The 144,179-nt window shown below is 35.5% G+C and overlaps 1 protein-coding gene, 1 non-coding gene and 4 pseudogenes across 2 annotated transcripts; 4 read left to right on the top strand and 2 right to left on the bottom strand.

Moving 5' to 3' along the window:
- The first annotated feature begins 1,835 nt into the window (after positions 1 to 1,835).
- LOC132280497 (small nucleolar RNA R71) lies at positions 1,836 to 1,934 on the top strand (annotated as a pseudogene).
- Positions 1,935 to 10,313: 8,379 nt separating this feature from the next.
- On the top strand, positions 10,314 to 15,271 carry LOC132277685 (2-oxoglutarate-dependent dioxygenase 19-like; annotated as a pseudogene).
- Positions 15,272 to 40,719: 25,448 nt separating this feature from the next.
- Positions 40,720 to 40,817, top strand: LOC132280386 (small nucleolar RNA R71; annotated as a pseudogene).
- A 15,144-nt stretch (positions 40,818 to 55,961) lies between these two features.
- Positions 55,962 to 56,068, bottom strand: LOC132280484 (small nucleolar RNA R71). Its single transcript, XR_009471580.1, has one exon. It is a non-coding gene; the product is annotated as a small nucleolar RNA R71 (small nucleolar RNA).
- A 22,214-nt stretch (positions 56,069 to 78,282) lies between these two features.
- On the top strand, positions 78,283 to 81,846 carry LOC132279622 (2-oxoglutarate-dependent dioxygenase 19-like). Its single transcript, XM_059781647.1, has 4 exons — positions 78,283 to 78,544; positions 80,330 to 80,454; positions 80,734 to 81,061; positions 81,351 to 81,846. Exons 1-4 carry the CDS (start codon positions 78,326 to 78,328, stop codon positions 81,603 to 81,605), a joined length of 927 nt encoding a protein of 308 aa, XP_059637630.1. The 5' UTR covers positions 78,283 to 78,325; the 3' UTR covers positions 81,606 to 81,846.
- Positions 81,847 to 82,031: 185 nt separating this feature from the next.
- Positions 82,032 to 130,129, bottom strand: LOC132277684 (protein DETOXIFICATION 27-like; annotated as a pseudogene).
- Between the last annotated feature and the right edge of the window lie 14,050 nt (positions 130,130 to 144,179).

Below are 144,179 nucleotides of genomic sequence, written 5' to 3'. Positions count from 1 at the left end.
AACATTAACTTCTCCTTCATATTTGTCAAATGAATTGGGTGTGGGATTGAAGATATTCAACTTCACCTTCATGTGGCCAAACGAGATCTTCATTATCCCCGTCCTACAATTGATGTTGGCATTAGCGGTTGCCAAAAAAGGACGCCCAATGATAACGGAAATTTGGCTTTTAGGATTGGGGACCGGTTCCGTGTCAATGACAACGAAATCAACGGGGAAGAAGAATTTGTCAATGTTAATCAATACATCCTCAATTATACCCCTAGGCTTCTTAATGGATCGGTCTGGAAGTTGTAAAACTACCGACGTCGGTTTCAATTCACCTAGGCCCAATTTGACATAAACCGAGTATGGAAGAAGGTTAACACTTGCTCCTAAGTCAAGAAGCACCCGATTAATGATATGATCACCAATGATGCATGAAGTAGTAGGTGAATCGGGATCCTTAAACTTTGGTAAAGTGTTATGTTGCAAAATTGAGCTTACTTGCTCGGTCAAAACCATTTTTCTTGGTGCTTGGCTTTTATTCTTCCGCTTTTAGGTGCACAAGTCTTTCAAGAATTTGGCATAAGCCGGAATTTGCTTGATTGCATCCAAAAGTGGAAGATTGACTTTCATTTGCCTAAACATTTCCATGATTTCATTGGTTTTTGTCTTTTGCTTGTTTTTTGAAATGGATCCTTTTAAGGCATCCGAAATGGAACTTTTGGCTCAAAACTCTTTTCAAAATTTTTCTTTGAAGTCTCTTCAACATAAGAAGTTTTCAAATCACTTTGTTTCAAATCATTTTTCAACAAAATCTGTTCATACTCATTTTTCGGCAAATCTTTCTTCAAATCATTTTCAAAATCATTCTTCAAATCACATTTTGAAGTTTTCTCATTCACAAGATCTTGTATATGCAATGAAGGAGGAATGGGATGTGAAACGGGACGGGTGACAACTTGAGGTTGCACCGGTTCACTCTCTTCATTGGACATTTCAACTTGATTGTCCACAATCCTACCACTCCATAAGGTAGTCACCGCATTAACATGCTCAATGGTGTGGCCTTCATAGGCATCTTTCCCTTTTCTCTTGCATTAAAAGTGCTTGCTATTTGCCATACTTGGGTTTCTAACTTCGCAATAGATTGAGAGTGGGAATGAAGCAATTGTGTGTTAGCCTCAAGAGTGCCCAAAGCATTTAAAACTTTTTCTTCAAAGGCAGGACTTTTAGCATTTCCTTGGGAATAAGATTGGTTGGGAAAATGAGAGTTAGCAAATTGATTCCCTTGTGATTGGTAAGGTCTATAACCTTGGGATCCTTGGTTTTGAAGTGGAGGTGGAATGTACTTCCCTTGAAAATTGCCTTGGGAAGGGTTTGAGCCCTCTCCTCGGTTTTTCCAAGAGAAATTCGGATGATCTCTCCAACTTGGATTATAATGAGTACCATAAAGACTGTTCCCTTGGGAAGTAGAATGAAGAACACTAGAATAAGTCATACATGTTTCATTTAATGCACGATGAGAATGGTTAGGGAAGGAAGATACTTGATTCTCCGAGTTTTGGTTAATAAAAAATTGATCAAACCTTTGAGATAAAGACTTCATTTCGGCGGCTATTTCATTTGAATGGTCGACTTGATGTAAGCCAACACTTTTCCTACCTTGTGAATTTCTACCATTCTTGGATGATACTGTTCTATGCAAAGAATTTTCACTCATGCTCTTATAAAGATGCCAGACGTCATCCTCATGCCTATCAATGTATGAGCCACCCATAGAAGCATCAACCATGCCTTTGTAATTGTCCGATAATCTCTCAAAGAAATATTGAACTAATTGCCATTTGGGCATGTCATGATGTGGACACTTCCTAAACAATTCATTGAAGTGTTCCCATGCCTCATGAAATGTTTCTCCATCCCAATGTGAAAATTCTCGAATTGAGGTTCTCATGGCATTGGTCTTAGAAACTGGATAGTACTTCTTCACGAACTCTTGTTGCATTTCTGCCCAATAAGTGATTGAAAAAGGCCTAAGATTGCTAAACCAATACTTTGCCTTGTCTTTTAAGGTGAATGGAAAAAGTTTGAGTCTTAAGACTTCTTCCGGCATGTCCGTATATTTTACGGTGGAACATACTTCTAGAAACTCATCCAAATGCTTGTAAGGTTCTTCACTTGGAAGTCCATGATAGTTAGGAAGCATTTGAATGGTTTGTGGCTTAATTTCATAGTGATGTGCTCTAAATAATGGCAATTCAATGCATGTGGGTGCATTATATTCATTAGGCACATAGTGATCTCTTAAAGCAAGTGGAGGATTAGCAATTTGAGGTGCAACGTGGGGACCTTGATTTTGATTTCCTTGAATGATGGGAGGTTGTGGAGCATATATTGGCTTTGGCATTCCAAATGCAACTTGGCCTTGTTGTTGTGGTTGGTGAATGAATGGCCTAGGCATGTTTAATGGTGCTTGCATGTTCTCATGATGCACATTTGGATGAAGGATACCTTGTTGGTCTATGTGACCAAGGTCCTCTACATGCTCTTCATTATGGCCTTCTATTGATGTAATGGATTGGGTAGAACTAGAACTTCCTCTTCCCCTAGGATTTCTAACTACGGATTCAAGATGCAAATCAAGAGGGACAAGAGTTGGTTTTAGTGATCTACGACCATGCATGCATAATGTAAAAACACATAAACACAATGAATGAACAAACACTTCGACTTCACAACAATTCAATGAATCTTCCTCCACAAACACTTAACCTATACTCCTATGCTTTAACAATAATGATGCAAAGAACAATTAAGATTGCCTTCACGCGGGCTCACGATTTATCTAAGAAATTAAAAACAAGTCTCCACGCGGGCCGATGATTTAACTAAGGGATTGATTAAGAAAAAGCTCACAAAGGTCCTATAGCACTTCAACTCCAAATTTATAGCTTAGCTTAGCAATTTTTTTAAATTTTTAGCATTTTTCCTTGCTTGTTTAGCTCCTTTGTTTGAATGCTCCTTTGCTTACCTCTTAGCTTAATGCTCCTTGTCAAAGATGAACAAACACAATAAGTAACAAAAAGAAAAATAAAATCAAAGTAAAAACACGATAAAAAGAGTACTAATTCCTAATTGATTGCACAAATACGACGTTGCCTAATCCCAGGCAACGGCGCCAAAAACTGGTGGTGTCCTTGTCATCGCTACACCACAAGATTAGAGAGTGTGCATTAAGGCGATGGCTAAGTTTTACATTTATAGAAGCCATTACTACCTTCACCAAAAATATAGTTAGGGTGAGTAGGGATCGTCCCAAGGGATTGGAGTCAAATTTGGTTGTGGAATCACTATTAGGGTTAATAGGTCGAGTGATCAAACAAATAGTTGGTTGGTTGATTAAACTAGAGAGCAAATTAAACTAAATAATTGAATGCAATAAAGAGTAAGTAAGAGATAGAGATCTCGGGGTTTAGAGGTCACCACCCAACAATGCTCTTCTACACCCTTAACTAGTAACTAATGAGGGAAATGTGTGCTACAATATTGATGTGTGTGTGTGTTTGGTTGATTCAATTAGCAAGGGTGACCAATTAAGCATACATTGTCTAATTAACATGTGAAAAGCACAATATATCTAGCAATTAAGTATATATTATCTAAATAGCACGTGAAAAGCACAATATATCTAGTAAGCCATTAATCCTTTCATTAAGCTCACAAGCCAAATACACCACAAGGTTAGAGACATATGTTACTTGCATTCAAAAGTATGGAACATCAAACAACAAGCATGGATTGTCCTCCCATCTAACAACTATGCTACCACTATACTACAATTAAGCTAATGACATGAAATTAAACTAATTAAGCTAAGGGAGAGGCACAATCCTTCAAGAAATAAGCATGAACCATCTAGAAAATTATAAGAGCATTCCTTTAAGCAGTATGTTTTGATGATCTCTAGATCTCTGGCATTAATACACATGGACATGCATCAATAACACAAGAAGTAGAGACAAACACATAAACATCTATTCTAGCATACATAAACTTATGGATAGAATGAAATGATCAATTGGAAGCATTAAACCACATAAATCATTGAATAAATAAGATCTATATATATATAAGTGCTAAAACATGTAATCCCTTAATAATACACAAAATCAAGATGTAGAAAGCATGCTTGGGGCTAACTCTAGCCCCAAGAGGATGTCTAGCCACTCATGGTAGTGCTTCTCCAACCCTCAAGGGCTAACTCCATGGTAGAGATTTGCTCCTTAGTTGATGAAGAGTCTCCAATGGTGTCTCTAGCTTCCTCCTCCTCTAAGCTTGCTCTCCAAGAGTTCTTACAAGGTATGAGATGATATGATGTGATATGAGGTGATATATAAAGTAATCCTTATCCTTATATAGGTAGGTCAAATGACACACAAAATGAGCTGGGGTCGTGCACAAAATATTCCCCAATGATTGGATAAAGGACAACTTTTTGTGAGCTGGAGATTTAACTTTTTCGCACTGGAGGAAGTTCGATCAATCGAACCTTGGACTTGGATCGATCGAACATGGTTGAGATCTATCGAATTTAGGCTGGATCGATCTTCAATGGCGGTACTTTTTGGATAAAGACAAACCTGAGATATTTTGAAGATATTTTTGGGAAAAGGACAAAAGTGGTTGGTAGGGTGGTACAACTAGATAAGATCAATCATTTGGATAAGGACAAAGTAGTTCGATCGATCGAAGAATGATGTTGGATCGATCAAACTTTTAAGATTTCTGAAAATATCATCATGGCTCTGATCCATCTTGAAGTACTGAGATCGATCATGTTGGATCGATCGAACTTTGATCTGAGATCGATCGAAGATGTTGATTTCCACCTTTTTCTTCCTTTTGCTTCCATTTGGCTCCTTTCTTTGATTCATCCCAGAATTGCTTCATTTTTGCTCTTTTTTGGCTGAGTTAGCTTATTTTTGGGGTAAGTACCTGAAAATGAAAATAATACGAAATCAATCTAAAACGGTAAAATAAGATAGATAAAGGTATTAGAATGCCTAAGCTTAAGGGGTTTAAATACGCACTTTTCAACGCTCATCAATATATTTGTGTGGATGAATCAGTTGGAAATGATATTTTTTGGGACATGGTTGGTATTGTTTAAATGAGGAAAGGGCATTGTGGGTATTATATATATATATATATATATATGGTGGGTATGTGGAATGAGATATTTTAGGGACAAGTTAAGTATAGCATTGAAAGTGGACGGGCAAAAAAGTAAACTAGGTTAAATTTCTAGTCACCCACATGGTGACACTTGGTACCATGTGGACCAAGGGTTCAAATGATGGATCAATTCATCATCTCCTTTTCCTCACTCTTGGCAGAACACACTTTCTCTTTACAAAAATTCTTTTTCTCTCTACATTTTTGTACACAAGCTTGCAATCCAATTTTGGGGGGTTTAGGGTGAGATTCGTGACGAAGGCAAGAAGAAGAAATTGTTCTACTTGACGAGGGCTATCTTTTGAGACGATCTTGCTAGGGTTTGGTGGAGCTCGAATTTAGGGATTTCCTAAGGCCTTGTTTGGCTAGCTTCCTTGAGGTAGGGGGTTTAACCCATTATGTTTTGCCTTCTTTTTGAGTTCTATGTCTTGATTTCATGAAAAACATGATCTATGTGCTTATGTGATGTTGATTATGTATTTAAATGAAAATTGTTTAGAAACATGCTATGTGTATAAGTATTTTTTTGAGATTTTGTTTGTGAAAATGTTAAGTATGTGTTTATGTGATAAAAACATGTTCAAGGATGATGTTGGTTGTATTATATACATACTTGGTTGCAAAGCTGTTTAAAGAGCATACTTTGTTTTAAATTATTTTTTGTGAGATTACATATATATACATGATGGTGAGGAGTATGTATGGCGAAATTGATAGAGTTGCAAACATGTATGTGTTGATTTCGTTCATGCATGATTTTATTCATGGCATGGGCATGGTAAGGGAAGTGAGATGAAATTATTTTATAAATTGTGTAGAAATGGTTTTTGTGAAAAAAATCGAGTTTCGCGAGCCCGGGGCTAATTCAACTTAGAGGGAGCACGTGCCGGATATTAGACGTGAAAAAAGTTAATACTAGGCCCAAATGGTTGCCTGATGTGGAACCAGGGATAGTTATCAATCCCGTCTCGGTAAAGTCGATTAGCAATTTTCGGTGTGTGTTGTGTTGGGCCGGGACTATTGTCGAAAAGGCATTGCATTTTATGGAGTATTAGCATATATGATAATGTTTGATTATGTGATGATGATGATATTTTAAAATGAATGGTGTGGATTATGATTTTGAGAATTCCCCAAGTATGATCCCGACTTCTTTTTCCCATTCTTTGGTTGTTGGCTCAAGGGAGTCCAAAGCCGGTGTTTTAGGCATTTCCTACTGAGCTGTTGAGCTCACCCCTTATTTATTATTTTCAGGACATGGCAAGGACGTTGTAGAAGATGCACCCCCGTAAGCTTAGAAGTAGAGTGATGGACTTTTGACATCTTTTGTATTAGATTGGTATAAACAATGATTGTATGTGAATGACTGTATTCTTTTGTGAGCTTTAAGTGAATCATTTGTAATCATGGCATTGGAGGCCTTATTATTTTGTAAAATTATTCATTTGGTTTAAATCGTTTTATTTTTGTGATATGTACGAATTAAATGATGAAGGTTTAAAAATCCTTAAATGACGATTCATGTTCATGTTGGAGATTTAATGCGTTGTTGGTGAATTAGATGATGTCGTGGGATTTAATTTCACGTTCACACACGTTAGTGACGTTGGAACAGGGCAAAAGGGCGTGTTTTCATTGATCATGTAGTTTTTAGGCACTATCTAACCGATTAGATGACCTTGCAGTAGTGTTGTAACCGTTTAGTCATTTATCATTGCACACGAATCCCTGAAGTGTGTGCACAGATGAGCAAGTGTGAGTACAAATGGGGCAAGTGTGCGTACAGTTTGGGTTTTAGGTTTTTGCACAGTCACTAGAATGTCATATTATCGATAGGATGACCAAAGTGTGCGCACATATGGTCATTTGTGCGTATAGATCCACCATATGTGCACACAAATGGTCCAATTATCACTATTTGAACCCAACTTTCTGTATAATTATATATTTGACCCTAGATTTCAGTCAAAGTACAGAATGACCCAAGAAAATGACAAAATTACCCCTGAAGGGTATGAATTTTATATTTTTACCAATAAATGACTATTTTGCCCCTGAGGGCTTTTATATCACTATTTGACCACGGTAAAGGTTTATTTTACCCTTTTGGGTTCTATATAATTAATTGACCACATATGATGACTATTATACCCTTATGAACCTTATAAGCATTAGAATGACGTGGAATGACCTTGAGACCCCCGGATCTCATTTTAATCATTGGATGACTTTAGTAAATGGCGATTTTACTCTTAGTAGACCTTAAAGTATTAAAATAATGTGAAATGACCATAGTACCATTGTGTGACCTCGGATTTGGGTAAGGACCTGGTTAGAGACCCAGATCTTCGGGTTTGGGTCGTTATAAGTTTATTTTCCTAATTAACATGGATCACATATTTCATTCTTAGGTATTTTCAATTTAGGCAAACCTCAAACAAGATCATTATTAGATAAATTCACCAAATCATTAAAATTCACATGACCAAGTCTTTCTATGCAATGAAATTATTTCATCAATAACTGTAGAAAAATACATAAGTGAAGGATCTTAATAAACAACATAGCAATTATCAGAAATTCTAATTCCTTTCAAGACACATTCACCTTTTTCATTAGTTACAAAACATCATTATTGAGTAAAATTGACTTGAAAATCGTTATTATAGATTTAACTAATACTCAACAAATTAGCAGCTAAATCTTTAACATATAGAACGTTTTTTAACTCCACAATTCCTGAAAATTTGATTTTACCTTTACCATTTACACTAGAAGCATTACCATCACCAAAAGTAACGGTTCCAACTAAGCATTCCTTAAAAGTGGTAAATAATGTTCTATCCCCCGTCATATGCCTAGAGCAACCACTATCAAAGTACTAATCACATGGACCTAGTGCTCTAAGTGCAATGTGTATAGCAAGGTATTTAAAATTATCTTTCTTTACCCAAACAATTTTAGATTCATTATGCAATGATTTCCCTGTTGTATTAGGCAAAGTGTCATAAGGCTCAGAAAGCCTAATCGTTCTCTTTTTCTTATTTGAACTCTCTAAATTTTTCAAATTCTTCTCAAGTTTAATTTTTCTCTTCTGATACTTATACTTGATATGATATTTTTCTCCACAAAAATGGCATGCTGAAATAAGTTTGGGAGAACTAGTAATAACAGAAGGTTTGGTTTCAACTTTCACAAAAACTTCGTTAAATTTTTAAAAATACAAATCCTTTGAAGTTGAAGCCAATTCTTTGTTACTACTAGTGTTCTTAACTACTCCTTTCAACTTATCAATTTTTTAAGTATCTGTGTCAAATTTCTAAAAAGACTGTTTTGATTTAACAAACTCACTACTTAAATTATCAATTTTAAGTTCAAGTGATTTATTAAACCTATTTACCTATTCAAGTTCTTTTTCTAGAAAATCAACCTTATGAAGAAGATTCAATTTTTTTTGGCCAAGTTCTTCGAAATTTTTATTAGAGACAAAAACTTCTAACTTATAAATATCTCTATCAAGTTCCGTAAGTTTCAACTTCTCCAACAAATTTCAAAATCCTTTTTAAACTTAGACCATACCATTCAATATGCATGCTTGTGACAAAATAAAAAACAAGAAGTATAGGCAACACATCAACAGGAGATGAATTATCAAACATGATGCAAAAATCACAACAAATCAACAAGTATGATCTACTCAATATGTCGAGTAATTAAATCCTTAAACGACCTAGATGAGATTATTAGGTCAACTTGCCCAATTTTTGTGATTGATTACTTTACCTAATCAATATAATCATTTAAACATCTACAATCACAAAGATAAATACTGAAAATTAAAGCAAATAAAGGTAAAGAGATGACATAAGGATTTTAGCGAGGAAACCAATTGGAAAACCTCGAGGATTTTTGCGCTGTTCTGAGCGTAAAAAGATCCACTATGTATTAAGCAAAGTACACTGCGTGAACTTATATACAATACTCTTTATATTTAGGAAAGTAATGTCGAGGGGGATGGGCTAAGCCCATAAGGGAGTCACCTATGGAAGTAACCTGTCCTTTGTGATTGGAGATCCCATGAAAAAGGTTCAACGGGTAGTAAAATTCCGTACCGCATGAACTAATATACAATACTCTTTATATTTAGGAGGTTTCTTACGAAGATTCTCGCCTACCCATCCCTATGGCACAGTGTTCTTTAATGTGACGTTAGGAAGGGTTTTACCCTGAATGAATTCGAGGCAGGCATACTCTCGCAGGGTATAGGTCACATGTACCTTTGGAGGATTCACCTAAGTGAGAGCGTCGTGGGACCGCGACTTTGGGAATTGGGTTGTTCCCGAGAGCTCTCATGAGAAGTAAGATATTAGCGCATGGTCATCAGTAGCGCTAACCCGCGTACAAAGTCGATAGTCAATAATATGTGTGTGACATGTTGAAGTTTGGTTCAAAGGGGTTGAGTTCAAAACATTATCGATCATATTTCTCAAATGGAGACTGTCAACACTAAGTGCAAGTTCAAGTCCGGAAGACTCCTGCACCCATTGCATAGTATTAAGAGTTGCCCTATTATATTATTTTTTTTCTCTTTTTGTCTTAGAGCACGTGTATTGGCCCCATAACACACGCACCATTCAAGTCAGGAGTACGGTTTGAAAGCGAGACCTCAAGGACTTATCTCCCGGATCCCCTATTATATTATATTTATATATATTTTCTATGATTTGATTTTTATCAAATAGGTGGGGACTGTTACTCCTATTTAATAAAAATTATATTATTCAATTATTTGTGTTCTTTAAATTCTAAATTCAGTGTTATATCTATTTTGTTCAAATTGATATATTATTCATTCTAATGAAAGCAATGCGATTTATATTGATGTAATACTTATTGGTGTATTATTCATGTTCATTCTAATCGTTGTACTACACATGTTATTGAAAGAATTGTTAGTACCTATTGATGTGTTATTTAAGTATGATCTTGTATATTGTTGTCCCTTGTAATATTATTGTAGTATCAATTAAATTGATGTATAATTTCGAGTGTTCTTATTAATACGTGCAATTTCCCCAACAGTCTAAAATCGTATGGCCTTCCTACGTGCAGGTGATAGCGGTCCAATACAGCTCCAAGATACAACCCATATCTGTCGGTGGTCTTCTCCTGACATGTCCGAAGAGAGTCAAGTTTGTACCAGCCTTGCTTTCAAAATTGTCCCCAAAACACAATATAAAATACTCTCTTAAGTATAGTGATCTCTCAACAAAACTTAAGAATGAGGGAGATAGAGTGATTTTTCTTAAAAATACTTCTCACACCCAAATTATCACACTCAAGTATATTCCCTCATAGAATGGTAGAAAAACTCCTTTTTATAGAGTTAAAACTTTTAACATTTTATATCATCAATATAGTATTTAAAATAATAATAACAATGGGAGTAAATAATATAATAATAATAATTAAATAATAATAATAAAATATAATAATGATACTTTGATAATATTTATAATTTTTGTTAAATAGTACTAACAAAAAATTGGATAAATTCAGGCGTACTTGAAGGAGAAGCCTCGAAAGGGTGAGAAGTTCGTTTTTGTCAAAATTTTAAATAAGAAATTGCAAATAAATAAACTTGGATTGAAAGATTTTTTGAATTTTTTTTAATGTTATAGATCATTTTTACCATGAAATTATACAACAAAACAAAGCAGATAGTAATATGGTTCCACAAATTTGGTATTGCAACCCTTTTTATACTAGCATACAATAGTCCAATTAAATTTGTATCTCTTTCTCTGCGGCTCACCAAGAAAGGATTCGGAAGCCATCATCTTTATTATACGAATGCTATACTAGAGAACATCAAATCGAATGGATGCTTTGAGGCAAATTTAGTGTATTCCATTACAAAAGAAGTGTGTTTTTGTTATCAATGTTGATTTAGGCATTCAAAATGATGAAGCAAGAAAAAAAAAATGTAAAGCTGTGAGCTAACAATGGGGAGTTTGTCCCACATCAAATTCAGATAGAAAATTAAATGGGTATATAAGTGTTCGGTCCGAAAGGTGGGACAAACATCCACCCCTTACACCTTGTCATATAGACAAAAGCGAGTCCTTCCTTTATTTAAGAAGACCAATAATAATAATAATAATAATAACTATATATTCCTCCTCTTATTTGCATTGTAATGGTTTTGTGGATAGCACTTCTTTATAATAGTTTTATGAACCAATTATGTTAACTGGACTAGTTCAAAATAAGCTTAATGATATTTGGGCTCAGTTTAAATTTTCTAGCCAACCCCTTTTTCGGCTGGGTTTCAATTTACTAGCCATAAACCCTGTTTTGGCTGGCTTTTGAACTGAATTTTCGATCAAACTTCAAAGTCTAATTCATATCAATTCGACTACAATCTAAAAGGCAAAAATAAAACAAGAACAAAACCTGAAGGCAGCAAAAATATTGCCAAATTCAATTTCAAATCTGGATATATCAAATGACAAAAATAATAATAATAAAAATAAAACTTAGTTACAGTTATAAAATTTTTTATATTTTTATTTTTTACATTGTTAGATAATGTAGAAATTTTCGTCATTTTGTGCAAATAAAGAAAGTTTATTTATATATTATAACAAGTTTACTTGTCTGTTATTTACATAATATATAGTCAATTAATATGATAATACATTATGAATAAATTATCTATATTCAATAAATAAACACTTGGAATTTGGAAGACACTCTCGCTTTAAATTATTTATTTAATTTTTAATTTCATTAATATGTAGTAATTTTGTGATATACTTGTTATATATTGTATAATCTTTATAAATTAATACTCTACAAATAATAATATCTTTTAAATAATAAATTACATTGGTCCCGGCTTGAACCAATTTACTAAATTAATAATTTTGTTAAATTTATAAGATAATACATTTCAGATTTTCCCTTAATAGATTTCTATAGGCCCCATTTATTATATAAAATAATAATTTGGTAAGAAATACATATAGGACTGACTATAATACATTGCATGTACTTGATTAAACGAGTACAATCCATTGAATTTTACTTTATTAAATAATAAGTTCAATACATTTAATCTTTGACTGATTAAATGTATTTTTAATTGATCTGATGAGCACAATGCATTGAGTGCCTGTTTGGGGCTTCGTGGGACTTTCAAATGGGCTTCCAAACCTATCTTATACTCTAGTAAATATTATTCATTCGCCACTGCAAACCACATATTCGTAATCACGTGTCCCACATGTCTGTTGAACATAGTCAAAATCATGTGTCCAACGTATGTACTATCGAACTCTTATCAGACACCACAATGATAGAGTATCGCTGGCCTAATTTAGGCCAATCCTTTGTACTGGACCACCAGCCACACACCATGATTGTGAGTTTTTATTTTAAGGGCGTACAGTACCACATAGATGAGAAACAGCTAATGTTTTGGGGGCACATGGATTATTGGCCACAACAAAAATAATTAGCAACATCTAATGCAGCCAAAATATTAGATTGAGATCGACAGCCCGACTTCTGAAAAAGTAAAAATGATGTAATGAGTTGATAGAGATATGAGGTAATGAATTGATCGACCGACCACCTTTTGAAATAACTAGATATGATGTAATGAGTTAATGTCCCACAGTTTGAGTGTATTTTGCCACGTTTTAAGTATTGCTTGTTATATACCAACATGTTAAACAAAATTCGACAATCAACCTGATGCACAATAATTAAAATGTGAAAATTTACACCCAAACTGTATAACGTTAATCTTATTTTATTTCCCATCAATTAAACGTCATGTGCAATATTCACAGAGATGCTTTCGATTCTAGTTGATATGCTTTCCAATCCACCATTATTTTGGAATGGATGGCCCTTACTTGAATGCATTCCATGGCTGAAATGCATTGAGCCCACCATTACCATCGGAATTAATGGTAGGTGCAAAATTCAAATGAGAATCATCATAATGAAATCTTTGGAAGCAGACCTAATTTTAAACATCATTATTCTAGTTGATATGCTTTCCAATCCACCATTATTTTGGAATGGATGGCCCTTACTTGAATGCATTCCATGGCTGAAATGCATTGAGCCCACTATTACCATTGGAATGGTACGTGCAAAATTCAAATGAGAATCATCATAATGAAATCTTTGGAAGACCTAATTTAATTTAAATGAACAAAGTAAACTACTGACATTGACAAAAGTTACTAAAAGAGAGAATCAATAATCAATTTATTAGAAAGAAATTAAAATGATAGGCATTAGTGACGGAAGAACAATAGTTGCCTTGTTATGTGTCCAGATAAATTGAATACTTTACATTAAAATAAAGATATCACTAAAATGGAATATGATAAGAAAAAATAAGGACTAATAAAAAAAGGGTAAATTATCTCCCTTGATATTTGGGCAAATTAAATACAAATAAAGCGTTTGACTTTTATTACTTTGACCTTCCTAAAAAGTGTGAAATATCTTTTTATACCCTTATATATCTAATTTAATAAAAAAAATTGTCAAACCAAAAAATTCTATTGCCCTTTTATTTACCTCCCATCTTGAAAAAAATAAAATAAAAATAAACATAATCAAAGCCTAAAAATAAACTTAATCAAATGTCATTTACAAAAAATATATATATTTTTGTAAAATTTAATAATATAAAATTGATAAGAAAATTGGTACTTTGCATATTAATTGCATTTCATTATATTTTTGTCATTTCGTGTCAAAATATAAGGTTATTGATGTTTCTTAACACAAAGAAATGGCAATTTAGTCATTTTTAAATTTTAATTAACGGTAAGGGGTGTCGTTGAGCACATGCGCTAAATCTTAAAAGAGGTCAAAGTAATAAGGCTCAAACGCTTTATTTATGTGTAATTAGCCCAAACCTCATAAGAGGTTGCTGTAATTTAGCCAATAAAAAAAATATAGGGCTATTTGATTCAATTTTTTAAATAAAGTTATCAAAAACTCAAAAAACAAAAAATTATTTTAAAGAAACTATAAAAGAAGAAGTTATTTGCAAACAAATACTATTTTTAACTAAGTTTTCATAAAACAATTACAGAAACTATCAACCAACCGATCAATGCTTCGAAGAGCCCCTCTCATATGTTTCATGATTGCAGAGAAATTTCACAAGAATATTGCAAAAGAACCCGTGACATCGCCGACGAATTGCTCAAAGGGTTATCTTTAAGATTGGGATTGGAATAAAACTACATAAATAAAGAAATGGAGCTTGAATTTGGCTCACAGCTTCTGCTTGCTAATCTTTACCCACCCTGCCCACAGCCAGAGGTAGCTATGGGGTCGTCTCCTCACTCGGACCATGGCCTACTAACCCTACTAGTACAAAATTAGGAAAATGGCCTTCAAGTGTTACACAATCACAAATGGGTTCCAATTAAACCGCTAGCCATTTCTATTCTTGTCAACATTGGTGACCATATGGAGGTGCATGAACATCTCTTTAGCTTTGTTTAATAAAAAGGAAAATGATAAGTAGTATGTCCAACTCTCGAACTTATCTGATTCTTTTTATGTGAGTGGGGTGATATCCTTGTGATTGATGATATCATCTCCACTCACATAAATGCAACTGGATTAGTCCGTTAGTTGAAATCTATAACAAAACTCAAACAAGAATTATGTAAAGACCATTTTTTTTTTAGGAAAATGAAAAGGGAAATTAAGAATTTGCCACTAACAATGAACTGCTTTCATATTTCAGATACTGACTAATGGAAAATACAAGTGTGTGTTACATAGAACTGTGGTTAACAACAGAGCAACTAGAATATCCAAAGGAACAATACTTGGACCACCACTTGAGAGAATCGTAAGCCCTTTCAAGGCCTTGGTGGATACTGAAATCAGTCCAGCTGCATACTGTGGAATCAAATATAGGGAGTACATAGAGCTTCAGCAAAGCTATGAACTCAATGGTAAATCTTGCTTGGATCGAATCCGAGTTGATGTAAGTTTGTGATGCTCTCTTTGTATGTGTGTGTATTTTTTTTGGTTAGGTAAATACTTACGCACTTAAAAATGCCCATCGTAGAAGAAATTGTGATATGAAAGATGAATATCCAGAACTATTAGTCCGGGTCAATCACTAGTTGACATGAACGTAAATATGTTAGTTATATTCTTTTTTTTACTTGCGTATTAACTAGTGATTGTAGGGACTAATGGTCTCGTAGCCATGTACTTAGTAATAATTTCCTCCTATTATAGGACTTGAATTTGTCACATTTCCATTCAAATGAGAGATATACCAACTGAGCTAATGTTGGTGGTGTGTCTCTGTGTTTAATGAACAATTCAAAATGTCAATATGGTTGTGTTATATTTCTTATTTGTTGTAGTGTCAAAAAAATGTTTGTTTAATTAAAGTACCATTATGTCATTTAATTCCAAATTGTTCATGATTTGAAATTCAAGGCTTTGATTTTATACTTTCTAGCACAACATTACTCAATTAGCAAAATATTAATTTGATGCTCAAGAAAATTCAATCAAAGTGTACCCATATGAAATACCCAAATTTGAATACGACCACAAATTGTTGTGTATGTTATCATCAAAAAGACAAATGAGAATTGATGTCAATGACACTTACTCAACTTAGCTTGTACCTTCACAAGTAAAGTACTGCAAGGTGACAAACCAACCTAGTTGCTCAACTATACTATTTTTGAACATGAAATTAATGGAATAACTCCAAATATCTTAGAAATCAATGTTAACCAAAAATTGTCAAAAAGGCCATGTGAGGTAATAAATATAATGAAAAAAAGTGAAATTTGGTCTTGCCGCCTCAGGAAGTATTAGGTTTAAGGTTCAAATTCTCTTGGATGCAAACAATTCCTTGAGAGGGGCTTGAGAGGGGTGTGAGTATCAATTAGAAAAACCAAAAAAAAAAGTGCCGCTCCAAAATGCGATAAACCCGAGTACGAACTCAGTTCATGATTGATTATCTGGATCAAGAGTTGACCACTTTTGAACCTGCTTGGTAGCTTTCTCAGCCTGCAAATCCACCATTTTAGAATAAATGTAGAGTTCACTAATAGAAATTTAGCATATATAACTTAGAACATAGGTCATAAAGTGAAATTTCGTTAATTTGTACCTCATTTTTCCAATCACACCATATTATTTTATGATGGCCAATATTATTGTTTGCACAACACTTCTACCAAATATCATCCCACCCTAATTACCTTGATTGCAAAAATTTATCAATGCCCGCTTAAAAAATAAAAATAAAAAACGTTTATGTTATGTTAGGGATCATTGAGTCAACATTTTGAAATTGGAATCAAAGTTTGAAGTAAATTTCCTTTCATTCCAATTTCAATGAGCCAATTTAGTACTTCAAACATGATTAGTGCAATGCTCTTCCTAGCAAGAACCAAAACTTACCTGAACACCAAAGCCGAAAACCCATCCCACAACACAACCAAGAGGAACCCTAATAAGGTAGTAGTAGGCCAAAGTTATGTACGCAACCCATGTCTGCCATCCTGATCCCACGGCCACCCCAACAAATTGGCAAACTAGTTTAATAATTTGTATGAAAATGTTAAATATTTAATTTACATTTTTCAATCACCGAATTAGGGATTGTCAAATTTATCGCCGAAAGAATTGGTTGAACAATGTTGAGAACAATAGTGAAGGCCAAGAGGTAAGAGAGCTCATCGACTGATTCAAGAATATTGGTGATTGATGTGAAGATATACCTGATTTTGTCGTGTAATATCATAATTAGAAAAGAAAGAAAGAAAAAATTGTGTAACTACTAGCCTCTCATTGAGTGCAGGAACTTATATTTATATTTATCAACTAGGGTTACAATAAAGTAATAAAATTAAATTAAGTAAATTAAAATCCCTAATTAATTGTGATCCAATAATCACGGGACTCTGAATTACGGGAACAAAATAAAATGTGAATTCCAACACTCCCTCTTAAGCTAGAGCTAAGATGTCAAGCAAACCCGGAGGAAAATCACCTCCAGTGAAATAGTGCAACCATTTGCTCCATTTTTGTGAATCAACAATACTTACCATGATGAGTAAAAAATTATATTTGCTTTATACAGAATTTTTGTGTGTATATATATATATATATATATATATATATATATATATATATATATATGTATACACTGTTCAAATATATACTCTTCTTTCCTTCCTTATTTCTTCTTCACTTCCTCCTTCATTTTAGCAACACATTTGAAATAAAATTGAAATCCCGCCACCCAGCTACCCTTCTTCTCTCCCAAAATATCAATCAACCCAGTTTAGAATTTGATTTCTTTTGAAATAGATTTTGATTTTTTTCCAAATTGAAGCAGGAAGCAGGCTTTATTTCGAAATAGAATAAGCGATTCTATTTCCAAATTGAAGGTTAGATCAGACGTCGCCAAATTAAAGCAAGAGGTATGATTTCTTTGCTTCTGCCATTCTTATGGAAATAAGAGGATTTCCTTGAAAATTAAATCCGAAAATTATACGATTTCTTTGTTTATGCCATTCTTATGGAAATAAGAGGATTTCCTTGAAAATAAAATCTGAAAATTATAGTTGTATCCCAAATTATTTAAATCGAAACAAGAGGTATGATTTCTGTGTTTCTGCCATTCCTATGGAAATAAGAGGATTTCCTTGAAAATAAAATCTAAAAATTATAGTTGTATCCAAATTATCCTCATTTACTGCATCACAACAATTTCCTGACTACATCACAACAATTTCTCAACATTTTCGTAACATATATCCCAACGTATTTGTAAAGTGGTACATCACAACATTTTCTTAAGGTACATCCCAACATTTTTGTACAAACATCTCAACTTATTAGTAAAGTGCATTCCAACATTTTCCTAAGGTGAATCCCAACATTTCCTAAGGTGCATCCAAACATTTTAATTGCTGGTGTACCATTTAAAATGATACTATTTCCTTCTTCTTCTTTGCCTCAGACCGTTATTCTTCACTTCTTCTTCTTTGCCTCACCACCGTTCTAGTGCATCCCAACATTTTCCTACGGTGAATCATAATATTTTCCTAAGGTGCATCCCAACTTTTCCAACCTAGCCTCTGACCTTCTTCCCTTTTTCTTCGTTTTCCCTTCCCTTCTTCTTTATCTTCGTTTAATCGAAATTTAAACCCTAACCTTCAAACCTTCCTTCTTCCCTTCTTCTTCTTCGCCAGACCTTCGATCTTCACTTCTTCTTCTTCGCCTCAGACCGCCGTTCTTCATTTCTTTTTATTTGCCTCATATCACCGTTGGTACTATTTCCTTTGTAGCATTTAAAGAGAGAAAGGGAGATAGCCGTGCGTAACTTTTAGAGAGACAAAGGGAGACAACCGTGTATTTTAGAAATAATATTTAAAGGGGTGGTAAAAAAATTAGTTACCCAATTTTTTTAATTGATGTGGCACATTCTCAGCCACTTATTTCAAATGGTGGAAATGGTTGCACTATGCAACTTGAGGTGATCTTGGTCCAAGAAAACCCAGCATGCCAATTGAGGATTGAAGCAGAGATGGCCCCCACTGACTTTGTAAACATATCTTCTATTTGATTAGATGAATGAACAAACACTAGAATAATAACTATTGAACTTTCTCTCGAATGAAGTGAATATCAACTTTAATGTGCTCGGACCACTCGTGGAGAACTGAATTAGAACTAAGCATGATAATTGAATTATTATCACAAAACAATTTAGAAGAATCTTCCATAACGAAGCCTACCTTAGTAAGAAGAGATCAAAGCTATAGAAGTTCACACATGCCTAGTGCCTTAGCACGATATTCAGCTTCAACGGATGACCTAGATGCTACTGTTTGCTTCTTACTTTTTCATAATATAAGATGATTGCTAAACAAAGTACATAATCCAGAAGAAAAACACCTATCTATTTTGGATCCTGCTTAATCTACATTTGTAAAACATGACACTCCAGATTGACTACCCAATGTATAAAATAAGCTAAGGCTAAGACACGTCTTAAGATATGGTAAACTGCATGCAAATGCGACGAACGCGAAACATACGTAAATTGACTTATAACACTAACTACAAAAGTCAAATCCGGCCTAGTATTTGTCAGCTAAATGAGATGACCAACCAAACATTGATACATAGAGGGATCATAAACAAAGTCATCAGATTCAACAAAAATTTAAGATTCGGATTCATAGGAGTAGATGCAAGTCTATACCCTATCGTTCTTGTTTCTTGAAGAAGATTTAAAGCATACTTAATTAAGTTAAAATAAAGTTAAACCATGACTCGACCGAGCAACCTCTATGCAAAGAAAATACCGCAAGGTACCCAAATCTTTTATATCAAATAACTGACCTAAATCCTTCTTAACCTGAGAAATTCATGAGGCATCATTTCTAGTGATGATAATATCATTTACATAGACTGAGATAATAATACATTTACCATTTATGTGTTTCCGAACAAAGCATGTATGATTAATGTGACATTATATAAAGTTCATTCTGATAAGCGCCGACTATTGCATATTCAAGCACCCTTATTTGCATTAGTTAAGTCCATTAGTTTATCATACTATATATGTTAGCTTTATTTGCATGTTTTTGTTTGCTTTCAGGTTGGTTTCCTAAAGTTAGTTAAAAGTGCGGCTTTGTTGAGTTTTTGAAGAATCAAAGCATGCCGTTGACGGGGACCTTCATTTTGGCCAAGCCAGTAACCCATTGAACTCCTGATTATCCCTGCAAAAAGCGCTTGCCACGATGAGCACATCAACGAACCAAGCGAAAAGCAGTTCAAGATGAAATGAAGTGCCCAGAAGTATGGCCGCAGCCCGCCGATTGAGGCAGAAAGATTTAAAACTTGCGGGGCCCAGCTATGACCTATGGGCCCCCGCCATATGCTGCAGCCATACCCTCTTGACACCGTGCGGGTGCCCGCCATACTGCAGACAAGAGAGCATGGCCCTCTTTATTTCACCTAATGTTATCCCCTTAATTGAGGGGGATTGCTCTACACTTCTCTAGGAGTTTTGGGCTACGAAAATGGAGTGGTTGGAAGGCTATGGTGGATTATTAGAGTCTTGATACAATGTATTATTCATATCTCATATTGTAAGGGGTTTTAGAGAGAGAAATATTGAGTTCTTGAGGGTTTGTGTTGTTCTTGGCCTCTAGGTGCGAAAATAGAAGGTGTGGCCATCCCTTCTCCATCCTCCTTTGCATCCATGGGTAACTAACTCTCTTTCTAGAGAGGTGATGAAGCCCTTCCTTGTAAGCATGTCCTAGTTTTGGTTTGAATTTGGGAAATAAAGTGTGTATATGGTATTTTCATGATCTAGAGCTTTGCATTTGATGTAATGGACCTAAATGTCTATAAATAATCATTTTGAGTTGATTATCTTGTCTTAGATTATCTCCTTTCATGATTATATTACTTTCATTTTCATAGTGACAATGGAAATGAGATTGTGAAAATGTTTTTATTGGCATATATTTGAGAACCTTGTTAGTCCATGACTTAGGGTCCCCCTTTTGATGGACTTTTCTTAATTCTTGGCTCCATGTGCTATCACCATAGTTATTAAGGGGTTTGATAGTCCCTAGCTTAGTGAATATGTGAAGCTACACTCTAATTTAGGTAGTCAAGCATGTGAAACTTTAAGGGATTATGCTTAATTCTTGATTCTATGAAATTCTTGAAGGTAGTGTAGTAATCTTGAATTACTACATATCATTGCCATATATATCTAATTTGTTTCCCAAGTTAATCATAAGCTAGCATGTTTATAGGGTTGGTAATTGATTTACTTCCCTAGTCCTCTCTACCTAAGTTCCTTTCCTCTTACTTTCCTTTAATTTATTATTTTATGCAATCTTTAATTCCAAGTACCAAGTGACAAGCCAAACAAAACCTTACACCTCTTTCATTAAGCTAAAAGTGATTTTAAAGACTTTGGTTGCCATAAACTAGCAATCTTTGTGGTTCGACTTACCCCTATGATAGCCCTATTTTACAATGATTTGTGCTATTGCAAGTGTTGATTATAATTGGTAAGCATTCATCAACCGACCAATTTTTGGCGCTATTGCTGGGGACTACAAACGGTTTTGTAACCGAGGTTCAAGGATTAACTTTGGTTTGATTGTTAATATTGCGTTCTTATGGATATTTTCTTGTTGGTTTCAATTAATTTGTATTTTAAGTATTCCTGTGAGATTCTAGGGACTCAAGGCTTGTTGAGGGAAAACTAAAAAAATCATAAGTCTAGAGGACACCCTGTAAGTTTTTCAAAGTTCTAGTTTCAAGAATTATGAATATCTTGCATGAGTTTAACTTAGTGATATTTAACTTATGAAACCCTTGTCGAGGCTATTTCTGTTTTACTGTTTTACAAAGCTTCGGTCCTTGTCGTGGCCATTTATTTTCTGTCTTGTTGATAATTGAGGAGAAAGGGAATATTGTATGTGGATGTTATAGTGAAGAAGTGTTGTGCTTGTTGTGAATTGTGTAGTTGATGTTGGGACGTAGGCCATTATCTTTGCCAACTTTTGATGCTCCAATTAACATAAATTCACTTGAAAGGACTCTTAGAAGAAACCTTAGGGAATCTAAAAATATAAGAGAAATTGAATTTGAATTTAATACAATAGCCGAAAATGAAGGAAATGTTGGGAATGAGGGAATCAATAATGATGGGCCAAAATTCCAAATGTAGTACCTATGACTCTTAGGGACCATTTCATCGCTACAACTTATGCCTCTCCTTCTTGCATAGTGATGCCAAACATTGAGGTAGCCCAATATGAGATCAAATCTAGCACAATTAAAATGCTTCCATCCTTTCATGGCTTTGAAAATGAAGACACCTATAAGCATCTTGATGAGTTCCTTGAAATTTGTTCCACCATCAAGTTGAGGGGCTTCCCTAAAAATGCTCTCCATTTGCATCTCTTCCCATTCGCCTTGAAAGATAGGGCAAAATATTGTTTAAACTCCCTTGCTGCAAATTCCATCACTACATAGGGTCAATTGCAACAAGAATTCTTAAAAAAGTACTATCATGTGAGTAAGACTAACCAAATGAGGCGTTCCATTCTTCACTTTTCACAAATCGATGGGGAACAACTCTATGAGACTTGGGAAAGACTTCAAGACCTCCTTAGGAAATGTTCGCACCATCTAATTCCAAAATAGCAATTGGTGCAAGCTTTCTATGCTGGTTTAACCGACCCACATAGATTCATGGTTGACTTATCATGTGGAGGGATGTTCATGTCTAAAAATGCGAATGAGGCTTGGACCTTACTCAAGAATTTGAGTGAAAACTCATTGCAACATAATTCTCGTAGGGCTCCAACCTCAACTAATACTAAGAACACCAATCAATGTCAACCAAAGACAATGAGGGAAAAATCTTCTCAAGTGGATGACATAGCTCATAAATTCTATCAATTAATTGCACCACATCTCTCTCCTTCTTTGTCTCAAAATTCAGCAAGTGTGGTGTGTGCGATATGCACTAGCCCATTCCATCTCTCGGAAGATTGCCCCACAGCGGAGCAATTTCCTAGTAACAATCAAGAGCAAGCAAATGCTATGTTTTTCAGGCTTAGAAATAATCCTTATTACAATCCGGGATGGAGAGATCATCCGAATTTTTCATGGAGGCAACCCGCTCCACAAAATTCGACATTTTAAGATCAAGGGCATCAAAATCAGCTTCCTTCTCAATTTCTAAATAGGCAATTTCAGGCCTCCTCAAGTTACCATCCACTCTATAATCCAAATCTTTCTACTCCACCTCCTGTGTTTCCAACTAATGAAATTCTCGCTGTAAATAAGTAAATGATGGAATCTCTAAACAAGCAAATGTTAGAATCTAACAAGCAGCTGTTGACATCATTGCAGCCCACTCTCCAAATGGTTCATTCACATACTCAGTTAATAGCTAAACTTGAGAATCAAGTGGAACATATAGTTAATTCAATGAACCAACTTCTTCATAGAGATAAGGGAAAACTTCCCACTCAACCATTTGAGAATCCTAGAGGGATGCATGTGATTGACGAAGCCCCTCCTCTGAATGGGCCTACTCATGAACAAGTTTAAGCAATCACCACCCTTCGGAGTGGTTGAATTGTGGACAATAAGGTTGATGGAGGAAAAGATGAAACAATCCTTCTTTCCAAAAATCCAAATCCTAGCTCATCTAATCCAAATTTCACTCCTGAAAATCCAAAGTTTAGCATTAAAAATTCCAAGCTTGTCACCCCAAATGTGGAGACTTCTTATGAGCCTACGGCTCTGATTCCTCAACGTCTCCAAGAGTCGACACATTTTGGGAACAAAATTTGTAAAATTCAGGACATGTGGGAGGTCTTTAAACAAGTAAAGATTAACCTACGTCTCTTGGATGCTATCAAACAAATTCCTCCCTATGCCAAATTTCTCAAGAATTTGTGCACTCAAAAACGCACTTCCAAAAGTCATTTACCGAAGAAGGTAAGACTAACTGAATAGGTGAGTGCGATAATTCAGCACAACACCCCTCTAAAGAATAAGGATCCAGGTGCCCTGACAATCTCGTGTGTCATTGGTGACAACAAGATAGAAAGGGCCTTCTTTGACTTAGGAGCGAGCGTGAACTTGATTCCATATTCAGTTTACTTACAACTTGGGTTGGGAGATCTTAAGCCAACCTCCATGGTCTTGCAGCTTACTGATAGATCGGTCAAGCACCCACGGGGAATTCTTGAAGATGTCATCATCAAAGTGGACAAATTCTACTTTCCGGTAGACTTTGTGGTTCTTGACACGAAACCAGTCCATGATCCAAAGAAACATATTCCCGTGATCCTCGGTAGGCCTTTCTTAGCTACGGCTAATGCTTCAATAAATTGCCAAACTAGGGTGATAGATATCGCCTTTGGAAATATGCAAGTCAAACTCCACATTTTTCATGCAACTCAACGTCCTTTCGAAGAGGATGATTGTTTTCTCATTGATGTGGTAGGTGAAGTGGTCGAAGAATCTCTCCCCATCATTCTAAGTAAGGATCCTCTTGAAACTTGCATGTCTCACTTTGATTTCGCAAACTTTAATATCAATCAATCCGTCCAAGAAGTAAATTCTTTGCTCGACATTGGTACTATCATGGACTTTCCTCCTTGGAAGGTGCCAAGAGAACCACTTCCTCAACTTTCCACTACTCTTCCGGTCCCTTCCGTGAAATCTCCACCATAACTTGAGTTAAAGCCACTCCCTGTCCACCTCAAGTATGTATTTCTTGGTGCAAATAAAACTCTTCCAGTCATCATTACATCGGATCTTTTAAAGGACCAAGAAAACTGCCTCTTAGCGGTGCTACAAGAGTACAAAGAAGCTATTGGCTGGGCAGTGGCTGATTTGAAAGGAATCGACCCTTCTATTTGTATGCATCGCATTCATATAGAGGATGACGCAAAACCTTCTAGAGAGGTACAGCGCCGGTTAAATCTAAACATGAAGGAAGTGGTTATGAAAGAAGTAATCAAGCTACTAGATGCGGGAGTCATCTACCCTATATCTGATAGCAAGTGGGTGAGCCCCACTCAAGTTGTTCCCAAGAAATTCGACTTCACTGTTGTTAAAAATTCAGCGGGAGAGCTCGTGCCACAACGCACCACCACCGGGTGGCGTGTGAGCATTGACTACTGAAAACTCAATTCTACCACTAGGAAGGATCATTTTCCACTCCCATTCATTGATCAAATCCTAGAAAGGCTTGCTAGCCAAAGCTACTACTGTTTCCTTGATGGTTATTCCGGCTATAACCAAGTGGCAATTGATCCTCAAGATCAAGAGAAGACCACATTCACATGTCCCTTTGGAACATTTGCCTATAGACTCATGCCCTTTGGGCTATGCAACATACCGGTAACTTTCCAAAGGTGCATGATGTCCATATTTTCCAATATGATTGAAAAGTTTTTGGAAGTATTCATGGATGATTTCTCCGTCTTTGGATTTTCCTTTGACTCCTATCTCTACAATTTATCCCTTGTGCTTCAAAGATGCAAGGAGACAAATTTGATTCTAAGTTGGGAAACAAGTCATTTTATGGTCCAAGAAGGCATTGTTTTGGGACATGTTATTTCAAAAAAGGGAATTGAGGTTGACAAGGCAAAAGTTGAATTGATCTCCAATCTTTCTCCTCCAAACTCTGTTTGACAAATCCGTTCCTTCCTTGGTCATGCCGGCTTTTATTGCCGCTTCATCAAAGATTTTAGTAAAATATCTCGGCCCTTGTGTAATCTGCTTGCTAAGGATATTCCCTTCAATTTTGATGAAGCCTGTTTGGAAGCTTTTAAGAAGCTTCGTACTCTTCTCTCTTCAGCCCCAATTATGAAACCGCTTAACGGGTTTCTTCCATTTGAGATCGTGTGTGATATATCCAATTGTGCATTGGGTGTGGTTTTGGGCCAGCGTATGGACAAACTTTCGTATGCTATTGATTATGCTAGCAAGACACTCTTTGATGCTCAGTTGATTTACATTACCACTGAAAAAGAGTTGCTAGCTGTGGTGTATGCCTTGAATAAATTTTGTTATTACCTTCTTGGATCCAAGGTCATTGTCTTTTCAGACCATGCCGCTCTAAGGCATTTGCTCGCTAAAAAAAGAGAGCAAACCCCGTCTAATTCGATGGATACTCTTACTCTAAGAGTTTGACATTGAAATTCGGGATAAAAAAGGGACAGATAATGTCGTTGTTAACCATCTCTTTCATTTGCTCATTGAGAAATCTTCTGAATTTGCTGCAGTTCGTGATTCCTTTCTGGATGAGCAACTGTTTCAGATTTCTCATTCAAATCTCCCATGGTTTGCGGATATTGTTAACTACCTTGCGGTTGGAAAAATTCCGTCCAAATGGTCCAAACAAGAGAAAGACCGGTTTTTCTCCGAAGTCAAAAATTTCTTTTGGGAAGATCCGAAATTATTCAAGTATTGCTTGGACTAAATCATCCGGTGATGCATTCCTGAAACTGAATTCTCAAGTGTCCTAAATTTCTGCCACACTCTTGCATGTGGAAGACACTTCAGTGCCAAGAAAACTGCTGACAAAGTCATTCAAAGCAGATTTTATTGGCCCTCCTTGTTTCAGGATGCTTACAATTTCTGTAAGTTATGTGAGAGTTGCCAAAAGCTTGGATCCATGTCCAGAAGAGACATGATGCCCGTTACCCCCATCTTAATCATAAAATTTTTTGATGTGTGGGGAATTGACTTCATGGGACTATTTCCATCCTCTTATGGCTATGAGTATATTCTCATAGCGATGGATTACGTGTCTAAATGATGATCATAAAGTTGTGGTCAAGTTCGTTCAATCGAACATCTTCAGTCGATTTGGTATGCCTAGGGCCATCATCAGTGACAGAGGTTCTCATTTCTGTAATCGCTATCTCAAATCCGTCCTTCTTAAATATTCTGTCACTCATAAGGTTGCCACACCTTACCACCCTCAAACGAGTGGTCAAGTGGAAGTATCTAATCTTGAGATCAAGTATATTCTGGAAAAAACGGTGTGACCGAACCGCAAAGATTGGTCATTGAGACTAAACGATGCACTTTGGGCCTACCGGACAGCGTATAAAACACCCATTGGCATATCACCATATAGACTTGTCTTTGGCAAAGCTTGTCATCTCCTAGTCGAGTTAGAGCACCGTGCTTTTTGGGCCATAAAACGGTTCAACTTTGATCTTAAACAAGCCGGCTCTACCCGCAAATTGCAACTCAATGAACTTTAGGAAATTCGAAATGATGCGTATGAAAGGGCTAAAATCTATAAGGCAAAGACTAAAGTATTTCATGATAAGCACATTGTCAGCAAGTCTTTTGCCCCTGGACAGAAAGTTTGGCTTTTCAATTCTAGGTTACAACTTTTTCCCGCTAAACTCTGTTTGTGGTGGGATGGTCTATATGTTATCTCATCCGTCTTTGCTTATGGTGCTGTTGAACTTCATAATCCCATAAATGGTTCTCTCTTTAAGGTTAATGGCCAACGGCTCAAGCCTTATGTTGATGGCAAAGTCCCGATCCGCAAAGTAGAGAAAGTCCTATTGATGGACCCAATTTACAAGGACTGATATGAACATCCTGGTTCATCTAGCTATTAACATTAAATTTAGCACTCATAGGAACCAATTCTTTCAACTTCCATGCTTCCCTCTTTTAAGTTGTCTTAGCCAAGATTTTTCAGAAATTAGCTAAGTGTAACCAAAATGTGAACTTTTTCGGAACTGTCTCGAATTACGTTCTAAAAGTCACTTTAGGTTTCCTTAGTCATTTTAAGGTCTCGGTACCATTTTCGTAATTTTTCAAGGTCATTTCGGTAATTTTCTCAAAAATTTAAAAATTCACGGGAAATTCGGACCCCAAAATTAACAGTTTTTCAAATGAGCTCCGAATCCAGTTCCGAGGGTTATACAAGGTGTCTATGGTCCATAGGAGCTTAAGTTTCTAATTAGAGGATTTTTGGACCCCGACCCAGCCTCGGTTAGGCGAAAAATCACTTCAAGAATGAGGTTTCTGCCCAGAAGCATGGCGGGGCCCCGCCAAACCTTGCGGGCGCCCGCCATTTCAAGCAGTTAGTTTGGAATTTTGCGGGGCTGGCCAAACCTTGCAGGCGCCCGCCATATGTCTTCATCCGAGCTGAGGGGAGCACCCTTGACAACCTGCGAGCGCCCGTAGGCCTTCGGGTTTTATAAAAACCAATGAACCCTTAGCCCATTTTAAAATACTCTCATTCTCCCTCTCTCCTTCCCTCTCGGCCCAACTTCTCTAATTCCCCTACCCTTCTTCTCATTCTTCCTCATTCTCCCTCCTAACCCTATTTCTATCATCAACCCTTATTTCCAATCCTCTCATTCTCTTATCCATCTCCATTTCACTCCAAGAAGGGGGCTTTTAGTTTCTTCAATTTGGGTAAGTTTCATTTTTTCTCTCTCTCAATTTTTGATTAATGGAGGATGGGATTGCATGTATAGAAGATTTGTGATTTTTTGGGAGTTATGTATTGCATTTGTAGGGCCAAAATTTTTGGAATTTTATAACTTTAATCAACCTTTGGCCCTCTTTCTTTTTGTCTTACACACCAGGTGTTCGACGAATTATCTAAGCCAACTCCCTTTTCCAAATGGCGCCCAAAACCTCTTCCAAGCGTGCTCGCCCATCCGAGGGACCATTCGAGGATCCTCCCAAGCCAAATTGGGCTGAGTAGCCCATTGAAACCGAGGCCAAATTTGTCATTAAAGATGACTTCGAAGAAAATCCGAAAACGGCGTGGGCGGTCCAAGAGTTGAAGGACTGTGGCCTAAAAGCTCTATTCAAACCACGCGCTAGCTCTTTCTATCCGTGCATCGTTCGCCAGTTCTATTCCAACATGTTTTATACATGTGCAGAGCCAGAGGTCATTAAGACCACCATTGATGGCGCAGCTTTTGAATTCATCATTCATGACCTTGCCACAGCCTTGGAGTGTCCATTGGCATCTCCGGTGAATGAACTGGACCAGCCTTTGTATAATGACCCTCCAGCTGAGCTGAGATTATCTGAAATTGTCGAGGAAATTTGCCACAACATGTATACCAGTAATCGCAGATCAAGCATGAATAAGTCATTCCTCTCGTGCCGGCTATGGTTCTTGGACTCCATCCTTGCCAAAAATGTCCTGCCCGTTCTTAAGCATTTTGAGCGTAAAGGGGTCTTTCTGCATACCCTTTATGCCGCTGAGAAGGGACATTGGTTTTGCGTCCTGTAGCTCATCTGGGACCAGCTTCTTAAGGTCTACAATGATTTTTTTGTGACATAGTTGGATAATGCCCTCACTTGGGCACTTCCTTTTCTATACTTGGTCACCAAGCTCCTTAAGAAAAAAAGGTTCAAGGTCCCCCAAAGAGAAGAGAAGAACATTGAGGTATTCCTTTTTGACATTGGTGCATGGAAGTCGAGCACTGTCCAGCTTAAGACTTCCCGTCAAGCATGTATTGGTGGTGTGTTTGATTGGGGAGGTCCAGCTGCTCCTGTTGCTCCTGCGCCGGCTGCTCCAGCACCAATTGCGCCACCACCACCTACTATGTCCCATGCCGATTATGACTCTCTTAGCACCTATCTTGATACCATTCAGCTGTGAGTTGATACCATGGAGGGCAGCCTTACGGACCTTCGTAAGGAGACTTGGGAGGGCCAGTAGGTGTTACAAGCCATGCTGCAGTGCTTGATTGACCGACCGTCAGGCGGCGTTGGTGGCTCATCCTCCACTCCGATGATGGTGTGATTTTATGCTTTCCGTTTCTATTTTGCTTTTCAGTAGTACTCTTTTGCTTTATGTTGGGCCGCATTTGGCATTACTTTCAGTACTTATTTTGAACTTATGACTGCAATTCTTTTTGCTATTTTGCATAACTTCTCAATTTTTAGTTAAATAAAATTGCAGTTATTTATTTTTGTCTTTATCTGGATTTATTTGATACTTGTTGTGCATAGATGTGTTTTGATAGGTTTTAGAATCAAGTTTGGGGGCGTACTTTTGGAATTCACATGGTGGCATATTTTTACACCGTCATTGAATTTCCTTCTCCACTTGGTAATATTGTTCTTGTTACCCTCTCTATTTTTCATTAATCATTTTTTGTCTTCTCACATTGAGGACAATGTGACATTCAAGTTTGGGGGTATATTTTTAGTATGCATTATTGTTTACATGTGCTAATTGTTCATGTAAAGTAATAAAATCATTTTTTTGGAAAGTAATGATTCTGTAATTTGGAACTTGTTGGAGATTGAAACATGTGTTTAATACTTTGTGTATAAAGGTAAATGATAGTTTTGAAAATAAAGAAAAATCTAAAATGACCAATTTGTATAAATGCTTTAATTAGATTTTCGTCAGATTTCATACTCTTCTATGCTTCACACTTCACAGATGCACACCAGAAACTTAATTGTGAGGCATGTAACCTAATTTACCTTGACTATGACTCAGTTGATTTGAATTGATGACCCTAATGAATGGATATCTTTGGCATTGATCTAAAAAAAATAAAAAAATGAATAAGGATAATGACTAGTTTAAGTTTGTAGCTTTGCTAATTTAAGTTATTAAGCCCTTGGAGTGTCTTTACACTTAGCACCCTAAAGCCATCCGGTTTGGGAGCTGTTGGCCTAACACTTGTTACATGGGTTAGTTAGAAAACTTAAGGGACTTAGGTATTACACGGTCATTCATGAAATAAAAATAAATAAATATGGTTCGTTGGAGTTCATAGCCTTGTCAACTTGAGTTATTAAGCCCTTGGAGCGTCTTTACACTTAACATCCTAAAGTCATCCAGTTTGGGAGTTATTGGCCTAACACTTGTTACATGGGTCGGTTAGAAAGCTTAAGAGACTTTGGCATTGCACAACCATAATATGTATGTAAATATATATATATATGTATGTATTTTGAATAAATCATGCCTTAGAGACCTCACTTAAAAGGGAAATTCAATGATTTGAAGACTTGTGTTTTGAAATTGGAAAAAAAAGGTAAAAGCCACATATTGGGAATTCAGTTCACTTTCATTAGAGTTAGGGTTGATTTCTATTAAAGAGATGACAATTGAAGTATTTATACAGACTATGATATTGATGCATGAGAATTGAAATGTGTTTAGCCATTGTGCTATATCAAGGCTTCATATACACACGGTAGTCTGTAAAATGATTCCGTCTCCAATACTCTGTCTGTTCCAAGTTGCAAGTGGGTTGTGTGTGTATTTTCTTGCACCATAGTTGATGTATGTCGATACAATTACAAATGTTGTCATTTTGTTAAGATCTTCATTTTTGGTTTTGCTATGGGACTAACAAAATGTAAGTTTGGGCGTATGATAAGCGCTGAATATTGCATATTCAAGCGCCCTTATTTGCATTAGTTAAGTCTATTAGTTGATCATATTGTATATATTAGCTTCATTTGCATGTTTTTGTTTTCTTTCAAGTTGGTTCCCCAAAGATAGTTAAAAGTGCCGCTTTGTTGAGTTCTTGAAGAATTAAAGCATGTCGTTCACGAGGACCTTCATTTTAGCCAAGCCAGTAACCCATTGAACTCCTAGTTATCCCTGCTGATCGACCGCCGTCGTGTGCAACCAAATTTGTAATAAAATAGTGTGGCCAAGTTTTAAATTTATAAATGCCACAACTACCTCTAACTAAAAATATAGCTAGGGTGAGTAAGGATCATCCCAAGGGATTTTTAGGTGTACTTGTAATGGAAACAATGTATAGGGTTAGTAGGTCGAGTGATCAAGAGATGGTGTATTTAGTTAAGTAGACTACAAATTAAACTAAACAAGTTCAATGCAGAATAAGCAAATTAAATGAAATTTAGAGAAAATAAGAGAATGAGGTCTTGAGGTCTAGAAATCACCACTAAACATCACCATTCCAGACATTCAATGCACAATTAATGACGGGAAACATGTGTTGCAATTTGAGAGTGTGTGATTGGTTGATTCAACAAGTATGGATGATCAATTAAGCATATATTGTCTAAGAAACCTAGTGAATAACACATACATTAAACTAAGCCATTAATCATTCCTTTAAGCTCACAATCCAAACACATCACATGATTAGAGAATAATACTACTTGTATTAATAAGTATGGAACATCAAACAACAAGTATGAATTGTTCTCCCATCTAATAACTAAGGCAACTACACTATAGCTAAGCTAAAGACATTAAAATTAAGCTAAAGAAACTAAGGGAGAGGCACAATCCATCAAGACATGAGTATGAACCATCAAATAAACCACAATAGTATTTTATTAAGCACTATGCCTTGACAATCTCTAGATCAAAAGCATCAACACACATAGACATGCATCAATAACACAAAAAACTAGAGATAAACACATGAACATCTATTCTAACATACATTGACATATTGATAGAATTAAATGATCAATTAGAAGTATTAAACTACACAAATGATTGAATAAACAAGATTCATATATAAAATAAGTGTTAAGACAAGATTACAACACAAATCCCCTCAATATACAAAGCATTAGAGTCTAGAAGGCATGCTTAGGGCTAATTCTAGCCCCAAGAAGATGTTTAGCCACTCATTGAAGTAGTTATCCAACCCTCAAGGGCTATCTCCATGGTAGGAATGACCTCCTTCTTGATGGAAACCCTAGAAGAATGGAAGAACTCCCAAGAATGTGTCTCTAGCTTCTCCTCCTCTTTTTTTTTCCTCTCTAAGAATGTTTTTAAGTCTATAAGATAATATATGAGACATGTATAAGATATGTCTCCCTTCTAATGTAAAAGAGGCTTAAAATCCTTATATAGGTAGGTCAAGTGTCACACCCAATGGTTTGGATTTGTGCACTAGGGTCCTTGCAATGATTGCACCATGAGCTAACTTTTAATGAGCTGGCACTTATTTTTTTCGGACTTGAGGAGGTTCGATCGATCGGACTATGCTGAGATCGATCGAACTGTGCTTAGATCCATCAAATCCTGCGGAGATCGATCAATCTTGGCAGTGCCTTTTTGAATAAAGACAAATCTCTGAGATATTTTTGAGATATTTTGGGAAAGAGACAAAAGTGGTAGGTGGGGTGGTACGTGTGGATAAGATCGAATATGTTCGATTGATCGAAGAATGGTTGGATCGATCGAACATTGTGGAATCTTTTGGATAAGGACAAGGGCTTGGATCCATCTTGAAGTGTCTAGATCGATGTTGCTTCAATCGATTGAAGTGATGTTGAGATCGATTGAACTTGCTGATTTCCACACTTTATTTCATTCTGCTTCCTCTTTGCTTCTTTCTTCCATCCAACTTGAGTTAGCTTCTTTAATGCTCTTATTTGGCTGAATTAACTTATTTTTGTTATAAGTGCTTGAAAAGGGCAATAACATGAAATTAGTCTAAAACGGGAAAGTAAGATAAATAACGGTCCTAGAATACTTTAGCTTAAGGGGTTTAATTGCGCACTTTTCAGCGCTTATCACACCCCTAAACTTAAATATTGCTAGTCCCTAGCAATGAACTGCAAAGTAAAGGAATGAAATGAATGACTATACAAGTATGAACTAAAAAGCAATAAATAGATAATGCCACTTTCGTAGGGAACACGAATGCATTTAGCATTTACAACAAGCCTTTTAAACCCCTAGGTTACCCCTAGTGGACGAGTAAAATCTCGTGAAGGTTTTCAGAAATGTTACGCATAAACATCAAGCTCATTATCACTAAAGAGACACCACTATTGCAAACAAGCATTGGGAGAAAACTACCTCAAGTGTGCAATTTTTCAACCATTTCCAAGCAATCTCCCAAAATCTCAACATCAAGTAAGCAAGTATGGTCCTCCACACATCAAGAAAATGATCATGTAAATCAAAACAACTTTAGAATCCTTTTTGAGTGGACCGGCATCAAATATGTTGCTATCTAAGCCAATTAAAGAAATGATCATATCCTTACCCTCAAACTAGTATACAACTCCAGTACCGATCATCAAGACAAAGAGTGGACCTTTTATTAAAGCTTTATTGTTCTAGGTGCGCTTATTTTTTTTTTTATTATTTTTTTATTTTACTATCCTAAGGATCAAAGATGGAAGCATAGTGCAATGTGTTGATCTATTAAGCTTTCTAGCGATCCATGAGGTCGAGCGTTAGGTCAATGACTCCCAAACCAGACGGCTTTAGGGCACTAGGTATTCAAACACCCCCAAGGACTTACAAGCTCAAATCAACTTGGCTACAAATCAAAACAATCTCCATCTAATCATTTCCCACTTCTCACCTTTTGGAGAAGTCCTCACTCTTTTTTTTTTTTTTTTTCTGTCAAGTTATTAACCTAGAGTTTGGGTCCTTCACCTTTCGGCGCGAGAAATTCAGTGTTTGATGAGGCTAGAATCCCTGCTACTCAATGAAAAGGGTTTGTTATCCACTTTTATCAAGATGAAAGCTTTCAATGCACTACTAGTCCAATTGGGATATAACTAATTCAATAGTCAACAAAGCATGTACCCCACAAATGAATACTAGTGTACACCTGTGCTAGTGTAGAATCCTAGAGTGAATCTCAAAACAATCACAAAATCAGGATGATGTGGACCACATGTACAAGCAAGATTACAATTTTTCAAAAAATTTACTCCTAAATGACATCCACAAGGCATACAAGGAGTATTAGACTCTCACGTCAAGCAATTTTTAAATTTTAAGCAATATAGTCCTCAAAAGATCAAAATCACAGCTAGTTATGGACCAATTATAGAAAATCTCTCAAATACACAAGTCATACTTAAAATTTTGAATTGAAAGCAAACACTACAATTAACACCATTACCCCCAAACTTAAATGGCACAGTGTCCTCAATGTGCAAAGAGAACAAAGGAAAGAGTATACCAGTGCCACTAAGGCAAAGAATGGCTGGGACGCAAATATCTAAAGTGGGTAATATAACCCCCCCCCCCCCCCCCCAAACTTAGAATTAACTGCGGTCCTGAAAAGATAGCACTTGAATAAAACTCATCAGATAACAAAAGGGATAATAACAGTGCACAGTGGACATGCAAGTGTAAATGGGATAAGAAATGAACTACGGAGAGAGGAATAAAGGTAGTCTTGAAAAATTTGGGTAGCACACTCTCTTATTGACGTTACTGGGATGCACCTGATAATGGAGTCAATAACAGATAGATATATCAATATAAAATCCAGACATCCAAAAATATCATGCATAAAAAGAAATAATGTACAGCGTATCACAATGTCTGGGTAACAAACTGGCCGCAAAAATATCAAAACAGTAACAATGTAACAGTAATATCACAGATATATGAAATGAAAGTAGAGAAATAGAGAGATCAAACAGAGGAGGTAGGGCGAGCGGGGCGTAATCCCCAGATATCTCTGGATATATCGCGCAGTGCAGCCAGGACATCTGAGCGGAGAGATGCTATATCAGTACTGAGGGAAGCCACATTGGACCGAAGAGAGACAACAGCATCCTCCAAAGTTTGTATATGCTCTCCTAGGCCGGGTGTCTGTGCTGGAGCGTTAGGTATGACTGGGTCGTGAGAATGATGCTTATCCTGACTAGGCTCGGGGACATGTAATGGTGACCTGATGGAAAAGTGATATGGTAACTCCTCTGCTGGAGGTTGCTATTCCAGGTCGATCTCCATATGTACTGCAGCCACTGGTGCGTCTGCCAGATCTTCTGTTGCTGCTGCTGCTGCCATCTCCACTTCCTCAGCCTCTGCAGCCTCCTCTGTTGCTAGGATAGTGTCCTCCTCCAGGCTATTGATCAGAGCATTATAGCTTTTGTTCCAGTCCTTCTTGCCATAGTGGTAAGCCCTAGACTCGGAACACTCCTGTGGGGTGGAAAGGGTAGCACTAGTCTCATAGAATCTATGTGACGAAATGAGCAAATGGAAGATACTTAGCCCGCTTGGGCTTTGCCTTGCTAATGTAATTTGTGTATAACTTCATCATGACACTCTAGTGGAGTGCCGAATTGGAGAACCACTGGCCGGTGTAGAAAGCATATAGGGCTGCCAGGAAGTCAGAACGCCTCTGGATCTTATGCCCCACCTTAAATACATTTCGGTATAAGACCGAATTGAAGAACCATAGGTCGTCGGGCAGATAAGTCCTGGTGGCGAAAGTCTAGCAAGCTGCATAATGGCCAGTAAGGGCAACGGCCATGTCTGCATCAAAAAGCCTCCTCAAAATAGGATAATCAAGTCCAAGAGGGTAGACATGGGGGCACCTAGAAGATGTAGCCAAAGCGTTAACGGTGATGCAGATGGGATATCCATCGATAGTAGTCTGCAGCTCTGACGGATTACCCGGGGCCTGCTGAAGGTTCTAGAAAAACATTCGAACAAGCTACGGGAACACTGGATAAGTAACTAGCATTAGAATGGCTAGAATGTCGCGCCGCTCTATATCATCGAAAGCATCCCGAGTCAAAACTGACCGGGAGAAGAAAGATATATCAAATATTAACTCATGGGATACGGAAAGGTGTCTAAACTTCCAGACAGGTCAGTCTCAGACCTGGCCAAGCTGTGCCGGTGGTGGAGAAGGAGAAGATATGTACTCATCCTCATCGGGATGGGATGAAGATGCAGAAGCAGTAGAGGTAAAGCGGTCAGACTGAGCCAGAGCTGGCTCCACATACTCCTGTAACTGCTCAGACTGCTCAGGAGCTGGATCTGGAACTAGATCCTGAGCATGTAAAGGTCCTGTCTGATCCTTTACACGCTGTCGTACCTTCCTCGGATACTGTCGCCCGGCAATTGTCTTAACCCGTGCCATAGCCTGCAAAAAAATGATACACTTGCAAAGTTAGCAATCAGATAATAAAGAATTAAAGCACAACATATAGAAACATGTTTGTCAAGTAAGATAGACAACTCAGAGTAATGGACATGAATATATGCAAGAGATAACGCAGTCAGGCAAATAGTGACTAAGTGAAGCATGCTAAATCAGTGTAAGTATGGAATGCATCCAATGTGGAAAACATAGGCATTGGGCATTAAGAAGCTAGCATGAACACTATAGATGGTGTGTGAAGTGCATATATGCAAATCTGTGAAGTTCAATTGATCAGGAAAATGTGAGATCGATCTCTCTCAGATCGATCAGAAGTAAGTTTGATCGATCTTTCTCAGATCGATTTGAGAAAACTTCGATCGATCGAACTGCTTTGGGACATTTGAAAAGTCACATATCTGTGATGTGGATGACACGGGGGGTACCCAAGCAAGCTTGTGGGCTCCCCTACACCTCAACAACACAATATTAATCACTTGTACATCTGAGAAAACTTCGATTCATCGAACTACTTCGGGAAATTTGAAAAGTCACAGATCTGTGACGTGGATGACACGGGGGGTTCCCAAGCAAGCTTGTGGGCCCCCCTACACCTCAACAACATAATATTGATCACTTGTACAGGCACGTGACCCCCAAAATCGAATCAAACTCAAAATATATACAAAAATATATACATATATATATATATACATGCTTCAAAGCTCAAATATGGCAAGAAATTAATCATGGGAGTTCAGATCTAACATGGAAAACATCTAAATCATTAAGATTGAAACTTAAAATCCCAAAAATGGAACTCAACTTACCAAATCTCAAAGAGAGAAATGATCTGAGAGAGAGATGAGATCTGAGATGGAAGATGAAGTTTCAAAGCTAGTGGAAGGTCGCCAGAGGTTGGGAAGGTAGGTTGCAGCGGCGGGAGATGATGAGGGTCAAGATCGATGTGTAAATCGATCAAATGACCCTAGGGTTTCTATTTTTAAAAACTACTTCCGACATGTTCAATCGATCTGGAAATATCTTCGATCGATCGAACATAGATCGATCTGAAAAGAACTCAGATCGATCTAACCTTTCAAAACATATTTTTGGAAATTTTAATTTTTTTTTTTTAGAAAAAAAATAAAATAAAATAAAATAAAATCTTTTTGGAATTTTATTTATTTATTTATTTTCATTATATATATATATATATTTATATATATATATTTGAAATTAAAATATAATAAAATAAAATAAAAATATTTTTGAGATTTTTGAAAATAAAATAAAATAAAATAAACATCAAAAATAAAAAAAATGTAGTCAAAGTGAAAGTCAACAACGAAATATAGATCGATCACTCTAAGATCGATCTGGAAAATGCTTCGATCGATCGAACAGGTAAAAACCTGTAGACAAGTTTGAACGATCAGACAGAGAGCTATTTTATACAGGGTTCAAAAATTTTCTAAGTGTTGAACTGAAGATCGATCTGAGAGAATTTTTGATCGATCTTAGAGTACTTAGATCGATCTGAACTGAAGTTCGCTCGATACATAGAGAGGTGAAATATACAGGTTTGATGCAGGAATGAATGTTCGATCGATCGAACATCCTTTGAGATCGATCAAACAAGTGCAAAATGCCTATTTTCATAATGGAAGTGCATGCATTCTCAATCACAGTTCCTAGCAATGTGTATAAACCCAGAATATATCTAAATGACGCAAGAAATGAAAGGTAAAATAGAAATAAGGGAGGAATAGGGTTGTAAACCCTATGAAGCATTTGCTAGTCTTTAACGTCTCTAGCAAGACGTTGGGCTCTTTTAGCCCGAATCAAATATCTTGTTATGCATCCCCTCTTTGACGGGGTGACAAATACTTCGACCCCCATCCAACAAATGGTTCTTTAAGGAACTTATTAAATTTAGATCAAAAGACATTGATGGTCCTTGGTCAAAGCAACTCTTGGGCTTCCATGCCCTTTCAAACTTTTCTTTTGAAGCAATTTTCTTTGAATCCTTTTTGGTAAGCAAACCATGGGAATGTTCAATATTAAGTAGAGATTCAACTTTATCAAATTCATTGGCAATGCATTTTTCAACAACGCACACTTCTTCATGCTTGTCTATGGAATTCAGTGTCGGATTAAAGATGTTCAACTTCACCTTCATATGCCCAAATGAGATTTTCATTATCCCCATCCTATAATTTATGTTGGCATTCGCGGTTGCCAAGAAGGGATGGCCAAGGATAACGGGAATTTGGCTCTTGGGGTTCGGAACCTGTTCTGTGTCTATGACAACGAAATCCACTTTGAAGAAAAACTTATCAATCTTAATCAAAACGTCCTCAATGATACCCCGGGGCTTTTTGATGGATCGGTCAGCGAGTTACAAAACTACCGACGTTGGTTTCAAGTCTTTTAAGCCCAATTTGACATACACTGAATAGGGGAGAAGGTTGACACTTGCTCCTAAGTCTAGAAGAGCCTGATTAATGACATGGTCACCAATGATGTAAGAAGTAGTAGGTGAACCGGGGTCCTTAAACTTTGGGAGAGTGTTATGTTGTAAAATGGAGCTCACTTGCTCAGTCAAGATCACTTTTCTTGGTGCTTGGCTTTTGTTCTTCCTTTTTTGGGTGCAAAGATCTTTAAAAAATTTGGCATATACTGGAATTTGCTTAATTGCATCCAAAAGCAGAAGATTGATCTTCACTTACCTAAACATATCAATGATTTCATTAGTCTTGGTCTTTTATTTGTCAAGAGAAATGGATCATTTCAAGGCATCCGAAAATGGAGCTTTAGACTCAAAAGCTTTTTCAAAATCTTTCTTTGAAGAATTTTCAACACAAGAATTTTTTAAACTATCACAAGAATTTTTCAAATCATCTTTCAAAGCTTTGTTTAAATCATTTTCCATTACTTTTTCAACAAAGGGATCAGGCATATGCAATGAAGGAGGAATAGGATGTGAAACGGGACGGGTGTCAACTTTTGGTTGCACCGGTTCACTCTTTTCATTGGACATACTCACTTGGTTGTCCACAATTCTCCCACTTCTTAAGGTTGTCACCGCGTTGACATATTCGATTGTGTGACCTTCTAATGAGGAATGAGTCTCCACAACACATTGTTGCTTCAGTGGTGCATTCAAAAGCATCTTTCCTTTCTCTCTAGCATTCAAAGAACTAGCTATTTGCCCGACTTGGGTTTCTAACTTAGCAATGGATTGGGAATAGGAATGAAGCAAATGAGTGTTCACCTCCAGTGTGCCTAGAACGGTCAACACTTTTTCCTCAAAAGCAAGACTCCTAGAATTTCCTTGAGAATATGATGATTGGTTAGGAAAATGAGAATTAGAGAATTGATTACCATGCGATTGAAATGATGATGATCTAAAACCTTGGGAACCTTGGCCTTGCATTGGAGATGGAACATACTTTCCTTGAAAACCACCTTGGGGGGGGGGGGGGGGGTTTGAGCCTTCCCTTTGGCTTTTCTAAGAGAAGTTTGGATGGTTCCTCCAACTTGAATTGTAATGAGTGCCATAGGGGTTATTCCCTTGGTTGACAAATGTAGCATTGACTTGCTCATGGTTTTCATTTGGCACATGTCCATGGGGACAATCAGAAGTAGAATGTAAAACACTAGAACAAGTCATACATGATTCATTGGATGCACGATGATGAACATTATTAGGGGGGGAAGATACTTGATTCGCCAAAGTTTGGGTAGTAAAAAATTGATCAAACCTTTGAGATAAGGATTTCATCTTGGTGGCTATGTCATTGGAATTGTCAACTTGATATAAGCCAACATTCTTCCTTCCACCTAGATTTTTACCATTTTAGAGGATAAAGATCTATGCATTGAATTTTTACTCATGCTTTCATACAATTGCCATACATCGTCCTCATGCTTATCAAGGTAAGAACCACCCATAGATGCATCAACCATACCCTTGTGACTATCCAGCAAACTTTTAAAGAAATATTGAACTAGTTGCCACTTAGGTATGTCATGATGTGGGCACTTCCTAAGCAAGTCATTAAATCTTTCCCATGCCTCATGAAACATTTCCCCATCCTCTTGAGAAAATTCTCTAATGGAAGTCCTCATGGCATTCGTCTTAGAAACCGGATTGTACTTCTTCAAGAACTCTAGTTGCATTTCTGTCCAAGAAGTTATCGAAAAAGGCCTAAGATTATTGAACCAATATTTTGCCTTGTCTTTAAGGATGAAAGGAAAAAGTTTAAGTCTTAAAACCTCTTCCGGCATGTCCGTGTATTTCACACTTCAAGAAACTTATCCAAATGCTTGTAAGGTTCTTCACTTGGAAGTCCATGATAGTTGGGAAACATTTGAATGGTTTGTGGTCTAATCTCATAGTGATGTGCTTTAAATGGGGGCAATTGAATGTGATGAGCGCTGAAAAGTGCGCATTTAAACCCCTTAAGCTTAGGTATTCTAGGACCTTTATCTATCTTATTTTCCCACTTTAGATTGATTTTGTATTATTTCCATTTTCAGGTACTTATCCCCAAAATAAGCTAACTCGGCTAAATAAGAGCATAATTATAACAATCTTGAGATGAATCAAAGAAGGGAGCAAAGTGGGAGCAAAAGGAAGCAAGTGGTGGAAATTTAGCAAGTTCGATCGATCTCAGGAAATATTCGATCGATTGAAAGTTCATCGATCTAGGCAGTTCAAGATGGATCTAAGCTCTTTTGTCCTTATCCATAGATCCCACAAAGTTCGATCGATCCAACTTTCTTCCGATCGATCGAAAAAATTCCATCTTATCCAGTTGTACCACCACACCTACCACTTTCGTCTCATTCCCCAAAATATCTCAAATTTGTCTTTGTCCAAAAAGACGCCGCCATAGAGCATCGATCCAGCTTATGTTCGATAGATCTTAGCCATGTTCGATCGATCTCACCACAAGTTCGATAGAGGATCGATCCGGCTTATGTTCGATAGATCTTAGCCATGTTCGATCGATCTCACCACAAGTTCGATTGATCGAACTTCCCCAAGTGCGAGAAAATTCAATTTCCAGCTCATTAAAAGTTGTCTCATATCCAGTCATTGGGAAGGAATATTGGTGTACGAGCTTAAGTCATTGGGGGTGACATTTAACCTACCTATATAAGGAATATGAGCCATTCTTGACATACACATACATAGATACATATACTTGAAAAACTTTAGACATAATTTCTATACCTCTTAGTGAGGAAGAAAAGAAGAGAGGAGGCTAGGGACACAAGCTTGGAGTTCTTCCATCAACCAAGAGAGGAGCAATTTCTACCATGGAGTTAGCCCTTGAGGGTTGGAGGACACCATCCATGAGTGGCTAGACATCCTCTTGGGGCTAGAGTTAGCCCTAAGCATGCTTTCTACATCTTGATTTATGTATTTTTGAGGGGATTTATGTTGTAATACATGTGACACTTTTATATACATATATCTTGTTTATTCAATGATTTGTGTGGTTTAATACTTCCAATTGATCATTTCATTCTATCCATATGTCTATGTATGCTAGAATAGATGTTCATGTGTTTGTTTCTAGATTTTGTGTTATTGATGCATGTCTATGTGTATTAATGCTATAGATCTAGAGATTGTCAAGGCATAGTACTTAATAGAATACTCTTATGGTTTATTTGATGGTTCACACTCATTTCTTGATGGATTGTGCCTCTCCCTTAGTTTAATTAATTTAATTTCATGTCATTAGTTTAATTGTAGTGTAGTTGTAGTTTAGATGTTAAATAGGAGGATAATCCATGCTTGTTGTTTGATGTTCCATACTTATGAAAACAAGTAGCATATGTCTTTAACCTTGTGATGTGTTTGGATTGTGAGCTTAAAGAAAGGATTAATAGCTTAATTTGATATATTGTGCTATCCACTATGTTACTTAGATAATATATACTTAATTAGTCATCCATGCTTGTTAAAACAATCACACACACACTATTATTGCAATACATGTTGTCCCCCTCATTAATCATTCATTAAGGGTGTAGAAAAGTTATGCTTAGTGGTGATCTCTAAACCCCAAGATCTCTCTCTCTTATTTTTTCTCTATTGTATTTAATTGTTTACTTTAGTTTAAATTGCATTTTTGTATAATTCAATCACCAACCAATCTTTTGATCACTCGACCTACTAACCCTAATCTCGATTCCACAACCTAATATGACCCACCAATCCCTTAGGACGATCCCTACTCGCCCTAACTATATTTTTAGTGAAAGGTAGTAGTGACAAATTATAAATGTAAAACTTGGCCACACTCATCTTAGTCCAACATCATCTCTTTTGCACAAATTTGGGTGCATACACGACGATCACACCAGAATGCAAGTGGGTGCATTATATTCATTAGGCACATAATGGTCTCTTAAAGTAATGGGAGGATTCACAACCGGTGGTGCTACTCGGACACCTTGATTACCTTGCATAATGGGAGGTGTGGGGAAAAATTGGCCGAGGCATTCCAAATGGAACTTGGCCTTGTTGTTGTGGTGGGATGAATGGTCTAGGCATACCTAATGGTACTTGAATGTTTTCATGATGCACATTAGGGTGGAGGATGCCTTGTTGGTCTATGTGACCAAGGTTATCCACATGGTTATCATTCAATTCCTCCATTGGTAAAATGGAGTGATGAGAACTACCTTTTCCCCTAGGATTATGAACAACCGATTCAAGATGAAAATTAGGAGGGACAAAAGTATGATTTAATGACCTACGACCATGCATACACTAGCTAAACAAATAACAAGCAAATAACAATCACTTCGCCCCCACAATAAATCAATCAACAAACATTCTCCACATACATTGGTCCCATATTCCCATGCTTGAACAATATGCAAAGAAAAGTAAATTGCCTCCACGCGGGTGCACGATTTATCTAAGAATTTAAAAACTTGCCACCACGCGGGCCGACGATTTAACTAGAGATTGAGTTAGAAAGATCTCACAAAGGGTCCTTAAACAACTTCAATATATTTTCAAGTTTCAAGCCTTGCTCTGCTTTGCAAATTTTTAAGTTTTAGCTCATTTTTGTGCTTTTGTTTAGCTTCACTTGGCTTCCTTGCTTTCAATTCTCCTTTGCTCAACTTCCTTACTCAATTCACCTAATCAAATATGAACAAACACAATAAGTAACAAAAGTAAAAAAAAAAAAAAAAAGTAAAGACACGATCAAAAGAGTATTAATTCCTATTTGTTTCCAAAATATGGCATTGCCAATTTGAATCCCCAGCAACGGTGCTAAAAACTTGGTCGACTGCCGTCGTGAGCAACCAAATTTGTAATAAAATAGTGTGGCCAAGTTTTAAATTTATAAATGCCACTACTACCTCTAACTAAAAATATAGCTAGGGTGAGTAGGGATCGTCCCAATGGATTTTTAGGCGTACTTGTAATGGAAACAATGTATAGGGTTAGTAGGTCGAGTGATTAAGAGATGGTGTGTTTGGTTGAGTAGACTACAAATTAAACTAAACAAGTTCAATGTAGAATAAGCAAATTAAATGAAATTTAGAGAAAACAAGAGAGTGAGGTCTTGAGGTCTAGAGATCACCACTAAACATCATCATTCTAGACATTCAATGCATAATTAATGAGGGGAAACATGTGTTGTAATTTGAGAGTGTGTGATTGGTTGATTCAACAAGTATGGATGACCAATTAAACATATATTGTCTAGGCAACCTACTGATTAGCACAATACATCAAACTAAGACATTAATCCTTCCTTTAAGCTCACAATCCAAACACATCACATGATTAGAGAATAATACTACTTGCATTCACAAGTATGGAAGATCAAACTACAAGTATGGATTGTCCTCCCATCTAATAACTAAGGCAACTACACTACAACTAAGCTAAAGGCATTAAAATTAAGCTAAAGAAACTAAGGGAGAGGCACAATCCGTCAAAACATGAGTATGAATTATCAAATAAACCACAATAGTATTCTATTAAGCACTATGCCTAGACAATATCTAGATCCATAGCATCAACACACATAAACATGCATCAATAACACAAAAAACTAGAGATAAACACATGAACATCTATTCTAGGATACATAGACATATGGATAGAATAAAATGATCAATTAGAAGTATTAAACCACAAAAATCATTAAATAAACAAGATTCATATATAAAATAAGTGTCCAGACAAGATTACAACACAAATCCCCTCAAAATACAAAGCATTAGAGTCTAGAAGGCATGCTTAGGGCTAACTCTAGCCCCAAGAAGATGTTTAGCCACTCATTGAAGTAGTCATCCAACCCTCAAGGGCTATCTCCATGGTAGGAATGACCTCCTTCTTGATGGAAACCCTAGAAGAATGGAACAACTCCCAAGAATGTGTCTCTAGCTTCTCCTCATCTTTTTTTTTTTTTTTTTCCTTTTTAAGAATGTTTCTAAGTCTATGAGATGATATATGAGATATGTATGAGATATGTCTCCCCTCTAATGTAAAAGAGGCTCAAAATTCTTATATAGGTAGGTCAAGTGTCACACCCAATGGTTTAGATTCGTTTACTAGGGTCCTTACAATGATTGCACCATGAGCTAACTTTTAATGAGCTAGAACTTATTTTTTTTCGGACTTGAGGAGGTTCGATTGATCGAACTATGCTGAGATCGATCGAACTGTGCTTAGATCCATCAAATGCTGCAGAGATTGATCCATCCTTGGTGGCGCCTTTCTGAATAAAAACAAATCTCTGAGATATTTTGGTATATTTTGGGAAAGAGACAAAAGTGGTAGGTGTGGATAAGATTGAATATGTTCGATCGATCGAAGAATGGTTGGATTGATCAAACATTGTGGAATCTTTTGGATAAGGACAAGGGCTTGGATCCATCTTGAAGTGTCCAGATCGATGTTGCTTCGATCAATCGAAGTGATGTTGAGATCGATCGAACTTGCTGATTTCCACACTTTGCTTCATTCTGCTTCCACTTTGTTCCTTTCTTCTATCCAGCTTGAGTTAGCTTCTTTAATGCTCTTATTTGGTTGAATTAACTTATTTTTGGGATAAGTGCCTGAAAAGGGCAATAACATGAAATTAGTCTAAAATGGGAAAGTAAGATAGATAAAGGTCCTAGAATACCTAAGCTTAAAGGGTTTAAGCGCACTTTTCAGCACTCATCACCTGTAAAAAGTGCTAGCCATGATGAGCGCATCAACGAACCAAGCCAAAAGCAGTTCAAGATGAAATGAAGTGCCCAGAAGCATGGCGGGCACCCGCCATGCACCAGCGGGCGCCCGCCGATTGAGGCAGAAAGATTTAAAAATTACGGGGCCTCGCCATGACCTGCGGGCCCCTGCCATGTGCCATAGCCATACCCTCTTGACACTCTGCGGGCGCCTGCCATTTTGCAGACAAGAGAGCATGGCCCTCTTTATTTCACCTAATGTTATCCCCTTAATTGGGGGGATTGCTCTGCACTTTTCTAGGAGTTTCGGGCCATGAAAATGGAGTGGTTGGAAGGCTATGGTGGATTATTAGAGTCTTGATACAATGTATTATTCATATCTCATATTTTAAGGGGTTCTAGAGAGAAATATTGAGTTCTTGAGGGTTTGTGTTGTTCTTGGCCTCTAGGTGCGAAAATGGAAGGTGTGGCCATCTCTTCTCGTTCCTCCTTTGCATCCATGGGTAACTGTAATACCCCTAATTTTAAAAGGATATTCCTGGTATTTAATTAATTGTTTATTTGTTTTATTTATTTATTTTTCCTGTTAATTGTTTATTTGTTTTATTTATTTGTTTTGCCTGTTTATTTGAATTGTTTTATTAAATTTGATTATTTGTTTATTTGTTTATTTTGTTGGTTTATTTGAATTGTTTTAGGTAATTGTATTTTTATTTTGCTGGAATTGAGTTAATTGTATTATTAGTTTTATGTCATTAACGTAATTGTTTTAATTATATAAATGTGGTTAATGGGATTGTTTAGGGTTTTATGTTTCACGTTGAGCTGACTTATGGTTGGTTTGGAATTAGAATTAGGGTTGTAGTGAAGCCTATATATATATCATTATATGTCGGTATAGGGTTACGAACAAACCCTATTCACGTAGTGAAAGATAGAGAGATATACAGAGAGAAACAGAGAGAGATAAAGAGAGGAAGGCTAGGGTTTTGGCTTAGGCTAAGACTGAAACAAGGAGGGGAGTTTGGCATATGCTTGTGGGTTGAACTAAGAGCAGTAGAGGTCGGTAAAAACAACTGACGTTGCCGGAGTTACTAGAGACGATAGTTTAAGATTTCTAACTGGAAATCAGAGGCAAGTCTTTGTTCTATTCTTTCCAATGAACCTGTGTTCTGTGCATGCCTAGGTGGACTCTAGGGGTTTAATGAATGCTTAAACAATATTTTATGCATGCTTGATTTATATTTTATCTCGTTGAATGAAACTGATTTACAAATTCTTAGAGTTTCTATTAATTGGTTCCTTCCATATATGTGTTTAAGTTTTGTTTATTTGAGATCAATAATGCATATGGATGCCTTATAATTAATCTAAAATATTAAATGAACACTAGAACAAGGATTAAAAACATTACAGGGGCCTAGAAATCACCGGAGTCGAAGAAGATGAAGGGAAAACGGACGACTGCATCTAAGGGAGTGAGAGCAGGCTCCAAAAAGGGAGGGAGCTGGCTCCCAAACCCTTAGAGCTAGCTCCCAAGGAAGGGGAGCCGGCTCTGGTTGCTTTGGAGCCGGCTCTTAAAGCCTTAGAGCCGGCTCTTGGTGCATTAGAGCATGCTTTCAATTTTGAGAGAGCCTACTCTCTTCTTAAACTGCAACGGGGTTGGTTTTAGGGATTGTTTGGAATATACAGGGTATTTGTACTTCATCTAAACTATTTTAAATGATGTTTAGGACTGTAACAAACTTGTACTATGATGGAAAAACATTAATTCATAATTAGACTAAGGAATGGAGCAAGTTAAAGTTAAGGAAAAATGGTAGATTGTACACTTATTTTGGATATTTCAATTACTTGCTAAATCTTGAAGCTTCTGTTATACATAATCCATTACTGTTTAATTATATTTAAACAGAGTTACAAGTATAGTAAATTCGTGAAATCATCTATGCTTGGTTTAGAACAAAATTGATATGTATATTGTATTAATTGTATCAATTTATGGATTTTATGGAAGATTTAAATGCTATGACTCCTAGTAGTAATTTAGATAGTTGGAACGTGATTTTTAGGATCTGTAATGATTGCCTAATGTCATGATATATGTATTAAACTGTATGATGCATATCCTGGATAGTGGTTGATAAATAACAATTATTGTTTTAACAATTATGTTATGTGGAAGATTGTATGCACCGGTATAGGACGGTGGCATACTAGGAATGGCTTAATTCAGAACACTAAGACCTACTTATTCTAGGGACAGATTAGTTCTAATATTAAGTCCTACCTATTTTGAAATAAGATGGATTAACTACAAAAGTTAAGTCCTACTTAGAACTAGGTGTCAGGTCAATAAACCTTTTGAATGACACACCTGGAATGGACTTTATATATCTATGTTATGGTGCCATGGTATGAGCTTGAGTCTCAGGACCATGGTTAGGGTACGTATATCGCTTAGGATGGATAACTGGACAGAGGTGTTGTTCCCTGGTAGGTATAGGTACACATGACCACATTATGTGCGATTTGCATGGTATCTATACTCAGGCTGAGATAGACCTATTGGACTAGTGAGCATCATATAGTGTGTACTTATACATATATGGACTACTCTAGATATTGTTAAGTCTATCTAGGATGTATCTGCGTATCGAGTTTATGTATGAATCGTAATAGAATAGGACTTACATGTGGGCCTGACCCATTCTCTTATTTTTTTCAGGTGCTCGTCAGTTCCAGGGTTAGAGCTTGGTCGTGCAGAGCAGATACAGATTTCCATTCCTCTGACTACGTAGGACTACTTTCTTATTTAGCTTTGGATTTGGATTATAGTTTTTCCTTTTCACATTGGGATTTTATTATTAGGGGTCCATTTGAGGGATTCCCGAGTTGTTAACTTTATGAAGTTATTTTGAAGTTTTGGAATGTAATAATTATATTTTGAGGATTTTCAATTAGAATTCTTTTCAGCCATTTGTTATTTATTTCTTAAATACCATTTTGTATTCTGTGCTTTATTATATATTGATTGTTTGATGTTCCTCGGATCTGTGCTCGGACTTGATCACCCATGGCTTTAGAATCAAGGGGTATTAAAGTAACTAACTCCCTTTCTAGGGAGGTGATGAAGCCTTTCCTTGTAAGCATGTCCTAGTTTTGGTTTAAATTTGGGAAATAAAGTGTGTATATGGTATTTTCATGATCTAGAGCTTTGTATTTGATGTAATGGACCTAAATGTCTATAAATGATCATTTTGAGTTGATTATCTTGTCTTAGATTGTTTCCTCTCATGATTATATTGCTTTCATTTTCATAGTGATAATAGAAATGAGATTATGAAAATGTTTTTATTGGCATATATTTGAGAACCTTGTTAGTCCATGGCTTAGGTTCCCCATTTTGATGGACTTTTCTTGATTCTTGGCTCCATGTGCTATCACCATAGTTATTGAGGGGTTTGATAGTCCCTAGCTTAGTGAATATGTGAAGTTACACTCTAATTTAGGTAGCCAAGCATGTGAAACTTTGAGGGATTATACTTAATTCTTGATTCTATGAAATTCTTGAAAGTAGTGTAGTAATCTTGAATTGCTACATATCATTGCATATATATCTAATTTGTTTCCCAAGTTAATCATAAGCTAGCATGTTTATAGGGTTGGTAGTTGATTCACTTCCATAGTCCTCTCCATCTAAGTTCCATTCCTCTTACTTTCCTTCAATTTATTGTTTTATGCAATCTTTAATTCCAAATACCAAGTGACAGACCAAACAAAACTTTACACCTCTTTCATCAAGCTAAAAGTGATTTAAAGACCTTGGTTGCTATAAACTAGCAGTCCTTGTGGTTCGACTTACCCCTATGATAGCCCTATTTTATAATGATTTGTGCTATTGAAAGGGTTGATTATAATTGGTAAGCATTTATCAACTGACTGTATTCTAATAACAACATCATTAAACCGATGAAACCAAGCTCTAGAGATTGTTTTAGCCCATATAAGACTTTTGCAACAAACAAACCTTACCCAAAAACTTCTTCTCAACCCAAAAACCAAGTGGCGGATCCATATAGATGGTCTCCTATAAATTTCCTTTAAGAAAAACATTTTTGACATCCAGTTGATGGATATGCCAGGAATGAGAAGATGACAGTGATATTAGTGTTAGGGAGACGAATGTTTTTAAAACTTTATGAGGTTTTTTCAATTAAAGATCTTGATTCATGTGTAGAGACAAGTTTTATGCATAAAGAACATGATGATACATTTAATTAAAGATAGAAAACTTATATCAAGGTTTGAGTCAACCTTAGATTTCTCCTCTAAATTGAATGTTCTCATTTATTGTAGATCCTTTTGCTAGATGCCTCCTCTTTGGATCTCCATCTTCTTGGTAATGATCTTGCCTTTAGGAATCACCCATAAGCCTACATGAATGACCTTGGAAAGCTAAGCTTGTGGGAGCCTTCATCAAATGAGAACACTAACCCTAAAATTCTAGAGAGAGAAAATTTTTTCTTCTCTTTTAAAATTATTGCACATAGGCGTAACCTAAAATATACATAGACCCATGTATATATAGGAAAAATAAAAATAATAATTAAAGACAATATATTTTTCTCAATCTCTAAAAGTAACGTGATATCTCAAATCTAATGGGCCTCTAATATCAAGTTGGGCTATGAGTGAGAATCCTTTGGGCTTATTATTTTATTAGCTACAATAAATTAATAATTAGCCTAGTCCATGGACCTAATTCAATTAATTCATAAATTAATTTCTACTCTACTAAAAGAAATTAATTGAACTCTAATTAAATAATAAATAACCTCTAAGTCAATGTTGCACTTTGACCCCTCTATGCATAATTAGTTATCGGATAAATAAAGCTATCAATCCGATTACTTAATTAATATATTTATTTTGGTACCTTTCATTGTTTTCAACTTGATCACAATAAAACATTTGTTTGACAAAAATAATAATTTAAATAAATAAATATATAATAAATCATTTTGTCTAAAAACACACGAAGGCCTTCGAATTTACTTTGTGATCAACCATAATCAATACAAAATAAATACAAGTAGCAATGATGCAAATATTAAAAATATAACCCTCTAACTATTAATTACATAATTACCCAAAGTGCCGGTCTATAGATTTCAAAAATTCCGCCGAACAAATCAAAGTAATTAGTAATTAATAAAAGAGTTTATACTTCACTCATACTTAAGAGTCAAATGTCATGACAGTGATAGGGAGCAATTGCATACAACATCTCTCGCAATATATCTTAACCTAATGAGGATTCAGTTCAAGTCTTAGTTAATAATGAGTCTATCTATAATTACCGACTATGAACTATTTATGATTACTATTTATGTTCATGTATTGATCGTCATCACATACACATATAAATATCTCTTGTAATCAAGTGGACACTATCAATTTCATAATAAATCGAAACATAATACATTGAATTCACCAATTGTATAAAGCATAAATATTTCAGATATGTTAGGAACATATGTCACTTTAATCCAAATAGGAATTTGCTATACAAGGGTATATAAATCCCAACAATTAGTAGGTGAACAATTGTTAACTTAGCAACTGGAGCAAAAGTAGCATTAAAGTCTAGACCTGGAATCTGAGTAAATCCCTTAGTAACCAGGTTAATCTTGTACCGATCAATAGATCCATCAGCCAAGCAATTCACTGTAAAGACCCTCTTACACCCCACTATTTTAGCCCCAACGGGTAAAGAGACAAGTTACCAAGTTTGATCTTTCTGAAGAACATCCATTTCCACTTTTATTACTTCAACCTTTTAAGGATAATGAAACACCTTCGAAACGGATCGAGGAATAGGAACAAAATCGAGCTTGCCCAAAAAGGATGTATAAGAATCTGCAATAATATGATAAGACACATATTTGGAAATAGGATGATTAGTACTATAGAAAAAACCATACCAAGGAGGGGTTTTCTAAACACAGGATGGATATCGAGGAGGAAGAGTATCAGAGATATAGGAAGGGAAGTACTTATATCCAAGGGAGTTTTTGACATTAGATCCTAAGTGCGAGGGCGATATGAATATACCTGCAAAGGATAAGGAAATTGCTTAGTGGGAAGAGTAGGAGTAGAAGACTTATGCACATAATTCTACTCAAAAAGAGGAAGAGGTTAAGCCAGAGGATAAGGCTCCACAGGGGGAGCAACATAGACACGTTCCTGCACATGAGAACAATGGCCAAAGAAGGGTTTCCTTTCACAGAAGCTGACATGCATAGAATGATAAAATGTTTAGACATAGGATTATAACATTTATTTTTTTTAAACATAGAAGAATAACCCAGAAAGACACAATGAAACGCTTTATCATCAAGTTTGGTACGGTTAGGACTACGATTTTGAATAAAGCACATATATATAAATACCTGAGGGATAATGGAAAACAAAGTACTATTAGGCTGAAGAATTTGAAAAGGGTCTTTACCGCTTAAAACCTGACGGGAGTATGATTGATCAAATAACAAACAGTGAGAACAACCATATGCCAAAAATATTTTGGTACATTCATTCCTCATAAGAGGCACTGAACAACAACCATAATATGATAATTTTTGCATTCAGCTGCACCATTCTGTTGAGGGGTATAAGGATAAGTAAGTTGTTGTAAACTCCCCTTTTCATTGAGTTGAGAGTGAAAATCATTGGAAATGTATTCACACCCATTATCTTATTGAATATTTTTGACAACCGTAATGAAATGGGTTTTTATCAACTGAAGGAATTGAGTAAACACATGAAGAACCCAAACTTCTTTTAAAATATACCCATGTACACTGAGTATGATTATTAATAAAGTAACATAGTACTGATAAACAAACAAAACAGTAACGGGAGAAAGAGCCCACACAATAGAATGTACTATTAAATCAAATGTGATGAGTGCTGAAAAGTGCGCATTTAAACCCCTTAAGCTTAGTTATTCTAAGACCTTTATCTATTTTATTTTTCCGCTTTAGATTGATTTTGTATTATTTCCATTTTCAGGTACTTATCCCTAAAATAAGCTAACTCAGCTAAATAAGAGTATAATTGAAGCAATCTTGAGATGAATCAAAGAAAGGAGCAAAGTGGGAACAAAAGGAAGCAAGTGGTGGAAATTCAGAAAGTTCGATTGATCTCGACAAATATTCGATCGATTGAAAGTTCATCGATCTCAGCATTCCAAGATGGATCAAAGCTCTCTTGTCCTTATCAAAAGATCCCACAAAGTTCGATCGATCCAACTTTACTCCGATCGATCGGAAAGATTCCATCTTTTCCACTTGTACCACCCTACCTACCACATTTGTCTCTTTCCCAAAAATATCTTCAAAATATCTCAGATTTGTTTTTATCCAAAAAGGCACCGCCATAGAGGATCGATCCAGCTTAAATTCGATAGATCTCAGCCATGTTTGATTGATCTCACCACAAGTTTGATCGATCGAACTCCCCAAATCCCGAGAAAATCCAAATTCTAGCTCATTAAAAGTTGTCTCATATCCAATCATTGGAAGGAATATTAGTGTATGAGCCCAGCTCATTTGGGGTGTTATTTAACCTACCCATATAAAGAATATGAGCCACTTTTTGAGAGGATATACTTGAGAGTAGATAGAGACAAAATTTTCATATTCTTAGGGGGGAAGAAAAGAAAAGAGGAGGCTAGAGACACAAGCTTGGAGTTCTTCCATCAACAAAGAAGAGGAGAAATCTCTACCATGGAGTTAGCCCTTGAGGGTTGGAGGACACCATCTATGAGTGGCTAGACATCCTCTTGGGGCTAGAGTTAGCCTTAAGCATGCTTTATACATCTTGATTTATGTATTTTTGAGGGGATTTATGTTGTAATATATGTTTTGACACTTTTATATACATAAATCTTGTTTATTCAATGATTTGTGTGGTTTAATACTTCCAATTGATCATTTCATTCTATCCATATGTCTATGTATGCTAGAATAGATGTTCATGTGTTTGTCTCTATTTCTTGTGTTGTTGATGTATGTCTATGTGTATTAATGCTATAGATCTAGAGATTGTCAAGACATAGTGCTTAATGGAATGCTCTTGTGGTTTATTTAATGGTTCGTACTCATTTCTTGATGGATTGTGCCTCTCCGTTAGTTTAATTAGTTTAATTTCATGTCATTAGCTTAATTGTAGTGTAGTTGTAGTTTAGATGTTAAATGGGAGGACAATCCATGCTTGTTGTTTGATGTTCCACACTTATGAAAGCAAGTAGCACATATCTCTAACCTTGTAATATGTTTGGATTGTGAGCTTAAAGAAAGGATTAATGACTTAATTTGATATATTGTGCTATCCACTATGTTCCTTAGACAATATATGCTTAATTTGTCATCCATGCTTGTTGAAACAACCACACACACACACACAATGTTGCAATACATGTGTTTCCCCTCATTAATCATTCATTAAGGGTGTAGAAAAACTATGCTTAGTGGTGATCTCTAAACCCCAAGATCTCTCTCTTATTTTCTCTCCATTACATTTAATTGTTCACTTTAGTTTAAATTGCATCTTAGTGTAATTCAATCACCAACCAATCTTTTGATCACTCGACCTACTAACCTTAATCTCGATTCCACAACCTAATACGAACCACCAATCCCTTAGGACGATCCCTACTTGCCCTAACTATATTTTTAGTGAAAGGTAGTAATGGCAATTTCTAAATGTAAAACTCGGCCACATTCATATAGCCCTACACCACTATCTTTTAGTGTGCAGACTTTGGGTTTGGGTGCGACCTTCATACCAAGTTTTTGGCGCCGTTGCCGGGGATTGATTGAAGGTAACGTCATATTTGTGGAATCAATTAAGAATTAGTACTCTTTTGATCGTGTCTTTACTTTGTTTTCGTTTTCATTTTGGTTACTTATTGTGTTGGTTCTTATTTGACTAGGTGCATTTCAAGCAAGGAGCTAAGCAAAAGCAAGGAAAAAGCTAAAATCTAAAAATTTTGCAAGGCTAAAATTGAAAATTGAATTGAAGTGCTAAAGGACCCTTTGTGAGCTCTTTCTTAACTCAATCTCTAGTTAAATCATCGCCCCGCGTGGAGGCTTGTATTTCAATTCTTAGATAAATTGTGAGCCCACGTGGAGGCAATTTATTTTTGTTTCCATATTGTTGATAGCATGGGAGTATGGGAACATTGTATGTAGAGGAAGTTTGTTGATTGTTGATTTGTTACAAAGCTGAAGTGTTTGTTCATTACTTGTTGCTTGTTGTATTTTATTGTGTATGCATGGTCGTAGATCATTGAAACCTACTCTTGTCCCTCTAAATTTTCATGTTGAATCTGTTGTTCGAAACCCAAGGGGAAGAGAAAGTTCTAGTCAATCCATTTCATTAATGGAAGGACATAATGAGGACCATGTGGAGGACCTTGGTCATATAGACCAACAAGGCATCCTCCACCCCAATGTGCACCATGATAACATGCAAGTACTATTAGGCATGCCGAGGCCATTCATTCACCCACCAGAACAACAAGGCCAAGTTCCATTGGGAATGCCAAGGCCAATCTATGCTCCACCACCTCCCATCATTCAAGGCAATCAAGGTGTCCATGTTGCACCTCCAATTGGTAATCCTCCCCTTAGTTTAAGAGATCACTATGTGCCTAATGAATACAATGCACCCACATGCATTCAATTGCCACCATTTAAAGTACACCACTATGAGATCAAACCACAAACCATTCAAATGCTTCCTAACTATCATGGATTTCCAAATGAAGAACCTTACAAGCATTTGGATGAGTTTTTTTAAGTATGTTCCACCGTGAGATACACGGACATTCCAGAAGAGGTCTTAAGGCTCAAACATTTTCCATTCACCCTTAAAGACAAGCCAAAATATTGGTTTAACAATTTTAGGCCTTTTTCAATAACTTCTTGGGCAGAAATGCAACAAGAGTTCTTGAAGAAGTACTATCCGGTTTCTAAAACTAATGCCATGAGAACCTTAATTCGAGAGTTTTCACACGGGGATGGGGAAATGTTCCATGAGGCATGGGAAAGATTCAATGAATTGCTTAGGAAGTGTCCACATCATGACATACCCAAATGGTAATTAGTTCAATATTTCTTCGAGAGCTTATCGGACAATTATAAGGGCATGGTTGATGCTTCCATGGGTGGCTCTTACATTGATAGGCATGAGGATGACGTGTGGCGTCTTTATGAGAGCATGAGTGAAAATTCTTTGCATCAAACTTTATCTTCCAAGAATGGAAGGAATAGTGTTATCTTACATCAAGTCGACCATTCCAATAAAATAGCCGCCGAGATGAAATCCTTATCTCAAAGGTTTGATCAATTCTTGATCAACCAAAACTCGGCAAATCAAGTATCTTCCGTCCCTAATCATTCCCATCATGCATCCAATGAGACATGTATGACTTGTTCAAGTGTTTTACATTCTACTTCCAATTGTCCCCATGGACATGTGCAAAGTGAGCATCATGAACAAGTCAATGCAGCTTTTGTTAATCATGAGAACAATCTTTATGGCAATCATTATAATCCTAGTTGGATGAATCACCTGAATTTCTCTTGGAGAAACCAAGGTGAAGGCTCAAACCCTCCCCAAAGTGGTTTCCAAGGGAAGTATGTTCCACCTCCAATGCAAAGTCAAGGTTCCCAAGGTTTTAGATTATCATTTCAATCACAAGGAAATCAATTTGCTAATTCTCATTTTCCTAATCAATCATCATATTCTCAAGGAAATGTTAGGAGTCCCGATTTTGAAAATAAAGTTTTGACCGCTCTAGGCACTCTAAAGGCGAACACTTAATTGCTTCATTCTCATTCTCATTCCATTGCAAAGCTAGAAACTCAAGTAGGGCAAATAGCTAGTAGTTTAAACGCTAGAGAGAAAGGGAAAATGCCCTTGAATGCCCCACAAAAGCAACAATGTGTTATGGAGACTCATTCCTCATCGGAAGGTCACACAATAGAGCATGTCAATGCGGTGACTACCTTGAGAAGTGGGAAGATTGTGGACAACTAAGTGGGTATGTCTAATGAAGAAAGTAAACCGGTGCAACCATAAGTTGACACCCGTCCCATTTCTCATCCTATTCCTCCTTCATTCCATGTGCATGATCTTTCAACTGAGAATATTTGAAAAGTGATTTGAAAGGTGATTTTGAAAAGAAAAATTTGCAAAATGATTTCAAAATTTCTTGTGTTAAAGAGACTTCAAAGAAAATTTTTGAAAAGGTTTTTAAGCCAAAAGCTCTATTCTCGGATCCCTTAAAAGGATCCATTTCAATTGACAAGCAAAAGGCAAAAACAAATGAAATTATGGATGTGTTTAGGCAAGTGAAAGTGAATCTTCCACTTTTAGATGTAATTAAGCAAATTCCGGCTTATGCCAAGTTTTTGAAAGACTTATGCACCCAAAAGAGGAAGAACAAAAGCCAAGCACCTAGGAAAGTGGTCTTAACCGAGCAAGTAAGCTCAATTTTGTAGCATAACACTCTTCCGAATTTTTCATTTTTTGACACTATTCATCTTTCGTCTTTTTCTCGGTTGTCACTTTGTTGGCATAACCTCGCTTTTCGTGTTCGGTTTTGCTTCCACTTTCGCATGCACTCATGATATATAATTTCTTAGAGACGTGTGTTTTTACTTTCCTAGAAATGCATGCCATTTGTGCACTTTCTTCCTTAAGGGTGTGGATGCACACTTTCCTTGGAATTTTCCTTTCTTTTGGGGTCATTAGTGTAATTACCGAAAGTAATTATTTTTCATTTTAGGGACCATTTTGCAATTTAATTTGGAAGATATTTTCAAAAATGATCTTTTTGCAATTTCCGAAAAGTGTGACAAGTGTCACACTCTCATTGGTCCATTTGTTGACATTTGTGTGGAAACACTTTGATACCTTGGATAATGACACATGGAGGTTGGAAATTCATCAACTTGTTGACCTAGGATTGGTGCACTTGTTGGCTTGGAAGGTTGACAAGTGTAGGCTTGAAATTAAGCCTGGGAAGGAGCCATTGATTTGTGACAAGTGTATGCTCCAAATTTAGTCTTGCAATTCCTTTTGGGCCACTTTGGGATTATGGTTTTTAAGAAGGATTTTTGTGCAATTAATCAAACTAATGTGTGTTGACCGTGGTGTAAGACCACATAGTGAGTGTAGGATTTTTAATTCCTCTACTCACATTCTATCACACATTATTTCTTCATCTCCCTCTCTTGTAAAGAAAACCCTAGCCTCTATGGATGAAGCTTAGAGCCTTAAGCTTTGACCTTGATTTTTGAGGGCCTTCCACTCACCTTAGACCATGAAGCTTGGAACACTTTTTATTCCTCTCACTCTCCTTTTCATAACCCTAGAAGGGTTTGCCATTTTGTAATTTGCCTTGGATTCTAGAGAGACACTTCTCTAGTAAGGTAGGGAATGTTATAGGTTTATATTTTGTTGTCTTGCATGTTTTTGATGCTTATACATGTTGTATGCATGTCTTTTATTAATTTGAGAAATTAATGATTGTTGTAACTTGCTTATAACTCACTTTTGACTTGGTATATAGCATGGCCTTCACTTGATCTTCGTTATATAATTATTTGGAACCATATGAATAAGTTTTCAAATCTAGAGAATTAATGAATTTAATTTGATTTAAATTCTAGTTAATTGTACCTTGCTTGTTTTCCATTTTTGACTTGATATACGGCATGGCCATGACTTAATCCTTGACATATATTAATTTGAGATCATTTGAACAACTTTTGAAATCTAGAGATTTAATTAAATTAAATTAATTAAATTCCATATGATTATATCTTACTCCCTTTGTGAAATTAATGTGATATTTGCAATCACCATGGAATGGATATTCACATATATAAATTTGAGAATTTTTGGACAACTTTGATTTCTAGAGAAATTGATTAATTAGGTTAATTAATTTTTACTTAGTGTTCTAATGATTTGGACATATATTTCATGGGGCTTTTGCCTATTTATCATGCATCATGACTTGTTGCAACTTGGCTCCATTAATGTAGTCAATGAACTTACACCCTTATCTTGGAATGGTTTGATTACTCATGCGTTGCTTAGTAAGTAGTTGAATCATAAATCATATACTTGTGGTATATCTATTTCAATGAATTTCATGTGCTATATATCTTGTTTTCAGTCTATATAGATGCACAGTATGAATTCTTGACATTGTCACATACTATGTTAGTTGATGAACTTAGGGTATGACTTTTGTGTTCCAAAATCTTGGTTGTGCATTAAACGTGGTTAATGCATTTCTTGTATTTGATATAATCTTGGTTGCACAACTTGTTGATTTAGGGACTTGGGATATCAATCAAGAACGGGGGAAGGTACTATTGGGTTAATAGCCCTAAAGTGATCCCAAGAACGGGGGAAGGTACCCTTGGGTTGATAGCCCTAAAGTGATCCCAAGAACGGGGGAAGGTACCCATGGGTTGATAGCCCTAAAGTGATCCCAAGACTAGGGGCAGGTACCCTTTGGTTGGTAACCCTAAAGTGATCCCAAGAGTACGGTTTTAATCCGGGCGATATCCAAGTTTCCACATTGTTTGATTTCACTCTTTAAATTTCAAATTGCGATTCCTTGAAGATTTAAACTTGTCGTGTATGTCGAATGCTTCAATCTTGTTTACTTGCATTGGTTTTTTTGCCATGTTCTTGCATAGATATTTTGCCTTGTTCTTGATTTCATGTATAACTCTTTTCGTGTTTCATAGAATTTCCCATCCTTGTTAATTGCATAGACATTTTGCCTTGTTCTTGAATCCTTGTTAATTGCATAGACATTATGCCTTGTTCTTGAATCCGTATTTAACTTGCTTAGATATTATACGTTGTTCTTGAATCCGTGTTCAACTTGCATAAATATTATATCTTATTCTTGAATCCGTGTTTAACTTGCATAGACATTATGCCTTGTTCTTGAATCCATGTTTAATTTGCATAGACATTATGTCTTGTTCTTGAATCCTTGTATAACTCTTATCGTGTTAATCAGAATGTACTGATATTGTTAATTGCATAGATATTGTGCCATGTTCTTGATTTCGCGTATTATCCCTATCGTGTTAATTGGTATGTTCCAATCCTATAAATTGCATTGCTTTATGTGATCCATATATTCTAGTATCTTCTTGTTGTGTTGTATGGATTATTCCAAATCTTGGTTAATTGTATTGAAAATGCAATTTATGTTAATCTATATTCAAGCATTCTTCTTATCGTGTTTTTTGGATTATCCCAATCTTGATTCATTTCACATACGTATGTATATCATGATTCTTGTTGATTTATGTTCTAGGGTAGCTTAGGATGCTCCTTGAGTCTCACTTTCACATAGACGTTAGGTGATATGAGTCCCTTGACATGTTTCACCTTAAGGTGATAAATTGTAAAACGCTAGGTCGATGCATGCTCATTTCTTACGAGTAGCTTTATGTTGCTCATCCTAAAGTTACTGGGGCATATTTCAGGTATGAAGAATTGGTTCGTGATGCTTAGCATTCCTTGGATGTCGTGTAGCTTTCAAGTATCCATTTCATGCAAATGTTAACATAAAATGTCATTTTGTAAATTTATGTGTCAAAATATGTATATTTGATTCCATGTATGTAATGTGTACATAAGTACACTCCTTTTAATGTATTTGAGATGTATAAAATAAAGCCAGAGGCCAATATCATGTATCTTGTATCCAATGTAAATTTTGACTTCATGAAATAATATGAGAAGATTGAAAAATGACAAGTTATTATTTTGCCATGGTTGCATCGGGTGTGGGAATTCCGTTTTCATTCTTCCAATAGGTCTCAATAATCATGTATGAAGTGCGGCCAAGGGCCAAATGGTCATTTGACTCCGTTTTATAATTTTGGTTTTCAAATTTTCCGTTTCAAGTTCATTTTCTTCTTTTTGGCCGTTGGGGAGTTGGATTTTGACTCGGCCATTTTCGGGAGCCGCGGACCATTCCCGCGCGCTCAAAATCATCATTTACATTTGCGGGATTGATCATTTCCATGAAAAACCCTTTCGTTTGTGTTTTGAGCCTCCTATGGACTCATTTCACCTTTTTGTTGAAAAACTCAGCTTAAGGGCATTTTGGAGATTTTTTTTGGAAAATAAATTCCGTTCTTAACTCCGTCACATAGAAAATGTGATTTTATGGGGAGTTTCTTCACGTCATTTGTCCGAAAAATGTCATCTTGACCTCGAAAACCGCGTTCTAAATTCATTTTTTTGCTAAAACACTGTTTCTGCTGTTTAAGTTCAACCCTGGTCAAGTTGAACCGGTTCAAGAATAGTTAAACCGATTCAAGGTTCATTTTTGGTTCAGTATGGGCATTCTATCCATGTTGAGCCGGTTCAAGAAATGTTGAACCGGTTCAAGTCTTCTATAGTTTTCAATTTTGGACTTCGAACTTCAAATTGATGTAACTTCTTCGTTTTAACTCCAAATTGGTCTGTTCTTGAGTCTAAATTGACCGCGTCAAAGTCAGCTTTCCAATGGTACCAATTTCAGCTTTAGATTATTTTCGTAGCTCAAGATATCCATGTTTTAGTGAGAGGGTATCGGATTTGGTTCGAACCGGGATAGGGTTCTTTTGAGATTTCTCTTCCTTTGGCCTTGGGACTTCATGTGAAGTTACCAATGGTTGTTTTTGAATTTTTTTGATCTCATTTGACTTGTTGGAAGTCAAATTCCTTCCTCTTAGGGTAAAATGACCATTTTACCCTTGGTCCTTCATTCGGTAGGGTTTTCATACCCTTGTCCTTATTTTGCTTCCGCATTTTGTTCCTTTAGGTTTTGTGACCTCATGGAAGGTTATCAAAGGGTCTTAGAGGTGTGTTATGCCTTGGGAGATCCTTGTCTTGTTTCTTGCTTCCGCATCTGGATCCGTTAAGGGGTCAATCTTTGGTTCATCACTGTAGCGGGCTGAATCAAAACCCGAGTCGTTACAAGTGGTATTAGAGCATCCGGGTTTGAATACCTTGGACAATGGGTTTTGTGTGCATATCATGCTCACGTTGTTATGCTTTGATATGTCATTGTATTTTGATAACATATTTTGTATGATAACATGTCTTGTGTGATAACATGTTTATGTGTTCAGGTGTTTTGAGACATCTATTATTTGTTAAGCATGGTTTATGTGTATGTATGCTTCCTAATAACATGTCTGCGTTACTATCATGTCTTGGTATGACATCATGTCTATGTGCTTATGTTAGCATGACCGTATGCGACGTATGTCGGTGTACCTTACGTTTTTCATTCATGTGTATTATCGTACCATGTACGTACGTGTTTCTTGATAACATGTTCTGATTCGATAACATGTCTGATTGCTTACATGGCAACTTGTTTAGATGCTTAGTTTGACTGTCTTAGCATATGATATATGCCTGTTTACCTTAGCAAATTATACCTGCTTGTTATCCTAGTACATTGCATACACATGTTCATCCTGACGTGCTTCATGTGATCTTACTACTTGTGTGAGTAGATAGTCCGTTGCTATGTTGCATACTAGCTGCTTACTTTTATGTTTGGTTTTGACGTTGTCTCTTAGGATCTATCGTATCCCTTGGATGCATTTTTGTTTCACGAAGTTCTTCCTTGGATAGGAGAAATTTATCTAGTAAGGGCCCATGTAGGGAACCTTCTTGTCTGTTTTCTTGGTTGGGTGTTTTGAGACCTTAGTCTGACGATTGATACGAGTAAGGCTCATGTGAGCGTAGAGGACTGCGATTTATTTCCTTTTCCTTGTCTGGTGGAGTAAGACGCGGGCCAGAGAGACACCGTTTCATTTCCTTTGCCTTCGCGACTTCTAGATTCAAGGCCTTAAGCATAGCGGTGCCTAGGACATTTTTATCAGAGTTTGGGATTGGCCAAAATGGTCTGGCCAGATATTATTAGACTATACCCCACTCTCACAGATGCCCGGTTCTCGTAGTGCTTTTGGTAATTATCGTTTCTGACATTGATGTCATCCGTATCGATAGGTTTTTCAAAGTTGACCTGGTTCGGGACAAGTTATGAATTAGTGTCTTATACTGTCATGCTACCGTACCAAGTTGTGTGTTGTGGGCGGGTGCTAGTTGCCGTCAATGCTACCTTACTGACGAGTAAGTGTAGGCGGGCGTTAGGCGCTGTCATTGCTACCACACATTTGAATACATTGTGGGCAGCTTCTGGTCGCTGTTCATACTGCCTTGTCACTTTCTTCTTGTATCGTGTTTTGACGTCTCGTTGTCTTGGGATTCTCTCGGCGGTTGACGTTGAGTTAACGTGCCGATTCATTTGAGGTGTTGTCTCTCAGTTCGTGGTTTCATGTTCCTTCATTAGTCTCGAGACTTCTAGAGTTGTCCTTCGGTGCTTTATGAGCTGTCCTTCGTTTGACCTTTTGTTCGGTCCCTATTATGTTCTTTCCTGTATGTTCTGAATTTTGGGGACAAAATTCCTTTAAGGATGGTAGGTTGTAATGACCCGGTCATTTGCCTTCCTTTCCATTTTCCTGAAATTTTACGAATAATTTTTTTTTTTCGTTTAGTTTCCTTTTCTAGAGTTCTGTTTCTTGTCACTTAGTGTCTTCTCGAGTGCTTGGAATTGGTTTCTAAGACTCTTTCATGTGGATTGACAACTTCCTTTGAGGACCAAGTCATTTCCGCATTTTTCATTTTTTGACACTATTCATCTTTCGTCTTTTTCTCGATTGTCACTTTGTTGGCATAACCTCGCTTTTCGTGTTCGGTTTTGCTTCCACTTTCGCATGCACTCATGATATATGATTTCTTAGAGACATGTGTTTTTACTTTCCTAGAAATGCATGCCATTTGTGCACTTTCTTCCTGGGTGTGGATGCACACTTTCCTTGAAATTTTCCTTTCTTTTGGGGTCACTAGTGTAATTACTGAAAGTAATTATTTTTCATCTTAGGGACTATTTTGTAATTTAATTTGGAAGATATTTTCAAAAAGGACCTTTTTGCAATTTCCGAAAAGTGTGACAAGTGTCACACTCTCATTGGTCCACTTGTTGACATTTGTGTGGAAACACTTTGATGCCTTGGATGATGACACATGGAGGGTGGAGATTCATCCACTTGTTGACCTAGGATTGGTGCACTTGTTGGCTTGGATGGTTGATAAGTGTAGGCTTGAGATTAAGCCTAGGAAGGAGCCATTGATTTGTGACAAATTTATGCTCCAAATTTAGTCTTGCAATTCCTTTTGGGCCACTTTGGGATTATGGTTTTTAAGAAGAATTTTTGTGCAATTAACTAAACTAGTGTGTGTTGACCATGGTGTAAGACCACATAGTGTGTAAAGGATTTCTAATTCCTCCACTCACATTCTATCACACATTATTTCTTCATCTCCCTCTCTTGTATAGAAAACCCTAGCCTCCATGGATGAAGCTTAGAGCCTTAAGCTTTGACCTTGATTTTTGAGGGCCTTCCACTCACCTTAGACCATGAAGCTTGGAACACTTTTTATTCCTCTCACTCTCCTCTTTATAACCCTAGAAGGGTTTGCCATTTTGTGTTGATTTGCTTTAGATTCTAGAGAGACGCTTTTCTAGTGAGGTAGGGGATGTTATAGGTTTATATTTTATTGTCTTGCATGCTTTTGATGCTTATACATGTTGTATGCATGTCTTTTATTAATTTGAGAAATTAATGATTATTATAACTTGCATATAACTCTCTTTTGACTTGGTATATGGCATGGCCTTCACTTGATCTTCGTTATATAATTATTTGGAATCATTTGAATGAGTTTTCAAATCTAGAGAATTAATGAATTTAATTTGATTTAAATTCTAGTTAATTGTACCTTGCTTGTTTTCCATTTTTGACTTGATATATGGTATGACCATGACTTAATCCTTGACATATATTAATTTCAGATCATTTGAATAACTTTTAAAATCTAGAGATTTAATTAAATTAAATTAATTAAATTCCATATGATTATATCTTGCTCCCTTTGTGAAATTAATGTGATCTTTGCAATCACCATGGAATGGACATTCACATATATAAATTTGAGAATTTTTGGACAACTTTGATTTCTAGAGAAATTGATTAATTAGGTTAATTAATTTTTACTTAGTGTTCTAATAATTTGGACATTTATTTCATGGGGCTTTTGTCTATTTATCATGTATCATGACTTGTTGCAACTTGGCTCCATTAATGTAGTCAATGAACTTACACCCTTATCTTGGAATGGTTTGATTACTCATGCGTTGCTTAGTAAGTAGTTGAATCATAAATCATATACTTGTGGTATATCTATTTCAATAAATTTCATGTGCTATATATCTTGTTTCTAGTCTATATAGATGCACACTATGAATTCTTGACATTTTCATATGCCATGTTAGTTAATGAACTTAGGGTATGACTTGTGTGTTCCAAAATTTTGGTTGTGCATGAAACATGGTTATTGAATTTCTTGTATTTGATACAATCTTGGTTGCACAACTTGTTGATTTTGGGACTTGGGATATCAATCAAGAACAGGGGAAGGTACCATTGGGTTAATAGCCCTAAAGTGATCCCAAGAACGGGGGAAGGTACCCTTGGGTTGATAGCCCTAAAGTGATCCCAAGAACGGGGGAAGGTACCCTTGGGTTGATAGCCCTAAAGTGATCCCAAGACTAGGGGAAAATACCCTTGGGTTGGTAACCCTAAAGTGATCCCAAGAGTACGGTTTTAATCAGGGCAATATCCAAGTTTTCACATTGTTTGATTTCACTCTTTAAATTTCAAGTTATTATTCCTTGAAGATTTAAACTTGTCGTGTATGTCAAATGCTTCAATCTTGTTTATTTGCATAGGTTTTTTGCCATGTTCTTGCATAGATATTATGCCTTGTTCTTGATTTCATGTATAACTCTTTTCGTGTTTCATAGAATGTCCCATCTTTGTTAATTGCATAGACATTATGCCTTGTTCTTGAATCCTTATTAATTGTATAGACATTATGCCTTGTTCTTGAATCCTTATTAATTGTATAGACATTATGCCTTGTTCTTGAATCCGTGTTTAACTTGCATAGAGATTATGCCTTGTTCTTGAATCCGTGTTTAACTTGCATAGACATTATGCCTTGTTCTCGAATCCGTGTTTAACTTGCATAGACATTATGCCTTGTTCTTGAATCCGTGTTTAATTTGCATAAACATTATGCCTTGTTCTTGAATCCTTGTATAACTCTTATCGTGTTAATCAGAATGTACTGATCTTGTTAATTGCATATATATTGTGCCATGTTCTTGATTTCGCGTATTATCCCTATTGTGTTAATTGGTATGTTCCAATCCTGTAAATTGCATTGCTTTATGTGATCCATGTATTCTAGTATCTTCTTGTCGTGTTGTATGGATTATTCCAAATCTTGGTTAATTGTATTGAAAATGCCATTCATGTTAATCTATGTTCAAGCATTCTTCTTATCGTGTTCTTTGGATTATCCCAATCTTGATTCATTTCACATACGTATGTATATCATAATTCTTGTTGATTTATGGTCTAGGGTAGCTTAGGATGCTCCTTGAGTCTCACTTTAACATAGACGTTAGGTGACATGAGCCCCTTGACATGTTTCACCTTAAGGTGATAAATTGTAAAACGCTAGGTCGATGCATGCTCATTTCTTACGAGTAGCTTTATGTTGCTCACTCCAAAGTTACTGGGGCATATTTCAGGTACGAAGACTTAGTTCTTAATGCTTAGCATTCCTTGGATGTCGTGTAGCTTTCAAGTTTCCATTTCATACAAATGTTAGCATGAAATGTCATTTTGTAAACTTATGTGTCAAAATATGTATATTTGATTCTATGTATGTATTGTGTACATAAGTACACTCCTTTCAATGTATTTGGCATGTATGAAATAAGGCCAGAGGCCAATATCATGTATCTTGTATCCAATGTAAATTTTGACTTCATGAAATAATATGCGAAGATTGAAAAATGACAAGTTATTGTTTTGCCATGGTTGCATCGGGTATGAGAATTCCGTTTCATTCTTCCACTAGGTCTCAATAATCATGTATGAAGTGTGGCCAAGGGCCAAACGGTCATTTGACTCCGTTTTATAATTTTGGTTTTCAAATTTTTCTTTTCAAGTTCATTTTTGCCTTTTAGGCCGTTGGGGGGTTGGATTTCGACTTGGCCATTTCTGGGAGCTGCGGACCATTCCCGCGTGCTCAAAATCATCATTTACGTTTGCATGAATGATCATTTCCATGAAAAACCCTTTCGTTTGTGTTTTGAGCCTCCTATGGAGTCATTTCACCTTTTTGTTGAAAAACTCAGCCTAAGGGCATTTGAGGGAGTTCCTTTGGGAAATAAATTCCGTTCTCGACTCTGTCACATAGGAAATGTGATTTTAGGAAAAGTTTCTTCCCGACATTTTTCCAATCTCGACTCTGTCACATAGGAAATGTGATTTTAGGGGGAGTTTCTTCACGACATTTTTCTAAAAAATGTCATCTTGACCTCGAAAACTGTGCTCCAAACTCATTTTTCTGCTAAAACACTATTTCTGCTGTTTAAGTCAACCCTGGTTAAGTTGAACCGGTTCAAGAATAGTTGAACCGGTTGGTTCAGCATGGGCGTTCTGTCCATGTTGAACCGGTTCAAGAAATGTTGAACCGGTTCAAGTCTTCCAGAGTTTTTAGTTTTGGACTTTGAACTTCAAACTGATGTAACTTCTTTTTTTTTTTAACTCTGAATTGGTCCGTTCTTGAGTCTAAACTGACCGCGTCGAAGTCATCTTTCCAATGGTACCAATTTCAGCTTCAGATTATTTTCGTAGCTCAAGATATCCTCGTTTTAGTGAGAGGGTGTTGGATTTTGTTCAAACCGGGATAGGGTTCTTTTGAGATTTCTCTTCCTTTGGCCTTAGGACTTCATTTGAAGTTACCAAATGTTGTTTTTTAATGTTTTTGATCTCATTTGACTTGTTGGAAGTCAAATTCCTTCCTCTTAGGGTAAAATGACCATTTTACCCTTGGTCCTTCATTCTTGTCCTTGTTTTGCTTCCGCACTTTGATCCTTCGGGTTCCGTGACCTCATGGAAGGTTATCAAAGGGTCTTAGAGGTGTGTTATGCCTTGGGAGATCATTGTCTTGTTTCTTGCTTCTGCATCTGGATCCGTTAATGGGTCAATCTTCGGTTCATCACTGTAGTACCGGGTTGAATCAAAACCTAGGTCGTTACAACCCTATTCCTCCCTCATTTCTATTTTAAATTTCATTTCTGGCGAAGTCTAGATATTTGGTTAAGGTTCATATACATTGCTAGGAACTGTGATTAGGATTACATGCACTTTTATGTTGAAATTGAGCATTTTGCATAAGTTCGATCGATCTCCAAGGAGGTTCGATCGATCGAACTCCATACTTGCATCCAATCACCTCTCTGTCCAATCATTCGAAGAAAACCTGCATATTTCAGCTCTTTATCCCATCGTTCGAACTTGTTCCTAGATCGATCTGCAGCTCTTCGATCGATCTAACTTCATCATGGATCGATCAACAGTCTCAACACTTAGAAAATTTTTGAACCTGCATCCAACCTGCATCAAAAGGCTCTTTGTCCCATCGATCGAACATGTCTGCAGATTTTTGCATGTTCGATCAATCGGAGTCATTCTTTGTGTTATCTTGGAGAGATCGATCTCTGTTCTTTGATTTACTGTTTTAAGTTTGTCTTGTTTTGAATTTTAAATTTAAAATAATAAATTATATTTATTTTGTTTTGTTTTGTTTTATTTTTTTTTTTGTTTATTCAAAAAAAAAAAAAAAAAAAATTTCAAAAGCTTCAAAAATAATTTGTCTTTTAGTAAGGAGAGATCGATCACAGTTCGATCGATCTGAGATTTCAGTTCGATCGATCGAACTGGTAACGAAATGTTTTTAAAAATCAAATCTACGATTGTTAGATCGATACCATAGATCGATCTAACACCCTCTCCTTTGTTCCTCACTGCTGCAACTTACTTCCCCACCTCCGGCGAACCTTTTAGCAACTCCATCTCACCTCGAATCTCTCTCCCTCATCTAGGATCTCAAATCTCATCTCTCGGTTTGAGGTAAGATCCGAACCCACCTCTTTTGATTTCAAGCTCAAATTTCATGAATCTATGCTTTAAATGTTAGATCTAAGGTGTCTTGAAGATGAATCTTGCCATTGATGATGTTTTGGAAGCTTTGTATATATGTGTATATATATGTATATATAGGTTTTATATTTCTTGATTTTAACTTCGATTTTGGGGATCACGGGCCATGGAAAATGACCATATTTGTTGATTTGTTGTGTAGAGGGGCCTACAAGCTTGTTTGTGAGGGCCCTCGTGCCATCTACGTCACAGATCTATGACTTTTCGAGTTTCACCTCACAGTTCAATTGATCAAAATTTTTCTCCGATCGACCTGTAACAGATCGATCTCACTTATTCACGATCGATCAAATTTGCATCGATCTCACATTTTTGTGATCGATCGAACTTCACAGATTTGCATTACACATTTCACACACCATCTTTTGTGTTTCATGCTATCTCATACATGCCCAATACCTATGTTTTCCACATTGGATGCATTCCATACTTATACTGTCTAGCATGCTTCACATCGTGTCATTCATTCCTTGTCACTTGCATAGATTCATGTTCCTTATCTGTTTTGTCTATCTTATTTGACATACATGATTCTATCAGTTGTGCTTTAATTCTTTATACCGGCACTGACTTTTTTGTTTTTTTGCAAGTGTTCCTTTTATTTTGTAGGCCATAGCTAGGGTAAAGACTATTGCTTGTGGACATTATCACCGCAGGGCCAGGCGGAGTTTGGACGATGAGGCAGGTCCATCTCACGCCCAGGACCCTATTCAGGAAGAGCCAGTAGAACCCACTCCACCTCAGTCTCCATCTGACAGTCGACTACAGTCTTCAACCGAGGCATCCTCTTCACAAGCTGACGCTGAGGCTGAGCACATACCATCTCCATGACCACCACTAGCTCAACCAGCCCAGCACTTAGACCGGCCATTACCGAGATACTCATGCCTTTGAGTGGTGCACGAGTAGGTCTTTGACATAGACTACTTCTCCCGGTCTGTTCTTACCAGAGCAGCATATGACGATATAGACCGGAGGGGCATCTCAGCCATACTACCCCCTGTCACATACCCAGTGTACCCGAGGTTGGTTTGGATGTTCTTCCAGAACCTCCGACCTGCCTCGAGTAACCTGGCAGAGCTGCGGACTACCATTGACGGCCACCCTATCAGTATCACGGTGGACACTCTTTCTAAATCCTGTCGTTGTCCACACGTCTGCCCTCCCGATCTCCAAGATACCTATCCTACTCTATGGAGGCCATCATATGCAGACATGGCCGTTGCACTCACAAGTCACTATGCCAGTGGCAAGACTTTCGCCACCCGAACTTATCTGCCAGAGAACCTGTGGTTTTTCGATTCGGTGTTATATCGAAATGTTTTCATGGCTGGCTACAAAATATTGAGGCGCGACGACTTTCTGACAGCCTTATACGCCTTCTATATAGGGCACTGGATATCTATTCCTGCGCTCACTTGGAGCGTTATGATGAAGCTGTATGTTGACCATATCAATAAGGCCAAGCCCAAAAGGGCTAAGTATCTCCTATTCGGCCACCTTATTACACAGTTTCTGAGAGACCACCGCTATCCCTTCCAGCCACGGGACCGTACTGAGTTTAGGGCCTGTTCATTCAAGAAGAAGGATTGGGATAAGAACTACCAGGCTCTTATCAAGAGCTTACAGGACGACACTATCGAGGCAGCTGAGGAGTTAGAGAGAGAGGAGATGGAGCAGGTAACGGCAGCAGCAGTAGAGCAGGCAGCGGATGATATACTAGTCAATCCGCCTGCCATGCACATGGATATTGACTTAGAGCAACCCGCAGAGGACCAGGAGCATCACTCTCTGGCTGGGTCGCCCATTCAGGATGAGTAGCAGGCTCAAGATCATCATTCTCCAGCTCCAGCGGTACCTGAGGCTCCAGCACAGACACTCGGCTTTGGAGAGCGCATCCAGGCTTTGGAGGATGCCGTAGTCTCTATCCAAGCAGTCAATGTCTCTATCCGAGCTGATATTACTTCACTCCGTACGGATGTCATAGCTGCATTACATGATCTATCCAGAGACATCCACAGAGCACACCCTGCTCGTCCTACCTTCTCTTTATGATTTCTATATCTTCTTACTCCTCTTATATATCTGCGATATCTGCATATTTTTGATACTGTTATATTATTTTTGCTACTAGTCTGTTGGCCTTGATATCTCACTGGATGTACTGTACTTTACTCTATTTTTCTACTTTATCTATGATCTTTTGGATGTCATATTCTTCTATTGATATATCTGTTTGTGACTGACTCCATCAGGTGTATCCCAGTGACTTCAATGAGAGAGAGTACTGCCCAAAATTTTTAAAACCACCCTTATACCTCTCTCTATTTTCAGTTGTTATCCCATTTACACTTGCATATCTACTGTGCACTGTTATTATCCCTTTTGTTATCTGATGAGTTTTATCCAAGTGCCAAATTTTCAGAACTACAGTTAATCCCAAGTTCGGGGGGGCTATGCCACCTACTTTGGATACTTCTGTCCCGGCTATTTTTTGCTATAGTTGCACTGGTATACTCTTTCCTTTTGTTCTCTTTGCAGATTGAGGACATTGTGCCATTTAAGTTTGGGGGGTAATGGTGTTAATTACAGTATTTGATTTAAATTCAAATTTTTTTTGCATGACTTGTGTATTTGAGGGTTTTTTTTTATGATTGGTCCATAACTAGCTATGATTTTGATCTTTTGAGGACTATACTGCTTAAAATTTAAAAATTGCTTGACTTGAGAGTCCAATACTCCTGGTATGCCTTGTGGATTCCATTTAGGGGTAAATTTTTCGAAAGATTGATATCATGCTTGCACTTGTGGTCCACATTATCCTGATTTTGTGATTGTTTTGAGATTCACTCTAATATTCTACACTATCACAGGCGCACACTAACATTCATTTGTGGGGTACATGCTTTGTTGATTATTGAATTGTTTATATCCCAATTGGGCTAGTAGTGCATTGAAAGCTTTCATTTTGATAAAGGTGGATAACAATCCCTTTTCGCTAAGTAGCCGGGATTCTAGCCTCATCAAGCACTGAACTTCTCGCGTCGAAAGGTGGAGGGCCCAAACTTTAGGTTAATAAATGAACTAAAATAAATAAATAAATAAGTTGCAAAAGTAATAAAAAGTGAGGACTTCTCCCAAAAGGTGAGAAGTGGGAAATGATTAGATAGAGGTTGTCTTGATTTGTAGCCTAGTTGATTTGAGCTTGTAAGTCCTTAGGGGTGTTTGAACACCTAGTGCCCTAAAACCATCTAGTTTGGGAGTCATCGACCTAACGCTCGACCTCATGGATCTCTAGAAAGTTTAATAGATCAACACATTGCACCATGCTTCCATCTTTGATTCTATAAAAAAAATAATAATAATAAATTAAAAAATAAAAAAAATAAAAAAAAATTCGAGTGAAAAGAATAAGCGCACCTAGAACAATAAAACTTTAATAAAAGGTCAACTCTTTGTCGTGATGATCGGTACTAGATTTGTGTGCTAGTTTGAGGGTAAGGATGTGATCATTTCTTTAGTTGGCTAAGATAGCAACATACTTGATGCCGGTTCACTCAAAAAGGATTCTAGAGTTGTTTTGATTTGCATTATCATTTTCTTATTATGTGAAGGACCATACTTGCTTGCTTGATATTGAAATTTTGGGAGATTGCTTGAAAATGTTTAAAAAATTGCATACTTGAGGTATTTTTCTCCCAATACTTGTTTGCAATTTTGGTGCCTCTTTTGAAAGAATGAGCTTAATGTTTGTGGGTATCATTTCTGGAAACCCTCACGACACTTTACTCGTCCACTAGGGGTTCAAAAGGCTTGTCGCATATGCTAAATATAATCGTGTTCACTACGAAAGTGGCGTTATCCATTTATTGCTTTCTCGTTCATAGTTGTATAGTTGTTCATTTCATTCCTTTACTTTCCAGTTCATTGTTAGGGGCTAGCAATATTTAAGTTTGGGGGTGTGATGAGTGCTGAAAAATGCGCATTTAAACCCCTTAAGCTTAGGTATTCTAGAACCTTTATCTATCTTATTTTCCCTCTTTCGATTGATTTTGTATTATTTCCATTAGATTGATCTCCAATTAATTCATCAACAGAGTGGATAAGAATGGTTGAGTGTAGGGTGGTTAATTACATTTGCGTGCTTGTCTTAAAGTTATTCATGAAAGCACTAACCAGAAGGATAATAACTTAACTTTTTATAAAATACTATACCTACCATTCTCAACAATGAAAATAAAATGTTAATAATAAATATAAAACTTATAATAAAAATTTTAATGCATAGGTAATTGTATTTTTTAGTTATGACTTTGTAAGAAATGAAAACAAATTAAGTTAAATTCTTTTAATTACTAAGTTCAATTCTTTTAATTATGTCAAATTACTAAGGCTATATTTGTCTCTCACAATTACTATTATAGAGAGAAATGGTGACTATAGTAAAGAAGTTTATTTATATTTTTAAAGATTTTTATCCTAATATATATATAGTTGGTAATAATAGTATGTAATCGGTAAATTTATATATATGTATCTTGTATATTTAATCTAGGGAAAAGTGTAAAAAAACCTCATTGAACTATTGCATTTTGCAAATAATTCCCTTGAACTAAAAATTATTCCCCTAAACTACTTAATTGTTTCAATTAAGGACAAACCCATTGCAAAAGAATATTTTATCATTTCTCATTAAATTTATCATTTCTTATTAAATTATTTTTATTATCTTTTCTCTTATCTAAATATTAATTATCTTAATTTTGTTATTATTATCAATTTATCATATAAATGAAAGAAAAAACAAAAGATTTGTAACTACCATTTTCTAAAATGATTAACTTATTAATAAAATTTTATTATTTATAATAAAACTTATTATACCCAATTTAAACTTCTTTACCGTAGAAAAAGATCCTTTTTTTTTTTTCCATACAATATATTGACGAAAAATTAATAAATTACGTAAAAAAAAAAAAAATACCTTCTTTTTCTATAATATATTCATGAAAAATTAAAAAAATTATTAAATTGTTTTAAAAATTGTTACTTAAGATTTTTATTTAAACAATTAATTTCAAAACTTAAAGGTAAATTTATACAAATTTAATGGAGAATATGTGATCAAATTAGTATGAATTTTTTCATAATTTATTTCAATAAGAAAAATAGATTAAGTGTAATTCCATAAGAAAGGACATTATGGTTATTTAATAGAATATAATCTATGCATTTGAGCATTTTACAACAAAATGTGTTAGTTCAGGTGGTGTTATGCATAAAATATTGTCTAGGGGGGTTATTTGCAAATTCAAACATAGTTTTTTGCCTCCCCTCCCGCTCCCCTTATAGTTTGTTGATAAAGAATGAAGCAAAGAGTAGTGAGGGTTGGTTTGGTCTAAATAAAATAATTTATGAAGGTAGAAAATGGTAATTCATGGTTCAAATAAGTCAACTAACAAGTCAAAGGACAATAATGTCAATTCAAAGTGACAAGAGACAATTGAGAGTGTCTTTGATAACTTTATCAAATTTGAGGAGTGACATTATTGGGTGTGAGTGTAATTTACCCAAATAGTTTTGTGGACCAATTATGTTAATTCGACTACAATATAAAGGCAAAAATAAAATAAGAACAAACCCTGAAGGCATCAAACATATTACCAAATTCATTTGCAAATTTGGACATATGGAATAGTTGCATGTTTTAAATATTCAATTAAACTTAGTCGCATTTATAAGATTTTATTATTATTTTTTTACTTTTTATTTTTTGCATTGTTACATAACCTGGATTTTTTTTTTCTTAGTTGGTACTCATATACCCATACCTTCATGAAGGCTTGAACCCTGACTTTCTTTTGAGAAATAGGCCCTGATATCGCTAGGTTACTGCAGAAAACAGTACCCCTAAAGTATGCTTACAGTACATAGTACACCCTTCATATGCAAAAAAAACGCCTAAAGTTTCAATTTGGTGCAAATAGGTCCCTCTGACAAATTTAAATTCTAAGTTGACTAAATTACCCTTATTGAACAATTTTATAAAATATATAAAAATAAATAATTTTGTAAAATAACCGAAAATGACACTATGGAAGGATGCCCCTCTCATGCAAAAAACACCTCTAAAGTTTCAATCTGGTGTAAATATATAGGTCTCTCTGACAAATTTAAACCCTAATTAAATTGACTAAATTACCCTTATTGAACCATTTTATAAGATATATAAAAATAAATAATTTTATAAAATGATTGAAAATGACACTATTGGAGGACGCCGACAATGGACAAGTAAAGAAAAAATAAAAAATAAAAATAAAAGTATAAAAGAAAAGTAAAGATAAAAATAAAAAATAAAAAACAAAAATAAAGTGCAAACTAAAGAAACCAAATTTTTCTAAACTCCGAAAACTAGTGCACATTGATATTAGGATTTTTTTTTTTTTTTTTTTTTTAACAATGTTGGTATGAAGAAAAAATAAAGAAAAAAAAATTTTAGTAGAAAAGAGTAAATTGGAATTTCAAAAAATTTAAATCTATTTTACAAATTCTCAAAGTTAAAAAAAAAAAATAATGTTTAGAGATATATATAGAGAAAAATGTTTTTTTTTAAATATAAGGTAATGTGCATATAACACCTTCATACTATGAGATTAGTAGCATATATACTTCCTTGGATATTTTCGGAAGAGTGACGGGACAAAACGGATATTACAACACTAATTTATGTTAGAAGAAATATTTTTGCATAATGTAAAAAGATTAGGGATGTTTTTTACATACTTTTTCAAATAGAGGATAGAAATATTATGCAAAGTAGACTTTATGAGTATTTTATGCACTTGTCCTTTAAATATTATAATAAGTTTGCTTGTCTATTTACATAATATATAGTCAATTAATATGATAATACATTACGTGAATAAATTATCTATATTCAATAAATAAACACTTGGAAGACACTCTCGCTTCGATTTTTCAATTTTTTATTTTTAAATTTCATTCATAAATAGTAATTTTGTGATATGCTTCATAATCTTCTTGGTAATTTTTATTTGTATTATATTTTTTTTATTTAATTCTCGCATGTTACATATAGTATGAATTATAACTTTTTTCATCCTTAAATCTTTTTTTATTCTTTAATTTAGTAAGAACTGTAGTTACGAAGGTAACAATAGCGAATTAGAATTCGCAATAAGGTCACTCTATTTGTGTTCAGTTGTCTTCAAAAAATTAAATAAAAATGACTAAAATTGATTTAAAATATATTTTATTAAATTATGTTGTAAAAAATTACGTATTGACATATTTTAGATCTATCATGCTGTGTTAAAAAACAAAATGCATAATAATCAATTTCGATAGGTTACATATGTGTCTCGATTGATTGGTGTCAACATCTACGCTCAAGTCTACCATATTCATAATCGGGTGTCCCACATATATTCTATCGAATACGTATCAAACACTGTCACGAGAGAGAATTCCTGTCCTAATTTATGCCACTCGTTTGTACTAGATCACCAGTTACACTATGCTTCTGAGTTTTGTGTCGTTTGTACTAGATCACCAGTTACACTATGCTTCTGAGTTTTGTTTAAGCGCAAGAAGGGCCAAAAAAAAAAAATCAAAAAAATCAGAAGATCACCGCAATTGATCTGAAATAAGTGAGAAACAGTTAATGTCTTGGAGTAACATGAATTTTTTGTCACAACAAAACTAATTAAATCATCAATTTATTTATTTATTCTTATTATTTTTTGGTCAACGAAAAAGAACACAATAATAGGAGTGTAGGCACCGAATAGATATTTGAATAAAAGGCCATATATATATATAGACGTAAGACTTTGAGTTGGATTGATAATGACTGAACGAGTGACCTTTGGAAAAGTAGATATATGTCCAAATTGCACGGACTTCGGAGCTGAAAATCGCAATTGTAACAGTATTTATAAAACGCACATATATTATAAAACGCACATGTAATTAATGGTGGAAATAGATGGATAATTATGTTCAAGACTTTAGAGCTTATCTTAACATAGCAAACTTATTGAAAAAGACTTGAAACATAGCAAACTTAACCCTAACGGCGCGACATTTTAGCCCCCATTAACTCCTGGGCTTAAAATGTGTCATTAACCTGTTCCTCATATTTGTTCCACATCAATTGAACACACACACACACACACACACACACATATATATATATATATATATATATTAAAGAAAATTTGACAATAAAAATTTTGCACAATAATTAAAACGTGAAAATACACACCCTAAACGTGCAACGTTAGCACCATTTTATTCCCCGTCAATTAAACATCACGAGCAATATTCACAGTACAATATTCACAATTTCAATTGTCGAACTTTGTTTAGATGCTTTCGATTCCACCATTATTTTGAAATGAATTGGTCCTCACTTTAATGCATTCCAAGGCTGAGATGCATTGGGCACACCATACGTTACCATTGGAATGTAGGTCCTTATGTAATAAAATTTACAATTTCACATTAGAATCATTGTATATTTTTGTGTGTGTGAAACGTGGCAAAATACATCATAACTACGTGACGTTAATTAACCCATTAACTTGTTACATCATATTTGTTCCACATGAATTCTACATCACTATATATATATATATATATAAAACAAAATTCGACAATGAACCTGATGCACAATAATTAAAATGCGAAAATATGCACCTAAATTGTAAAATGTTAGGTTCATTTTATTCCCCATCAATTAAATATCATGTACAATATTCACAGAGATGCTTTCGAATTCACCATTATTTTGGAATGGATGACCCTCACTTGAATGCATTCCATGGCTGAGCTGCATTGGGCCCATCATTACCATCAGAATGCTAGGTGCAAAATTCACATGAGAATCGTCGTACTTTATTATGAAGTTAATCTTGTTGACTTTTGTGCCTCATAGGTCTCATTTGGACCACGCACAAATGCACAATGCTTCTTCTATATAAGAGAATAACATATATGAGCTCACTCACTCACTCACCCCTCCTCTTCCTCATCTCTCTCACTCTCTCACACACCCACACACAAAAGATGTCTAGTGTGAAAGAACTAGTAGAAAGAGGCTGCCTCACATCCATTCCATCCAAGTTTGTTTTGGCGCAGAATACCAATGATCTCATGCTTTTAGGAGGAGGAGGAGAAGAAGAAATCCCCGTTGTCGACTTTTCCCACTTTTCAGGAAGTGCAAAACAACAGGCCAAAGTCATCCAAGACATTGGCTATGCATGCCAACAATGGGGATTCTTTATGGTAAGAATTTTGACAGCTACATATATATATATATATATATATATATATATATCAGCTTCAACTCATGAATTGCTTTCATTTCTATATACTAATTTTTTTTTTTGAAAGGTGCACTTTCAAAATGAGAAATAACTGGTTTTGTTTGGGGGGAGAGAGAGAGTTTCTATATACTATATTGTTATATGAACTTGTTGCCACAAATTAACACAAACAAACTACAAACACAATGAAACGATATAAAAATGTGTAAACTCTGTGCCATATAATATACCCTAACACGTACCCTACTCCAACCCATGAAAAACAATAAAAATTTAATACTGCACCTATTATATAGTATTCTGACTAATGAAAACTTTCAGATACCTTACCCAAAAAAAAAAAAAAAAACTTTCCGATACTCTTAATAACAGAAGACAACAATTTCTCATTTTTCTGGGAATGCTATATTTTCGATATCCATGGAGTTATGTTATTTATTTTAAAGAATGATCATTTTATCAAGAAATATTTTGTATCCATACAAAAGTTTTTCACACGTCATGTATCATTTTGTTACATGAATTAGTTAATAATTAATTCAATCAAAGTACTTTATATATATATATTTTTATCACAAGGCAAGAAGGGTTATAAGTTAAATTAGAAAGTACAAAGAGTCGAAACCTAGCACTCCCAAAATCTACCAGAGATATTAATCACTGGACTATCGAGACATTTGCAATCAAAGTAATCTATTGAATAAAGTTTTCATTATTTAAATTTATTGTATTAGTTTAAAACAATGTCCCATTTAATTTACTTAATTGAAAAGTTAGTATTGTGGGGAAATCCATCCACGTGAATAAGAAAAAATATCTGGTAAATAGTGAAAAGCAAAGAAAAAATGGTGGTGTTTTATGTAGACAACATGATTGTGTGTGGGTATAGGTCCAGCTCTGGTGGCGGGCTTCTTTTGGGCCTGTTGCTCGGGCTGTGGTTTAGGCCGAGGACTGAAACCTATACCCAAAGTTTACCAGGTTAGTTGTACTGGATCAAGTACTTCGTGATTCGACTCAAAAGTTTAAACTATTTGGAGGGACTCAACTCATTTATACTGATTATATTTTCCATCCTGCTTCGATGTGGGACAAGTCCCACTTATAACATTCTCTCTCACCCGAACTCGCACCGCCCTTGTTATGGTCGGACCACCTTGCCTACCTCCCACATCGAGGCTGGATCTGGCTCTGATACCCAGGAACTAACCTATAATGGGCTCAGTGGGTAATCGCTCCCACTGAAATTTTTTCTTTTTGCTATTATATCCACCTTCTTTTTTTTTTTTTTATTTTTTTTTATTTTTTTTTATTTTTTTTTTCAAATTATATACTTACAAATTTTTTAGTTTATCCCTATTGAAATTAAAAAAAAACTTCACTAGTGCCCCTCTCAACCCTTTTTTGTTAAAGATAGCCCCCTCTTATATATTATTCTGGGTCCGTCCTAAATACCGACTGTAACAAACAGGTCAAGTGTTTCGCATTTCAACCAAAAAACTTAAATTGTTAGGTGGGGCTAACACTCAACCTATTTATACCCATTACATTTTCCATTCGAATCTTACGTGGGACAAGTCTCACTTGAAACACTAACCCTCTATATAAGAATTTAAAAAATGAAGTTTGTGTAATATAAAATAATTAGTCTTATGTTAAATACCTTATAAATTTATATATATATATATATATATATATATATATATATATATTCTAAAATTTCATTGTATGCATCCTCATTCCTCAGCTAATCAACCATTGTATGCCAGAGAATCTGGTAGATGAGATGTTGAAAGTTGGTCAAACTTTTTTTGAACTATCAGAGGACGAAAAGATAGAGTACACTGGGAAACCACTGTTTGATCCTGTAAGGTATGGGACAAGCTTCAATGTTTCTGTGGATAAGACCTTTATTTTGGAGGGATTTTCTCAAGGTTCTTGTTCATCCGAACTTCAATGCTCCTTTGAAGCCTAGTAATTTCAGTATGCCCAGTGTGGCAGTGTCCCTTTTTGGGTCGCAATTTCACCATATTTATTTTTAAATTTTCACTTTCATGCACTTTTTTTTTTTGATGGAGTTTTCAGAAACTGTTGACCAATAACCCAATTGATGCTTCCACGAGCCCTCACCCATCTGTTTCTTGGCTGCAGAGAATTTTCACAAGAATACTGCAAAAGAGCCCGTGACATCGCCGGCGAATTGCTCAAAGGGATATCATCAAGCTTGGGATTGGAAGAAAACTACATAAATAAAGAAATGGAGGTTGAATTTGGGTTACAGCTCCTGCTTATGAATCTCTACCCACCTTGTCCACAGCCAGAAGTGGCTATGGGGATGCCTCCTCACTCGGACCATGGCCTATTGACCCTACTAGTACAAAATGAGGAAAATGGCTTTCAAGTGCTACACAATCATAAATGGGTTCCAATTAAACCCCTAGCCAATTCTATTCTTGTCAACACTGGCGACCATATGGAGGTACATGAGCATCTTTAGCCTTGTTTAATAAGTAATAAAATGATAACTAGTTCAGCTCTGAAACTAATTATCTGTTTCTTTTTATATGAGTGGGGATGATCTGTTTCTTTTTATATGAGTGGGGATGACATCATCCCCACCCACATACATGCAACTGGATTAGTCCGTGAGCCAGACTCTATAAGAGAACTCTAACAAGAATTGTGAAATGACCCCCTTTTTTTTTTTTGGAAAATGAAAAGAGAAATCAAGAATTTGCCATTAACAATCTATTGTTTTCATATTTCAGATACTGACTAATGGAAAATACAAGAGTGTGTTACACAGAGCAATGGTTAATAACAGAGCAACCAGAATATCCATAGGAACAGCAATTGGACCACCACTTGAGAGAATCGTACCCCCTGCCAAAGCCTTGGTGGATACTGAAATAAGTCCAGCAGCATACCGTGGAATCAAATATAGGGAGTACATAGAGCTTCAACAAAGCAATGAACTCAATGGTAAATCTTGCTTGGATCGAATCCGAGTTGACGTAAGTTAGTGATGCTTTGTATGTGTGTGTCACACACTTACAAATGTCTATCATAAAAGAAATTGTAACATGGTGTTGTGACGAATATTTTGAAACTATAGTTGACATGTAAACAAATGTGTCAGCTTTATTTAGGTTTTTTTTTTTTTTTTTAACTTGCGTCTAGTAATTCGTCGAGACTAATGGTCTTGTAACCACATAATAATTTCTCCTATTATAGGACTCGAATCAAATTGCTCACCTTTTCTCCTATTATGTCAGCGGTGAATGTGTTTGTGTATTTTATATGTTCAATTCAAAATGTCAATGTAACCTGTGTTATATTTCTTATTTGTTGTATGCTAAAAAGATGTAATTTTAATTGCCGTACCATTTTGCTCTTTAATTCCAAATTGTTTACGATTTCAGGCGTTGATTTTATATTTCCTAACGCAATATTACTCTATTAGCAAAATATTGATGTCCAAGAAAGTTTAGCCATATGGAATACCCTAATTTGATTATGATTACAAATTTTTGTTTATGTTCTCATTAAAGACAAATGAGAATTGATGTTGATAACAATGGCTCATCCCAGCATGTACCTTGACAAGTAAAATACTGCCAGGTGACCCAAACAATCCTAATTATAACTCTAAAGGGCTTAGAATACAATCTTAACAAAAACTTATCAAAAGAAAAAAGAAAAAAGAAAAAAAAGGGCCCTCTGAGGTGTATATATATATATATAATAAAAAAGAGCAGCTCCAAAATGTGATAGACCCGAATACAGATTCACCTTAGGATTGATTATCTGGATCAGGACTTTGACCACTTTTGAACATGCTTGGTAGCTTTCTTAGCCTGCAAATCCACCATTTTAGAAGAAAATTAAATGGAGTTTAGTATTAAGCAAATATGACTTTAAACAAAGGTCATAAATTGAAGTTTTTTGTTAATTTGTACCTCCCTTACCCAATCACACCGTATTGTTATGATGGCCAATATTATTGTTTGCACTGCAGTCCCGCCAAATATCATCCCACCCCAGATACCCTAATGTTCAAGTTGAAATAAATTAGACTTGTAAAAAATTATCAACACATAAAAAAGAGTACATTTTAAGTACATACAAAGCTCTTCTTAGTAAGAACTAAACTTACCTCAACACCAAAGCAAAAAACCCACTGCATAACACAACCAAGGGGTACCCCAATAAGGTAGGAGCAGCCCAAATTTATGTATGCAAACCACGCTTGCCATCCCGATCCCACGGCCACCCTGTAACAGTGGACAAACAAGGTCTAATAATTTCTATCAAACATTTTAAATATTGTACATTTTTATGTGAGATATAATTTTTGTAATTGGCTAATTTCAATGCCAAAACAAGTCTGATCGAGTTGTAATTTATATTTAAAATTCAAGATCGAGATCGACTGCGGAATTGAAAAGTTGTTCAAGTTTGATATACTGAGATCTACAAAAATAGTATGAACAACACTTTAGGAATATGAGTTAGAAGGTTAGGACACTTTTACAAAATCAAAATTTTTCCAAGTGTCAAGCCTTTACAGTTCTGGACTGGCCATCTTACTTTAGCCATATTCTTACGGTTCAAGAATCAAAAGAATTCTTCAAAATTTACTCTAGCCATCTCGAACCGGTTCAGTCTTTTTGGATCCGGTTCAAGAATCAAAAGAATTCTTCAAAATTTACTCTAGCCATCTCGAACCGGTTCAAGGCCTTCAGACAGTTTTGGTAACCTTTGTTTCCTGTTCTGATTATTCTTCCTATTTGATATAGAATTCTTTCCAAAAGTCCTATGCACGAAAATTACCTTCTCCAATGCATATGTAGGTCTTTGAAGAGTCTATATAAACCTTGATTTACATCTAGGTTTATACGGCTTTTGCATTACATCTTCTGATTCTTAAAAGGCCTATTTAAGAGATATTTTGCAGAAAATCAAATCTGATTTTTTTGTGTTTGTTTCTAGAACATACACATAAACACAAGAGTGATTTTAAGGTGTTGTTCAATTCCTGATTGTGTTCAAAGCTATTGAATATTGCATCTACAAGGATTAGTGAAAGCAAATCTACTTTTTCTACATCAAATTCAGATCTTGAGGAATAGGGGTGAAGCGATCACACTTTGAAAGCGTCAAAACATTCAAGGAGTGTTGTTTGATCTACCAGCAATCCTTTAACAGAGATCAAAAGTATGCCTGAGGTTAAGAGTTGTTGGATAGGACGTCGTAAAGCTAAAGGATTTTTTGTGATTAGTGTTTGGTAGAATGATAGGGTGTGAGCCTGAGCCAAAGTCCATTGTACATTGTTTCAAACATAGTGGATCGGTTTACTTTGGACTGCACAGTCCATGAGGTATTTTCCCACAACAGTTGGTCTATTCTACCAATTTAGATTTCCTCGTTAAAAATCCTAGTGTTATCTCTCAACTCTATTTGCTTTACTTTACTTTTATCTTGCATGTGATTAATTAATTAATTGCTAAAATTAAGTAAAGCTGATTAAAATAGAAAGATATAGATTTGTTTTTAAAATCTAAAACTTTCTAAATAAGTAATCGTCCACTGCATAAACTCACATTTTAATCATCGAACTATCGATTATCGAATTGATCACCTGAAAGAACTAGTTGAACACTATTGAGAAGTATAGTGAAGCCTAAGAGGTAAGCAAGTCGGTCGACTGCTTCAAGAACATCAGTGCTTGATGTGAAGATATACCCAATTTTGTCATATAATATCATTATAAGAGCGCAAAAGAAGATGCCTGTAATGACCAAGTTTTATTCAACCCGGTGCGTCAGTGATGACCCGAAAGTTAACCGGGTAACGGATCCTAAATGCTGAAGCGAAAGATAAACTAAGGTCTCTAGAGGTAGAAGTCATCCCTAAGGCACTAATGTGCCCTTCCATGAAGTCACGAAAGTTAAAGAGAGCAAAAGAGGAAATGAGAGTCAAAACGGGCTAAATTCGTCAATTAAGGGCAAAACGGTCCATTCACAAATAAAAGGAGAAAATTAACTCTAAACAAGTCAAATAAGGTGAATACAACCTAATCTAATCATTTCACAATATTCCAAGAGGTTCTAAGAACTTTGGCCAAGAATTCTCCAAAAATGCATTTTCCTGGTTTAAGCAAAAACTGACCATATCTTACTAAAACATGAATAACTCTCATTATGATTTGAATCTAAGAATGGAATAGGTACCATTGGAAATATGACTCAAAATTCTTGAGTTTAGGCTCAAGAATCACCCCATTTGGGTTAGGAATGAATGAGTTATGACCTTTTGAAGTTGGATCATCAGTGCTAAAACAAAATCTGGGAGGCTGTGTGTATAAGGGCTGTTTCGGCCAACCGAAATAGAGTTTCGGACAACCGAAAATCACAGAAACTTTTCTAAAGTCTTGTTTTTGAGGGGTGGTTACTTCGGTAGACCGAGATGAGCCATCGGTCGACCGAAATGGCCCTGAAATGTGTTTTTGGCTACTGGAATGTGCATTTTTACAAATAAAAAAGGCACCGGTGTTTCGGTCAACCGAAACACCTTGAAACCTATTGAAAGCTTCACTAAACATGGAAGATTTTCAATTAGACCTATAAAATTCATTCTACCCACATATATAGGTCAAAACTGATCTTTTTTAAGAGAAATTAAGAATGTGCACATGTCAACAAGCATAATATGAATTATTTGTACATAGAACAATGGCTCATGGCCTCATACACATCAATTACAAGAATCTCACATGCTAAACCTCCAAAGTTGGTTTAAATACATTCTGAAAGCAAAATATGATTCCACATGAGTACAAGTGTTAAATTAAACATGCTTGGCCCTTGGCCTCATTACACACATGTCCAAAGAGTGTCAAAAGGTGCACTTAAGTGCACATTACATAGGTTGGATAAAAATACAAGTTTTAACATAATAACCAAAATGAAGCATGATATGCTAACAAGTGCATTTTCCACTATAAAAAAATTACTCAAAGTAGTCAAGCAAGCCTAAGAATGTTGTGTATCCCATAATAATGCTTCTTTACTTGAAAAACATCCAGTAACTTTGGGGTGAGTAAACAAGTTTACTCGTAGAGAATGAGCTTGCATAAGTTTAACTCATTACAAGGTTTGCAATTCAATATAATTTAATTCATGCTATTAAAATGACATTGAAACTTTCAACATAGCACAATGAGATGAAATTTCACAAAGTTATCAACTTGGAAATTAAATGCGAAATCAAACCAAAGTGGATACTTGGATATTGCCCGGATTGAAACCGTACTATTGGGATCACTTTAGGGCTATTAACCCATGGGTACCTTCCTCTAGTGCATACTACAGTGTAGGGAGCTCTCTATCTCTCGTACTAGAACCAAGTCCTAGCCAAGTCATGTTCTTGATAATATCCCAAGTTTCCAATCAACGAGTTGAGCAAGAAATCATGATATGTGATAAAAACACGGTAAAGCTTCATGAATTTTATAACTAAATCATTAGATCAATAAGATAGAAATTAAGTAGACTGATCGGTTGAGTCGATTACAATTATAAATCAACCTTCGCAATAGCACGAATCATTGTAAAATAGGGCTATTGGTCGGGTAAGTCGAACCACTGGGACTGCGCTAATCTATGGCAACCTAAGTGTCTAGAGTCTTTTTAGAATGATAGGGGTGTTCATAGAGGATTTGTTGATTGTCACTTAAGCTATGAAATTAAGGTGCATAAATTAAAAGTTTGCAAGAGTTTAAGGGAGATGAAATAGAAGTAAAGAGGACTAGGGAAGTGAATCCGCCTCCATCCCTATACACATGCTAGATTAGAGCAAAATTGGGGGAAAAACAATATATGATGGTCAAGAAATATATAGCAACACATAGTTACCATATAATCAACAAGCTGTACATTAAATCTCAAGCAAGCATGATCCATCAAAGGTGAACATGTTTAGACTACCTAACTAAGGTGTAGCTTAACCACATTTACTTGAATGAAAGATTATCAAGCCCTAGATAAAATGATGAAGCACATGAAGGTAAGAAATAAGCATAGACCATCAAAGGTTTCACCTAAGCAATGATCTATCAAAGTTCTCCAACTCTATGCCATTAAAACAATTCCATGATCTCACTACCATTGTCACCATGAGAGTGCAAGCAATATGATTAAAAGAATAAACTATTTAAGATAGATAATTGATTCAACATTAATCATTTAAATACATTAAGATCCATTACAAAAGGCAAAATGCTCTAGACCATGAAAAGACCAAAGAATATACATTGTAATCCACAAAATATAGCCTAAATTAGAACATGCTTACAAGGGAGGGGCCTCATCACCTCCCTAGATGAAGGTTTAGTTACCCATGGGAGCCTTAGAAGAAGGAAAAAGCTTAGTCTCCATCCCTATTTTCGAGCTCCTTTGTTGTAGCTTCAAGAACTCTATCTTTTCCTCCTCTTTCTCTCTCTAGAAATCTTGCAAAGATGAGATATGATATATGTTATGTGGTTCCCCTCACCTTCTAGACATCCTCTCCTACTAAACCCTCACCAAACAAGGCTCAACTCCCCACCAAAAGACATCTCCAACCAACCCATAAAGATGGAAATCAGAAATGAGGGAATTAAGGTGCAAGTGGGCTGAAGTGATGGATCCCGGAGAGCATTCTGCCCATAGTTCGAGCGCTCGAAGTCAATTTGCTTAGCTTTGAGATACTTTAATAAAATGGCCATAACTTTCTGCTCCGAACTCCAAATGACGAATCGTTTGAAGATTTGGAAAGCTAATTCAAAGCGCTAAGTATGCCATGTTTTAATAGAAGTCCAGTTCTCAAGTTTGTTGGGTCTAAAATGAAGAGCAAAGTCGAACTTCACTGCTGCCAGGCTATTCTGCACACCTTTGGTAAAAATGACATAACTCTTTGCTCCGAACTCCAAATGAGGCAAACTTTATGTATATGGAAAGCTGACTCATAGCCCTTCATATTTCATGTTTTACTAAAGACCAAAATCACACGTACAAAGGGTCAGAATTGGAGGCCAAAGTCTGATGGAAAATGAACCGGTGCCCGCGCTGTTACAACCTTGCACCAATTTGCTACTTGCAACCTGAAATGATTTGGCTCGGCCTGAAGACGCAGCAATTCTTCTTGCATAGAGCATCATGAGTCCCATGGATCATTACTCTTGGCCAAAATGAAGGTCCCTGGCAACGGTGTGCTTTGATTATTTAAGAACTCGTCAAAGCATCTCTTTTAACTCTCTTTGGGGAACCAACCTGAAAATAAACAAAAGCATGCAAATGAAGCTAGAATATGCAATATGATAAAATAATGGACTTAAATAATGCAAATTAGGGCGCTTGAATATGCAATATTCGGTGCTTATCACACCCCCAAACTTACATTTTGCTAGTCCCTTAGCAAAACAAAACTGAACACACAATGGAATAACAAAATGACTCTTCTTTCGTGAGAGTGACGGTTGCATTTAGCATATGTAACAAGCCTTTTAAACCCCTAGGCATCCCTAGAGGACGAGTGAAGTCTCGTGAGGGTTTAACAGAAATGTTACCCACAAACATCAAACATGGTGCATAAAGTTGCACAAAGCTTATCTTCAAACTTGGAACATAGAGAACATTGGAGATGGAATCATTATGAAAACTACCGTGTGTATATGAGGCCTTGATATACAAAATGGAAAAACATCTTTCAATTCTCATGCATCAACATCATGGTCCATATAAATACTTCAATTGTCATATCTATAATAGAAATCAACTTTAGCTTCAGTGAAAGTGAACCGGATTCCCAACATGTGGCTTTTACCTTCTTTTTCCAATTTCATAACACAATTCTTCAAATCATTGAATTTCCCTTTTTAATGAAGTCTCTAAGGCATGAATTTATTCACCATACAACTTTTTGTTGCTTTTCTTTTCTTTTCTTCTTTTTTTTTTTTTTAGATGATACATATTATGGTTGTGTAATGCCGAAGTCCCTTAAGCTTTCTAACCGAACCATGTAGCAAGTGTTAGGCCAGCAACTCCCAAACCTGATGGCTTTAGGGTGCTAAGTGTAAGGACACTCCAAGGGCTTAATAACTCGAGTTGGAAAGGCTACAAACTCCAACGAACCATATTTATTTATTTTTATTTCGTGAATGACCGTACAATACCTAAGTCCTTTAAGCTTTCTAACCAACCCATGTAGCAAGTGTTAGGCCAGCAACTCCCAAACTAGATGGCTTTAGGGTGCTAAGTGTAAAAACACTCCTAAGGCTTATAACTCGAGTTAGCAAAGCTACGAACTTAAACTGGCCATTATCCTTATCTAACTATATATATATATATATATATATTTTTCAATGCCAAAGATATCCATTCATTAGGGTCATCAATTCAAATCAACAAAGTCATGGTCAAGGTAAATCGGGTTGCATGCCTCACAATTAAGTTTCTGGTGTGCATATGTGAAGTGTGAAGTATAGAAGAGAGTGATACTCGAAGATAGTCTAATTGAAGCATTTATACAAACCATTTTAAATCCACATATTCATTTCAAATTTTCCTCATTTCATAACTATCATTTACCCCTATACACAAAGTATTCAACACATGCTTCAATTTCCAACAAGTTCCAAGACTTTAAAATCATTTCTTCCATTTTTTTTTTTTTTTAAATTTTCAGTTTTATACCAATCTATTTGAACAAAATAGCAAATGCAAACACTATACAATACACAATACCCCCAAACTTGAATGACACATTGTCCTCAATGTGTGAAGACAAAGATGTAAAAATAAAGAGCATAGAGGGTAAAAGAACAATAATACCAAGTGGAGTGACGAAGGCAAAGGTTTCCATCTATGTGAATGCGTAACTGTTTCCCCCAAACTTGGACATGAAGACCTGTCAAAACACAACTAATATACACTTGTAAAAGCATAGGTCTCTTAAGAAAAACCAAAACAGAAATAATAACATTAACATAAATTTTATTGAAAGATAAAAATCCAAACAAAACACAAATAAGCACACATTAGCCATAAGTTTAAAACGGATAACAAAATAATGCCAAAAGCGGTGTCATTTAGAGAGATGAAGTTGGTTCAGGAATTTTGTCAAGCAGGTGGTGTGCACTTTGCAAAAATTAGAGGCAAAGACAGTGAATGGTGCTTGAAAACCCAAAAATTTTTACCTGCAATTGACTATATACAAGCCCCAAACACATACTATACCTCTACACAAACAATCCCATCCTCCATTTATACCAAAAACGTGAAAGAGAAAAAGAAAAAAGAAACTTACCCAAAAATGGAGAACCAAAGGCCCTTTGTGCTTGGTGGTAAGTGGTGGTGATGTGGAGGATAGAGTGATGGAGATAGGAGAAGGTTGGAGATGAAGAAATGAGGAAGAGGAAGAGGTGGAGAAGTTAGGGAGGTGAAATGAATTAAGCAGGTTGTGGGAGCAAGGGGAATGGATGAGTGAAATTGAATAAATGGAAGAGGAAAAGTCGGTTTTTAAAAAGAGTAGGGGAGTTCAAGCACTCGAAGTAAGCCCTTCGAGCGCTCGAAGTCATGGCAGTGGGCTCGGGAAATCATGGTGAAAGCTTCGAGCGCTCGAAATGGGGCCTTCGAGCGCTCGAAATAACAGCAGTGGCCTTGGAAATATGTGGATGAAGTTTCGAGCGGTTGAAATGGTGCCTTCGAGCGCTCGAAGTGAAGGCAGTAGCTAATGCATGGATGAATTTTTCAAACTTTTCAACATCTCTTTAACGCATGGATGGAATTTGGAAATATGATCCAACAATGCATTGAAAGTAAGAGGTTATGCACATGAGTAGCATTCCAAAGATCCAATGAAATTGCCGGATGGAGCTGAAAATTTCCAGGAATGAAAACAAAGGTTGTAGAAGGCCTAAGAAAACCAGTTTGAATTAATGGACACAATTTAAGATAGTTCCGAAGAAGGTTAAAATTTTGGCTTTTCTTAGCGAATTCCCTGAAAATTCAAGGCTCAGGCAATTGAGAAGAGGGAAGCTTGGGAGTACAAAGAATTGCTTACCTTGGATGCTAAATTTAATGTCGATAGCTAGACGAATCTCAAAGTAGGGTTTACCCTACACCAAGTCTCTCTAGAGAGTTATACTTCCCCAAATAAGAAAGTTCTTTTAAAAGCAGAGGAGAAAGAGCTTGAAGACAAAAGTTGAAAAGAGGTAAAGGAAAGACCTCAACCCACTTTTCTTCCTCAATGAAGAACTTTGGATTATTTAGGGGCTGTTTTGGATGATGGAAAGGTAGATCAAGTGAGGGCACATCAAGCAAAGACTTGTGAAGGGTCATATTGAGCACGGGAATGCTTGACAAATTATCCTTCAAATTTTCAACATCCTCCTCACACTTATCTGGCGGTTCGGGCTCAACAGCTTGAGATAACTCAAGTGAAGGAATGAGAGGAGGTGCAAGCTCCCAAGAGAGGGATACATTTGATGTTACCCAAGGAAGAGAGTGAATGGGTGGATGAATATCAAGCAAAGAATTTACCTCCCAAATAGAATTGTCAATATCAAAATCCTCACAATTGAAATGAGCCAAGCAAGCTTTTAGAGGATCCTCCATTGAAGGAGGTGCATCAAGTGAAGGATTCTTTAGGGGATGTTTTGGATTTTTAAAGGAGACAATCTCTTCATCATTATTTTCCTCAGTTTTAACCACAAATTCTTCAATTTTTTGTGTGGCAACAATTTGATCTTCAACCACAATTTCTTCATTTTCACATATGGCAACCATTTGATCATTCTTATGATGAAGGTTACTAGGAGTAAGCTCATTATTCATAAAATTTTCTTTTGGATTAGCCACAAGTTTAATTGGAAATTCTTCTTCCTTTTCATGATTTAGAGCTTTAACCATTTGTTGAATTTGAGCAATTTGGTCATCTAACTCAACTCTAGATTGGGAGTGAGAATATGTGGTGAATTGCATGCTAACAATGTCATCCAACATTTGCTTGTTGCAATCCATCATTTGCTTGTTGATAGACTCCATCATTTGTTTGTTTGCAGCAATGAACTCATCCAATTGAGATGGTGGAAAAAGAGAAGTGGGCTGGAAATAATGATCATTGGGTTGAAAGTTGGAGTGAAAATGTTGCCCATGAGATTGTGGGGCTGAATTTCCCATGTCACGCCACAAGAAGTTTTGATGATCTCCTCAACACGAGTCAGAACCATTGAAGTATGGATCATTACCCGGTTTAAAGAAATTTGCATTTGGTTGCTCTAAAAAAAAATCTGAGAACTGTCTCGGTGGAGGACAATCTCTTGTATGATGTGTATGACTAGAGCAATATGCACAAAACTCATGCGGTGTGTAGAATGGAGTTGGAAGATAATGACCCTCCATCTAGGACTAATTCAGCCACTTATTTAGATACATTAAGATAAATTCACATAAAATATATACAACACAAACAAAATACACAACAACCCTTCACCAAAACAGCCACATGCAATGATCCCTTTCTCCTCAATTATCAAGACAGAATTTAAACGGCCATGACAAGGACCGATCCTTGTACACGAAATTTAAACAAGATAATAGCCTCAACAAGGGCTTCAAAACTAAATTATCACTAAATTTAACACATGCACAATATTTTACAATGATGAAACTAGAAGGTCAAGAGACTTACCTGGGGTCCCCTAGACTTACAAATTTGCTAGCATTCCCTCGGCAAGTATCAAGTCCCTAAAGCCTCACAAACACTTTAAAACACAAAGATGGTCAAAACCGCACAAGAAATATTCACAAATCACAATATTAACAATCACACTAAAATTAACCCTAGAACTTCGGTTGCTAAACCGTTTGCAATCCCTAGTAACGGCGCCAAAAATTGATCGGTTGAGTCAATTACAATTATAAATCAACCTTCACAATAGCACGAATCATTGTAAAATAGGGCTATTGGTCGGGTAAGTCGAACCACTGGGACTGCGCTAATCTATGGCAACCTAAGTGTCTAGAGTCTTTTTAGAATGATAGGGGTGTTCATAGAGGATTTGTTGATTGTCACTTAAGCTATAAAATTAAGGTGCATAAATTAAAAGTTTACAAGAGTTTAAGGGAGATGAAATATAAGTAAAGAGGACTAGGGAAGTGAATCCGCCTCCATCCCTATACACATGCTAGATTAGAGCTAAATTAGGGGAAAAACAATATATGATGGTTAAGAAATATATAGCAACACATAGTTACCATATAATCAACAAGATGTACATTAAATCTCAAGCAAGCATGATCCATCAAAGGTGAACATGTTTAGATAAAATGATGAAGCACATGAAGGTAAGAAATAAGCATAGACCATCAAAGGTTTCATCTAAGCAATAATCTATCAAAGTTCTCCAACTCCATGCCATTAAAATAATTCCATGATCTCACTACCATTGTCACCATGAGAGTGCAAGCAATATGATTAAAAGAATAAACCATCTAAGATAGATAATTAATTCAACATTAATCATTTAAATACATGAAGATCCATTACAAAAGGCAAAATGCTCTAGACCATGAAAAGACCAAAGAATATACATTGTAATCCCCAAAATATAGCCTAAATTAGAACATGCTTACAAGGGAGGGGCCTCATCACCTCTCTAGATGGAGGTTTAGTTACCCATTGGAGCCTTAGAAGAAGGAAGAAGCTTGGTCTCCATCCCCATTTTCGAGCTCCTTTGTTGTAGCTTCAAGAACTCTATCTTCTCCTCCTCTTTCTCTCTCCAGAAATCTTGCAAAGATGAGATATGATATATGTTATGTGGTTCCCCTCACCTTCTAGACATCCTCTCCTACCAAACCCTCACCAAACAAGGCTCAACTCCCCACCAAAAGACATCTCCAACCAACCCATAAAGATGGAAATCAGAAATGAGGGAATTAAGGTGCAAGTGGGCTGAAGTGATGGATCCCGGAGAGCATTCTGCCCATAGTTCGAACGCTCGAAATAAGCCCTTCGAGCGCTCAAAGTCAACTTGCTCAGCTTTGAGATACTTTGGTAAAATGGCCATAACTTTCTGCTCCAAACTCTAAATGACGAACCATTTGAAGATTTGGAAAGCTAATTCAAAGCGCTAAGTATGCCATGTTTTAATAGAAGTCCAGTTCTCAAGTTTGTTGGGTCTAAAATGAAGAGCAAAGTCAAACTTCACTGTTGCCAGGCTGTTCTGCGCACCTTTGGTAAAAATGACATAACTCTTTGCTCCGAACTCTAAATGAGGCAAACTTTATGTCTATGGAAACCTGACTCATAGCCCTTCATATTTCATGTTTTACTAAAGACCAAAATCGCACATACAAAGGTCAGAATTGGAGGCCAAAGTCTGATGGAAAATGAACCGGCACCCGCGCTGTTACAACCTTGCACCAATTTGCTACTTGCAACCTGAAATGATTTGGCTCGGCCCGAAGACGTGACAATTCTTCTTGCATAGAGCGTCATGAGTCCCATGGATCATTAATCTTGGCCAAAATGAAGGTCTCTGGCAATGGCGTGCTTTGATTCTTTAAGAACTCGTCAAAGCATCTCTTTTAACTCTCTTTGGGGAACCAACCTGAAAATAAACAAAAGCATGCAAATGAAGCTAGAATATGCAATATGATAAAATAATGGACTTAAATAATGCAAATAAGGGCGCTTCAATATGCAATATTCGGCGCTTATCATAGACTAACTAGTTAATTTCCCTAGATTTCAAGAATTGTTCAAATGATTCCAATTTAATAGATAACAAGAAATAAGTTTTGGCCATGCCATATATCAAGTTCAAATTAGAATACAAGCATGGTACAAATAAGTAGAATTAAAATCAATTTATATTAATTAATTCTCTAGATTTAAAAGCTCATTTCAATCATGTCAAATTAATATACAACAAAGATCATGTCATGGCCATGCCATATATCAAGTCTAAAATGAATTATATACAAGTTACAATAAATCACTAATTTCTCAAATTGGTACAAGACATGCTTACCATTTATAAATCACTATAAAAGCAATTAATTTACTTTGAAAATAAACTATAACACCCCCTACCTTAATAGAGAATTGTATCTCTATAATCCAAGGCAACCAAGCTTAAAAATGAAAAACCAAACAAGAGTTTTGTAGAGGAGAGTGAGACGAAACTAAAGTATTCCAAGCTTAATGGTCTAGGGTGAGTGGAAGGGTATCAAAAATTAAGTCAAAGCTCTAAGTCAAGCTTTGCTCCAATGGTGGCTAAGTTAGAGTTCTTGAGAGGAAAAAGATGAAATGAAACAAAGGTGTAAACCCTAAGCCAAATGTGGTGGGATTCTCCACTCACTAGGTGCTCTTGCACTACCTATCACACACACACACACTTGCAAGACTAAAGATGAGTCCTACACTTGTCATGAATCTAAGTAAACTTTCAAATTATATATCAAGCCTACACTTGTCAACCATCCATGCCAGCAAGTGCTTCTATCCTAGGCCAACAAATAGGTGAATCTCCACCCTCCATGTGTCATCGAACAAGGCTTCTAAGTGGTTCCACCACAAGATCAACAAGTGCCACTATGAGAGTGTGACACTTGTCACATTTTTCAAAAATTGCAAAAAGGTCCTTTTTGAAAATATCTTCCAAATTAAATTAAAAAATAGTCCCTAAGACGAAAAATAATTACTTTATTTCATTAGACAAAAATCCCTCAAGTTATGAATAATTACCAAAAGGTTATGCATCCATGTCCTTTATAAGAAAAATAAGCATTTAACATGCTTTTCTACGAAAGTATAAATGTAGATATCATGAAAATTAAATATCATGGATGTATATAAAGCCGGAATCAAATCCGAGCACAAAAGTGAGATTATGCAAGGAAAAATGATAAATGAGAAAAGACGAAATAGGGAAAAAGACGAAAAAAAGAATTACCGAAAAAAAGAAAAGAAGGAAAATGGCCGGGTCATTACAACGCTGATGATTGTGTAGTTCACCACCTAGACCTTTGTTGCAAATTTAGCTGCTTTTCCGTTCATGCACCTAGCTTATTGGCCACCCTTACTCTGCAAAAACAATTGATATGCAACAATAAGGCAAAAACTACTATCAAATGCAAATCAACCACTTGTTTGAGTACCCACTTGTGAAAATAAAAAATAAAAAGAATTTGAGTTCTCCATGGTATCTTCAATCTAATAAAATGATGTGACTTCAATAAGATGCTATATAATTTTCACATCAGCAGCAGAGCAATTAGTTTTGAGTTTAGTTGATGTTGATGCACAAAATTAAGTTTTTTTCAATACAAAAGTCACCATTTTTATATAAATTGTGAGATATTTATTTTGTAATTGGTAAATTTTGGTGTCAAAATGTGTTCAATCGAATTGTAATATTTTGTGTCTTGACGTCGAAAGCAGAACATCGCGTACAACCAATATGGGCTAGATTTTGATTTTTTTGAAAATATCACGTTAAAAAACATATGTTAGTGAGTACACGTTATTTTGAGTTTTGGTGTTAGACACTTTGAAAACATTCCCATTTTAATTTCTTAAAGTGCATTGCCACATTGAAACTGGTCGCGTGTCACGCAACCCCTTCCCATCTTTGTTACTCAATCTCATTTTTAAAGAAATCATATTGGCGTAATAGAAGTCACGTCCTATGCAACCGATTGCGTTCTTGTAAACTAACAAGAAAAGTTAGTTCTATTTGGGTTTTCTTTTTTATCAGATTTTGGGGGAATGTTTATGCATGAAAATAACTTGTCTTCCAAGTGTGTTTGGGTCTCTCTAAATTCTATATAAACATATTTACTCTTTAGGGTTTGTGTAGCTTTTTGGAACTAAAATTTCAGAGATTTTGTGTAAGCCTTTAAGAGATTTTTTTAATTCAAATAATCAAACTTGATTTTTCTAATTTTATTTTTGAGAGTACACATAAATACAAGAGTGAATTAGTGGTGGTGTTCTCTATCTGATTGGAATTTGGTGCATATCGAAGATTCAAAGATTCTGAGAATCAGGATTTTATTCTATCTTCATCAAATCTGTATTTGAAGAAAAAAGGTGATTCACTTACTCTTTGAAGGGGTCAAAGCATTTATGGATTGTTGCTTGATCTACTAGTAATCCTTCTATAGAGATCAAGAGTAAGTCTGAGGTCGAGAGCTGTTAGACGGGGGAGTCACAAAGCCATGGATTGTAAGCAATTGGTTTTTAGTAAAACGATAGGGTGTGAGCTTGAGTCAGAATTGACTGTACTCTGCTTCAAATATAGTGGATTGTTTCACTTGGCATAATGTGAAAGTCCTCAAGGTTTTCCAATTGATTTTCCTCGCTAAAAATCCCTGTATCTCTCAAACTCTACTTGCACTTAATTTTTGCTTTGCGGGTTTGATTTTAATTTTATTTCGATAAAATTAAAATAAGTAAAAATCGGATAAATGAGCAAGTAAAACCTATTCACCCTCTCTAGATTATTTTTAATACAAACTTCCACGTCCTTTTGGCATAGCGCAACTCACAATTGTTATCAGAGCCATCCTCTACATATTAAGTTGTTCCTTGTGGAATATTTTTAAAATAAAAAATATGTTTTTGTTTTAAAAAATTCATTATAGATGGCACTTTTAAGGAAAGTGGTTCTATTCAACGTACTCCTTTGTTTGATGGAGATAATTATGCTTTTTGGAAACATAACATGTGAGCTTTTCTTATAACTCAAGGTAAATATGTTTGGGCTGTTAGGGTTTATGTAAGCCCTACAAAGCCATTAGATGTATTTCAACATATTATTAACAAAATCTATTTTATTCATCTTCTTATAACAATATTGATAACCATGTATTGGGTAGATCAAATGTCTTGATCTACATGGTCCATTAATTATGATATAATAAATTAATGTACAATGACGGTTAAGGTATTGTGTGTAGGAGATATGCATTTATAGGTATTCATAATTATTAATATTCAAACTCAATCGAATAGAACTATACATTCTATTTCGTGAGTATAACCGTTGGCTTCCAACTCAATAAGAATACTAAGTGGAATGACTTATCTCAGTCATCTGGATGGGGTGATCTAAAACTAATTAAGTTGGTGTGTATAGCTCGTTGAATGGGTTGAGGATAATTATAATACTATTTGAGCCATCATAAATAGTTTTCCTTACCATTTACTTATGTAAGTTAACTCTTAATCCTGATAAATATATTGACTGAGGTTATATTAATTATTTACATTTGATATACTTGGACTGATTTACGGATCGAACAACTTAAGTACTTTGTGTAAATAATTAATATATTCACTACAGATTATATATTATCAAAATGGAATCCATGTGGCAAAGTATTTGGCTAGATTGGTTTGATCACATGAACTTGATCAGTTATATTTAATTGTTATTAAATATATGTGATTAAACATGAGAGTTCTAGGTTATCAAATATGTATAAATAGTATATTGGATTGATGAAAATATTTATCCAAATAACTATTATCATAGAGGGGTTGATTTATAGTATTAGATCATAATTATTCGTATCATTGAGTGCAATTATTTCCTTTTAGTGGTATTTGAAATAATTAAATAGAAAATATTATAGTTGGCTAAGAGTTAGTGGTGTACTAGAATTCTATTAAAGTCATGGATAATGATAAGCCTATGAGATCTCACTATTAGTTCAACTTGGAATATGAGTAGTAGATCTAAAGTGAATTACTGTATAACAATGAGAGTATTCCATTGGAACTATATCTCTATAAAAGGAGAAGTAGTTATCAGTTCAATGTGACACTCATATGCTTGAGAAATGTAACAACTAAAGATAATCGAATACACATATATTTTCTCTGAGTTCCAAAACTCTAAGGAAGATCTGAAGCCCACACTTTTAACTGCTCAAGATTTTCTAGACCGAAGATAAAAGTGAAGATCAAAAAGATATATACCACTGGCGATACTGCATCAGAATATATGGATCCTGATCTAGCAATTAATCAAAGACTGGTGGAAGGAAATTGTTCAATTATCTACGGGGTTGGTTAATTAATTCTAATTTTTTATGGTAATCATGGTTAAACTGATTTCATTATTGTTGATTGAGACGATCCTGTTCCACTTAGAAAAATTATTTTTATTTGATTATAAAAATTGCTTCCGCTGTTATATATTTTTATGGGGCTACCCAACATGGGTTCAGTTGAAAAAGGTTATAAAAAACTTGTAGTTACTAAAGAAGGTGTTAGCATTGAAAAGGAAGACTCCGAGTGGACTCAAGTTAAAAATCATGCTCACGAGCGAAACACTAAAGTCTTGTTTTCTTTATTCAAAGTTGTTGTCCAAATTAAGTTAGCTCATATTGCTTATTGTAGTACTGCAAAGGAAGCATGGGACATACTTCAACTTACCCATAAGGGTAATAAAGTCAAATCTTCAAAGATTGAGATGCTTATGTTTTAATTTGAAAATCTTAAGATTGAAGAAGATGAAATCTTTTTTGAGTTTTACATGAAACTTAACTGATGGTCGTGTCGCCCTACTATAAGCTTAAGAGTGTGCATTAAAGCGAGGGCCAAGTTTTACATTTATAAAAGCCACTACTACCTTCACTAAAAATATAGTTAGGGTGAGTAGGGATCGTCCCAAGGGATTGAGTTGTCGTGCTAGCTTGTAGAATCACTATTAGGGTTAGTAGGTCGAGTGATCAAACAAATAGTTAGTTGGTTGATTAAACTAGAGAACAAATTAGACTAAAGTAATTGAATGCAATAAAGAGTAAGTAAGAGAGAGAGAGATTTTGGGGTTTAGAGGTCACCACCAAATAATACTTTTCTACACCCTTAACAAGTGACTAATAAGGGAAATGTCTGTTGCAATATTAATGTGTGTGTGTGTTTGGTTGATTCAATTAGTAAGGGTGACCAATTAAGTATATATTGTCTAATCAATATGTGAAAAACACAATATATCTAACAATTAAGTATATATTGTCTAAGTAGTATGTGAAAAGCACAATATATCTAGCAAGTCATTAATCCTTTCATTAAGCTCATAAGCCAAATACACCACAAGGTTAGAGACATATGCTACTTGCATTCAAAAGTATGGAACATCAAACAACAAGTATGGATTATCCTCCCATCTAACAACTATGCTACCACTACACTACAATTAAGCTAATAACATGAAATTAAACTAATTAAGCTAAGGAAGAAGCACAATCCACCAAGCAATGAGCATGAACCATTAAGAAAATCACAAGAGCATTCCATTAAGCACTATGTTTTGACAACCTCTAGATCTATGGCATTAATACATATAGACATGCATCAATAACACAAGAAATAGAGACAAACACATGAACATCTATTCTAGCATACATACACATATGGATAGAATGAAATGATCAATTGGAAGCATTAAACCATATAAATCATTGAATAAATAATATCTATATATATAAAAGTGCCAAAACAAGTATTACAACACTAATCCCTCAATAATACACAAAATCAAGATGTAGAAAGCATGCTTGGGGGTAACTCTAGCCCCAAGAGGATGTCTAACCACTCATGGTAATGCTTCTCCAACCCTTAAGGGCAAACTCCATGGAAGAAATCTACTCCTTGGTTGATGAAGAACTCCCAAGCTTGTGTCTCTAGCCTTCTCCTCTTTTCTTCCTCCCTAAGAATGGCCTCGATTGTGATAGATGAATCTCCCTTAAAAAGTGTATCATATTCTATATATAGGTTAGTCAAGTGACACACAAATTGAGCTGGGGTCGTGCACAAAAATATTCCCCAATGATTGGATAAGGACAGCTTTCAATGAGCTGGAAATTTAACTTTTTCGCACTGGAGGAAGTTCAATCGATCGAACCTTGGACTTGAATCTATCGAACATGGCTGAGATCTATCGAACTGAAGTTGGATCGATCCTCAATGGCGGCGCCTTTTTAGATAAAAACAAATCTGAGAAATTTCGAAGATATTTTTGAGAAAATGACAAAAGTGGTTGGTAGGGTGGTACAATTAGATAAGATCAATCATTTGATAAGGACAAGGTAGTTCGATCGATCGAAGAATGATGTTAGATCGATCGAACTTTTGAGATCTTTGAAAATGTCATCATAGCTCTGATCCATCTTGAAGTGCTAAGATTGATTATGTTGGATCGATCGAACTTTGATCTGAGATCGATCGAAGATGTTGAATTCCACCTTTTGCTTCATTTTGCTTCCACTTGGTTCCTTTCTTTGATTCATCCCAGAATTGCTTCATTTCTGTTCTTATTTGGCTGAGTTAGCTTATTTTTGGGATAAGTGCCTGAAAATGAAAATAATACGAAATCAATCTAAAACGGAAAAGTAAGATAGATAAAGGTACTAGAATACCTAAGCTTAAAATACGTACTTTTCAGCGCTCATCACACCCCCAAACTTAAATATTGCTAGTCCCTAGCAATGAACTAGAAAGTAAAGGAATGAAATGAACAACTATACAACTATGTACTAGAAAGCAATAAATGGATAACGCCACTTTCGTAGGGAACATGATTGCACTTAGCACATGCAACAAGCCTTTTAAACCCCTAGGTTCCCCCTAGTGGACAAGTGAAGTGGGTTTCCAGAAATGATACCCACAAACATTAAGCTCATTCTCACAAAAGAGACACCAATATTGCAAACAAGCATTAGGAGAAAATTACCTCAAGTATGCAATTTTTCAAACATTTCCAAGTAATCTCCTAAAATCTCAACATCAAGCAAGCAAGTATGGTCCTCCACACATCAAAAAAATGATCATGCAAATCAAAACAACGTACTCTAGAATCCTTTTTGAGTGGACCGGCATCAAATATGTTACTATCTTAGCCAACTAAAGAACTAATCACATCTTTACCCTCAAACTAGCACACAAATCTAGTACCGATCATCAAGACAAAAAGTGGACCTTTTATTAAAGCTTCATTCATCTAGGTGCGCTTATTCTTTTCACTCGATTTATTTTTATTTTTTTAAGAATCAAAGATGGAAGCATGGTGTAATGTGTTGATCTATTAAACTTTCAAGTGATTCATGAGGTCGAGCGTTAGGTCAATGACTCCCAAACCAGACGGTTTTAGGGCATTAGGTGTTCAAACACCTCTACTGACTTACAATCTCAAATCAACTAGGCTACAAACCAAGACAACCTTCATCTAATCATTTCTCACTTCTCACCTTTTGGGAGAAGTCCTCACTCTTTTTTTTTTTTTTTTTTTAGCATTCAATTATTAACCTAGAGTTTGGGCCCTCTACCTTTCGGCGTGAGAAGTTCAGTGCTTGATGAGGCTAGAATCCCGGCTACTTAGTGAAAAAGGGGTTGTTATCCACCTTTATCAAGAATGAAAGCTTTTAATGCACTACTAGCCTAATTGGGATATAACCAATTCAATAATCAACAAAGCATGTACCCCATAAATGAATACTAGTGTGCACCTGTGCTAGTGTAGAATCCTAGAATGAATCTCAAAACAATCACAAAATCAAGATGATGTGGACCACAAGTGCAAGCAAGATATCAATTTTTCAAAAAATTTACTCCTAAATAGCTTCCACAAGGCATACAAGGAGTATTAAACTCTCAAGTCAAGCAATTTTTAAATTTTAAGCAATATAGTCCTCAAAAGATCAAAATCATCGCTAATATGGACCAATCATAGAAAATCTCTCAAATACACAAGTCATGCTCAAAATTTTGAATTTAAAAACAAACACTGTAACATACATCATTACCCCCAAACTTGAATGGCACAGTGTCCTTAATGTGCAAAGAGAACAAAAAGAAAGAGTATACCGGTGCAATTAAGGTAAAGAATGGCTGGGACTGAAGTATCCAAAGTGGGTGGCATAACCCCCCCAAACTTGGGATTAATTGTGGTCCTGAAATTGGGCACTTGGATAAATTTATCAGATAACAAAAGGGATAATCAATGCACGGTGGACATGCAAGTGTAAATGGGATAAATCATATAAAGTAGGGAGAGATATAAGGGTGGTCCTAAAAATTGTGTAGCATTCTCTCTCACTATAGTCACTGTGATACACCTGATGGAGTCAAATAGACAAATATATGAATATGATAAATGACATCCATAACAAAATTATATATAAAGAAAATAAAGTATAGAGTACATCAAAAGAGCAAAGCCGACATATCTGGCTGCAAATAATATACAGTGACAAAAACGAAGTATTGATAACAGAGGTGTAGTATGAAAAGATAGAAGAAACTGGGAATCTTAGGTGGACGAGGCAGGACGAGCTCCGCGGATATCGTGAGATAAGTCTTGGAGTGCAGTCATGACATCCGTATGGAATGTAGCAAAATCAGCTCGGTGGGCCACAACATCAGCTCGAATGGCAGCAGTATCAGCTCTGATAGCAACCACTGCATTCTTAAGAGCCTAAAGACGCTCTCCAAAGCTGGGGATCTGACTAGGAGCCTCAGGTACGGATGAATCAGAAAAAAGATCCTGAGTCTACTCCTCTGCATGAATGGGTGATTCAGTTGGAGAGTGCTGCTCTGCGTCATCTGTAGGTCGCTCTAAATCAATGTCCATACGCTTGACAGCTGGATCAACTGGTGCGTCATCCGCTGCCTGGTCTGTTGCTGCTGCTGGGGCCTCAGCCTCTAAATCCTCTAAAGTTAAGTCCTCTGCCGCCTGAGCTGCATCCTCTTGTAGTTGGGCAATAATAGCATTATGGCTCTTGTCCCAATCTTTCTTCAAGAAGTGATAGGAACCTCTCTCGGGGTGCTCCCGAGGATGGAAAGGATAGCGCTGATCAATCAGTATCTGGGTGATGAGGTGGCTAAATGGGAGAGACTTAGCCCTTTTGGGCCTCTCCTTGCTGATATGCTCATCGTAGAACTTCCTCATCATGTTCCAGATGAGCACGGGATGATACCTAGTGGCCTGTATAAAATGCGTAGAGGGCTGTCAGATAGTCTCATCACCGCTGAATCTTGTGCCTGGCCATATATATGTTCCGAAAGAGAACGGAATCAAAGAACCATAGGTCATCTGGAAGATAAGTGCGGGTAGCGAAAGTCTCACCATCAACATAGTGACCTGTCAAGAAAACTGTCATGTCGGCATAAGAAGGCTTGTATAGCCTGTAGCTCCGAAGGGCATCGGTGTGGACAATGGCATGATCTGGCTAGTGTGTCCATAGTAATAGTAATCTAGTGGCCATCTATGGTAGCGACCAGCTCTGCCGTGGTACGCAGGGACGGTCGGAGGTTCTGGAAGAACATCCGTACGAGCCGCGGGTAGACTGGCTCAGTAACTGGGGCAAGAATAGTTGTAAGGCCCTTCCGGATAATATCATCATAAGCTGATCGGGTCAGCACCGATCTGGAGAAGAAATTGACATCAAAAACTGACTCATGAGCCACTGACATCTGTGCATATCTAGGTGCAGGCCTGTCACGCTCCTGGGCTGGCTGAGCTGGCTGATATGCTGGAGATGGTGATGATGAATGCTCGGCCTCAGCCTCATCCTATGATGGAGATGGTGTAAACGCAGGCTGAGCCTGTGAAGGTGACTGAGGTGGAGTAGGCTCTAATGGCTCCTCCTGTGCAGGGTCCTGTGCATGAGAAGGACCGGCCTCTGCATCAAAATTGTGCCTGCCCCGGCGGTGATAGTGACCGCGGGCTATAGTCTTAGGCTTAGGCATGGCCTGAAAATAATTTAAAACTTGCAAGGGGAGTCAGTGTCAGAATAAAGAATTGAAAGCACAAAATGGAAACATGCATGTCAAATAAGATAGATAAAACATATATGACATGAATCTATACAAGTGATAGGAAGTGAACATGCTAAGCAGTATAAGTGTAAAATGCATCCAATATGGAAAATCACAGGCATTGGGCATGAATGAGATAGCATGGACACAAGATAAGATGCATGGAATGTGTGTATGAAATCTGTGAAGTTCGATCGATCTCAAAACTTCGATTGATCTGAGAAACTGAAAAAAATGAGTTCGACCGATCTCTTAAGATCGATCTGATAAATAAGTTCGATCGATCGAACTGTGCAAAGATGAAAATCGAAAGGTCACAGATCTGTGACGTGGATGGCACGGGGCCTTCACGAACAGTGTCGTGGGCCCATCAACACATCATACAATCAATCATACTAACTGGACTAGGCCTATACTCCCAAAATCAATTCAAAAATAAAAAATATACAAAACATATAAACATATATATACACATATATACATAGTGCCTCAAGCTTCATTAATGGAGGAAATCATCATCAATATATCATGGATTCAACATTTAAAACATGTATTTAACAACTTGAAGCTTAAAATCAAAGATGGGGTTCGGATTTTACCCAAAATCGAGGAAAGAAGATGAGATGCGAAGGGGGTGATGCAAACTTAGATCCGAGAGGAGAGAGAAGAGAGAGAGAGAGTCGAAGCTCACTGGATCTTGCCGGAGATTCGCCGGAGATGATGATGAAGATGGGTGCACAGTGGCGACGGGAATGAAGGACTGAGGGTTTGGAAGAGGGTTGGATCGATCTAATGAATCGATCTTGAGACCCTCAGGTTCTATTTTTTTAAAAACTTTTCCCGTCTAGTTCGATCGATTGAACTGAGATTTTAGAACAATCGAACTGTGATGATCTCTCTTCAAAGTATTTTTGGAATTTTTGAAAAATTAAAAACTAAAATTAAAAATTAAAAATTAAAATTGAAAAATATAAAATATTTTTGGATTTTTGAAAAATAAGAATAAAATAAAATAAAATCTTTTTGGATTTTTGAAATAAATAAAGTAAAATCTTTTTTTAAAAAAAAAAAAAAAGGTGAAAGTTAAAAATGAAAATAAAAGTTTTTTTGAATTTTTAAAATAAAATAAAATCTTTTTGAGATTTTTGGAAAAGAAAATAAAATAAAAATATTTTTGGATTTTTAAAATTAAAAAGTCAAACAAAGTCAAAGATAGTGAGATAAAGAACAGAGATCGATCTGAACAAAATGTTCGATCGATCAGACAGAGAGCAAAAATATGCAGGGTTTTGGTTCAAAAATTTGGCTAAGTGTTGGAACTCAAGATCAATCGAACTTTGAAGTTGGATCGATCTAAGGTCTTCTGATCGATCTGAGAATAAGTTCGAACGATGGGACAGAGAGGTGATTTGGATGCAGGTTGAAATTTTTTCTAAGTGTTGGATGCAAATAGAAGTTCGATCGATCGAACTCTTATTTGAGATCGATCGAACTTATGCAAAATGCTTAACTCCAACATGAAAGCTCATACAATCTTAACCACAGTTCCTAGCAATGCATATGAACTAAAAACAAGTATTTAGACTTCGCAAGAAATGAAATTTAAGATAGAAAAGAGGGAGGAATAGGGTTTTGACACCCTACGAATACTTTTGCAAGTTTTTAATGTCTCTAGCAAAACATTGGGCTCTTTTAGCCTGGATTAAAGATCTTATAGTGCATCCCCTCCTTGTTGGGGTAATAGATGCTTTGAACTCTACCCAACAAATGGTTCTTTGAAGAACTTGTTGAATTTAGCTCAAAAGAAACTTTTGATCCCTTGTCAATGTAATCACAATCTTTGGGCTTCCATGCCCTTTCAAAGCAAGAATTTGAAACAACACTTTGAGAATGCAAGGTTGAAGATGATCCTTTTGAAGTTTTGGTCTTACACAAAAGCTCATTTCCTTGACATTCAAGATCATAGCATTTATCTACAACATTAACCTCTCATTCATATTTGTCAAATGAATTGGGTGTGGGATTGAAGATATTCAACTTCACCTTCATGTGGCCAAATGAGATTTTCATTATCCCCATCCTATAATTGATGTTGGCATTAGCGGTTGCCAAGAAAGGACCGCCAAGGATAACGGGAATTTGGCTTTTAGGATTGGGGGATTGGGGACCGGTTCCGTGTCAGTGACAACGAAATCAACAAGGAAGAAAATTTTGTCAATCTTTATCAAAACATCCTCAATGATAGCCCAAGGCTTCTTAATGGATCGGTCGGTAAGTTATAAAACTACCGATGTCGGTTTCAATTCACCTAGGCCCAATTTGACATAAACCGAGTATGGAAGAAGGTTAACACTTGCCCCTAAGTCAAGAAGCGCCCGATTAATGATATGATCACCAATGATGCATGAAGTAGTAGGTGAATCGGGGTCCTTAAACTTTGGTAAAGTGTTATGTTGCAAAATTGAGCTCACTTGCTCGGTTAAAACCACTTTTCTTTGTGCTTGGCTCTTGTTCTTCCACTTTTGGGTGCACAAGTCTTTCAAGAATTTGGCATAAGCCGGAATTTGCTTGATTGCATCCAAAAATGGAAGATTGACTTTCACTCGCTTAAACATTTTCATGATTTCATTGGTTTTTGCCTTTTGCTTGTCTTTTGAAATGGATCTTTTTAAGGCATCCGGAAATGGAGCTTTTGGCTCAAACATTTTTTTAGCATTTTCTTTTGAAAACTCTTCAACATAAGAATTTTTCAAATCACTTTGTTTCAAATCATTTTTCAACAAAACCTTTTCAAATTTATTTTTCGGAAAATCTTTCTTTAAATTATTTTCAAAATCATTCTTCAAATCACATTTTGAAGCTTTCTCATTAACAAGATCATGTATATGCAATGAAGGAGGAATGAGATGTTAAACGGGACGGGTGACAACTTGAGGTTGTACCGGTTCACTATCTTCATTGAACTTTTCAACTTGATTGTCCACAATCCTACCACTCCGCAAGGTAGTCACAGCATTGACATACTCAATGGTGTGGCCTTCCGATGAGGAATGGGTTTCCACAACACATTGTTGCTTAGGTGGGGCATTCATAGACATCTTTCCTTTCTCTCTTGCATTAAGAGTGCTTGCTATTTGCCCTACTTGAGTTTCTAGCTTCGTAATAGACTAAGAGTGGGAATGAAGTAATTGTGTGTTTGCCTCAAGAGTTCCCAAAGCATTTAAAACTTTTTCTTCAAAGGCGGGACTTCTAGCATTTCCTTGGGAATAAGATTGGTTGGGAAAATAAGAGTTAGCAAATTGATTCCCTTGTGATTGATAAGGTTTATAACCTTGGGATCCTTGGCTTTGAAGTGGAGGTGGAATGTACTTCCCTTGAAAACCGCCTTGGGAAGGGTTTGAGCCCTCTCCTTGGTTTTTCCAAGAGAAATTCGGATGATTTTTCCAACTTGGATTATAATGAGTACCATAAGGATTGTTCCCTTGGTTCACAAAAGCTGCATTAACTTGTTCATTAGGTTCATTTTGCACTTGTCTGTAAGGACAATGAGAAGTAGAATGAAGAACACTAGAACAAGTCATACATGTTTCATTTGATGCACGATGAGAATGGTTAGGGAAGGAAGATACTTGGTTCGTCGAGTTTTGGTTAATAAAAAATTGATTAAACCTTTGAGATAAAGAATTCATTTCGGCGGCTATTTCATTTGAATGGTCGACTTGATGTATGCCAACACTCTTCCTACCTTGTGAATTTTTACCATTCTTGGATGACAATGTTTTATGCAAAGAATTTTCACTCATGCTCTTATAAAGACACCACATGTCATCCTCATGCCTATCAATGTAAGAGCCACCCATGGAAGCATCAACCATGCCTTTGTAATTGTCCGATAAACTCTCAAAGAAATATTAAACTAATTGCCATTTGGGCATGTCATGATGTGGACACTTCCTAAGCAATTCATTAAAGCGTTCCCATGCCTCATAAAGCGTTTCTCCATCCCCATGTGTGAATTCTCTAATGGAAGTTCTCATGGCATTTGTCTTAGAAACCGGATAGTACTTCTTTAAGAACTATTGTTGCATTTCTACCTAAGAAGTTATTGAAAAAGGTCTAAAATTGTTAAACCAATACTTTGCCTTGTCTTTTAAGGTGAATGGAAAAAGTTTGAGTCTTAAGACCTTTTCCGGCATGTCCGTATATTTTACGGTGGAACATACTTTAAGAAACTCATCCAAATGCTTGTAAGGTTCTTCACTTGGAAGTCCATGATAGTTAGGAAGCATTTGAATAGTTTGTGGCTTAATTTCATAGTGATGTGCTCTAAATGGAGGCAATTGAATGCATGTGGGTGCATTGTATTCATTAGGCACATAGTGATCTCTTAAAGGAAGTGGAGGATTAGCAACATGGGCACCTTGATTTTGATTTCCTTGAATGATGGGAGGTTGTGGAGCATACATTGGCCTTGGAATTCCCAATGGAACTTGGCCTTGGCATGCCTAATGGTACTTGAATGTTGTCATGATGTACATTTGGATGGAGGATACCTTGTTGGTTTATGTGACCAAGGTCCTCTACATGCTCTTCATTATAGCCTTCCATTGATGTAATGGATTGGGTAGAACTAGAACTTCCTCTTCCCCTAGGATTTCTAACTACGGATTCAAGATGCAAATCAAGAGGGACAAGAGTTGGTCTTAGTGATCTACGACCATGCATGCATATTGTAAAAACACACAAACACAATGAATGAACAAACACTTCGACTTCACAATAATTCAATGAAACTACTTCCACAAACACTTAACCCATACTCCTATGCTTTAACAACAATAATGCAATGAACAATTAAGAATGCCTCCACGCGGGCTCACGATTTATCTAAGAATTTAAAAACAAGCCTCCACGTGGGCCGACGATTTAACTAAGGGATTGAGTAAAGAAAGTCTCACAAAGGTCCTTTAGCACTTCAACTCCAAATTTAGCTTAGCTTAGCAATTTTTTTAATTTTTAGCCTTTTTCCTTCTTTGCTTAGCTTTGCTTTGCTTGGTAGCTCATTTGCCTCCCTCATAGCTCAATGCACCCTGTCAAAGATGAACAAACACAATAAGTAACAAAAATTGAAAACAAAGTAAAGACATGATCAAAAGAGTACTAATTCCTAATTGATTCCACAAATACAACGTTGCCTAATCAATCAATCAATTAATCCCCAGCAACGGCGCCAAAAACTGATAGTCGTGTCGCCCTACCATAAGCTTAAGAGTGTGCATTAAGGCGAGGGCCAAGTTTTACATTTATAAAAGCCACTACTACCTTCACTAAAAATATAGTTAGGGTGAGTAGGGATCGTCCCAAGGGATTGAGTTCTCGTACTAGCTTGTGGAATCACTATTAGGGTTAGTAGGTCGAGTGATCAAACAAATAGTTGGTTGGTTGATTAAACTAGAGAACATATTAGACTAAAGTAATTGAATACAATAAAGAGTAAGTAAGAGAGAGAGAGATTTTGGGGTTTAGAGGTTACCACCAAACAATACTTTTCTATACCCTTAACAAGTGACTAATGAGGGAAATGTGTGTTGCAATATTGATGTGTGTGTGTGTGTTTGGTTGATTCAATTAGCAAGGGTGGCCAATTAAGTATATATTGTCTAATCAACATGTGAAAAACACAATATATCTAACAATTAAGTATATATTGTCTAAGTATCATATGAAAAACACAAAATATCTAGCAAGTCATTAATCCTTTCATTAAGCTCACAAGCCAAATACACCACAAGGTTAGAGACATATGCTACTTACATTCAAAAGTATGGAACATCAAACAACAAGCATGGATTGTCCTCCCATCTAACAACTATGCTACCACTACACTACAATTAAGCTAATGACATGAAATTAAACTAATTAAGCTAAGGGAGAAGCACAATCCATCAAGCAATGAGCATGAAGCATCAAGAAAATCACAAGAGCATTCCACTAAGCACTGTGTTTTGATAACCTCTAGATTTATGGCATTAATACACATAGACATGTATCAATAACACAAGAAATAGAGACAAACACATGAACATCTATTCTAGCATACATAGACATATGAATAAAATGAAATGATCAATTGGAAGCATTAAACCACATAAATCATTGAATAAACAATATCTATATATATAAAAGTGCCAAAATATGTATTACAACACTAATCCCTCAATAAAACACAAAATCAAGATGTAGAAAGCATGCTTGGGGCTAACTCTAGCCCCAAGAGGATGTCTAGCCACTCATGGTAATGCTTCTTCAACCCTTAAGGGTAAACTCCATGGAAGAAATCTACTCCTTAGTTGATGAAGAGCTCCCAAGCTTGTGTCTCTAGCTTTCTCCTCCTTTCTTCCTCTCTAAGAATAGCCTCTATTGTTATAGATGAATCTCCCTTAAAAAGTGTATCATATTTTATATATAGGTAGGTCAAGTGACACACAAAATGAGTTGGGGTGGTACACAAAAATATTCCCCAATGATTGGATAAGGATAGCTTTCAATGAGCTAAAAATTTAACTTTTTCACACTGGAGGAAGTTTGATCGATCGAACCTTAGACTTGGATCGATCGAACATGGCTGAGATCCTCAATGGTGGTGCCTTTTTGGATAAAAACAAATCTGAGATATTTCAAAGATATTTTTGGGAAAAGGACAAAAGTGGTTGGTAGGGTGGTACAACTAGATAAGATCAATAATTTGGATAAGGACAAGGTAGTTCGATCACTCGAAGAATGATGTTGGATCGATCGAACTTTTGAGATCTCTGAAAACGTCATCATGGCTCTAATCCATCTTGATGTGCTAAGATTGATCATGTTGGATCGATCGAACTTTAATCTGAGATCGATCGAAGATGTTGAATTCCACCTTTTGCTTCCTTTTGCTTCCACTTGGCTCCTTTCTTTGATTCATCCCAGAATTGCTTCATTTCTTCTCTTATTTGGCTGAGTTAGCTTATTTTCGGGATAAGTGCCTGAAGATGGAAATAATACGAAATCAATCTAAAACGGTAAAATAAGATAGATAAAGCTACTAGAATTCCTAAGCTTAAGGGGTTTAAATACGCACTTTTCAGCGCTCATCATCAACCATATTGTGTCTGGTCTTCAAAACCTAGGAAAAAAAATGAAAAATAAGAAAATTAATAAGAAAATCCTTAGGACTTTGCCTGAAAGATTCAGAATCATGAAACACTGTAAGCAACTCAAAACATCAGTTCTATGCAAGTTGATGAGGTTGTAGGTCATATTAAGAATTATGAGATGAAATACTATAGAAATTCCCGTAAACCTAAAGACTTAGCCCTAAAAAGCTTCAAAAACTAAGGTTAAGTATTGTTGGTTCTACTGACATTTTAAGGTTTGCTCTTTTAATGTCAAAAGTTTGGTTGCAAAGTCTGGTTTTTTATGTGTCCTTGCATCCTAAGTCTATATTGTTCACTTCTGGTATTATCAAGGGCATTCTAGTCATTCCCTCAGTATACTAGACCATTACAAGGGTATTACATTCATTACACAATTATATATAGTGGTACGTTGTGCTGCTAAGCTTGCCACAGGCTTTACTGATTCATTCATTCATAGTTCAACTCCATTCACTCACAGGGGAATTTTAGTCTTTATACATGTGTGTGTAAGCTTGTTACACTAGTTTGGGGTGCTACATTGCATTACATATTTCATATTCTGTGTTGAATTGCATTCACACATGTTGCAGCTACAGTGTTCTGGTTTATAAGACACGTGTCTATTTAAGGGTATTTTAGTAATCTCATCTAGATTCTTAAGGGTACTTTGGTCATTCCAATTTGTGGAGAATGTATGGAATCCTCTACAGTACGTTGTATCAGTGATCATCCTTTCAAACCTTAATGATGATTTCTTTAATAGGGCTAACATGTATTAAACTAAGGGTATTTATGGAAGTTAATATGAAATTCTGTTGTTGAGAATGTACAATATGTCTCTACCACTAACACTTGGCTATATGCTCATAGAGAGAGATATATAGAGTAGCTATACAATTCTTCGGCCTTAAGTTAGTAGAGATATTTTCTAAAATGTACATGTGTGTGTGCTGTGAAATGAGAGTGCACTAGAAGACAAATTGTTTGTTGTGCATAGGGTATTGTGGTCATTTATTTACTAAAAATGTCTAGATAATTCCTCTCAAATGAATGTAGGATCTTATCATTCTTATCCACATTTTTAAGGCTGTGTCATTGATGTGATAAAACAATATATATATATATATATATATATATATATATATATATATATATATATATATAGTCCTTATGGTTGCTAAGGTGAGTATGTCTTTGGTGACCATCATTGAGTGTCCTAGTGAGCAATATTGGACAAGGGTTTCGAGAGCTTGAAATGAACAAAGATTTTTGAGAGACTTGTTGATGTTTTGAGCTTTATTTGATCTTAGAAGTCTTCATAGAAAGAACATAAATGTATTGAAAATTATAAAGGACTTCTTGTTATTTTTTTCTGTTGCTGAAGGGTGGTTCAAAGGTACAATCCAGCTTTGAGGTCAACTCATAGGTTCCCAAGGGTTAAGGCAAGTTTGATTTATTATTTTACAAATGCAGAAACTGAGTTTTCATACATATCACTATTGTGGTTGATTTTAAGGTCTCATACTTGTGATTTGTGTTGTTTTTTGGTTTAAGCCACTAATTTGAGTCTACAATGCCTATATCATGCTATAAATTGTTTGTTTATCTTTTGAGCATGAGTGTTTTGATGATTTAAAGCTGTTGAAGTAGAATCCCTTCCATAAAATTGACCACTACATGTTTTGACCTTATGAGCCTCACTTATTAAGGTTTCAAACCTAATTTGATGAGATTTGAGAATTGAAATTAATATACCATGCTTTTATCACCGAGTTTTACATCTGAGCATATGTATAATGTTGGTTCAAGATTATGAGAACTTTGTTCAGATCTGAGCTAATACAAAATTCCATATTGCCCTTCAGACAAGTGGTATTTTAGTTTGAGCAGAATATAGCTTAATGTGTGTTTTTGGTCATTATTTTGAGCATACATTGTTCCACCTTGCTTATACCACTTGAACATTCATCTGAGCAAATGTATATTGATGATCTAGAGCTGTGGATGTTGAGATTTGAGCTGTAGTGTGGTTAATTCTGTTTCGAAGACCTCAAGCCAAGCCTGTTGTTGTTTTGACTAAAAACAATCCTCATAATGTAATGATATTTCTTACCCTTGCTGCATTTGTTGTATTTATCATTTGAGCAAGTGTAATTTGAGGATTCAAGACTGTGAGAATCAAGGTTGAGTCTATTTTGGAGCTACATTGAAGATTGTCATCTCAAACCTTGAAAGTTAGGGTTTATAGTTGATGTGAAGCCTTTTGAGCATTGTCATTGCAATACATTGCTACTACAGTTGTGTTCTTCAACTAAGCAAATGTATATGGTTAAGTAAAGGTTGTGGAGGTTAATGACAAGTTTGTTTTGAAGCTGAATTATGAAATGACCTCTCTACCCTCAAAACTTTGATTGAAGCATGTTTGAGCTGTGATTTGTATTTTGATTGTTATACATTAAATGTTATTGTTTTGAGCAAGCATATCATGTTAAGAAGAGGCTATAAAAACCAACTGTGAGCTGCTATTGAAGGTACAGTGAAGATTGACAGTTATATCCCATTGATTGTAGAGCTTTGTGAGCTAAGATTTCTAGTTCTATACATTTTGAGCTATATTTTGATTCGTATCTTTTGTAACAACCATTGTACTATGCTGATATATATATTCTTATATTATTAGTGAGCTATGAGTGCTTATTAGGTCCAAGGAAGGGTGCTGTGGATAGGGGGAGTGCAGTATGCACTTAGAAGAGCTAGTATGTGTGTAGAGGCTATAAAAACAAGTGTTTCAACTTATACAAGGGTGTGTACAGAGTGTGAAATAGCTGAGTGTGTAACTACTTGCATACACTAGTGAAGATTACATTGGTTAAGACCAAGAACCAAGTTTTTCCCCTATTGAGAGGGGTTTTCCTCATAAACCTTTAACGTCATCTGGTTTTAGTGCTTACCATTATCACTTGACCTTCTAAGTTTCATGAGCCACATATTATTTGTAATTGCTATGGTTTTTTCAAGGGCTCAATAAAAAAGGTTTAAAAGAAACTTGGCTTATTACCTTAGACCAATTCACCCCCTCCCTTTCCCCTTCTTGGTCTGACAAGTATAATAACGAGTCTGATGAAGAGATTGCTTTCATCATTAGGAGGTTTAGAATTTTGATCAAGTCTAAAAAGATCAATGATGAGAGTTGAAAAGTGCGCATTTAAACCCCTTAAGCTCAAGTATTCTAGGACCTTTATCTATCTTACTTTCCCGTTTTAGACTAATTTCATGTTATTGCCCTTTTCAGGTGCTTATCACTAAAATAAGTCAATTCCGCCAAATTAGAGCATAAAAGAAGCAATCTCAAGCTAAATGGAAGAATGGAGCAAAGTGGTGGAAATCAGCTATCTTCGATCGATCAGGAATATTTTCGATCGATCTCACATTGATCAATCTCACTTCACCAAGATGGATCAGACCCCTTGTCCTTATCCAAAAAAATTCACCATCTTCGATTGATCCAACTTTCTTCAGATCTATCGAACTTCCTTGATCTTATCTCCACCTACCACTTTTGTCTTTTTTCCAAAATATCCCAAAAATATCTCATATTTGTCTTATTCCAAAAAGGCACAGCCAAGGATTGATCGATCTGGCTTAACTTCGATGGATCTGGCCACAGTTCGATCGATCTCATCTGAACTCGATCGATCGAACCTCCTCAAGTCCGAATTAAAACAAAGTCTAGCTCATTAAAAGATGGCTCATGGTGCAATCATTGAAGGGACCCTAGTGCACGAGTCCAGACCATTGGGTGTGACACTTGAGTTACCTATAAAAGGATTTTGAGCCATTTTTACATCATATCTTTATGACATTCATTCATTCACATACATACTTAGAGACTAAGAAAAGAGAGGAGGAGAGGCTAGAGACTAGAGACACACTATTTTGGGAGTTCTTCCATTCTTCTAGGGTTTCAACCAAAGAAAAGAGCATTTCTACCATGGAAATGGCCCTTGAGGGTTGGATGACTACATCAATGAATGGCTAAACATCTTCTTGGGGCTAGAGTTAGCCCTAAGCATGCCTTATAGACCTTAATGTTTTGTATTTTGAGGGGATTTGTATTGCGATTCTTGTCTTGACACTTGATTTATATATAAATCTTGTTTATACAATGATTTGTGTGGTTGAATACTTCCTATTGATCACTTCATTCTATCTATATGTCTATGTATGCTAAAATAGATGTTCATGTGTTTATCTCTAGTTTTTGTGTTGTTGATGCATGTCTATGTGTGTTGATGCTATGGATTTAGAGATTGTCAATGCATAGTGGTTAATAGAATACTCTTGTGGTATATTTGATAGTTCATGCTCATTTCTTGATGGATTGTGCCTCTCCCTTAGTTTAATTAGTTTAATTTTCATGTTCCTAGCTTAGTTGTAGTGTAGTTTCCTTAGTTTCTTAGATGGGAGGACAATCCATGCTTGTTGTTTGATGTTCCATGCTTATGAATGCAAGTAGTATATTTTTCTAACCATGTGATGTGTTTAGATTGTGGGCTTAAAGGAAGAAATAATGGCTTAGTTTGATATATTATGCTATTCACTAGGTTACTTAGACAATATACACTTAATTGGTCATCCATGCTTATTGAAATAATCGATTACACACACTATTGTTGTGACACATGTTTCCCCACTATAATTATACATTAAGTGTCTAGAAAGGTGATGTTTAGTGGTGACCTCTGAGTCCCAAGACCTCTCTCTCTTGTTCCCTCTATCATTTATTTGCTATTATTTGTTTTACATTGAACTTGCTTAGTTTTAGCTAACAGTTCAATCAAAGAAACAACCTTTTGATCACTCAACCCACTAACCCTATTTATTGTTTCCATTGCAAATACGCTCACAATCCCTTGGGACGATCCCTACTTACCCTAGCTATATATAGTAGTTAGAGTTAGCAGTGGTTTTTTACAAATTTAAAACTTGGCTACACTATTTTACACAAATTTGGAATGTTGCGACGACACACACCAAGTTTTTGGCGCCGTTGCCAAGGATTGAATTGGCAACGCCATGTTTTGGAAACAATTAGGAATTAGTACTCTTTTGATCGTGTTTTTTACTTTACTTTACTTTTTTTACTTATTGTGTTTGTTCTTGATTAGCTAAGTGAATTGAGCAAAGAAGTTGAGTAAAGGAGAATTGAGAGCAAGAAGCTAAACTAAGCATAAAAAGGCTAAAATCTAAATATTGCAAAGCTAAGCGGAAATTAAAAAATGAATTGAAGTTGCTTAAGGACCCTTTGTGAGATCTTTCTAACTCAATTTCTAGTTAAATCGTCGGCCCGCGTGGTGACAAGTTCTTAAATTCTTAGATAAATCGTCGGCCCGCATGGAGGCAATTTACTTTTCTTTGCATAATTGTTCAAGCATAGGAGTATGGGATCATTGTATGTGGAGATTTGTTGATTGATTTGTTGTGGGGGCGAAGTGATTCCTATTTGTTTGTTATTTGTTTTATTAGTGCTTGCATGGTCGTAGGTCATTAAATCATACTTTTGTCCCTCCTAATTTGTATCTTAAATCAGTTGTTCGTAATCCTAGGGGAAGAGGTAGTTCTCATCACTCCATTTCATCGATGGAGGAAAAACATGACGACTATGTGGAGGACCTTAGTCACATAGACCAACAAGACATCCTCCACCCTAATATGCATCATGAAAACATCCAAGTACCATTAGGCATGCCTAGACCATTCATCCCACCACAACAACAAGGACAAATTCCATTGGGAATGCCACGGCCAATTTTTGCTCCATAACCTCCCATGGTTCAAGTCAATCAAGGTGCTTATGTAGCACCGCCAGTTGTGAATCATTCCATTGCTTTGCATGATCATTATGTGCCTAATGAATATAATGCACCGATATGTATTCAATTGCCCCCATTTAGAGCACATTACTGTGAGATTAAACCGCAAACCATTCAAATGCTTCCTAACTATCATGGACTTCCAAGTGAAGAACCGTACAAGTATTTGGATGAGTTTCTTGAAGTGTGTTCCACCGTGAAATACATGGACTTGCCAGAAGAAATGTTATGACTCAAACTTTTTCCTTTTACCCTTAAGGATAAAGCAAAATATTGGTTCAACAATCTTAGGCCTTTTTCGATAACTTCTTGGGTAGAAATGCAACAAGAGTTCTTGAAGAAGTACTACCCGGTATCAAAGACCAATGCTATAAGAACTTCCATTCGTGAATTTTCTCAAGGGGATGGGGAAATGTTTCATGAGGCATGTGAAAGGTTTAATGACTTGCTTAGGAAGTGCCCACATCATGACATACCTAAGTGGTAACTAGTTCAATATTTCTTTGAAAGTTTACCGAATAATCACAAGGGTATGGTTGATGCATCTATGGGTGGTTCTTATCTTGACAAGCATGAAAATGATGTTTGGCAATTGTATAAAAGCATGAGTGAGAATTCAATGCATAGATATTTATCTTCTAAAAATGGTAGAAATCTAGGTGGAAAGAAGAATGTTGGCTTATATCAAGTTGACAATTCCAATGACATAGCCGCCGAAATGAAATCCTTATCTCAAAGGTTTGATCAATTTTTGATCAACCAAACTTCGGCGAATCAAATGTCTTCCTCCCCTAACCATTCTTATCGTAACTCTAATGAATCATGCATGACTTGTTCTAGTGTTGTACATTCTACTTCCAACTGTCCCCATGGACATGTGCATAATAAGCACCATGAGCGAGTCAATGCTACATTTGTCAATCATGGGAATAATCCTTATGGCTCACACTACAATCCAGGATGGAGGAACCATCCAAACTTCTCTTGTAAAAGCAAAGGGGAAGGCCTAAACCCTCCCTAAGGTGGTTTTTAAGGCAAGTATGTTCCTCTGCCAATGCAAGGCCAAGGTTCCCAAGGTTTTAGATCATCATTTCAATCACATAGCAATCAATTCTCAAATTATCATTTTCCTAATCAATCATCTTATTCTCAAGGAAATTCTAGGAGTCCCGCTTTTGAGGAGAAAGTGTTGACCACTCTAAGCACTCTAGAGACAAACACTCAATTGTATCATTCTCATTCTCAATCCATTGCTAAGCTAGAAACCCAAGTTATGCAAATTGCCAGTACTTTGAATGCTAGAGAGAAAGGGATGATGCTGTTGAATGCACCATCAAAGCAACAATATGTGTGGAGACTCATTCCTCATCGGAAGGTCACACAATTGAACATGTTAATGCGGTGACAACCTTGAGAAGTGGGAAGGTTATTGATAATCAAGTAGGTATTTCCAATGAAGAGAGTGAAACGGTGCAACCAAAAGTTGACACCCGTCCCGTTTCACATTTTATTCCTCCTTCATTGCATATGCATGATCATCTTATTGAGAAAGTTGTGAAAAATGATTTGAAAGATGAATTGAACATTAATTTGAAAAATAATTTGAAGAATTCTTGTATTGAAAATGCTTCAAAGAAAGATTTTGAAAAAGATTTTGAGCCAAGAGTTCTATTTCCGGATGCCTTGAAATGGTCCATTTCTATTGACAAATAAAAGACAAAGATCAATGAAATTATTGATGTGTTTAGGCAAGTGAAGATTGATTTTTCACTTTTGGATGCAATTAAGCAAATTCCGGCTTATACCTAGTTCTTGAAAGATCTTTGCACCCAAAAGAGGAAGAACAAGAGCCAAGCACCAAAGAAAGTGGTCTTGACCAAGCAAGTAAGCTCTATCTTACAACATAACACTCTCTCAAAGTTTAAGGACCTCGATTCACCTACTGCTTCTTGCATCATTGGTGACCATGTCATTAATCGGGCTCTTCTTGACTTAGGAGCAAGTGTAAATTTTCTTCCTTACTCATATGTTAAATTAGGCCTAGGAGACTTAAAACCGACGTCGGTGGTTTTGCAACTTGCCGATCGATCCATTAAAAAGGCCCATGGTATCATCTTAACAAAAGTGGATAACAAACCCTTTTCATTGAGTAGCCAGGATTTTAACCTCATCAAGCGCTGAATTTCTTGTGCCAAAAGGTGGAGGGCCCAAACTCTAGGTTAATAATTGAACTTGCTTAAAAAAAATAAATAAATAAATAAAAAGAAAAGAAAAGAAAACAAAGAAAGTTGCAAAAACAATAAAAAAAGTGAGAACTTCTCCCAAAAGGTGAGAAGTGGGAAATGATTAGATGGAGGTTTTTTTGATTTGTAACCTAATTGATTTGAGCTTGTAAGTCCTTAGGGGTGTTTGAACACCTAATGCCTTAAAGCTGTCCAGTTTGGGAGTCATTGACCTAACGCTCGACCTCATGGATCACTAGAAAGCTTAATAGATCAACACATTGCACCATACTTCCATCTTTGATCCTTAGGATAGTTAAAAAATAATAATAATAAAAAATAAAATAAAATTTGAGTGAAAAAAATAAGCGAACCTAAATCAATAAAGCTTTAATAAAAGGTCCACTTTTTGTCTTGATGATCGGTATTAGATTTGATTGCTAGTTTGAGGGTAAGGATGTGATCATTTCTTTAGTTGACTTAGATAGCAACAGACTTAATGCCGGTCCACTCAAAAAGAATTCTAGAGTTGTTTTGATTTGCATGATCATTTTCTTGATGTGTGGAGGACCCTACTTGCTTCCTTGATGTTAAGATTTTGGGAGATTTTGGTAGTTTTCTCCCAATGTTTATTTGCAATATTGGTGCCTCTTTAGTGAGAATGAGCTTAATGTTTGTGAGTATCATTTCTGGAAACCCTCACGAGACTTCACTCATCCATTAGGGGTTTAAAAGGCTTATTGCATATGCTAAATACAATCGTGTTCCCTATGAAAGTGACGTTATCCATTTATTATTTTCTAGTTCATACTTGTTTAGTTGTTCATTTCATTCATTTACTTTGTATTTCATTGTTAGGGACTAGCAATATTTAAGTTTGGGGGTGTGATGAGCGCTGAAAAGTGTGCATTTAAACCCCTTAAGCTCGAGTATTCTAGGACCTTTATCTATCTTACTTTCCCGTTTTAGACTAATTTCATGTTATTGCCCTTTTCAAGTGCTTATCCCTAACATAAGTCAATTCAGCCAAATTAGAGCATAAAAAGAAGCAAATTCAAGCTAAATGGAAGAATGGAGCAAAGTGGAAGCAAAGTGGTGGAAATCAGCTATCTTCAATCAATCTGAAATATTTTCGATCGATCTCACATTAATCGATCTCACTTTACCAAGTTATCCAAAAAAAATCACCATTTTCGATCGATCCAACTTTCTTCAGATCGATTGAACTTCCTCAATCTTATCCCTACCTACCACTTTTGTCTTTTTTCCAAAATATCCCAAAAATATCTCAGATTTGTCTTATTCCAAAAAGGCGCCGCCAAGGATTGATCGATCTGGCCTAACTTCGATGGATCTGGCCACAGTTCGATCGATCTCATCTGAACTCGATCGATCGAACCTCCTCAAGTCCAAATTAAAATAAAGTCCAGCTCATTAAAAGGTGGATCATGGTGCAATCATTGAAGGGACCCTAGTGCACGAGTCTAGGGTGTGACACTTGAGCTTCCTATAAAAGGATTTTGAGCCATTTTTACATCATATCTTCATAACAGTCATTCATTCACATACATACTTAGAGACTAAGAAAAAAGAGGAGGAGAGGCTAGAGACTAGAGACACACTATTTTGGGAGTTCTTCCATTCTTCTAGGGTTTCAACCAAGGAGAAGAGCATTTATACCATGGAGATAGCCCTTGAGGGTTGGATGACTACATCGATGAGTGGCTAAACATCTTCTTGGGGCTAAAGTTAGCCCTAAGCATGCCTTCTAGATCTTAATTTTTTGTATTTTGAGGGGATTTGTATTGTGATTCTTGTCTTGACACTTAATTTATATATAAATCTTGTTTATACAATGATTTATGTGGTTTAATACTTCCTATTGATCATTTTATTCTATCCATATGTCTATGTATGCTAGAATAGATGCTCATGTGTTTATCTCTAGTTTTTGTGTTGTTGATGCATGTCTATGTGTGTTGATGCTATGGATCTAGAGATTGTCAATGTATAGTGCTTAATAGAACACTCTTGTGGTATATTTGATGGTTCATGCTCATTTCTTGATGAATTGTGCCTCTCCCTTAGTTTAATTTTGATGTTCCTAGCTTAGTTGTAGTGTAGTTGCCTTAGTTTCTTAGATGGGAGGACAATCAATGCTTGTTGTTTGATGTTCCATGCTTATGAATACAAGTAGTATATTTTTCTAACCATGTGATGTGTTTAGATTGTGAGCTTAAAGGAAGGAATAATGGCTTAGTTTGATATATTGTGCTATTCACTAGGTTACTTAGACAATATACACTTAATTGGTCATCTATGCTTGTTGAAACAATCAATCACACACACTATTGTTGTAATACATGTTTCCCCTCATTAATTATACATTAAGTGTCTAGAAAGGTGATGTTTAGTGGTGACCTCTAAGTCCCAAGACCTCTCTCTCTTGTTCCCTATATCATTTATTTGTTATTATTTGTTTTACATTGAACTTGCTTAGTTTAGCTAGTAGTTTAATCTAACAAACAACCTTTTGATCACTCGACCTACTAACCCTATTTATTGTTTCCATTGCAAATACGTCCACAATCCCTTGGGACGATCCCTACTCACCCTAGCTATATTTAGTAGTTAGAGTTAGTAGTGGCTTTTTACAAATTTAAAACTTAGCCACACTATTGTGCACAAATTTGGAGTATTGCGACGACACGCAGCAATCAATGCATTTAAGAAATGGGGAGAGTCAAGGTTTAGAAATAGAAAGTCTTCATCTAGAGGAAGAGAGAGACAAGATAAAAGGAGAGAATAAGAGTTTAAAGTAATTGAAAATTAAATGTTGGACATGTGGGGGTATAGGTCATACATCAACAGTTTGTCCAATCCCTAAAAATAGCTTTGTTACTAGGAGAGGGTATAAAAATAAAAATAAGGGGAAAACAATGAAAGTTTCAGTTTCTGAGGGATAATGATGCTTCTTTTTTTGATAATGATAATTCTCTTGTTTTTTTTGCTATTATAAATAATGATGCGTCTAAAAGATCTTCTTTGTCTGATATAGATGACTCGAATTTTGAGGACATAGCAAAACCAAATGTTGACAATTATTATAAGGAATCAACAAAGGAGAATTATGATAAATCCTTCAATGAATTGTATGTTATATATGTTCAAACAAAGAAAGGTTTCAATAAGCAAGGTAAATAGTTGAAAGAAGTTGAAAATCAAAGAGATGCTATGAAGAAGGAAAGTGAACAGAAACAAAACAAAATTGAAGAATGCAAAAGGAGCATCAATGATCTTCAAGGAAATGTAAAAATTGTCGAGAATGAGGTAAGCCAAGCTAATTCTACTAGAGAATCTCTTGTTGCTAAAATTAATTTTCTTTAAACTGAATTGAAAAAAATCTCAAGAGAAATTGATTGCTTTTACTTCTGGGCAGATTAAGTTTGATAAGATGATTAGTATTGGTACATCTGTAGGTGATAAGACTGGATTAGGTTTTGATCAGACGACATCAAGTAAAAAGGGTCAAACAATTTTCTTTAGACCCAAGAACTTGAATGTGCCTATTGTCGTGCTTAAATCTACTGTTGAGTCTATGCATGCTAAGAATTTGTCCAAAGTGCTTTATTGTTCTTATTATGGTAAAACTGGACATAGTTAACACTACTGCTATAAAAAAAGAGAAGATTTTTTTTTTTTTTTTTTTTTTTTTTTTTTTTTTTTTTTAATTTCATGGTTATAATTCCTTTGCACAAGATAGGTACCATGCTAGAAAGCAAAATAATTGGAGTAAACTTAAAAATTCTCATGCTAAACAGAATTCATTCAAGAAAAATAATGTTCTTAATGTTCCTCAAAAATTTCTTCAAAAGTTGAATGTTCAAACAATTTGGTGAAGAAAAAATATTTGAAGTTGTATGTGTCTGTTGATGATATGTATCTCATTTTCAATAGGTCTATGGGTGCAAACCTTTCTAACTAAGTCCTAATAAGGTCATATGTGTAATACCCCTAATTTTAAAAGGATAGTCACGGTATTTTCTTTTATGGTTTTATTGCAATTTTATTTTCATTATTGGTTTATTTGTCTATTTGTTTAATTGGTTATTGTTTAATTGATTTCTTTATTTTACTTGAATTATATGCTTATGTGGAATTTCATTTTGTTTAACTGAAGTCATGTATTTCTTTGGACTTAAATTGAATGTTAAATTAAAGGTTTTTTTTTATTTAAGGAGTTGGGCTTAGATAGTATGGATTATTTGGTTTAAGTGTTTAAATGGGTACGGTTAATACCCATGGAGGTGGTTATATGTATATATATAGGTATATATGTATATAAGGGTAGTTTAATTATCATTTCTAATTCATAATTAAATTACTATTATTATTCATTATATATGTATTGTATAGTTTTAGGGTTTTATATATATATATATATATGAAATTGCCAACTTTATTTTATATTTTATTTTTGTTCTTTTTCTGTTTCGTCTCCTCACAAGATTAGAATTAGGTGAAGGTAAAATTGCCTATAAATATACTTGTATAGGTCTGCCGAGGGTTTTGAGAACTCTATTCACGAAACATAGTGGCAGAGAGATACAGAGAGGTTTGAGAAGAAAACAGAGAAAACCAGTTAGGGTTTCGGCTATAATTAAAGGTCGGACCAAGGAGAAGGGAAGGGATTGCTTGTGGGTTTGAACCAGAGCAGTAGGAGGTTTAACGGTAGTCGCGGTCGTCGGAAAATTCAGAGATGGCGGTGTAAGGTTTCAAACTGAAACCTAAAAGCAAGTTCTATATCTTACTCCTTCCCTTAGACTGGTGTTCTATGCATGCCTAGATAGTCTTTAGGAATTTATTTGAATGTTAAATTAACCTTCTGTTGATGTTTAATTTGATTAAGAACAAGTTTTGTTAATTTAAATTACAGTTGATTAATCTTAAAACATATGGCATGATTAATTGTTTTCATTGTTGTTAATAGTGCAAAATATTTTATATAAATTATTAGGATGCTACTGGATATAGTTTAGACTCTTAGGATCAGTATCAATGAAGAATAAAAGAGTTAGAAGTTATTGGAGACAAGACAGAAAGGGTAAAATAGGTTTTGCGCTCTCAGAGAGAGAGAGAGCCGGCTCCATGGAAATGAAAGCCGGCTCCCTCAAGCAAAGAGTTGGCTCCAGGTGATGGGGAGCCGGCTCCCTCATGTGTAGAACCGGTACCAATGTGTAAGGAGCCGACTCCATGTGTGGTTGAGCCTACTCTCAATTGTTGAGAGCAGGCTCTCTTGTTTTGATGCGTACTGGAGGATGTTTTGGGCACTGTTTGGATGTTTTGGGGTTCCCGAACTATTTTGGGTTAATTATGAGGATTCTAAATATTGTTTCATGACATATTAAAACCCCTTGTTGCATAATTTATATCTATTTGCTAATGGTTTGAACAGTGTGAAAGTTTAAACAAGTTTGCATACTGTTAACGGATAGAGAGGATTTAATTACTTAATCTTATTTTAGCAATTTAACAGACTATGACATGATTTTTAAATCTTGTATTTGAGGCATAATATGATCATATACATATCAGATTTTTATTATGCTTATTCTGGATTTTAATTGATGAACTATTTAATTATGTTCTGTCAATTACATGGATTCTGTGGATTGTATGCACTGGTATGGGACGGTAACATATTAGGGACGGATTAGTTCAAAATACTAAATTGTACCTACTCTGGAATAAGGGAATGGATTAAAAATAATGTTACATCATACTTATATATCATGTCAAGGCCACGAACAGTTGAGCGGCACTACTTTGGTTGTGGATGGATTATAAATATATTTATGGTACCACGATATGAGCTTGAGTCTCAGGATCGATGGTTAGGGAGTGTATATGCATTGGAATGCATATCTGGCTATGATAGTAGAGGTGTACCCTGTTAGGTCTAGGTACTCATGCCCATTTTAGGTGCATTTTGCATGTTACCTTCTATTCAGGTTGAGACCCCCTTTGTAGTCCAGTGAGAGTCCCTTAGTGTGGATATATATATGTATGGATTAGATAATTATTGTTGAGTTATCTAGGATGTATCTGCATATCGGGTCTCTATTTGGATTGTAGTTAGAGTAGAACTTGTTCGTGGACCTAATCCACTATTATTTTTCAGGTATCGAACTATTCCAGTCTTAGAGCTTGTTCGTACTGAGCAGAGACGGTCACTCATTCTTCCGACTACGTAGGCCTGCTATTTATGTTTAGTTTTGGGTTTTTTCTTTAGTTCAGTTTTTCTAGCTGGAGTATTATTAAGAGTCCACTCGATGGATTCTTGAGTTGTTTTATTATTGGAGGATTTTATGGATTCTGTTGGAGGATTATTTAATTAGCATTTTTTTTAAGGATTATTATTTAGAATTCTTTTCAACTTAATTATTTATTATTTATTTCATTTGTACTCATGCTTGTTTAAATATTAATTGTCGGGTGTCCCTCGGATCTGTGCTCCGACTTGATCATCTGTAACTCTAGAATGGAGGAGTATCATAATATGTTCATGAACTGCATCAACTTTATTGAATATCTTATTTCCATTAGCACATACAACCTCAATACCATATGCCATACCTACCATTCTCAACAAGAAAAGATCCACGAGAAAAATAAGACAATAAAATTAAAAAATGAACCCATGCAGCACACATGATCTACTTCCTAATGAACTATCTCTTATTAAACGCCATTAAACATGCATCACGATCAGTAATATATGTACATCTGTGTATAATAAAACACACATCACATTAAGTTATATAGGACTGATTATAATATACTCTAAGTGTGTACTTGTGTGTGTATATATATATTATACAGAGCTTAAATAAGGTTCCTGATATGCATGAGGAGGAGTCACATGTCAAAGTTTTTTTATATGTTTTGAATCTCAACATTCATAGGAATGCCAAAAGATATATATTTTTAAATTTTTGTATCATGAAAGAGCAATTCCACACATCACCCTAAAAACAAAAAAAAAAAAAAAACAAAAAGCACTAAGGAAATAGTAGGATAACAAAGAGATGAAAAGGCAGTACCCGGTTGCAGCAAAGAAAGCTAGAGGAATCATCATTTCCCACTCATTAACACTCATGCTGCCAAATTATAACAAAACATGTAAATGAAGGTAAAAAAATTATTGAAAATTGTATTTTTAATCTAATATATATAGAAAATTGAAATACAGTGATATTAAATTGAAAATATATATGGTTGTCCATTATAAAGTATAGTGAGACAGATTAATTCATTAAAGAAAAAATAATGTACCAGATGGATAATGTGTCCACAGCAATTGTAGCATCCTTTAGATACCCAGTAATTAATATCAATATTCGGTAGTACCAATTCTCCAAGCTGCAATATAATAACATACTCATGAAATTAAACCCTAATTTTTAAAAACAGTCATACAAGCATATGCATAAAATTAACTATGATTAATATACTGACATAAATCTCACTTCAATGTATCATGGGATATTTAATTATTCAGGTTTTTTTTTTTTTTTTAAAAAAAAAAAAAAAAAAAAAAAAAAAAACGTTCAACAAGTCAATTTGTGTATGCCTTATATTATATGAGAGAGATTATTTGTTAGGCAATTCATTCATTCCTAAAACTAAAGCCTAGTGATTTACAGCCCATATGCATTAACATAGAACCCATTTATGTAAACTTAAATCACTCAGCTTCAGCCCCATCCCATTGTAGGAGAGAGAATCATATCTCAGCAAAACACACAGACCAGCATAGAGAGAGTGTGAAAATCATCCCACATGAAATACGAGGGATTGGCTACGGACTAGGATCCCCTCCAGTTGCATAGTGCAACCATTTGCTCCATTTGAAATAAGTGGCTGAGAATGTGCCACATCAATTAAAAAAATTAGGTAACTAATTTTTTACCACCCTTTAAATATTATATTTCAAATATATATAAACTTTAAATATTATTCTAAAATACGTTTTCTCTCTCTAAAAGCTACGGCGGTCTTCCTTTCTCTCTCTAAAAGGAAAGAAGGAAATAGTACCAATGGTAGTTTGAGACGAAAAAGAAGAGGTGAAGAACAACGGTGAGGCGAAGAAGAAGGAGTGAAGAACAGTAGTCTGAGGCGAAGAAGAAGAAGTGAAGAAGGAAGGTCTGAGGCGAAGAAGAAGGGAAGAAGGAAGGTCTGAGGGTTAAGATTTGAACAGTGTATATTTTGGGAGAGAAGAAGGGAAGGAGGAAAGAAGAGTATATTTGAGCAGTGTATACACATATATATATATATACAAAAATTCTGTATAAAGCAAATATAATTTTTTACCCACTATGGTAAGTACTATTCATTCACAAAAATGAAGCAAATGTTTGCACTATGCAATTGGAGGTGATTTTTACCCATTGGCTACCCTTTTCGAATGTAAAGGGCCCGTTTCTTGGTAGACGAGCATAGACACGTGAGTTGACTTATTAAAATAGTCTTTAAATATTTTTTTGGTAGACTTGCATGGCCGAATCGATCATTTTTTGTATAACCTCATCTTACATTAGACCTATCAATAAATCGAATTTTGATTCGAATCCGATTCGATTATCTCGATAAAAATTGAAAACAAAAATCTATAATTCGATAATTGATCATAATTCAATAATCGATTAACTTAACAAATCGGATTTAAATTATAAGTAAGTAATCTGATCCAATTATAATTATAAATATATATTTATTACATTACGGTATTACTATATATGAATGTTATATATATATATATATATATATATATATATATGTTTCGGTAATATACTATTAAATTTATATATCCATTATATTTATTTGTTGCATGGTTATATTATGCATTATCCGTTCCATTTAAACTTATAATTACGCATGTCAGCATGTCAGTGGACAAAATTTTATTCCCATTTCAAATTCGAGCCGATTAGGATATGAATTGAAAAAATATTTAATCTGATAATCCATTGAGGATCAGAATCTGATAATTCATTAGTTAAATAAATTAAATATGAATTTGATTGATTCAATTTAAATCCGATCCATTCACATTGACATGGCATCTCACATGTGAACATATTCTCCATTTAAATGCATCATGTGTTGTGAAATTTGACTTTATATGTTTATAGATATTTTCCATATATAGAGAAAGAGAGAGAAGTACATACCAAAGCATGACGCCTGAGTCAGTAGAGAGTTTGACAAACTCCCATAGACCAGAGAAGGCTTCCGCGCATAGAGAAACCAGTCCAAGTTTGAGGACACCCACCCAAAAGAGTGTACCCCAACAGCCCAAAAAACAAAAGCCACCACGAGATGTCCAATGTCACAGCCACACCCACCACCCCAACCTTGAACTGATACACAAAAACCCAACTGATGAACACATGAAACACAAGAACTGCCATTGAAACCCAGGCCAGGACACGAGCCTTGAGCTGGCTTTCCAAGAATCTGTGAATTGGAAACAGAATTGCAAAACTGAAGTGCAATGGAATCAACCACAATGCCACCTCCCCAAATTGCTCCGCAACATCATCTGCTTGTCCAAGCAGCTTCAGAAGAGGGGTTGCGAAAGCATATAGTGGTAGCAACAAGAAACAAAACAGGAAGAGAACAATCCACGACCTTTGCATATAAACACCCAATATGTTGTACGTTTTTGCCCCAGAAGCTTGTCCACGCAGTGTTTCTAATGCACTTGCCATTCCTAACTAGTTCACACAGGACCAGAATGAGCATTAGATGAAAAAAAGAAGAAACATTTTTTTGTAATGACATTAATGGTGCAAGTATATACCCCACACACACACACACACACACACACACACACACACACACACACATAAATATATATGATAAGATACAGGAATACTCTCTCAAATGCTCAATAACCCTAAAACTTTCATTACTAATTGAAAATTAATGAAAAATGATCTTCAAAGTGAATACTGAGGTCCAATAACCTAACCGAATCACTTATAATTTTCAGATGCATTGTGAATAGCATTGTTCAAAATTATGTAAAAGGAAATTGATGAGAGGGGTTACCAGGAGGCCAAAATTGAAGCCCACAATGACAGTGTTGGCGATGGAAATGGAAGCGAGTTCAAGCTCACCAAGGTGGCCAGCAAAGGCTTGGGAAACGATGTTCATGGAATAGGTGGCTACCCTGCCGGTTGAAGATGGAGGCACCCACTATTTGCCATAGCTTCTTTGATTCAATCAACACCCTTGCTTTTATGTCTTTCTGATGATCATCGTCTTCTACTAGACCATTTGATGCTGAGTTATGTAACAATCTATGATTTAGTTCCCCATCAACCTCAAAGCTCCCCATTATGATTTGTTCCTTCCAAACCAACGAGTAAGCATAAAATGGAGAGATCTAGAGAGAGATGGGAGTCATAGGCAAAGTCTGATGTGGACTCTGCAATCACCTATTTTAAGTAGCAGAACTAATTGTCAGTTTGTCTTTAGTAATTGGGTTTAGTGATGAAAAATAAAAAATGGGAAAGAATATTATTTTATATTTATTTGATTATCTAATTAACAATAACGATAAAAAGTAGTTGGAACAACTTACAGGAAAACAGAAAAGAAAAAAGAAAGGTTGTTTGGGTCCATATGATTAATGTGAGACATGACAAATAAAAAAGCCTTATAAAATACAACTTAAGATAAGACTAATTGTTGGAATTTATATACCCGACGTAGTAAATTTTTATTTGAATTATAATGATATATATTTCTGACATATCTAAAATATTTATGATTTATATAATTGGTAAATATAATGTATTAAGTTTCGATTCATTATGGAATAGATAGTGTCCACTTGATTATAAAAGATATTTATATATGTATGTGATGGCGATCAATACATGAATATAAATAGTAATTATAAATAATTTATAGTTGGTAATTATGGATGGACTCATTATTAATTAAGACTTAAATTGGATCCGTGTTAGGTTGAGATATATTGTGAGAGCTGTCGTATGCAATTGTTCTTTATCACTGTCATGGCATTTGACTCTTAAGCATGAGAGAAGTATAAACTCTTTTATTAATTAGTAATTACTTTGATTTGTTCGATGGATTATTCGGAATCCTTAGACCGACACTTTGGGTAATTATGTAATTAATAGTTAGATGGTTATATTTTCAATATTTGCATCATTGTTACTTGTATTTATTTTGTATTGATTATGGTTGATCACAAACTAAATTCGAAGGCCTTTGTATGTTTTTAGACAAAATGATTTATTATATATTTATTTATTTAAATTATTATTTTTGTCAAATAAATGTTTTATTGTGATCAAGGTGGAAATAATCAAAGGTATCAAAATAAATATATTAATTAAGTAGTTGGATTGATGGCTTTATTTATTCGATAATTAATTATGCATAGAGAACTCAAAGTGCAACATTGACTTAGAGGTTATTTATTATTTTATTGGAGTACAATTAATTTCTTTTAGTGAAGTAAAAATTAATTTATAAATTAATTGAATTTGGTCTATGGATCGGGCCAATTATTAATTCATTTTAGCCAAGAAAATAATAAGCACAAAGGATTCTCACTCATAACCCAACTTGGTATTAGAGAGCTATTAGATTTGAGATATCACGTTAGTTTTAGAAATTGAGAAAAATATAATGGCTTTAATTATTATTTTTTTGTTGTCTATATATACATGGAGTCCATGTATATTTTAGGTTACGCTTTGTTAAATAATTTTACAAGACAAGAAAATATTTTTCTCTCTCTAGAATTTTAGGATTAGTGTTCTCATCTAATGGAGGCTCCCACAAGTTTAGCTCTCGAAGGTCATTCATGGAACGCTTATGGGTGATTCCTAAAGGCAAAATCATTACCAAGAAGTGGAGATCCAAGGAGAAGGCATCTAGCAAAAGGTTCCATAATAAGTGAGAGAGATCTAAGGTTTACTCAAACCTTGATGTAAGTTTTTTATACCTAAATTGAATGGATCATCATATTCTTCATGCATAAAACTTGTCTCTACACATGAATTAGGATCTTTATTTGAAAATCCCTCATAAAGTTTTAACAACTTCCATATCCCCAATAGTGGTATCAGAGATAGATTTGATTCATATATAGAGTTCATATTTTTATTAAAGAAATTATCATTCATGAATTCAAATTTATATATGCATATGTATATATTAATATATGATCATGATGTATATATTTTTGTGATTGGATGATGTTGATGTATGTTTGGGTCATGGATGAAGTTTATAGGTTAATTAAATATAAATTTATCTTTGGATGAATGTAATTAAGGTTTTGATTTAACCATTTGAAAGTTCAGTGATGTAATTTAATTTTTTTCATTGTATTTCAAATTGTAAAATTTATTTAAAGCAATGTAATCTTCATTAAAGGATGTTATGAAGTTTCAAGAAGGTCCAAGATGGTTTATTTTGGCTTCAAGAATTTTTTGGAATTTTTTTGAAATTTTTTGGGCCAAATAATGAATTTTGGAAAATTTTAAAATTTTTCTGCAATTTTCGGCGTTTTTCTAGCAACCGGAGTGCCGTCGCTGGCGAGGGCAGCGCCAGAATAATGGCAACTGATCCAGTACGGTGCACTCCACATGCGCGCACACCAGCAGCCGTCGGATCAAATCTTAGGAGGAAGTTATAAGGTATGGGCGCGCCTACAGGGCACTACAAGCTCAACCAACAAGCTGGCACGTGGGGAGCACGCACCAGCCAATGCCATCTATTCCCAGCGCGTGGGTAGTGCGTGGGAGCGCATGCCATGCGCTGCAGCTTTCCACTGGAGTGTGCCAGCGCGTAGGAGAGCATGCCACGAGCTGCAGCTCCCCTTAGTGCATGCCAGCACGTGTAGGTCCCTCCGGGCGCATCCCAAGCGATGTTTTGCTTTTCCAGGCACGTTACAGCCTCATGTAAGTGTTCTCATGCCTATAGTTGACCTTCGTGCAATAATTAGAGCATTTAAATGTTAAAAGCTAAATTCATTTACCGTTTTATTTGCTTTATCAGTCATTTATTTATTTATGTGATGTATGAAATGTATGGAATAGATAATTGTTAATTAATTATTATTCATGTATTGGATTCATAATATTTTATTTAAATGACTTGATTTATATTAATTAAATTATGAAAATTAATTAGATTTGATTACTAATTAATTAGAGAGCACATAAGAGGAAATGAAAAATTAATTATTTTATTTTTTTAAAAATGTGCCTCAAATTAAATATTAGCGAATTATTTAAAAGTTCAAATATTTTCTAAATTTAATTGGATTAAAATTAAGGCATTTTGCATGCATTATATCATGTAAATGAACAAATTGAAAACTCTAATTATGAATGATTAAAAATTGAGTAGGAGCGGGGATTTTTATACATTATCCCATGGCCTTCGTTATTATAACCATTATAATTAGATCTTCAAAAATAAGGCCCCACGCATGATTTGAAGAGTCTAAGAGTACAAGAGTGGTTGCCTCATGAAAATAAAAATATTAAATGTTCATTGTAATTAGATCTTTAAAAAATAAGGCTCCACGTATGATTTAAAGAGTCTAGATTATAATAACAAAATATTTAATGTTTTATTTTTTATTGGAGCATTAATAATGTTATACACTCAATCTAAAATCAATAGTGCTAGCTTTCCAATGGAGTAGTCTACACTAAGTGATTTTAGAAAAGCTAAACATAATCGGGAATCATTTCATATATATAGACAAGGCATTGTCTTAAGAGATATGGAAATGATGGGATTTGCCTGCCAATAGTAATAATGAACTTCGCTAACCAAATAAGTTATTGGCGTATTGGTTATCCGATTTTTTATGCAAAGTGGTTAAGGGACCCACATATTATTATTTTAATAAAAGTGCTCGCCTAATAGCAAATGAATCTCAACAATAGTAATAATGAACTCCTCCATTAGGATAAGTTATTGATGTATTGATTGTATGATTTATTTTGCTAGGAAGTTGAGGGACCCACATTAATAAAAAGAGATTGTTTACCAATAGTGATAATGAACTCTTATTCTATTGAGATTTATTATACTATGTGGTTGACAAACTCATTTTAATTTAAAATATGCATGATATTATTAATAATTCACCTTGCTTATTGTATAAATACATTTATATTCAAATTAATTATGTTTAATCCATTTTATCTGCTTGCTAACATATTCAATGTAATTGGACCTCATTTATACAAACTGGAAAAGGAACTTAGATATTTTACTTACAACGTAAGGGTACAAAATTTGTTTACTACTCCCATACCTAATTCTCTTTTACTTTAAGATACCCAAGAGAATATTAATGCTTTTAATAAGTGAAATAAGACAAATGATATGGCTTGGTGTAATATTCTAGAGTTTTTCTCGAATACGCTCCAAAGCTAATATTTGTATTATTTTATTTGCTTCAAGCATCGTATTATATCTCAATGAGATGTTTTAGTGAAATTACATAGAGCATATGCCTAAGTACTATGTCAGAATTAAATACTATCAAGATAGCCTAAGGAACTCCAGTAAAAGATTATATTTTGAAAATGATTGTTTATTATTTAAAAATTAACTGGAGGCCAATAAGGCTGACTTGGGTAGTAAGTTTCAACTTGATATGATTATTGCCTTGTTACCAAACTCATTCTCTTTCAGAGTGAACTAAATAAGGAACCAGTTTGAGTTCACACTCGCTGATATTCTTGTGGAGATGGTAATATATGAAGGGATAATCAAAAGTTTGGGCATTCATATCAATCTAACCTAGTCTATACCATTTTCTTCTAGGCTCAAGTGGATGGATAAAGGAAAAGAAGAAGGATGATAATAGAATTAGGCTAGTACAAACTATGGGGATTCAAAAGGTTAAAGGCATTAAGGAAGTGTATGTTGAGGGCGAAGGAAACTATTTCTTTTGCCGCCAACTAAGACACTTAAAGACATACTATCTAAGCAACGACGTGGCATAGGAAAATGTATATTTCATCATTAAGCCATGCTATGTGGTTGTATCTATTAATTCCTGATAGATAGATTCTGGAGCCACTAAACATGTTTGTAATTCGTTGCAAGGATTTCAGGAATATAGTAGCCTCAATGATATGGATATATATTTGTCTTTTGATCTGATACCAAGGTTATTGCTATGTCAGTGGGAATATTACATCTGAAATTAGAGAGTATAAGGATATTAGTACTAGAAAACTATCTTTATACACAGATGTTATTCTTGCTTCACTTTTGGTTTATAAAAATTGTGTTGTTACTTTTGATAAAACTGCTTTTATAAAATTGAATAAATGTACGATTACTTCTAGTGCATTAAAAGATGTTTAATATACTATAACCACCGGCTCTTAATATTTGCAGGATATAACAACTAATGTTGCATCTTCTAGATTGAATGTTAAAAGAATATTTATTACTCCTGACTCATTATATTTTTAGTGTCTATTATTGAGTTATAATCAGTTAAAATGAGATTCAAAGATTGGTCAACGAAGGTTTATTACCTAGTGAGGCAAGGGAGCCTAAACCAACTTGTGAATCTTGTATTAAAGGATAGATAGCCCTAAGGACTTTAATCAGCCAAATGAAATAGATATAAAGAACAATTGGAATTGGTACACACTGACACGTGTGGTCTTACGAACATCCAAGCAAGATTACTCACGTTTTGGATAAATTTACCTGATGCGACACAAGTCTTAAACTTTTAGTATATTCCGAAAGTGCCAAGACTGATGTGAAGCACAGATTCGGTAAACTTATCAAAACACTTCGATCTGATCGTGGATATGAGTATTTCTTGAGATAGTGCAAAGACTATATGGTCAATGAGGGTACTGTGTACCAGTTTTTTCGCAATTGACGCTCAATGAATTGAGGTGTCAAATAGAAATAACAGAATTATGCTTAACATAGTTAGATCTATAATCAGTTATGCTATATTATCTCTTTCATTTTAGAGTTTTGCCTTAACGATATCGATGCACATTATGAACTGCATTCCATCTTAGTTAATCTCAAGGATACCTTTAAACTGTTTTTTTTTTTTTTTTTTTTTTTTTTTTTTTACTAAATCTTAGTTTTAATCATATGTACATATGGGGTAGTCTTGCACATGTGCGCTTGATATGGACAAGTAAGTTGGAAGCAGATCATAGGCATTCTTGATTTGATGACTACTCTAAAGGCACTAGGATGGATTATTTTATGATCTCAATAATAAAAGTTAATTGTTTACACTCACTGTTTATCTATAGGAGGATCATATTATGAATCACATACCTAGTAGCATAGTTTTAGAGATTATGATACGAGTACTAGATGTACCACATATGAACACACTCTTTATAAAGATTAAGAATTATAGATGAATTCCTTATTGATGCTTAAGTATCATCTAGTACATAAATTTCTACATCGGTACATTGATATAGTGGGAGGATTATCATCCAATATGATATAATCATGTTTTTAGGTGTGACTTTTATGGACATCCCTGTTAGATATGAGTTGGACCCAGTAAGCTACACAAAAGCGTGAACTGATATGGATACAGATCGTTTTGGCAAGTTACTATGAAATCAGAGTTGGAATCTATGTATTCTAATAAAATCTGGGATCTTGTAGAACTTTCTAATAGGGTGATACATATGGAAGGCAAGTTAATCTACAAAAGGATACCAAAAGATTTCTTAGTGAATGAACCATGTGTGTACAGGGTAATGTCATTATTTTTCTAATTTTATATATATATATATATATATATATATATATATATATATATATATATGTATATATATATTGATGACATCCTACTTACTTAGGATGACGTGGAAGTTTTGTCATCAGTAAAGAGGTATTTGTTCAATTATTTTTTGAAATGGAGGATTTTCAAGATGTAAGCTATATTCCTAGGATCAAGCTTTTGCAAGATCGGGTTAAAATAAAAATAGGCTTATCTTGACAATCCTATATTGATAAAGTTTAGACCAGGTTTGGTATGCAAAACTCAAAGAATGAGTTCTTACTTTATTGACATGGATTGCTCTCTCTAATAAGAAGTTTTCCAAAACTAACAGAGGAGATTGAGCAAATGAGATTGGAATAATATGCTTCGGCATGTGGGAGTATCATTTATGCCATGGTCTATACCAGATAGGACATCCGCTATAATGTAGGGATAGTCAATAGATATAAGTCCAATCTCAGACTTGATAATTGGTCTGCTGTAAAAAAATATCATAAAGTACCTTAGGAGAACTAATAATCTCATACTCATTTATGGATGTGATGATGTGGTCCCAGTCAGGTATGCTAATTCTGATTTTCAATCAGAAGTAGATACTGTACGTGAGGTTCATAACTTGGTGTATGCTCACTCAATGGAAAGGAAATCAGTTAGTAGATTGTTAAGCAGATTTTAACTGCTGACTCAAACCTGAAGGTGGAGTACATTGCAGCCTTAAAGGCAGCAAAGGAAGCCTTTTGGCTTGATCTCACTGTTTTAGAGCTTGTGGAGCATACTAGCCTGCCTATTGAGCTATATTGCAAAAATAGTGCAGAAGTAGCCTAAACCAATGATCCAAGGCTCCATAGAGGAAATAGGTACATTGATAGGAAGTATTATGTTTTACATGATATTGTCCGGCAAGAAAGTGTACTCATGGCTAGAACATTGCATTGGAACACAACTTTGTTGATCTATTAACAAAGGTGTTATCGATTAATAGTTTTGATCGTAACCTGGATAACATTGGAGTTAGATGCAATTTGAATAGGCTATGAGGGCAAGTGAGAACTGTTGGGATTTATATGCCCTAGCATAGCAAATTCCTATTTGGATTATAGTGACATATGTTCCTGACATATCTAAAATATTTATGATTTATATAATCGGTGAATTCAATGTATTAAGTTTCGATTCATTATGGAATTGATAGTGTCCACTTGATTACAAGAGATATTTATATATATATATATGATGGCGATTAATACATGAATATAAATAGTAATCATAAATAATTTATAGTCGGTAATTATGGACGGACTCATTATTAATTAAGAGTTGAACTGGATCCACGTTAGGTTGAGATATATTGCGAGAACCATCGTATGCAATTGCTTCCTATCAGTGTCATGACATTTCACTCTTAAGTATGAGAAAAGTATAGACTTTTTTATTAATTAGTAATTACTTTGATTTGTTCGGTGGATTCTTCGGAATTCTTTGACCGACACTTTGGGTAATTATGTAATTAATAATTAGAGAGTTATATTTTCAATATTTACATCATTGCTATTTGTATTTATTTTGTATTGATTATGGTTGATCACAAACTAAATTCGAAGGCCTTCATGTTTTTTTAAACAAAATAATTTATTATATATTTATTTATTTAAACTATTATTTTTGTCAAACAAATATTTTATTGTGATTAAGCGAGAAATAATCAAAGGTACCAAAATAAATATATTAATTAAATAGTCGGATTAATGATTTTATTTATCCGATAACTAATTATGCATAGAGGGGTCAAAGTGCAATATTGATTTAGAGGTTATTTATTATTTTATTGGAGTTCAATTAATTTCTTTTAGTGGAGTAGAAATTAATTTATGAATTAGTTGAATTGGGTCCATGGATCGGGCCAATTATTAATTCATTTTAGCCAAGAAAATAATGAGCCCAAAAGATTCTCACTCATAGTCTAATTTGATATTAGAGACCTATTAAATTTAAGATATCACGTTAGTTTTAGAGATTGAGAAAAATATAATGTCTTTAATTATTATTTTTATATTGTCTATATATTCATGGAGTCCATGTATATTTTAGGTTACGCTTTGTTAAATAATTTTAGAAGACAAGAAAATATTTTTCTCTTTAGAATTTTAGGGTTAGTGTTCTCATCTAATGGAGGCTCCTATAAGCTTAGCTCTCCAAGGTAATTCATGGAGGCTCATGGGTGATTCCTAAAGGCAAAACCATTACCAAGAAGATGGAGATCCAAGGAGAAGACATCTTGCAAAGGGATCTACAATAAGTGAGAACATTTACTTTAGAGGAGAGATCTAAGGTTTACTCAAACCTTGATGTAAGTTTTTTATCCCTAAATTGAATGGATCATCATATTCTTCATACATAAAAATTGTCTCTACACATGAATCAAGATCTTTATTTGAAATCATCTACTTTACTGTAATCGGGCCATGTTGTACCCGTGTTATGATCCGGAACAACAACATTTTGGACAAAAATGTTAAAACGTTTTTCACTTTTTACCGATTATTCTCTCATTGCCGATTCTTCTACTTTTTCACCATTTGCATATCTTCTATCTTCACCATCATCTCTCATCGCCGATTCTTCTACCTTCAGACCGATCGATGGCATGGACGGCGAGTTTGAGTTTTGCAGCGAGAGAGTTCAATTTTGATTTTTAGTTCTGTCTTTGGGTTTGTGAAGATAGAGTCCTTATCTTGGGTTTGTAATTTTGTCTTTGGGTGAAGGAAATGAGAGAAAAAAACATAAATTTTGGATTTGTGAAGAGAAGATTAGAATGTAATGAGAGAAAAATTGAAGCTCCTTAAGCCTGATGTACAGTGTCCACCTCCCCTATCCTCACCGACCCCGGAGATTGAAGTAGACATTGGCCCTTTAGTGCTCTGTATGTATGGTGTGGGTAAACCAAAATTTTAACTAATTTTCTATCCAAAATTCTAATAATGATATGATATAGCTCAGATATTGACAAATGGACGCCAAATTTTTGTTGGTAATTGGACTGTTACATAAAGCAAATATTATGATATTTTCTTAAGGTTTTAAGTAAACTATGTATCTAAAATTCTATAGTGAACTTATATTAAGTTGTTGAACAAAGATAAGGGCGTTGATTTTAAGATTAAAAGTGGTGAGAAAAACTTTAACAGCATTGAATTGAAGAATAAATCTGATATGTAAGGGCGTTGAGTTAAAGAATATAAGTGGTGAGAAAAAGATTTAAATGCCATTAGTTAAGAATAAAAGTAGTGAGAAAAAGATTTAAATATGTTGAGTTGAAGAATAAAAGTGGTGAGAAAAAAATTTAAATGCGTTGAGTTGAAGAATAAAAGTAGTGAGAAAAAGATTTAAATGCGTTTAGTTGAAGAATAAAAGTAGTAAGAAAAAGATTTAATTGTGCTAAGTTGAAGAATAAAAGTGATGAGAAAAAGATTTAAAAACGTTGAGTTGAAGAATAAAAGAGGTGAGAGTTATATTTAAGAGTGCTAATCAGTTGAAGAATAAAAGTGATGAGAAAAAGATTTAAAGGCATTGAGTTAAATAATAAAAGTGGTGAGAATTAGATTTAAAGGCGTTGAGTTGGATAATAAAAGTGGTGAGAAAAAAAGTTAAATGCGTTGAGTTGGAGAATAAAAGTAATGAGAAAAATATTTAAATGTGTTGAATTGAAGAATAAAAGTGGTGAGAAAAAAATTTAAATACGTTGAGTTGAAGAATAAAAATGGTGAGAAAATGATTTAAATGCGTTGAGTTGAAGAATCAAAGTGGTGACAATCAGATTTAAAGGTACTTAGTTAAAGAAATAAAAGTGATGAGAAAAATATTTAAAGATGTTGAGTTGAGAAATAAAAGTGGTGAGAATCAGATTTAATGGTGCTGAGTTGAAGAATAAAAGTGATGAGAAAAAGATTTAAAGATATTGATTTGAAGAATAAAAGTGATGAGAATCAAATTTAAGGACGTTGAGTTGAAAAATAAAAGTGGTGAGAAAAAGATTTAAATGCATTGAGTTGAAGATCGAATAAAAGTAATGAGAAAAAAAATTAAATGTGTTGAGTTGACAAATAAAAGTGGTGACAATCTGATTTAAGGGTGTTGAGTTAAAAATTAAAAGTGATGAGAAAAAGAATTAAAGACATTGAGTTGAAGAAAAAAAAGTAGGGAGAATCAGATTTAAGGATGCTAAGTTAAAAAATAAAAGCGATGAGAAAAAGATTTAAAAACGTTGAGTTCAAGAATAAAAGTTGTGAGAATCAGATTTAAGGGCGTCGAGTTAAAGAACAAAAGTTGTGAGAAAAATATTTAAAGACATTGAGTTGAAGAATAAAAGTGATAAGAATAAGATTTAAGGGGGTAGAGTCGAAAAATAAAAGTGGTGAGAAAAAGATTTAAAGCATTGAGTTGAAGAATAAATGGTGAGAATCAGATTTAAGGATGTTGAGTTGAAGAATAAAAGTGGCAAAAAAGAGAAAAATTTAAAGGTGTTAAGTCGGAGAATAAAAGTGGTGAGAATCATATTTAAGTGTGTTGAGTTGAAGAATAAATGTGATGAGAAAATATCTAAGGGCGTTGAGTTGAAAAATAAAAATGGTAAAAATAAGATTTAAAGGAGTTGAGCTGAAGAATAAACGTGGTGAAAATGCGATTTGAGGGCGTTGAGTTGAAGAATAAACATGGTGTAAAAAAAAATTGAAAGGAGCCCGAATTTTACCGCACTTATATGTAATCTCACCACCGCATATTCAACACAATTGTAGTTTTAACCCAGCGCCTTTAAATCTTATTCTCACTTATTTAACTCAACACCATCAAATCTTGTTCTCATTACATTTATTCTTCAACTCAACTTCCATAAATCGAGTTCTACCATATTATTATTTAACTCAACAACTTTAAATCATATTCTCCCTATGTTAATTTTTCAACTCAACGCTTATAAATCTTGTTCTCATCACATTTATTCTTCAAATTAATGTCTTGAAATCTTTTTTTTTTTTTTTTTTTTTTTTTTTTGAAAGATTAAGGATAAATTTTATAAATAAGTAGATATGATATAGGCAAATAAAAGCAGTTAGCCCAGGCTAACTTCAAATACAAGGCCCAAAACCTACCCACACATAGTGGCTCGGCCCATGATAAAGCAGGCCTAGTTGAGCCTAACAAAATCATAACAGTTGGGAAATGCTGTGGTCAGACACCTTTGCCAGCGGTCAGATGGTAGATCCGGGGATATCCCATTCAATTGCAAATTCTTGAAGTATCGGTGCAGTCATTGATTGATGAGGAAATGAGCTTGCTTCTGGCAGATTCCAAAATTTGGTGAAGAATTGAGTTTGCAGAGAGACATTTCTTTTTGAAAACTCGACGGTTCCTTTCAGTCCAGATATTGTAGACCAGAGAGTGTTGGGGATAATTAACTCCCTCCAACCCACTCAACGGTCGGTTGTTGTTGAGAGTTAAATCCCTCCTTCATTACACACAGCGGAAGCATCATCACATCACATTAACACAAGTATATATAGAGAGAACAATCATACATATCTACGCACAACATAATATTTTACATGGTTCACCCAACTTTAGGGTTACGTCCATGGGAGAGAGAAATTTCACTATTATGATCAAGGAAGAGAATATACAACCACATGTCAAAACCTCACTCACTCATTCATTATCTCTTTTGAGGCTACATGTATACACTCGGGAATTATATATACTCTCTCATCTCCTCACAACACTCATCCTTAAACCCCTTACATATTTTTTTCTCTTCTCTCAACCCCTCATACCCATCTCTATTTATAGAGTTTTCAAAAAACCAATTCCTTGTTGGACAAGTATTCTTCAAATCCAATTCCTTTTTGGACAAGGATCAACTACCTACAAGGAGTTACCATATCAATCTTCAACTCTAAAAATAGCAGGTATAATTTCTTTCCCAAATCTTTAGCCTTTTTCCCCAAGTCTTCTAGATTCCAAAACCAATCAGGAAACTATTTCTCGCAGCTTTCAAAACGAAAAAGGAAACTAATTTTTTGCGCACAAATTTTAAGCCACAAACCCAACAATCTCCACCTTGGTTCAAAATTCAATCTTCATGTACTTCTCCATAGCTTCACCTTGAACAAGGATCTTTTCATAGCTCCACCTCAACTGAAGATTTCTCCACCTCAAATAAAGCACTATGATGAACTTGAGAAACACTCAACAATCTCCACCTTTTCTCAAATTTCATCATTCTTCTTTTCTTTATCTTCTCTATCCATTTCATTGGTGTTCAATTTTTCACGCATGGCAACCCACCAATCTTCAACTCATCTTCATCAATTGCTTTTCTGGCTTAAAATAACAAACCTCTCCTCTTCATATTCCCCTTTGCTCTTTATCGGGCTTAGAGCAAACCCCTTTATTCTTCACACCCCTTACCCCATCTTGAGAACTAGCACTCACTCTTAACTTGTCCCCAAAACTTGTTCCTCGTGGGCTTCACCTCTATCACCTTTGCCCTATCTTGAAAACGAGCATCCTCTGGCTTGTCACAAGACTTGTTCCTCATGGGCTTCACGCCATCACCTTCTTCATACCTTCATGTCATCATCAACTTTGATTGAATTTCCATAGCACCTCACTATCATTCTCTGCTCTGACAAACTTCGCAGCAAACTTCTTTTACTAATCTTCAGGACCAATCACAGGCTCTGACCCACCATCGGCTCTGATACCAGTTGTTGGGGATAATTAACTCCTTCCAACCTACTCAACGGTCGACTGTTGTTGAGAGTTAAATCCCTCATTCATCGCACACAGCGGAAGCGTCATTACATCACATTAACACAAGCATATGTAGAGATAACAATCATACACATCCACGCACAACATAATATTTTACATGGTTCACCCAACTCTAGGGTTACGTCCATGGGAGAGAGAAATTTCACTATTATGAATCAAATAAGAGAATATACAACCACATGTCAAAACCCCACTCACTCACTCATTATCTCTTTTAAGGCTATATGTATACACTCGGGATATACATATACTCTCCCCTCTCCTCACAACACTCATCCTTAAACCCCTTCCATCTTTTTTTCTCTTCTCTCTCTTTCAACCCCTTATACCCATCTCTATTTATAGAGTCTTCAGAAAACCAATTCCTTGTTGGACAAGTATTCTTCAAATTCAATTCCTTTTTGGACAAGGATCAACTACCTACAAGGAGTTACCATATCCATCTTCAACTCTAAAATAGCAGGTATAATTTCTTTCCCAAATCTTTAGCCTTTTTCCCCAAGTTATCTAAATTCCAAAACCAATCAGGAAACTATTTCTCGCAGCTTCCAAAACGAAAAAGGAAACTAATTTTCTATGCACAAATTTTGAGCCACAAACCCAACAGAGAGGCGAGACTCAATTTTGAGATTGAGTTGGTATGGATACCATTAGAACATTTCTAGTGGTGAGTAGCCCAACGATTGAGGTCAATCCAAGAGGATAGGAGGATGTGATACACACAACGTGCTTGAATGAATTTTCGTAAAAGCTTGACAAA

The sequence above is a fragment of the Cornus florida genome, unplaced genomic scaffold (assembly GCF_030987335.1).
Source record: "Cornus florida cultivar Cherokee Brave unplaced genomic scaffold, ASM3098733v1 CherokeeBrave_3.0.0_Hap2_Chr10, whole genome shotgun sequence".
Lineage (NCBI taxonomy): Eukaryota > Viridiplantae > Streptophyta > Magnoliopsida > Cornales > Cornaceae > Cornus > Cornus florida.
This window is presented reverse-complemented; position numbering and strand designations above follow the sequence as displayed.

Coding starts and splice junctions, on each gene's coding strand:
- LOC132279622 (XM_059781647.1), top strand. CDS start 78,326: ATGTCTAGTGTGAAAGAACTAGTAGAAAGAGGCTGCCTCACATCCATT. Junction 80,455..80,733: donor CCACTGTTTGATCCTGTAAG/GTATGGGACAAG, acceptor TCTTGGCTGCAG/AGAATTTTCACAAGAATACT. Junction 81,062..81,350: donor ACACTGGCGACCATATGGAG/GTACATGAGCAT, acceptor TTCATATTTCAG/ATACTGACTAATGGAAAATA.